Here is a 144,179-nt window from a genome sequence, read left to right as displayed (position 1 = left end):
TTCTTCAACTATGTGCTTCGAATGTAAAGGTTATGACAATATTTCAATTTATCCCCATGCTTGCCCCTTAGAATGAGATGAGACCGATATAGGGAAAGGTACCTGCCTATTTTTGCATTAAAATCTCTTGACAAACAAAGGCCAAAAATAGAGGGGATATCAATTATTACTACTTCCTAAGACATTGTAATTCTAGGGTAGGACTATAGGGTTAGTGAAAGAATTTTGTTCACACTTATCTCCCGGACCTTATTTCCATCTAGTTGTATAACTCCTCTAACTAGGGGCTCATATTCAAGCTTTTGTACTTCAACTATTTGGTTAGGCATAATAGTAATACCAACATTAGAATCTATGATAAAATTTTGAAGCAACTTATTTGCTACAATAAGTGTTAAAAAGAGAGGGGAGGGTTTTTTTTTATCTAGCTCTTATTTTTCAACTTCACCCTCATCATTTGTGAGTATTGCAGCTTGATGGGACTGGTTCCTAGCCTCAAGTCCCTTATCTTTGGTTTCAGCAGGTTTTGCAGTAGGTCTCACTGTAGTTGATTTTTTAAATTCTCCCAAAGTTTCCTGCAACAAAGATCTTTGCTCCAAAATAGCTAGAATATCCCATAATGATATATTTGTAGGGGATTTCTTAAGTTGTTCAATCACATTAAGTGATTTCGAGAGAAATGGTTTTGATTCCTTTGGCTTGTAGGCCAAACTCTCTTTAGGCTTTTGAAAAGGTGGAACAACTATAGGTTGATTCTTAGGTTTATCTACACTAACTTTAGGCTGTCATAACACAGGTTCTCTTGTAAGCCTACGCTTCGAACAGGTCTTGTAATTTGATTGCACTTGAGGAGATTTTAAGGTTAAAGCATCATTATCAAACACCACCTCTTCTCCTTCCATCCATGAAAAGAGCACATGGTCAGGAGCAATTTCTGCCTCTTACTCCAAGGACATCCCTTGCATTTGCGCAGTAAGCACTACATTATCCATACCGAGGGAGGAGTATGTGTAAACTCCTGAACCTAGAGTAACCCCTTGGTTGTGCTGCTCTGCCACTTTCTACTACAAATTTCCTCACAAAAATTTTCGGGGCATATGTTCTTCATTGCAAGGAAAACACTAGTAATTAGTGTCATCCACAAGGTTATTTTGGCCCACTACTAACTCCTTGTTTTGGTTCAGAGGAATGGTTTGCAAGGATGTAGGGACGAGAACAATTTAGTTGCTAGCCCAAGTTTGGGGTGTAGCCTTCGCACCTCCTTGAAACTAATTCTGTTGGTATGGAGGTCTCCCACTTTGATAATTTTGAAAAGGAGGCCCTGTGGGCATAGCCTGCTGCCTTTTGATATTGATTATCTCGTTAGAGAAAGTCTTTAGCAAGTTTTTCATATCATTTACCTCCATGACTAATGAAGTTGAAATCATGATGTTGTTCTATTGAGCATTAGGGTATACATACATAGATTGGGGAGGTGCTAATGAACTAGGAAAATATTGATCTTGCATTGGAGCTAATAGCTCAAGGAAAACTAGCATAGGCGGTCTAGGTGGGAGTTTTCCAGCATCAATAAGATTGTTCTCAGCTCTAAATACCATGCTATAACTCTCTGGCAAGGTGTTTTCACCAATGGACTGAATCATGACAGATATGTTAGAGTTAAAAGCTTTTAAGTGAAAGACAAATGCCATATCATTTGGCGAACAAGCATATATTGGAATTCTTTTTTCAGGTCTTGTGAAATCGAGTGTTTAAATCTATCACAGCTTCTTAAGGTGCCCTCTTGATAGTTATTAGTTGCTACAACAAGAAAGGTTTATCTCTTTTCTTCATGAAATGTGTTGTCCTCATTTTTGGTTGTCACAAAAATAAGACTACCCCTACAAATTTTGTCCAATTTGTAGTCCACGTGCTATAAGCACACTTTTTGAGGTAGTATGTTTTCCCCCACATGTGATTTAGGACCCTTGATTCTTGATTCAAAGGTTCTGGTATTTTTTTAGGTCTTTTAAGTTAGTTTTGTGTTTTGGTGTAAATCAGTGTTACAACCCCGAATTACACTTCCCTTTCAAATTTTAGTTCCAGTGCAAATCGGGTTTATAACCTTGATTTACACCACTTTAAGTGTTCCTATTTTTTATGTAAGTCGGGGCCGTAACCTCAGCCTACACCAAGTCCCCCCATTTTGGTGCAAGTCAGAGTTACAACCTCAACTTACACCAAGTTCTCCCTTTTTGGTGCAAGGCAAGGTTACAACTGCGACTTGCACCAAGTACACCCATTTTGGTGTAGATTGGGGCCATAACCCCAACCTACACTAATTTCTCTCCAACAGTGCAGATCGGGGTTTTAACCTCAACCTACATTGAGGTCTTAACCAATGGTGTAAATCGGGAGTATAACCCTGATCTACATCAAATCGTTTCCCAATGGTGCAAGCTAGGGTTATAACCTCAACCTACACCATTTCCTTTGCATTTTTCCAAAGTGCCAAGTGCTAGTGCAAATCAGGGTTGTAACTCCGATTTGCACCATACTTCCTTCTTAAGTGTAAATCGGAGTTATATCCCTGATTTGCACCAGAGTCAATTTTTATTTCCTGTGTTTTGCGTAAGTGCAAATCAAACTTATAAGTTTGATATTCACCTATATGATTATTGACCCTTCTAAAATGCAAATCGGACTTATAAGTCCGAAATACACTTCTTAAACCCCTTTTGGTCATTTTTGTCCAACTTTGGGAATTCTTCAAATCCATTTCTGCAACTCGACTTCAAATGCCAAATTCAACACATTGGGACCATATGACTATGAAATATAGGCTATCAAGCGATAACATGAAGACTCCATTCTTGAAGAATGTGAAGAACAAGACGAAACTCCAGACACATAATCGTTTTTATGCATCTCTAGTCTAGTGTCATTTTATAATCTCAATTGACACCTAAAGTGTAATTTTGTATTCAAGTTTTTGCATCTAGAACTTGCACGGGTCCTAAGTCAAATCAAACTCTACCTTTTGACTTAGTCACAAGTTAGTTGTAACTTTCCTAGTTTCATGTTGCACCTCTCCTCTCTATATATGAGTATTTTCATTGTAATAAGGATCTTTGGAGGATCAATATTTTAGATTAGGGAATCTTTAATCTATATGCCAAAACTCTACCGAAGTGAAGAGAAAAAGTGAAACTCTATGTTCACATTGTTATTTTGCAAACTTTATCGAATAAGAAGAAAGCTTTGGCATCCAGACTTTGTGTTGGATTCATTTGTGGTTTATGGTGAGAGTGTTCTTATGTCATTCTTTTTGTAAATTCTTATTTTTCTCAAGTAAAGGTGTTGTTGAGGAAATATTGTTAAAGAGTAGAAACAATTGTTGGTTTATGGACTTTCTGTCATATTTCAACTTTTGTTTATTAGGATTAATAGAGGGAGATAATAACTTGAAGACTTTGAGCTTCATATTGATATTACAAGAAAAGATTATCAAAAGTTGTAATAGGATATCAAGATAAAGACTTTGTGCTTTACTTTGTTGTCTTAGTACACAACTGTGGGCTATAGAATATATTTGTAAAAGGTTGATAGGATTATAGTGACTACAATACTTTGAGCTTGAACACTATTTTACTGTCCCAGAGAAGCAACAAGGGACTTTGTGCCTTCATGGAAGGTTTTCTTCTTTACTCATTTGTATTTGATCATTTCTACATTTTGGGTTAATTGGTAACATTGAAAGTGTAAGAATTACTACTGCTCTATATCATAAATTCTTTCCTAAAGAAAGAGGAGAGAATAACATCTATTTTGATAAAAGAGAATAGGATAATGTACCACCCAAGCTAATATTAGAAGTCAAAAGTTATATTCATTTTTAAATAGATAGAGTATTAAGTGAAGGGGAATCCTTCCCTAAAAAAGTAGGAGAAATTTAATCTCACACATTGTGCTTGAAGCTACAATTTTGTAAACTTCTAGAGTTTGCAAAATTTTCAACCAACAAAATGCTCTAAGAATAGATCTCCAAGTTGGTCCCAATTCGCAACCAAATTAGGTTGTAAGGAGTGAGATGAATCTTGGGCTTTGCCTTTAAAAGAGGTTGTGATTAATACTAATGCCACATTTTGTTGTGCCATAATGTGCACAATACAAACATCATCTACATCTTACAGGTTCTCTACAAGAGTCTTGGAATCTTCCCCTATGAATTTGGGCAAAGCCTTCAAGACGGAAGTTGGAATGGGATCCCATTGCGTAGGAGGGACAAGCGAAATAAGAGAGCTACTAGCATTCCATGTCACAAAGTTATGAGGAGGAGGGATTGCCATTTGTGCAGGAGCTTGGGTCTGGGCTTGACCAGCTCCTCGCGAGCTTCTTGCTTGAACTATTACCATTGGTGGTACTAATAGGCTAGGATTCATAACATTTTTGGGATATAGTAACAGTTCTATTGCTCATACACCTGCTTAAGTATTGATATTTTGGTCCCACCAAGAATGCCAGAAAAAGAGTTGTTGATGCCTAAAATTTCTTTTAAGACAACAACCTTATGGGAAGTCAGTGAGTGGGGAACCTATTGCGCATCGCTAAAGAACCTTCAGGATTTTAGAAGCCGACTCTTCAATTAAAATAGGAAGAGGGGAAATAAAATATTGAAAGTAAACTAAGGTGATGTGCTAGAGATTTAAAATTCTAGACATCCAAAACACAAAAAACCATACATTAAATGCACAATTTGAAAGCTTAATAGTTCAGTAGTTGGAACAGTCAAAATGCTAAGATTCACTGCAAGCATAATACAAATTAAACACAACAATCAATAAATTAAAAGAGTGCGAGACATGATTCAACCAACAAAAGTTATTCTTAATATCATAAAATATTATATAGGTTGCAAATATCCAATTCTTACTGTAGTGACATAAAGCATGATCCAACAAGATACAAAAAAAAAAAAAAGCACATAGGCCAGAAGTTGGCACAGTTTGATTATCTATTTGCATAAATTGGAAATAATACTGAAGTTTGAGTAAGATAAAAATTCTCTCTGTGTGAACCCCCTAAATTGATCTAAGAATGCCCTTTTATAATCTTCCTCGATCACTAGCATAGATTCCCAAAGCAATTGGAAAGATTCCTGCTTCCGACTGCGTGGCTGCTATTCAAATTTTTCACCAACTACCCCCACTTTGTTTCATCATTTCTGGTCCAACGACCTCAACAAATTGGCTCCCTTGATCATCTTGTGTAGCTTCCCAAAACAAGCATCTGTCATTTGAACTCACCCCACAACTTCCTTGAGCTGTGATGACCCTAATAAATCCACCTTCTCTACGTGTGGCTACTTATTTGGATGCAGGGACTGGTGGCAGCTAGGCGGGCTTCCCTTTCGCCTTTAATTTTTTTCCTAGAAAGAGTTTGTAGTTGTGACATGTGGCAAGCAGGCAATGCAAATTGGCATGTTCGCTCTATTTCCTCAGGACAGCCTTGCTAGTGAAACATGTGGCGAGCCTGGTGTGAAAGAGCACATTTACTTGAAACCCCTTCCAGGGAATAAAGAGAAAGACATGTTGTAGCATAGTGAGAGTTCATAGAGGTAAAACAAAAGGTTGATGATAAAAACCCCACCCAACTAACAAGTGGCAAAATGAGGAGTCAAGGAATCAAGACACAAAAAGAAGAGGCCTCTAAGAAAAATAGCTTTAGGATTTTAATCCATAACACCATTTGAGGTTGATTAATCAAATAGTCTAGCATCATAAACAAAGTTTCTAAAGTCCTGGATTAATTTGTTTATTTTATGAATACCCCCACTTTTTTCTTCAAGTTCTAGAATTGCATTAAATTATCTGCCATATATTAGAGAACTCCCATAGAGTTCCTCGATTTTATTGGTTAATGAAATCTAGACAAGCCTTTTTTCCTTGGTTTTGATTGGATCATATATGTAAAAAAAATTGATGATAGTTCAGATTGAAATAATTAGCCTGACTCAACATCCAATTAGTGTTAGTTTCCACCAACTTAACTGATGCAGATCCATCTATCCAAAAGATTGCAAATCCACCTAATGCACCACAAGCATCCTAAAATAATCAAGACCATAATTTCACAAACTTTGAGGCATGTACCGAGTTTATTTTAGTTTCTTGGAGAATGACAATATCAACTAACATTTTAAGTGATGCTATCATGCGTGATTTTTCAAGGGCATTCATGCCCCTGACATTCTAGGATGTAATCTTCATTTCTTTCCAAGGGACGCTTATCCTCCCTTAGATAATCTCATGAACTTCTTGATGCTAGCATAACCTCTTTCCACTACGTCTTCCCTCTTCTTCTTGTTAGATTTCTTTCCCTTACCACTTTAGAATTTTGTTATACTTAGGGCCCTCGAGGCTAATTGGCTTATACATCTCTAATCAATGATCCCTAAGTCATCTTGGTCGATCTTGCTCCAACCCTTTGACTTAATTCCATCCTCATCCAATCTATTGTTAGCCTTGTCTTCCTTGTTATAATTGGCCTCCTTGTTGTGATTGTCTTATGAAGAAGCTCATCATAATCAAGGTTATTTGGAACCAACTCTACCAAATTTTGATTGTCCCTTGATGGGGATGTAACTTGATTTTCCTTAGTTGAATCAATCAAGTTGTGGGGATGGGAGACTATTGCCAGATTTTGGATTGGTCCTTCCATTCTTGTTCTTTTTTGCAAGATTTGACATGGTTTGGGGATGGTTATCTTTGGATTCCATACAAAATTTGTTTTCTCTTTACATTTATAGCCCTCCACATTATGACTTCTAGTCTCACACTTTAAGCAAAAGCATTTATCTTCTTTAGTTTCAACCACTTGAGTCCAAATATCTCCTTCAATCATTAGGTCAATCTTGCATGGAATTTGTCTAACTATAATAATTTTTATTCTTGCATATAAATATGAGTCTCCTTCAATAATATACACATAAATATCCATAATAGTTCCTAATGATCGTCCTATGTTGTGCAAACATTCTCCAAACTAGTGTTTTATTGGGAGATTTTATAGGTGGATCCATATTGGTCTATCATAGGGGGTTAAGGTGACCAAATTAAAATTTGGGTGGAATTTCTGAATGTATAAAGGGAACTCTCCCATACTCCATAGCCTCCCTTGTAAAATGTATTATTTTTACTCTTTAGTCGCAAAGATGACAATGAAGAAACCTTTGGGAAGGAATCTTAAAATTAGCTCAATTTTCTAACTTTTTTGGATCCATCTTTGAATTGTTCTCCTATCGGATTTGGGTCCAAAGAACCTGCAAATTATTGTTAGTTCATTCACCAATCTAACATTTTTATTGACCACATTGGAAACATCAATATTTTGACTCAAATTATGAGCCTTTATGTTCGAGTTTTGTGAGATTCTTGCTTTCTTTTGAGATTCTTATTTTTTTGCATCTACCTTAGAAATCACATAAAAATTGTAATAAACCTACAAATATTATACTAGAAGCAAATTTATAAACAAAGATAATAGTGTAAAACCCTATAAATCCCTAGAGTAAGAACCTCAACATTTGCAATAAACTAGTTAACCAATTACAAAGTAATCTGTTAGATTATCAACATTAATAAAAAAAACCAAAATATAAAAGAGAGGAAAAAAAAGAAAAGGATCCCTAAAAACCAAACTTAAGGTGCAATAATGTAAAGTAGAGACACCTCAAATTTGATCATAGGTGTTTAATGATTATGTTAATAAACCAAGAATGCATGCTAGTATTGAATTTGGAGAGTGCAGTAATTTGTGATTATATCTAAGATGGAATTGAATTTATTCATAAAGTAGAGATACATGATCTTATGCAAATGCACGATCATAAAGCATAGTAGAGAATTTTTATTATGAATTTTATTTGTTTAATATAGTTAGTTATTGGAATAAGGACAATTCTTTATAGTTAGGCAATGTCGTTCTCAATAAATATGAAAATTGGTTTATGCATTATAGTATGAGTCATGTAAAATTTAAGAAGAATGCATCACATTCATTAGTTTTGTTTGAGGTAAGAAAGAATACAAAATGCATTAAAGAATGCATTTAATTAAATTTTAATTTTTATTAAACAGAATGATAATATCTGAAATTAACAATATAGATATTTCATTCATAGTATTGACAACATGATTGTTTACTAAAAAATTATAAAATAATATCATACTCATTATCACTATTACAACAACATTTCTAGAATATTATGAAAATTGAATTTTTACAAACATTTGTCAAATAATATTTTAAAATAATTTCACTTAATTATATAGTATATCTATGGATAAAACTGTGTGTAAATTTATTTCATCAATGTTTTGAATCATATGACATCATACATCATCTAGATGCAGTGTATAAAGAGCACGGTAAAGAGGATAACAACATACAAAAGAGACTAAATAGATGGAGAGAGAGGGTACTCGAACCTAAGAAGAGAGGAGAAATAGAGAAAAGAGTAGACAAAAAAAATTAAAAAGGAGAGATAAATAAAAGTAATAAATAAAGACAAACAAGAAAGAAAGATATAGAAATTTATATATAGCCAAAAATTGAAATTAAATGAGACAAATTAATAATAAATAAACAAATAAATAACTCAATAAAAATAAAGGAATATATAATTGATTTTATAAGAAATTATGAATTATAGTATTATAATATATTTCTATTACATTATGTATCTATTTCTATTATATATTATATATAAAATAAATTACTCTTAAGAAAATATATAATCTACTACATATCTTATTTGATCTTGGAGTTAGTCATGTATTTACATGTTGCATAATTGTGCCTTGGAGCTCTTGTTTCACATATTGAATTTCCTTTCGACACATGGTGGTTGTGTTCCTTAATCTATTGGTTAGATGATTTAAAAGTGTTCATGTTTGATGCTTTCTTTTGGATCCCTAGTTGTATAAAAAGTACAAGTCATGTTGACGTCCATTTGTAATGCTTGTGTTAAGCTCATGGTTTTAGTTACTATTTAGGTAGAAGTTGATGCTTTGCAAAATACCCAAGTGTTAGATTAAAACCTGTGGTCGTATAACACACCAAAAACACAAGAAATTGTTAGTGTTAATCAACCAAAAACTAATCTAAGCAGGCATATCAAAAGAGACACTAAAAACATGAAGAAATATTTAACTATGAAAGTAAATATAACAAGACATCTCCAAATGCCTTCTAACATGCTCTTAGCTCCTTCTCCCTTGTTCCTCTCCTCTCCAAGTTTCAAATTAGTGTAGCTCTCAGTAGCTTTTTGCACTATGGATGCTTATGGAGGTTCAAGATTGAAATGTTTACTCTAAAATACTATGCAAATGTGAACAAAAGCTAATATTAGATGCTATGATGCTAAAATGATTTATTTTAGGCCAAAATAACAATATATTAGTGATTTATGCTAAATGCTCTCTAAAATTCACTATAGATTAAATGCATACAAGTTTTTCAGGATTATGACTATGAATGCTAAGTGCTTGAGGAGTTGAAAATGAGGAATGTGAGCTCTATTTATAGGAAAAATGGAGCAATAGATGGTTGAGATTGAGTAATCTCAACACGAGTCAGGATTGAATGATATTCAATCCATGTGAGGGCTTTCAACCCAATCCCAGGATGACAAGTGTCAATATGAGATAGGTTGAGAGGAGAGGGAATAAGCATTAAATGTTTGACATGACCTGAGAGTTAACTTGGGAGTTAAGGTCAAGGTTAGGTTGAATGAATAAATTCTTTATTCAAAGAACAAATTTTTTATCCAATGGATAAATTCTTGTGCAAATGTAAAAGGGATAACCATTGTCAAAGCAATAAATGCTTGAGGAGACACATGAGTGCAAGTTGAATTAACCATAAATGGTTATGTAAGAGTCATTAATGGTCATATAAGAGCCATAAGTGGTTTGGAAGACTTTAGAGGTTAAATTGTTGAACACACAAAGCATTAAATGTTTTTCAAAGACTTTGAAGTCTTTGAGAAGTGACTCCAAGTTGCTTAGGAATGTGACAATAATTAGGGGATGGATTAGGTTAATTAGGAAGGGTTTAGAAGAATCTAAAAGGGGGTTTAGGATTGCAAGTGGGTTTGGTGGGTAAGGAAAAATAGAAATTTAATTAAAATAAAATAAATTTATTTCAATAAATGTGTGCAAGTTGTATTTGTAGGAAAATGCAAGTGGGGGGATAAATGATTTAAATAAATGTTTTATTTAATTTATTTAAAAGAGGAAAAGGGGATTAAATGAAATAAATATGATTTATTCATTTAATTGATTTGTGAATTTGGTTGAATGAATTAATTAAAATAAATTGAATAATTTATTTAATTAATAGGAGAATGTTTGAAGATGAATTAATTAAATATTAATTTAATTAACTAATGGCTAGTGGGTTTTTAATCAAATAAATAACAAATATTCATTTAATTAAACTGGACAGATTTATGTGACTACAGACGCACTTTCAAGATGTAGAATTGGTATTTTGGTGACTTAGATGCTCTTAGACAACTTGGTTTTCTCTAGGCATGTGCTTGATCATGGTTGTGGAAATAGTATTTTGGAGCTAAAGTTCTTGGATAACTTTTGATCCTTATAGATGGTCATACTTGCATGTTTTAGATTCAGATATTTTTATATATATGGGTTTTACAAATATCTTATTCAAAATTATTGACTCTATTTATGTCTAATATTGTATTATTTTGGTTTATAGATTTGAAAATTTTAAGATTTCTAGGTTTTCAAATGTTTAAATGGATTAAAAAAATTATGGATAGTTTTACATGTAAATTAAATTTATGGTTTGCTAGATATGTGAATAAACTGTTGTTTAATCATTTCCAAATGGAAGTAGATGTATATTTGCAAGCATGCTCCATGCATCGGTTGAGGAGGTCAATTGTAATAATCTTCATACAAGAGATTTGGTATGTGGTTGATAATGTCAAATTTATATAGTTTTACTTGTTGGGTTCCTAAATTGTGTGTCCTCTATTGCAATTTTTTCAAAAAAGTTAGATCTAAAATTTCATTTGGTATTTGAGTTATTGAAAATCTACATGGTATCTCTAGTTATTTGTGTTTTATATGTTATTGATGTGATGTTGAATCTATCAGTTAAATTGTTTGAGATCTATAAGTTGTATGTTCATATTGGTTCCAACCAAAGAACTAACCATGATTTTTGGTTACTCTTGAGATGTTGCATGTGTGTTGGCATGTGGGTTCTTTATACCTACATGCTACATGAAGAACTTAGGAGCAAATCTTTAATGTCTTATTAGTGTCTTTTTACAAAAAAAAATTATTGTTAGATGACATAACTTATCGATTTCTTTTGGTTCATCTTTTTGGTCATTGCAACATTTTTATTGCATTGAGATGAATATATGATTATTTGAAATGCCTTTAAAATAGTTTTAATTTATGACCTATACTAATTGAATGTAATAAGAGACTTTGCAACACTTTAAAAAGATAGTTTTGTGTGATTACATAGTCATTGGTATCTTATTTCTTGTAGATTGTGGTTTTACTTTGCATTTTGCGAGATTTTAGTGTTGAAATTGTAAGGAAGTTAAGTAGCGGAACAACTTCCTACACTAACCTTGAGAGGAGGGTAATGCAAAAACCTTTACAAATCATTACAACAGTCACAAAAACTTAATAGAAATAAACATAAATAGCATGCATACCACAACACAATTGTTTACATGGGGAAAACCCTTTCGGAGAAAAATCCCACACTCCAAAACCTACCCAATATATTATTCAAAAATAAATAACAGATCACAATATACTTGCAAAGCAAGATTTTCAGAGGAGCATCACCAACCAGAGATTCAAAGGTAACTCAATAGCTATAGGACCTTAACACAACCTCCATCTCACACACCTCAAATATAAGAGATACAATACATGAAACCGCCAAACAATATTACAAGACCAAGGGCTAAAACAACCTAATAAATAGAAATACATCTCATATTGAATCCTAGATGCCCTATGATGTGTCAAAACACACATCAACAAATGTACCTCCCTTTTATAGGACATTTATGTGTTTGACGCATTTTATATTTCCTATTTTAGGAGACCCAACATCTAGAGGCCATAGCTTTTGAATTGGGTGTCTTATTGATGAATTGTTTGAAGTGTTGGAAACCTCACAATGTTCTCTCTTAATCTATGACCCACTGTACCAGTTATGGACACTTTCTGTCCATTTTGGAGCCTCTAAAGCCCTCAAAATTGACTTTGAAATTTTTGTTTGCAACTTTCGAAAACAAAAACTTTAATATCTTCAAATCTAGACATGATCTTGTACGAAAAATTTACTAGCATACTTATCTAGACAATCCAAAGCTTTCAAGAAAATTTTAGACCAATTTGTGCTCAAACAAAAAAATTACTATAAATAGTAACCTTATGGAAATGCAAGGTTGATATGTCTTTTTCCTAACATTCTCCCAATTGTCAAACACCTTGCAAGAGTAAAGGGAGTATCTACACCATAAATTAATTGCTAGGGGCCATGAGGACCATAGAATCCAAACACCTTTTGAACTTTTTTGTGCTTACAACCTTAGTTAAAGAATCAACAACATTCATCAAATTTTCTACCTTAACCAACTTCACCATGCCATCTTCGACCATATCTCTAACAAAATGATATTGAACATCAATATGCTTGGTTCGGGCATGAAATGCTGGGTTCTTAGCTAGGCAGATTGAACTTTAATTGTTACAATAAACTATCACTGCACCTTTTTTTGTTCTAATATTTGAACACAATCTCTTAAGCCAAATGACTTCTTCACAAACTTGAGTAGCTACCATATACTCTACATCAATAGTAGACAAATAAACCACAACCTATCACTTTCTCATCCAACTAATTGCACAACCAAATAAACACATAAGCATTGGTGGATCTTCTGCTATCAATATCACATGTCCAGTCTGAATCTAGATAACCTTGAATATCAAGGGAAATCATGTCTCCTACCAAATTATCGTGATAACACAAGAAAATACTATGAGGTACCCTTCAAATATCTGAAGACTCTTTTAACTCCATCCTAATGAACTCTACTAGGATTAGACTTATATCTAGAAACAACTCCCACTACTTGGGTAATGTTTGATCTAGTGCAGACCATAACATACATCAAACTTCCAACTGCACTCTTGTAAGGTACTCTACTCATGTCTTCTATCTTTGATGGGGATGTAGGACAATATGAAACACCTAACTTTGTTCCAACTATAAAAGGAACACATAGTGGTCTACTATCCTACATGTTAAACCTCTATAAAACTGAATTCGCATACTTACTCTTGCCTAGCCAAAGCTTTCTATTCATTCTATCTCTTCTAATATCCATCCCAATAATGTATTTTGTTGCACCAAGATCTTTAATTTCAAATTTAGCAACAAGTTGAGACTTTAATTCTACAATCATACCTTTTCCTTTACTGATAAGTACCATATTATCAACATTTAATGCAATATATAGGAAATGATCAATTCCATTATATTTATAATAAACATAGTGATTTGATTTAGAACGCTCAAATCCCAAACTCAACACATGCGTATCAATTTTTTTATACAACATCATAGGACACTACTTGAGGCAATACAAAGGGTTCTTCAATTTATAGACCAAATTACTTTTTTCCTTTTACCACATAGTGCTCTAGTTGTGTCATATGAATATCCTCTTCCAAATCATCGTGAAGGAAAGTAGTTTTCACATCCATTTGCTCAACCGCTAAATCATAAGAAACAACAATATAAATAAAAATCTAATAGATGTCCATTTTGCAACAAGAGAAAATATCTCACCATAGTAAAAATCCTTAACCTAAGAGTAGCCTTTCACAACCAACCTTGCTTTATACTTCTCAATACCTACATCTAAACCAATATTTTTCTTGAGCACCCATCTACAACCAACAGGTCTTCAAATTTAAGGCAATAGTACAAGATCCCATGTATCTTTCTTTCTCAAAGTTGTCATTTATTTTTCCATAACAATCTTTCAATACTTTACATGATTCATACCTAATGCTTCTTCTATAGATATAGGTTCACCCACATTAGTATTCACAACAAAAATACATATCCAATCATAAAGTAAATACCTTTCAGGTGGTTGTCTATGTCTTGTAGACCTTCAAACAAGTTGAGTTGGAGGTTCTTCCTCCTCTTCTGAAGATTCGAGCATAGAAGGAAATTGAATTACATCTTCCTATTTAGTCTGTTTTGGCTACAATGTAATAGAACAAGACTTAATTTCTCTAAAAAATAGCACTTCTAGTATGTATTACCTTTTGTGCAATAGGGTCCCAAAGTTGGTATCCTTTCACACCATAATTGTATCTAATAAAGATACATTTCACAAACTTTTTCTAACTGTGTTTGCTTCTCTTTCAATACATGTGCATATGTCTCACAACCAAAAACTCTAAGATGTATCAATGAAGGGTTATGACTCAACCATGCATCCATAGGCATCTTATTAACAAGGGTTGATGTTGGAGACTTGTTAACTAGGTAGCAAGCAATGCAACACCTTCAACCCAAATGTTTTGTTCTAGACCAGTACCGCTCCACATACTCCTATCCTTCTCCATTAGTGCCCTGTTGAATCTTTCTGCAACTTCAATCTATTGTGGATAATATGGAGTTGTCTTATGTCTATTAATGTCATAGTCTTTACATAATCTATTAAAATCATTAGAGAAAAATTAATCACCATTATCAGTCCTCAAAAAAATTATTTTCTTTCCAATCTCCAACTCAACCATTGCTTTAAATTATTTAAATTGACTGAAAAATTCAAATTTATTCTTTGGAAAGTATACCCATATCCTTCTACTAGAATCATCAATAAATGAAACATAATATGTGTATTCTCCAATGGAAGGAACATCTACATGACCAAACACATTAGAATGAATAAGATCCAAAACACCACAATATCAATGAGAACTCAAGTAAAAATGGACACGGTTTTGTTTTCCATAAATACCATGCTCACATAAATCATATTCAAGATTATAATAATTCAAACCTTCAACAAGGTTTTTATTTTTCAATGTCCTTAGACCCTTTTCCCCAATGTGGCTAAGCCTTTGATGCCATAACATAGTCTTCTCTACAAGTAGCTTTGCTTCAGAAGAAAGGGCATTGTTAGGTACCCAAAATCTGCGTCCATATATTGAAGGTGAAACCCTCAAATCATGCAATGAAGTATCCACGCATTTACTTTTCACAAAAAGTGTTATTACACTCAACAGTGTACAAATCCAGCTTGTACAACGTGCCAAATCTAACACCTCTAGATATCACCGTAGCACCCTTCACCATTTTACACCCTGCATCATAAAAGACTACATGCACACCTTCATCCATCAATTTTCTCACAAATAACAAAGTTTGTGCTAGTCTAGATATATGCAACACATCAATATCACAAAAATATATCATTTTATTTGGATCAATTTGTTGAACAATTATAGGTGACCTTGACTCCCTTCCCAATTTGACATCTCTCCCATTAACTGGTATAGTAGAATAGAATAAATCCAATTAAACATTGTCACCTAGTACTATTGTCTATTGCCTTGACAACAACATTCCATACTGAGGATGGATATCAACAACAATTATATCCACTTTATATGTAGCTTTAGGGAATTCAGCCAACTTTACTTCAACATATTTCATGACACCAATAACTAGGACTTCTCTATTATCCATCACATAACATTTTCAATAAGTGTTATCAACCCACATACCTAATTCTTCCATAACTCCCAAGAACATTATATTTTTTGCAGCTCCTGAGTTAATCATGCAATTTTAAACCATCCTATTATTTATGAACAAATTAATCTAAAAGGGGTTTATCTCGGATAGGCATTTCATTAGGGTATTTCCTAAGTATACTTTAGGGGTCTTCATAAATTTAGTCTCTATATCATTTTTTTTTTATTAGTCCTTAGAGATGTATTCACAATATTTTGATTTCCTAAAGGTACACTTAAGACATTTGAAATCAAAGATATGGCATTACCCCTATATTCATCTATTTTTATCTTCTTGCAAATGAACATACACCTTTATCTAAGATAAAGTTTGGATCATATCAAAAGAAGGCACATTAGGAATACTTGAAGCAATAGGCTTACATATTTCAACTTTTAGGCCTTTTTCTCTCTCCATCGAGACTTAAGGCTTTGGAGTAGTGTCTACAAGGACTTGTCCACTTTGCTAGTCTTTTGAACTTTAGGCATCTTACCATTTTCTTAATATGAACTTGAGGAATCTTACCCTTTTCTTAATTCTTCTGAACTGCAAATGAAAATTTATTTGCAATCTAATCTTCTTTAATAACCAAGCTACTCAACTTACCCTAGTCTGCATTAACAATCCTATTTCTTAAATTATAGTTGCTCCTAGCTTGAGCAACTACAACAATTGTGATATCTCTAATTTCTTCTTCTAAGGGCCTTCTTAAATTGACACTTTGATGCAGGAACATCGGTCTAGTTCTTACCGGTTGAGAAGTTTTCAGTGGAATTGCTTGAGTTCGTGGTATTTCTTTGTGTTTGAGTGTTTAGCGTTGTGGTTTTGGGTTTACTCCCTTGTGTTTATTGTCTGTGTCGTGTTCGAGTTTCATGGCATTTGGATTTAATCCTAGTGAGTTATCGATTCCGGTATTGGCCTGGTTGATATGTTCTTACTGGTTATTTTGGCAGTGTGTTGAGCGAAGTTGGATCGGGTTGCGGTGGATCTTTGTGACTTGCAAATTGTGGATTTATGTTTCTTGTGTTGTGTCTGATGTTCCCAAAGGATCGTGCCTTGTTTTATGCATTTTTGAAGTTGTTCTTGGTGATTTGAGCTGACCTTGTTATTTTACACGTTAGGTCTTGTTCTTCGGGTTTTGATCCCTTTTGGGCCGATTGGATCCTTTGGATCGATATATATAATTGTAATTACACATTAGAATGGAATCAATCAAGGAGAGAATCAAGTAGCCAGACTGTGTGTAGAAGATAGATCTCATGATTCAAGGTCTCGGTTATGACCTATTTTGTATGTTCTACTAGGCTTGTGAGTCGGTATGTTGTAACCCGGTTGTTACCGATTGGATGTAATTAATTTTCATGGAATAAAATAATCTATTCTGCATTGTCTCCATCATATCTTTGTGTTTCCATTGTGTTTACTCTTGCTGACTGGTCCAGATTGATCTGTTTGAGGTCCCTCCTCACTGGTGACTGCACCAAGTGGTATCAAAGCTAGTTTGTGAACCTATTGTTGGACAGAGTGTTGATTGTGCATCGGTTGGTTGGAAAGGAATTTGAGGCAGCTTGTAGACTTGTTCAGATCATCGAGCATGAGGAAGAGCAAGGTTTGTAGGTAGACCACCGATCCTAGAGCTTGAGCTTGAGGCAGTTACTGGTGGAGACTTGAACAGATCGCCGATTGAGGTAGGTTGTAGTTTGAACCGATAGATCATCGTGGAGAGGTGACCAGAAGCTATAGTCAGATCGCCAAACCCCCTGAGGCACTTGCAAGTACCTACTGACAGATCGTTGAACCAGATCAAGTGATGGGACTCACTTTTCAATTAACCCTGAGAGTCTGATGCAGGAGCACCGGTCTAGTTCTTACCGGTTGAGCAGTTTTTAGTGGAATTGCTTGAGTTCATGGCATTTCTTCATGTTTGAGTGTTTGGCATTGTGGTTTTGAGTTTATTCCCTTGTGTTCGTCATCTATGTCGTGTTCAAGTTTCATGGCATTTGGATTTAATCCCGGTGAGTTATTGATTCCGGTATTGGCCCGGTTGATATGTTCTTACAGATTATTCTGGCAGTGTGTTGAGCGAAGTTGGATACGGTTGTGGTGGATCTCTGTGACTTGCAAATCATGGATTTATGTTTCTTGTGTTGTGTCTGATGTTCTCGAAGGACCGTGCCTTGTTTTATGCATTTTGGAATTTTTTCTTGGTGATTTGAGTTAGCCTTGTTCTTTTACACGTTAGGTCTTGTTCTTCGGATTTTTATCCCTTTTGGGACGACTGGATCTTGTAATTGTGTTGTAAGAATTATTTGTATCCTGGACTGCGATCCAGCATGTGGTATTTGTAATTCTTCATACTGTAATAAGATTTATTCATACTATTTACCGGATGTGCATTTTGTGTTGTTACTAGTTGTTCTTTCTGCTATTTTCGGCATTGTGTTACTGGTTACCGGTATGTTTTGCATGGTTTTTGTGTTAGGCTAAAAGGATGGGCTTTCCTTCATTGGATCTCCCTACTTTGACTACACCAAGTGGTATGATGCAGGAACACTAGTCTAGTTCTTACCGGTTGAGCAGTTTTCAGTGGAATTGCTTAAGTTCATGGCATTTGTTCGTGTTTGAGTGTTTAGCGTTGTGGTTTTGGGTTTATTCCCTTGTGTTCATTGTTTGTGTCGTGTTCGAGTTTCATGGCATTTAGATTTAATCCCGGTGAGTTATCAATTTTGGTATTGGCTCGATTGATATGTTCTTACCGGTTATTCTGGCAGTGTGTTGAGCGAAGTTGGATCAGGTTGCGGAGGATCTTCGTGACTTGCGAATCATGGATTTATGTTTCTTGTGTCGTGTCCGATGTTCCTGGAGGACCGTGCCTTGTTTTATGCATTTTGGAAGTTTTTCTTGGTGATTTGAGTCGGCCTTGTTATTTTACACGTTAGGTCTTGTTCTTCGAGTTTTGATCCCTTTTGGGCCGACTGGATCCTTTGAATCGATATATATAATTGTAATTATGCATTAGAATGGAATCAATCAAGGAGAGAATCAAGTAGCTAGATTGTGTGTAGAAGATAGATCTCACGATTCAAGGTCTCGGTTGTTACCTATTTTGTATGTTCTACTAGGCATGTGAGTCCGTATGTTGTAACGCAGTTGTTACCGGTTGGATGTAATAAATTTGAATGAAATAAAATGATCTATTCTACATTGCCTCTATCATATCTTTGTGTTTCCGTTGTGTTTACTCTTGCTGACCGGTCCAGATTGATCTCTTTGAGGTCCCTCCTCACCGGTGATTGCTTCACACTTCTTGGTTCAAAACTAGTCGTGGTTAACCATTAAACTTGTTCTTCTATAATCCTCACTAGTTGAGAAAATGTCTTGATGAAATCCCCAACCACATTGTCTTTGATTATCAACATAAAACTTTGCCCATCTTCCTCTGATGAAGCATGCCCATTTTCTACCACATATGGTCTAACAAACAACATGTTTACTATGTGGTCTCATTCAAAATTATCTTCTTTGCAACTATCATACAATTCATCATAATCACTAATTGCCTGAGCTATTACAAATTGTGAAGGGGAATGAGGCAAATTACAAATTGTACACCAAGGCTTATCGTCCACCATATTTGCATTAGGCCTTTCTAATGGATCAAGTGTTTCTTTACTAGGTGAAGCCTTCAGATTATTGTTCTAAGGATTTCCATTATGCCAATTTGTATTATAATGTTTATCATGTAGTCTTGGTTTTTCATGCCTCTAATAATTAGGTCCGTGATGGGACAAACCCTTCTCATTTTTAGCTAATTTGTAATTTGAGTCTTTCAAAGCACTTATTACCTTGTTCAACTTGTCCTCATCTTTTGATTGTTTGCTATGATATCCTCTTGGGTTTTGGATAATCTTAACATCATCTCTCCTACCCACTTTACCTGCAACCTTTTGGTTATTTTTAATATTTAAGGTTTCTTTAAAAGCATTGTTGGGTGTTGGAGGATTTCTTGTTCTCAATTCATAACCCATCTTATAGTCAAATGCATTAATATAGAAAACTAAGCACATAGGATCAATAGGGTTTAAAAGAGCATGGATCTTATTCTATACTTTCATAAAATTTTCATTGAAACCTACAAACTCCTCGTTATTCCCTTTCTATATACTTATGAGTTCATGTAATGCAAACTTGGGATATGAGTGACGACCATACTTCTCTTTAAATATCCTTTTCAATTTGTTTTAGCACCCAATAGACCCATTTGGAACTTCTATACCAGTCCATGGCATCTTCTATCAATGACCGCATAAAGAGCTTCATGAACACATCTTCTGCTTCTATCTCAAAATTATCCATGATGTTCTTAAAAGCCTTTAAGTGTTGTTCACCGAATATAGCATTATTTCTTGAAAATTTAGGCACATCCTTCCTTACTTCATTGCTAATTGCATTTGGGTACCCTGGTATCCCAATGAAATCTATTTGCCTATACCTATCCAACTACATAGAACCTCTAGCAAAAGCATTATGATTGTGATGGTGTGCATTATGATTTTGTTGATTTACTAGTGGTTGTTGAATGTTTTGAACCAATGGACCTTGAGGATTCAACTAATTGGGTGGGGGAACATTTTGTTGTTGTGATTGAGCTTAATTTTGTTAGAAAATATTTTGTTGACCTGGGGAATTTTGTTGTTGGGCATTCATCAAGGCTTGATTTGGGGGTTATACCCATATTTTTGGTTCCCAAACCCAACCTAGCTAGTATTTGGAGGTTGATTGTATGTGGGAGGTTAAGTAAGTACCAGAGGTTATGAGGAAGATTCAAAGACTAAATGCGCCACTCTGTTGGATTTCCTGTTTTTTCAATTTTTTTAATGTGATTCCCATTTTGTTGGAAATTTAGCAAGATGTTTTTACGATATCTAACAAGAGCACATCAAACACTCATGAACACAATGGCAAATTTGTCTCTAATTTAAACATGAAGTGTATGTTCTTAAGGATCTTTTCAAATCCCCCTTTTGTTTTCATTGGTTTGGAATAAGAAGACACATCAATCAGACTCTTTTATCTCAAGGGTCATCAATAATACCGTAGCTCACACTTGATACTCCTTAAGCTCAAATAGCCCCGTCACACCCTAAGGTGTGCCCATTTTTTTTTTCCTTTTGCCAAAAATTTGAACCAAAGAGAATTGCTCCTGAATTGGCTCATTTTCTTGGGAGATGTATGGTGAGTGTCTTGGGGGCGGATTCTTCCTCACCCTTGCACTATGATATTAAGGATGTTTGGATAACTGACTCAGTATGGCTTCTATATCTTAAAGCTTTCTACTAGGGTTTTTGTTCGAGTGGTCATAATCAGTAGTGTTTTCCACTCTGTTAAAGGAGGTCTCCTAGCGTGTTCAAGTTACGCTCTACGAGTTTTCATGTACCATATAGGCACTAAGGAAGAAATAGCATCGTTATGACAACATGTAACACTCATCGCTTACAACTTTCGTCACAAACGCATTTGTTTATAGTGGCTTGAATTACTTGGCTTTAGTTGTTGCCACTTAGGTCGTTCAACTCTCACCAACCTTATGGCCTTCTCAGGAGGGCAGGCCTGCTAAAGGTTGTATCTTATTTGCAAGAAATGAAAGAAAGCAAAGAGTGAGTGTTTGGCTTTTTGATCACCAAATTAAGGGGAGACCATATACCTATCACTTTCGAAACATGGTAAACAAGTTTGTTCTTCTTATCCCAATATCGCAATGTGATTTATCTACTACTTGGAAATATTGTTCCAACAATCATGTTGTTTGTTTTATCCAAGATAGCAATGATTAATTGTTCTATTTAAGCCAAAAATCACAATTTTTGAATTTTTGAAGAGCTTTGGAAATAAAAAGCCTGGTCAACAAAATAAAATCGTGAATAAAAAATTGCAACAATGAACTTTGGGAAATTCTTGAAAGCTTTTTGCAAGAAAAACAAGACTTTAAGACTTGACCAAAATGGGTTGGTCTTTGTTACTTTGAAAACGAAATGTGGCTTGTCTTTTTTTTTCAACAAAAAGAAATGTATGTTGTTCTTTTTACTTACACCAAAAGAAGTGTGAATTTGTTAAAAAGAAAGGTTTTCTTTGTGGTTCTTTTTACCCTTTACAAAAAGGAAGGTGAGGTTCTTTTTAAAGTACCAAAACACGAGATGAGATATGTGGATCATCATAAGATTCTTGATAGGTGGGGTCTTGATCAAAAATTGGATGGGATGGAAGAGTTTGTTCTTGATCTTGATTTATTTCAATATGACGCATTTCTTTTGATTTTGGATCATCCTCTTGACATGGGGAAGGAGTTTGGATATGCATGGGAGATTTTTGGAAGTTTTCAACACTTTGTCTTGATGAGAAATGACTTTGAATGAGACTTTTTGAATCATGACTTGGATTAGATTGGATTTTTACTATGGATAGCCCTTGGGAGATTGTGTTATTGGATAGAGATGGTATGGACTGCTCTTGTGTGACTTCAAGGGATGATGAAATGGTGGATAGATATGGTTGATTTGGACTTTGGTTGAAAGGGATTTGATTTTGGTAGGAAGGGTTTTGATTTTGATTGAAAGAGGTTGATGTGATTGGTATGATTGATATGTTGGGTTGAAAGAAAAAGAAGGTTGACATGACTCTAATGTTGGTTGAACTGAAGTAGGAGCGATTTTTATTGAAGAATGAAGGTTGGCATGTTTGAATGCTCTCACATGAAAAAGAATGTTGGCTTGATAATGATTCACTTGTGGTTATCACTTCTCTCATCATTTTTTTAATCAATCCTTATGGTTGTTAGGATTAGTCATGTCTCTCATTTGTTGTTGCAAAGTCCTAATTTGTTGAGCTAAAATCTCTACGGATGACGATGGAATAGGAATGGTAGTGATGAATTATTTACCTTCCCTATGAAATGCATAACGCCATTCCATGATGTTCGCTTGATTGGTTTGGACTTAAGATCACAACATGTAAGATATTTTCTCCATTTCTCTAAAAGTGGCAATTTTGATTTTGATTTTGATGTTGATGTTGATACTTGGAGTTTTCTTTGAGTTTTGAGATTCTTGTTGATATTTTTGACAAAACTTGGTTGAGATTCCACTTTGTTTTGTTTCATCATGTAGCAAAGCAAGAAAACCAATCTGACATAAAGAGAGTACTATTTAAAGGATTTTTTCAAACCCCTATGAATGTTGGAATCTTTTTCAAGACCCTATTTTGTTTTCGATAAAATTTTGGTCATTCGATAGCACATCAAGCAGACTCTCCTATGGTCAAAAGGTCACGAATAATACCACAACCCACTTATTAATACTCCATCAACTCAAACAACCTTGTCACACCCTAGGGTGCACCCAATTTTTTGCCTTTGTCCATAAATTAGACCAAAGAGGATTGCTCTTCAATTGACTCGTTATCCTAGGAGATATATGGTGAGTGTCTTAGGGGCAGATTCTTCCCCACCCTTGCATTGTGATAGTATAAGTGTCTGGTTACTAACTCGATTTGGCCTCTAATTTCCTAAAGATATTAATCAAGGTTCTGTTCAAGTGGTCATAATTGGCAGCTTTTTCCACTCCATTAAGAAGGTCTCCCAGTTTGTAGAGGTTACACTCTACAAATTTTCACATACCATATAGGCACTAAGGGAGGCATAATGTCGTTATGATAGCATGTAACACTCGTCCCTTACAATTTTCATTGCAAACACATTTATTTTATAGTGGCTCAGATTACTTGGCTTTAGTCGTTGCCACTTAGGTCTCACTTGGCCTTATGGGCTACTTGGGAGGCAGGCCTACTAAGGGTTTTGTCCTATTGCAAAAATTGATAGAAAACATGAAATGTGGGTCTAGCTTTTTGGTCACCCAATAAAGGGGAGAGCATATGCCTATCACCTTGAAAACGTGAAAAATAAGAGTTCTTTTTAAACCTTCACTGCAAAATTCTCTAGGCTAGATGGAGATGTTGCTCCAAGAAGACATGATGTTCATTTTATCTGATATTGCAATGACGAGGAAATAAAAAGCAGATTGTTTGTTTGTTCTTTTTAACAACACCAAATGAAAGTAAGTCTAAGCTACCCCTGCAAGAAAATCAAAAGGTTGTTAGCACATGGTGGGCTTTCCATCCTAATTCTTCCTCTCGGTTACAAATTTGACCTCTCTATTTGCAGAAACAGAGCTAATTACTAACAGAAAACAGAGAGAAAATGAAACGGAGACATTCTAATCTTTTCCAACAAGTGTGAACTACCTTCTAAGAAATTGTGAACTAAAATATTAGCAAATGTGAATTATTGTCTAATCATAAGCGAATTACTGTCAAATCAATTGCGAATTTCTAACAGATCAATTACGCATCACTTTAACTGAAAGTTTTGGAAATTTATTTAAACAAAGGAAAAAGACAAAAGAGAGAAGTTTTCTCTTTCAATGAACTCATTCGAGGTAAGGCGGCCCATCACTTCTATATCATCCTAAATATTGAATTTGTCCAGGATTTTGGGCACAGTGCATTGGTATTCGGCGATAGCTTCTTCTTATTCTTCTTCTTCAATTTCTCGAATCTTCTTTTCTCCCTTCACAAGTCTTTGAAATGATTTTTTGTTGTCTCTTGTGTTATTTCCTCCTTTTGGCATCTGAAATCTTGAAAGTTACCTTGCCTGCCATGGGATTAGAGACATTTCATGAACAAAAAATTAAATTTTTCATAATTAAAAAAGTTTGATGGGTTAATCTCGCAAATACAATTAAAGCCAAAATGACAATAAAAATTGAAATTTTGGGTTAATTGTGCAATTGCGCATTAGTTAAAGCAATTGCGAATTAATATAATAGCAAATTAGAATCAGAATACTATCAATCAAGTGCATTAATATGTGCAATTGCGAATTTCTATGAAAGCAAGTGTGCATTCAATTCTTCTGTTTTGTACGACCCTGCAAAACACAAAAATCAGAAATGACAAATCAGTAGTTGTAAGTTCACGTCAGGGTCACCATTGTTTTCATGCTTGAAATCATAAAATTAAGCTAACTAGGGAATAAGACGATCACGGTTTCTTAACTAATCTAGCTAAAATCAAACACAAGGCTATAGAATAAATGAAAGAAATGAAAGATATATGCTAATTAAAACTCCCTATTCCACATTTGTGCTTCCATTGTTCTTCTCCAAATTGTTGGCGTGTCTCTCAGGTACTACACTGGGATTTCCTACATAAGATGACAATTATTTTGAAGAGTGTGATCTATCTTTGGCTTGAGAAAATGGTGTTGTTTATATAGATTTTCAAAAGAGATAGGGAGGGATTTTGAACTCAAGTCCTGATCGGAAGTGAATTGATTTAGATTGATACGTTAAAAGAGTTCATTGATTTGTTATATCATTTGATTGATTTGTAACTAAATAGATTGGATAGATGATTGAATAGATTAGCCAATTGACTAGATTGATTGATTAGATGACTAAATGGATTGGAGAGATAAGTGGATTGATTGATCAGTCAGAAAAGGTGATTGGGAGTTTTTTTAGGGTGATTGATGAGTTAACTGGTTGTTTAAGATTTTCAACATGTGTTGAAGGATTTTGAAGTTGAATTTGATTTTAATTTTCAATTTGAATTTGGATTTTGATTTTCGAAAGATGAAATTCAAATCCACATTCAGTTGAAATTTTGTGAAATGTTAATTTGATGATTTAGAATTATATGAAATTAATTGAAATCCACATTTGGGGAATTGTGAATTTGAGAGAAATGAAATTAGATGGAATTATTTGAAATCCGGATTTGGGGAATTGGAGAAATAAGTTAATTAATTTAAATAATTTAAATGAAATTATTTAAACATTAGAAATGTGATTAATTAAATAATAAATATTATTCAATTAAGGGAATTAATCGTAATTAATTAAATAATTAATATTTGAGAAAGGGTTAAATGATCAATTAATTAGAGAATAAAAAAACAATAATTAGAAATGTTGAATGTGATGATCGAGTCATTTTAGAAGAATAATTAATTTAATTAAATAATTGAATAATTACTTAATTAATTAGGCAAATAATTAGTACATGATTAATGAGACATATTTAGGAGTCTACACCAATGAAACATTATATAAAAAGAGCTAAAAAAAAAACAAGTTAAATAAGCCATCTCCTCGAACCGTTCCATTGTTCTCTGTCTCCAGAGATTCTTTAAATCAAGGTTGCTCTTAGATCATTCATCACTTGATCCTTAGAATGACAACCTAAAGAATGAGGGATGAGTTGATAAAAGATCTATATGCAAATGCAACTAAGATCCATGATATGATAATGAAATCTAGCTATGATAAAGATTATTATGCTATGATAATGAAACTAACTATGCTATGATATGGATATTAAGCTATACTAACATGATTATGCTATGCTAATGATATGAAATGATTCTAAATGTTAAAGATTATGATTAAACAAATAGAGGCAAATCTTAAGATTTGATGAAGTAGACTATAATCTGGATGCAACTTAGATGATTCATAAAGAGGGAAATTAGGCCTATTTATAGAAGAAATGGGCAAATGGATGGTTAAGATTGAGTAATCTTGACAAGGGTTAGGATTGAAGGATACTCAATCCATGTGACACTTTCAAACCTATCCCATGTTGACAAGTGTCAATATGAGAAGGCTTGAGAGGGGAGAGAAGGGGCATTAAATACCTGAGGAGACATGAGGGTCACCCTAGGAGGGTTTGGTTAGGGTTGAGTTAGTGGATAAAGCTTTTATCCAAAAGATAAACTCTTGTGCAAGAGTTAAAGGGATAACCATGGTCAAAGCAACGAATGTTTGAAGAGACTCGTGAATTAAAATGATGTTTAAGTTAGAGAGAAAGTCTCTAACCAAGGGTCAAGGTTGACCTAACCATTAATGGTTATGTAAGAGCCTTACAAGTTTGGAAGACTTTGGAGGTTATCTTGTTGAAGAAATAAAGCTTTTAATGTTTTATGAAGACTTTGCATATTTTTGAGAAGTGACTCTTTCTTAAGGAATGTGCAAATGATTAGAAGTGGATTAGGCTAAATTAGAAGTGATTAGAAGAATCTAGAAGGGTTTTAGGCATGCAAGTGGATTTGTAGGAGAATGCAAGTGGGAGGGATTTTTAGGATTTAATTGAAATAAAATTAATTTATTTCAATTTATTGGTGCAACTTGCATTTGTATAGATATTTAAATAAATATTGATTTATTTAAATGTGAATGTGAATTTAGGATTTTATATAAATAAATCTTAATTTATTTAAATAAAAAAAAGGGGGATAAAGCATTAAATGCTTGAAGACTTAAAGGAAGTCATTAAACGCTTAAGAAGACTCTAGAATGAAACCATTAAAGGTTTGAAGACTTTAGAGAAATCCATTAAAGGCTTGAGTTGATGGGTTTTGGGTTAACCTTTGGTATAGGAATGTGCAAACCATTAAAGGGCGATTAGGCTAATAATAGAGGTTTAGACATGATTAGGAAAAAGGTTAACTTGCAACTTGCATTTTTTAGAAAGTGCAAGCGGGGGAAGGGTTTTAGGAATTTAAATAAATATTAATTTATTTAAATGTGAGAAAGGGGATTTGAGGGATTTAAATAAACATTAATTTATTTAAATGTGAGAGATGGGATTTGAGGGATTTAAATAAACATTAATTTATTTAAATGTGAGAGATGGGATTTTAGGAATTTAAATAAATATTAATTTATTTAAATGTGAAGAATGATTTAATTAAACAAATATGATTTATTTATTTAATTAATGGTTTGAATTTGGTTAAGTGAATTAAATCAAATAAATTGATTAATTTATTTAATTAATAGAAGAAGGGGGTGGGGTGAATTAAATCAAATATTAATTTAATTAATAGTTGGAAAAGGCGAAAGGGTTAATTAAATGTGAATTTAATTAATAGTTGGATGAATGATAATTAAACAAATATAAAATTCATTTAATCAAGTGGACAGATTTGGGTGTCTACAATAAATAATCTCATAGTTTTATATCATACTCTTTAGATCTTACTTATAGATCACATATTGCTATAACATGTTTCTTAGATCTTAATCATTGATCTCATATTTTTATTTCATTTTTCATAGAGATCATTCATTAATCTTGTATTGTTATATTGTGCTTCTTAGAGTATTACTTATCAATCGTGTATTGTCATATCATGACCGATAGACCTTATATGTTGATCCCACCCTAATACATCATTCTATACATTGATCTTATACTAACTGGACCTTGTATTTTGGTCTTATCTTAATTCACCTAACCTCTTAGAGCTTCATACATAGCCCTATATTAATAAACCCTACTTTATAGAGTTACTTGTTGCACTGCCATTACTATATCATGCTTTTTGATCTTTATCTTTTGCTCCTAAATCTCCAGATCATGTTACTTGAGCTACCTTTACTTTGGGGGAGCATCATATATTCCATTGTAACACATGCAACCTAATTTGCTATATCTTTACACTAGGTTAAAAATGCCTCTCACTAATATCATGATATTATTGTCACACTCGTATCATATGGGCCATTATGCCTTCTCTTTATACCTTATGTGTTCACATTGCCTAATCTTTAGCACTTACATCCTTACAGTGGGAGGATCAATCCTTTCCTTTATATATGTTCTAGATTACATTTTGGGATATAATCTCTTCCTTTTTTATATCTTGTACCCTCATGGTTACACATTTAGATTTGTGGCATCATGTCATGTGTTGGACATTGGAAGTATTATATTTTCGTATGACATAGCACACCTACAATTACTACACCTTGTGTACTTGCCACATATTTGTGTCATTGTTCCTTTTATTTTAGCTCCATGCCTTATCATGGCTTTATGCATTTTCTTTTAGCTTCATGTCTTGTCGTGGATGAATTCATTTTTCCTTATGCACTATGATGATTTTTTTACCATGGAGCCAATCTTACAACTTTTTCTACCTTCCCATGTTAAGGGAAAAATTATTATTCCTTAACCTTATCATTATTCCAAACATGCTTAACATGATTTATTATTCTATATATTATACATCCTTATCATATGATGTATTTTCATTATTACTATGTGTAATGTCATAAATTGTATGCCTTACAATTTGATATCCCTTTAGATTAATAAAAGACAAGTATGCAACATGTTCCTTAATCTAATTAAAAATATACTTATTTGATAAATATGTCAGACTTTTTGACCATTAAGTCTGATTTCCCCCACAGGAATGTGTCACATGCAAATATATGTGTGACATGCTAGTGTCCAGCATAAATCTAGAATTGTATTGGTCAATTAAACATTACACTCCCCACATTTTGGTAGTGTACTGCCTTTATCAACCTACACAAAAATCAAAAATGCATTCGAGATTTTTGTTTTGGCTTCAAGCTTCTATTTTTCCTCTAATTCATTCATTCAATTTCTCTCTTGATTTTTTTTCACAAGCTCTCTCATTCATCTGTCTCACAACAGCATGTTGAAACTTTGGTTATCCTATTGAGATTATTGGAAAAAGCTTTGGAGGTTACTCATTCCTTGTGAAATTTGTGTGGAGACAACTTTGTCCTTGCAAACAACTTGTTTTCCTCTAGTAAAGGATTGGCAACCAAGTCCTTTGAAGTTCTTCTAATATACATTTTATTCCATTCAATAACATAATTTCCTGTATTTGCTTCTTCACATGTCTTTTGTCTATCAATCTATCTTGTTTGTTTGTGGAGGTGGAAATATGTAATGTCCCCAATTTTAATAAAGTGACTTAATTAAATTAATTAATTAAGTGGTCCTAAATTTTAAATAATATCATAAGGACTTATTTAATTAATTAATTTAATTATTAAATAAATGGGCCCAAATTAATAAAATAATAATCTATCGTCGGCCTGCTTGTAACCCTTTGGGAAACTTCCCAGAGCTCTTTATAAGGCCGAGTTTGGCTTAGTTGTAGGTATGTGTGAGTTTGGTATTTTTTCTCTGTATGTGGGAATTCTTGTTGGAGTTCAGTCATCTGCCATTTCAGAGGTGGAAGATCCTCCCTACTTGGCATTTGCAGTTTCGGTGGGAGTAACTCCTCACCCTACTCTACTCTGCCCTCAGTCTGAGGTAATCTAAAGTGTTAACATTATTGAATCTGAATTTCTACTTGCCTGGTCTGTTCATTCTTGTGCCAAATCATGTTAAACTAATTGTATTGACCAACATATTGCATATAACGGAACCATCTTTCTGAGGTCCAGATTATTAGTTTCGCACAAGAGAGTCAATTGTTCGTGCGGAAGGCAAGGAGCGTACGGGTGGAGGACCGTACAATGGAGGTTGTGTTGGTCGTACTGTGGAGGTTGTGTGAAGCGTACGGTGGAGGTTCGTACGGTACAACCTAATTTGACCATACGGTGAAGGGTGTGTTGGTCGTACGAGATGGAGGTTGTGTTGACCGTACTGGAACGTTGTGTTGTCGTACGCTTACGGTACATTACAAAATACCAAAGCAAGGTTTTGACTATGACTAGCCCCTATACGACCATCCCCAACATTTCTCTTTGGTCTTATGTGCATAGGCTTTAAAGAGTAATTGCTTTATGGGAGCTCTGCCCCTTTTATCCAACCAACTTGGGTAATTTATCTTCCTTCTCTAAGTTTCCATTATTTTGATTAATTTAAAGTAATATATATATATATATATATATTATTATTTGTTGCTCATCATAATCAGACATTTCTTAAACCTCAAAACCTATGTAGGTGGTATTGTTTTTTATTATGTAGGTGGTATTGTTGTCTTGTTATAGACAAACCTTTTTTTTGTCTGTACAAAACAACATCATGTCATGTTGCACAAACGCCCTAGACAAAGAGATAGCCAGACTACTTGGAAGACCTCTATCACCAACTCTTTTTATTTTTTAGATTTCTGCAACTTAATTCCACTTTATGATTATAATACAAACAAAAATGCATAACATTTCCCAAAATTCAATAATTAATAAGATAAACTTAAAGGTTTTGGTTACCTTTGGTTTATCCGAGTGTAGTGTAGAAAGTTGAGCTCTCGAGAATAGCTATCATTTGTAGTAGTTTACTTTCCCACTCTACATTTTGGTGAACCTGATGGGAACACTTCCTCTCTTAAAACTTGTGCAAAATAAACAAATCTATCAATAGAAAACTTTTGTCGATTTTCATTCTCTTTTCTGTCGAATTATGTGTTGCGATAATCTCTTATGAGCTTCGTGGTCCAATCTACTACTTTTGGGAACATAGTCAGAAGGAGTCTATGAAATTTAAACATGTTTGAAACTAGGCATACTCATAGTCCTCCTAGACCAAAACCAATGGTCACGAACAATCCTAATTCTCAACATTATCCCACTGGACCTCCTCCTATAGATCATGATACTAATTTTAGGGTCTCCTTTGAGCAGGTTCAATCTCTTGAAGAGAAACCCGAGGGATTTTTAATATATTCTCAATCAAGATTCTCTTTACACTCAAGCAACCCCTATTATCAGGAATCTGAGAAACTTAGTCATCTTAGATCACAAGGGCCTTGATCAAATATCACTGCCACTCAATTGAATATTTTGATGCCTAAGGTGTTTATGCCTATGGTTGACACTAATCCTACATCATCTCCTCTCTCTTCAAATGATGATACCAAACCGTGTGTGTCTCCTAGTATTCTAGGTATTGTTGTCTCTCGGCCTACTTTGGGATATCACATCCCTCCTCTTGTTTCCACTATTTTGATTTCCATAGTTCAAGCCATTGTTGTCATGGCTAATCCCCCTCCATCAAATCCAATCCTTAATACCCTATTGATGAACATGGATTACCTATACAATCTCAATTAGCCAATATAACTAGTTATGCTTCCCAATCCATCTTACAACCATACTATTGTTGGAGCCCTTTAGCCCTAAGCATCCTAAACACATTAATACCAAAGGACTAGAGATGCCAAACTTCAACAAGTACAATGGGATGGTAGATCGACAGATGCATGTATCCTCTTGTAGTGCACTCTATAGTGACTTCTTATATTTGGACTATTTGTTAGCAAAACTCTTCTCACGGTCTCTTAAGGATACCACGATGTGATTTTGCTAATTGCTTGATAATTCAATCTTTTTATTTGAGTGGTTAATGAATCAATACCTTCAACATTTTCAAGCTAACATTGGACCTAAGATCACTTTCATTGATCTGCTTCATTGTTAGAAAGGAACTCATGAGAAGGTCACTAACTTTATTTCTAGAGACCAATTTCTTTATTTTCATATCCAATATGCCCTGCCATATTCTAACATCCATAGAATGTTTATAGGCAGTATGTAGTGGTCATTGAGGGAGGTCCTTTTGATAGAGTATTCCTCCTTTCTACATCTGTGTACTGCACTACATGATTATAAACAAACTTTGAGGCGTTATGGGGGTTCTACCTCATCCTCTTGTCTTGGTATTCATGGAGTTGTCTTCATCTAGGTAATCAAAGAAAAATAAGGCAGTAGCTTATGTTATAACTATAATTGAGGCCACCTAACTCTTCATTCTTATAGAGAAAGCGAGCATTCAAGCCTCATGACACTTCAATTTTGCATGTCACCATATGGGTAACATTTATTCCTAATTGCTTAAGAATGTTGACCCAAGCGAGAAACAAACTAAAACCCTTGCATCCATGTCTAACAAGGTGGTTATGACTTCCTCTAGTTGGGGGAGGGATAGGATTTTAATAATTGCCCATATGGACACTATGCGAACTAAAACATTCAAAAAAGATTTACCCACATTCCAATATTCTTTATTCAAAGATTTGTTTTGCATGCTATGGTTTATGAAAAATGAAACAAAAAGATCATTCTGAATCATTTGATAGAATGACACACGCATACCAAGCTTCTTTCCCCAAGCATTTAGGAGCCAATCATCAAATAGTTTCCTTCATGGGAGATTTTCTTATCCATGGTAATGAAAATACAACTACCCTATTTAGTGAGCTTTCTTCTTCAGCAATAGTCGAACACATATCCTTATTTGGTTCGAAGAAAACAACTTTCAAAGGAGACACCTTACCATCTTATCCTCCATCTTGCTAACCTCTAATGACTCCATCTCACTTGTCTTTACTTTGAACCTAGCTTCCAAAGGAATTTCCACTCTTTCATCACTATTCAAAGCTTCCCTATAGGGTTTTTTATTCTACTTGAAGTTTTTTTCACCATTATTACTATCTGCCTCCATAAGTTCTCATGCACCAATAATAACTCCCAAGACATAAAATTCAGCACTAGGCACTAGCAAGAGGTTCACAAAAATAACCAATTAAAAAAGGCTAAAATAAAACAAAAATAAAAACCAAACAAAAAATACATTGTAGTCCTAAAGAAAACAAACAACACTACACTACACAAAAACAGAATAAGATGATAAACCAATCAAGAGTGGCAAAGAACACTAATTAAAGCCAATTCTAGAAGAAAGAGTTCCAACAAGTGAAACAGAGGCTAACTATTTGTCTCCTCTATCCACCTCAAAGCTCTCACCTCTTAGGTTGTCTCCATCTTAATGGTCATCAATTTGGTAAGCATAATGTGGCTTTTGGGTATTTGATTCTAAGTAGGGATTTTTTTATCCTTAGGAATTTGACCAATTGAACTTATTTGGATTAGTGAAACCACCTTCCATAAAACCCTTTAACCCCTCTCCCCAAATGTTATGATTTTTAATGGTTGATTAGGGATAATAAAATCCCCACCTTTAATGATTTGAGAAAAAGGATTTCCAAGGTCCTTCACACACAAAGAGGAATTAGAAGATCATATATTTTTGCATTGTCATTTTTCTCATAAGAATATAGCCTTTTCTCGACAATTATTTAAGTATGACCTTTGCTTGCTCTACTTTACATCAACACGTTTGTTTTATGCCCAAGGTTACTCCTCATTTAAAAATTCTATGGAAGATTGCCCTCGATTCTACTTTTGGGGTATTTAGGTTGCTCTAAATCTTGGAAGCATTATAGAAAGAAAAAAAAAATCGCTTCAATGTCTCCTTTTGTGCAATTGTATTTGGATAAGGTGGGAGCTAAGATTTCTTAGCCAAAAATTGGGATTATCCAAGGATGGAACCTCAGTCCTAGCTCCATTAAAGGGGAAATTGATAAGAAAAAATTTGTGAGGCGCATTAAGAGATATTTCTTTAAAATGAATTAGGTGGAGCAGTTATAAGTAATCCAAGTTTGATGTTTATTGCAATTATTTAAAACCATAAAACATTGGTGTTTAAGTCCTTAAACCCTACAAGATACTTGTTTCTATGAAGTCCTTGAATCCTGTAAGCTACTAATTTTCACTATGTAATCTTCAAACTCCATAACATGTTATTATCTAGTGATATAAGATTTCCACAATCCATAGAATTTCTTGTAGTAGATTTCTAGATAAGATCATGTGCGAGTTTTTTTTAATCTAAAAAAACTCACATACGATCTTATCCAGAAATCTACTACAAGAAACGTTATTATCTATTAAGTCTTAACCCCACAAAACAATGATATATTAAAGTCCTTAGCCTCCAAGGCATTAATTGATTGAAGTCCTTCAACTTCTCATAATTAATGTAATCTCTCAAGGAAATTAATCAAGAGAAGTTCCAATAATCTCTCAAGCAAATTAATAAAGAGAACTTCCAAGAATATCTCAAGGCATTATAATTACTTTATGCAAGCACTAATTTATTGAAGTCCTTCAATTTATCAATTTATTTAGTTTGTGAATTCATATAGTCTTTCAAAAAAAATTAATCAAGAGAAGTTCCAAGGATCTCTCAATGTATTATAATTACTTTATGTTTCACTTATGTTTATTGGTTATCATAGTTCAAATTAATAGTCTTGTAATGTTAAAATCATGACACACCAACTTAATATATAATTTGGTGACAATTTCCCTACATGTTAGACAAATAAGTGTTGATTATTTATGTGTACAAAACTATTAACCCTACAATTATGTGTATGTAACTTGAACAAAGGATGTCGTTTCATATTTTGCAAAAAAATTGTATCAAATTAGGATTGTCCATGACAATCTTTGATCCAAAGCGTCAAAGAAATTTGATTTCGTATTCAATAATAAAAAAACTGACTTTCCAAAGTTAATAGTAAACAGAGATGTATTCCATTGTTTATTACTATATGATGCGAGAGATGACATCATACTGAATGTAGTAGACATGGTTTTACCACAATCTTAAAGTTGAATTATTGTACTTTAAGAAATATCTATGTAAATTGTTTTGCATTAACATTTTGAATCATACATAATAATTCATCATTATGATTAAATAAATAAATGAAAGGATTACAAACTCGACTAACATACTTGTTGGAATTAGATTGCACATTCAAAATCCCTTATGCTTATGTCATATGTGTTGACCAGATTTACCCTATTATGACTTGCAATCTAGTAGTCAAACATTGAAACACTTGCACCAACTCACCAACAATAACAACTTCAAAGAGCAGTCTCATCTGAAGTGCTCTTAAATTTGAAAGCTCGATGCTAAAATCCTACTAAGGTGATAGACGTTACGGCCTATAAATTAACAACACATGCACAAAAATAAAAACTAGACACATAATTTCACACAACACGAAAGCTTCGTATTCACGTCAAAATAAATAGAATGCATACACATGGCCATCAAAGGACAAGGAGACAACTGAAACTCACTCCTTGCCTTTTCTTTCCTCACCTAAACCTATATGGATTCAACTCTCTCTCAACTATGTATCTGAGTATTATCATATGCATAAAAGGGTTACTTTTATAATCATAAATACCTTTTCCAATAAAATTTCACTTAAAATTATTTATAAAAGAAGACATTGATTCATGCCAAGCTAGAACTCTTGTGCATACTTTTGTTAAACATGGACTAATATATACATGTACAACTGCAAAATAAAACATTTGACAGTACTTATGAATTGTGAATTACAATATGAAAATCTAATAATAGATTATTTTATTCTCAACAATACGAGGAATTCATAATGGCTTGCAACACATTTGTTCAAATTCTCCTTTCAACGATAGCTCCCACGTCAACTCTAACTTCAATAAGGCTAAGAAACACATTTGAGAGAACAAAGCTGGACAAAACAAACTAATTGATCAAAATTCACTGTCGAAGAGCAGATCTAAAGAGGAACTTATAAATTGTATAAAGCTTGTGTGCCCTGTTTTTTAGGGTGTGCTATTTCTGGATCCCATAGGCTCCTTCAGCCTCATAGACATTATTAAAATCTTTGATTCAATGTTCAAGATAGGCTATGAGTGCACAGTGGCTGAAGATGGGACAATCACACTAGAAATGTCCTTATTTCTCCTAAAACGGTACTTGAATAACAACATCACATTCATTACCCATGCAGAATTAGCTATAGGCAATATGTGCATAGTCAAAACACATCAAAATGACTTGGAACAATATAATGGATGTTGAAATTAGACTTTCAGATTTAATGGAAAACTCAGAAACTGAATCTTAATTGATTTATTGTTTAGTTTAGTGACTTTCAGAATTAGGCATAAACATAAAGATGAACAATAATGAAACACAACACGCAAATACCCTGGGAAAACCTCCTAAGAGGAAAAACCCAGCAATAAAGACCCACAGGTTTGATTATGCATTCAATTCCAAAAGGTAACAATGTGTACTTAGCTGCAACTCAGCTCTGAGATCTGTATTCTGCACACTTGCATAAATCCGATCTGCTTCTTTATCATTAACAGGTTTGCACTAGGTTCTTACTTCCACAGGGAATAAGTCTGCCCTTTCAAGTGAATATATTTGCTTCAGGTTTGTATCAGATCTGCACCTGAAGAACTTGCTATCAACAGCAACAAAGTATCAGATATGCACCTTGAAGGACTTGCTATCAACAGCAACAATATTCGCTATGATCTTGAACATATTCGCCAAGTTCAATAACAACTTTCGCACCTTTAAAGCAGATATCCTTTTCGCTGTTTGTATATTTATTGAATGGCAAATGACTTTGTTATATATGAGTTCTAACGTGCAAGTTTTCCTTTGGGGTCAGTCCCATATTTTGGCACCCATATTTTATATTTAACCTTCACACGTTACCTTAATTGTTCTGCCCTATTTAAGGGTCACACGCTACATGGGATAGGGTCGGCCCTATAACACTCAGATACATGAGAATAGGACCCAGCTGAGTCTCCACGTTACATCAAGAAGAAGGGCCCAGCCCTATAAGGATTCGAATCCTTATGTATTTTCCTCACTAAGTTACAATAAACTAACAATGGAAAAAGGAATGTCTCCAATGATAAGGCATTGTTGTATGCATAGTCTCTGATATTCTGAAACTTGAATTACTGATAATACTTAATATACTCGTGTAACTGTGGACAAAAAGAGATTGTATGAACTCATCAAGCAAATATAAAGGAAAACATGGTAGATGCAATGATTGACTGGAACCACCATAAGTCCATTACATCTCGTGTAAAAAAATCCTTTTATCAAAACATGCTTTGTATTATTTAACTGTGTATTATTCAGTAGATGTCACTAAAATATCTAAACTAGCTCCAGTTTAATGAACAGAAATCTTAAATTTAATAGATCTAGAAACTTGAACTTTTTGAAAAGACTGAAATCAGAAAATCCAAATTTTCCAAATTAGATATTACCCATTTTGGCAGCAGGAAAACAGAATAAAGATAGCCAAAAATTCAAACTACAATTGTGTGGAAATAGCATTGCAAGCAATACATAGAATAACAGAAAATTTTACTAAACAGCTATGAATGCCATCTAAGGCCTAATAGATTCTGAGAACTATTTGGGCATTGCTTTCGGTCAAAGAATAGTCTATAATAGAATACCTGCACAAAACAACACACCAAAAGCACTTCGTAGAACATCTTCTACTATGGAGTTTGACGAAATAATTACTTACTGTAGACACCTAAAATTGTCCTTTGATTAAATAAATTTGTATTATTTATTTAATTTGAAAGCAAGAACATCAAATACAAGATCATGGAGGATAGGAGAACAATTGAGACACGCCTACTTTGTATGTGAATGGTATAATCTTTGTTATTTCATTGTTATGTACATGCATGGTAGATCTCTATTGATGTTGTGTTGAATTAGTTTGTAGATCTAGGTTAGTGACTGGTTTTATTAGGATTTACAGATAGGTTCAAATTCAGCATAAACAATTACAATTGCCTTTCCCTTTTCCTCCCATCATCCAGTTGAAGTTGAAATCAACACATTTTTGTGTGAAGTATATTCTAATATGTTTAATATCATAACATCTATTTCAGACTGACACGTATTTAATTTATTTGCAATTTCTATGCTAGCCTGTCAGCTATAAAACTACACATTACTGTATAACTATTTACTCTTAAAATCGAAGTGCGTGTTAACCCTGTTTGGTGGAAGTCCATGTGACATTCGTCCTAAGATACATCTTGCTGGCTTTGAGTGGCTTTCACCTTATTTGTAGATGCTTTCTATCATTAACTGAAAAGAAGAAACATAATTCATCCTTACCAATCCATTTGGCCATTTTAAGACCTAAAATTAGTTCTTTTCATCAAGTTGCACCCCTCTGCCTGCAATCAGATGTTGGCCCAGGTTCACACAAATTTTGCTATTATGTTTTACTCATTTCACCCCTATGACAAGATCAATCCACGAAGATTCCATTGCATAGAAGAACAGAGAGCCATATCCATCCAGCTATTCCTTTTAAGTTCACCACAATGTCATTGACGGACTTGACCAATAAGACCTAGAAATTCTGCAAAGATTCACTTTTAACCCTTCAAGTGACATTATCTTGGAGTTTATGAAGCTATCAGTGCAGCTAGAAGAAACGAATCCCCCCCATATTCCTTCCTTAGATCTCCCCTTTTACTCAAGGTTTAACATTAAATTATACAAGACTGGTAACAAGGAAAATTCCTAATTACTTGCATTCAGCATTTGGAAACGAATTTTCAAAAGAAAAAAAGAAAAAATGGGTAGATTGATTAGATAAAGAGGAGAGAGAAAACAAAAACTGACAACTGAATCTTATTGTGAGCCACTTGCATTTTAGAGTCATGCCCACTTGGGCGCCTCTCTTTGTCAGTGATTGGTACATTACATACCAATGGATGAAGCAGATGCATCAAGCTACAGTTGCAAGTATTCTTTCATCTGCAACTTATGTAACATTCAAGGTATGTGATTAATTGTTTTGTTAGATTGCTGCATTCTCATAATTTTGGTAAAGCAAAGTTGAATAGACTTGTTACAAGACTGTCCACTAAAGAATTTGCAGTGTATAACTATCATGAAACCAGGGGCAAAATCAAATGCTTGTCTGGTTTAAAGGCGGAGTTCTGCAAACCTTCTCATTGCAAAATGTAGCAGAAAATAATTCAAGAATTTGGGTTTGCTTCAGTTCTAGGGCTCCATTAAACTCTTATTTAATTTTTCTGAACAGACAAAAGTTGGATCTGCTGGAAAAGAGTACTGCATTATTAAAATCAAATACAGAGATCTGTGTCAATAATCAGTTCTATTAAATTTCTGGGTCTACAATAGAGATATATGTTCCATGACACAGGTTCCCACATGTAAGTCACAAGAAAGGATTAAAATAATTGCATCCTAGTGATTACCTATGAATTTAACCACATATGATTAGCTAAAAAGCATTAATGTTGTTCATACAAAGAAACAAGATTTGTATAATGTTACAAAATTAGATTAATCAGCGGTTCGAAATTGATCTCTGAATATGAACTTTCCAAGTGGTCTATTAGAATTCATTTTTAGGATGTTACGAAAAGAAAAAGTAGATTAACCCAAGTTTGTAATTTGCATAAACATCTCATGCAAAGAATCCTTGTCGCAATTTCTGTTTCTAAGTTGTAACCACATAGCAAGCAACAGCACCCCCCATAAATTTGAGAATATAGAAATATTATCAATGCTATACAGACTAAGAAAATTGTGCTAATAGAACAGATGGAGTACATTCTCCACACTGGCAGTGAACTGCTTGATGGATCAATGATAATAAGTGTTACAGAAGTGTCCCACAGAGATTGGAACAGATAGTTAGCCAAATGGAGTTTACCAGTGTTGATATGCCTTTCACAAAAGCTGATTAATTTACTTCAGTCAAAAATAAATTACTAAATTGAATTGACTTTATTTTAACTCTTTTAATTATAGAAAGCAGACAGTAATTGAATTTTTTTTGGCTACATAATACTTTTGCATTGTTGCAGGAAGCGTGCTCTGTTCAGTTATAATAAACATTCAAACTCACCAATGCACACATCCGAACAGGCAAAATCAAACTAATTTTAGCTAAGTTACAAAGATTATGCATGTTACACTTTTGCATGATCAGGGCAGCATGTCTGCCCAGATCACTGTAAAGATTCCAACTTATGACTAGAGCACATCCCAACAGCTAAAATAAAATATTAGTTTTTTATTTTATTTTTAGGTGTTTGGTAAACAGGAGATGCACCACCTTTTACACAAAGTTGAGGTAAACTCATCTTATTACTATTACACCATAACCTTAATACATGATCACCAAAATGATAAGCTGCCGTGTTGCTGTGATGAAAATGTCAATTTGGATTATTGTCATGACCCGTCAAACTGAGGATAAAGGCCTTGTGACTTGTTTAAATAAAAGTTTTTACTTTTATAGAAAATCAATAATAAAATTTATTTTTCCTAAGACAGCATCTGGGACTCACAAATGCTTCAGATTGTCAGTAATTGTATGAGAACATTACAACTAATTTCAATTCTCCTTAAGGAAGTCCCTGCCTTCAGCAGACAACCCACAGAAGATGTCAGAATAGTGTCAGATTCGGTTCCATTATAATTGTATCAAACAATATGATGCTACGTCAGATATAGGAAGACTTAAGGGTTGCATTGACTAATATATCTACATAGCCAATGAGCAGACATAATAATAAGAAGAACAGCGAATGCATAAAATACAGCATATTAGTGAAGGCATATTAAAAAAGCCAGCGATTATTGAATAAGAGGCAACGAATAATCTAAAGAAGTGATTATGTTTAATATCAAAAGGGCAGCGATTTCCTAGAAATTAAAATATAATTAAGTTTTAAACAGAAAGAGTAGCGACTCTTCCAAATGGGTGAAAGTCGTGATTTCTCCCTCATTTGGAGGATATAAAAGGAGGAGGAATTCATTTGAAGTAATCATCATGGAAGCATCAATAAATAATAATTTCACAGCAGTAGTAATATCAAAGCAGACAATAGCATCAGATCAAACCAGAGCAAGGTTGCAAAACAGCAGATTGGTAAACAGCCCTTGGAAGGAAGAGACTTCAGACTGAACTAAATTGCAACAGTCCTCTAACTCCATCAAATTATCATTATCTCCCTATATTTTTGGGCATAAATAATGTTTATATATATATATATTTGTCAATTAATTACATATAAATCTGCTATACATGTTGCTTTGCTTAATCAGTAATGTTTAAGTATATATTCCTATGAAAGAATATAGGATAGATATACTTATCTGAAATCCCTCTTATGGGAGAAAGCCTAAGGAGTAAGAGATGGGTGACGAGCAGGTTCGTAAGTAGGTCGTCCTAGGATGACCTTAATGGCCCCTGAAACAAGAGGGTGCTTACAAAGTCAAGGAACTCCCTTACAACCTCCCCCCAAATCCTGCAAGAGGGCATGTCTTCGGGAGGATGAGAATAGGTATACATACTATTTGAAACCCACCTTGTAGGAAGGGCCAGGGGTGTGTTGACATGGCTAAAATCGCTGAACTACGACTCCATCCGGCCAACGCAGAATAGAATGCTAAGTATCCTATCCTCTCTTGAGATAAGGAAATCCCTAATGCTGTTTTAAATTGATCAATGGGGGATGACCTCAAGGTTTCGGTTGTCAGATCTTGACTGTAGGATAGCTCAACAGTCGATGTGTTTTGCTGGAAACACAAAGAGGACTTACGGTTAGACGGAATTGGTTTCGCATAGGTTCCCTAAAATCTTACAGTCTGATTTCATCTGATTTGCTTTTAACATGATGCTACTTTATAGCTTCACTTGCGGGTTTTAAAAAAAGAAAAAAGGGGAATAAGGATAGAGAGTAATAAGAACAGCTAGCTAACTTAACTAAGATAGCATATTGAGACACATAGATGGAAATCTTTAAAATAACCAGAAACTACTTTGCTAGCAAACGAGCACAACTAGGTAAAAACCAGTGCAATCATTTAGGAACTTTGAATTTTCAAGTTGCTGAATACAAATGCTGGACTTTTACACCCATTCATTCAAATTTAACAACCGAACTTAGCATAAAATTGGGCTCAGACAAACCATGCAAAGGGAATAACAATCAATTATTTCCTAATGGTATGAACCAAGATTTCCATCAAATATATGTATAAACAAACTGTCTGAAAATTAAATACAGTTGCAGAAATTTAAAAGAGGTGGAGAAGAGGACCATGCACTCACAGTAAAAATGACACAGCTTTAACATCCATTAAAATCTGTATATATTTTGCCAGAGTTTTGCAGCAATCTTTAACTTTCTACCTAAAATAAAGGAGAAACCAACTCCTTTATATAGAGTTTTCAAAATGGGTGAATGGCCAAGATTAAACTTAGACAAGTGGGCCAGATTCATCCCCTAAAACAAGGCTGCCCATACCCATATATGGAAAGCAAAATATCAACACCAACCATAAAGTAACTAATAACTACCAACTACCAAACATAAAGCTGCTCCAAAAAGTGCACTTACACACAGCTCGAAATTTACACTAACTTTGGCAGTTGGAAAAGAAACTTATGTTTGAAAAAGTGCATTTAAGATTTAAAAGAAACATATACTTTCAAGAAAGCACTTTTTCCTTCCCCTTGATGGACTTTTTCTACACAAATTCGTCCTCTTCATGGAGGTAACCTTCCCAAATGTCTCGATGTGTCGCACGTTCCTTGCGAACGTACTCTTGGAATTTTATACAAATGGGAAACAATTCATCATTAGGGGGAAAAGGAGGATTGCGCATTTTGAACTTTGTGCCTTCAAGATTAGAGTCGACTATCCCTAGTCGCTCGCACCAATCAGATTGCTGATCCTCGAAGCGCAATATGTCTGTATGCAGCTTGCTAATGCACTCTATGTCCTCCACAAAGTATGCAGTTTTATTGGGCCTCAACCTGGCATTCCATTGTGACACTACATCAGCATCCTTCATGGTATCTGTCCAGCCAATAACCAATGCCTTATGAATATTTTTACTGCCATTTTCAATATGGGATAGGTCCATCTCACATTCCTCCTAAATCTTCTTAACGGTGCTCGCCATGTCCATCTTCATGCAAACAATCCAGTACCATTCCTTCAAAGTATTGACATTATGGGGATCTAGGATAGAATGGATTGCCGGAATCCAAGCGTGAGTCTAGAAAAGAGCCCTCATGAGTGGTTGAGCTAAAGCAACCACCTCCTGGATTTTGGCATACTCCTTTTGCACCTCCAACATTTTGATCCGTTTGCTTGTATTTCGATTGTTACTTCAAATACATCATTAATAATCTTCTTTCCTTTCTTTTTAATGCTCCGGACCCATTCCCTGACGGCCTTGGCAGTGTCACGCACTCCTTCAAATTCAGTTGTAGTCTTTTGTGCCAGTGCCAATGGGGGAACATGGGATTCAGAGGCATGCTGCAATGGTTTCAACAGGTGATCAATGTACCCTTCGGCTTGCTCAGCACGAGCTCGATACATATCTCTCTCAGCGGTCATTTCGTCGAGCTGTCTGAGCATATTCTGCATGGAATCTCTGAATTCTTCCCTCTCCTGCTCTTTGGTGGCCTGCCCTATTGGGATGGTCATGACATTGTAATCAGTCAATGCAATTTGATCTGTTGGTTTGTCAGCATGTGGGATGGCAATATGAATCGTGTGGTTCCTTTGCTCGTCTTGGGTAATCCTGGAGTAAGTCTTCGGCTTTTTCCTGCCTTTGGATTTTATTTCTCCTATTCGAGAGAAGATATCCTCCAGGTTAATTGGTGGCTTGACAGCTGCTTTCCGCTGTGCACGAGCAATTAGCTAGTCCTGAGGGATGGTCTGTCCAAATGTAATTGCCAAATTCCCACTTTGTTCTTTGGAGGCATCAGTTGACTCGCTGCCTATCTGTAATTGATCGGGCATAGGAGAAATGGGTGCAGTATCCAATCCCTTACTCATGGTTGAGTTCTCTCCTACCTTGTTGAACAACTGTTGGGTATCCTCTTGTAATGGATGCTCTTCAATTCTATTGGGTTTTTGAGTCTCATCCCCTTTCTGCTCTCCCTCAACAGTGGTGTCATCTTTTTTGCCGCTATTCAATTGCAACTCATGCATGCTCTCCTACGTAAGCTCACGCTTGCCAGTCCCTTGATCAGGTGCAATCTCTCCCTCCTCAACCTGATTTCCAGGTTCATCCAAGCCAATGATCCTTACCTCTGCTTCTTGCTCATTTTGTGTTTGAGGATTATTTGCCTCGAATGTAGCAGGATCACTTTGTGAAGGTGGAGTGGGTATGTAATCAAGTTCAACCACATCATCCTCTGAACTGGGGTCCCTGGATGATGAAGTAACCTCTGGCTTCCTGATTGGGATCTTTTCTCTCCTTGTTCTTTTTGATGTTCGAGTCCCTCTATTGGCCCTTGCTTTCTTTCTCTTCTTTTCAGGTTTTTCAACCTCTTCCTTTGGCGTGCTTGAGGTTCCTTTGTCCTCTGAAGACTAGGAATCAAGACTACCCATTAGATTATATGTGAATTGGGTCCCTTCATGGGTCAGTCTCTCAATTTGTTGGGATAACCAGTTATCGGTGTACCTTCTTAGAGCTTCCATAACTGCCTCAAAATCTGTGATTGGGTCTGGAGTCCAATCAATGGCTGGCGGGAGGTCCTTGACTACTTCAAATTCTCGGACTTGTAAGCAATTTCCATAGTCCGTTACCTGATCTGGGACCTAGCGGTACTCATAAAGCCGCATTTGCTGAACACTCAACCTAGAATATTCATGCCAACGGACTTCAAAGTCATCAGAACAATTGCTCCAATAGTCCTCTATCGACGCCTTGGCCCTGTAGTGCTTTTCGTAGGCCCTTTTTACCAAATTATCATGATCAAAGTATTTCCTAGGGAAATGTTCCTGTAAGCAATAGGATGCCAAATCAGCAAATGACTCCTCAGCTTGCACCAAATTTTTGAAGTGTGCATCAAGAGTACCCAAAATCATGGGGAAGGTGAACCCAGATTGCTTTTTATCTCTGAGTAGGCTGCCTGCTGGGTGTGCCTATCTTGCAACCTCCATGAGGACTACTCTGTCTGATGGATAGCGCGGAAGCCGGAATGGTGTTCCCTGAAAGCCTGCTATTCTGATGTAGGTGAACCTAGGGAACTGGATGAACCATGCACCATATTTCCAGATCGAAGTGATAGCCTACTTTGAGAGCCTTATATGCAATCCTCCTTGCATTAATCTAACCAAGCCATTGTAAAGGCATCATTAACACACTCATACTGACCAATTGCGTATGCGATGTTATTCTTTTCTCTTTGGGCAATGTCATGGTAATGCAGCTGAGGGTAGCAGTCGTATACCTTCACCTGATTCAGCCCATTCTCGATCTCACCTTTTTTAATTAACCCCGTCAGCGACTGGTGTCGGGCAAACATGTAGACCAAGTAGGAAGTCATGGCAAAGTACTTTTTTTCTTCAAGTTCAACCAGCTGTGTATGGATATTGTCGCTGATGATCTGAGCCCAATTGAACTTAGACTTCCCAGCGAAGACCTGCTCAGTGAAGTAGAACATCCATTCCTCAAAGAGATTGGATTGAGGAAGTCCCATGACCTGGATGAGTAAGGTAACCATATCACCATACTCGTTGTGAAAATCGCTTTTGGGGGTCTTTTTACCAATTCTAGTGCTTGGGGGTCTTCTCTCTTTGAACCATTCTTCGTTTATCAATGTCTTGCACTTAGTAGGATTCATGTCATAAACAACCTGAGCCTCATCGATAGTTGTGGCAATGGGATCATCTGGAAATGGGATATCAAATGCTTCCCCAAGGGCTTCAAGAGTGAAGTCAGCTAGTACCATCCCCTTTAGAACCACTAATCTGGTTTCTGGCTGATAATGTTTAGCAGCCTCAACCACTGATTCATAATTCTGCACGGTCGGAGGGAAACGAGCTGCCTGAGCAATACCACTCTCCATGATCCGTCTGGGCTTGCCATAGGCATTTGGAGAGTACACCCTGTTCCTGAAATCCTGGATATCAATATGGCCCAGGTTCGTGTCTCCTATGTTCTCCCACACACTCTGGACCTTCGACTCCCTAACTCCTCCTCCTTGGTACTGGTACTTCATTTTTTCGACCTTCTAAGGAATGTCAGCTTTGGAGATCAGGGGCGTTCCAGTTGCGCCAGGTGCCTTTGAGGACTCAGCCACCGATTTAGGCATCTATCCTGCACAATCGGACACGGATTACGAGACGAGATAAAGCAACAAAAACAGGTTAGCCAAAACAGAAAGCGACGTTAGCATTAAGATTGACGATCAACGAGGTAATCGGAATTTGAACAAATTGCTAAAACATGACATTTAAACAATTAAAGTCTGATCGTCTGGAAACTAAATGCAACTTGAAGCTGAAAGTCAGGTTGGTTTGTTTAACTATTGCTACTTGGAATGGGCTTCAATATGTTACTCCTGATTCATAATGACGGAAAGTTATGAACGTTCTGGCTTGCAGTTCAGCGTTTGAATGTTCTGATGATTGAAAGTTGATTGTTTAAAACGATTTTGCGTGCAAATTACCAGGAAGATGATGCTATGCATTTAACAATTTTGGACAAGGATTCTTAAAGTTTGCCTAAGTTTCAAGTTTTGGCTGAATGGTCAATTTGGCAGGTCACTGACGCTTTACAGGGTTAAACCTTTAAAATATACTTGGTTCTGATTTGCATTTCCACCCTAGGTACAATAAACATGGTTACTCATAAAATGAAACAATTCAAACATTCAAGGGGAAATTTCGCATTTACTTGGAAGTGCAATGAATTGTTGGATTGACTGCTTCGAATTTCGGACTACACAAGAGTTTCACACGACTTTGATCTTTTGATTCCAAGGCAAATGGAAGAATATGCACCGCGTTTTTTGAAGACCTCTTCTTTTTGTTTTCGGCACAAGAGAAGAAATTGTTTTGGCATAAAGAGGGTTTTCAGCATAAACAAAAGAATTTGAGAGTTTCTTTTTGCACTGAAACTCCTCACAAAATTTGTGAACTGCCAAACTTAACCTACTTCGGGGCCGATGAAGGATTCGCGTGACCTTGATCTTGTTTTTCACTTTGGCGTGAATGCTATTTTCGCAGCCTTGGGGATTCAGGTTGAATGTCTTTATAGGAATTTCCGCTAGGAATGATACCTCGCGCGATTTTGGCGATTTCTTCCAACTTCAGCCTGGAAGAGGCGTTTGCGAATTCGATTTCCTCCTTTCAAGTGCCCACCTTCTGCTTCATTTTCGGGCCAAATGACCATTTTGTGAGATTTTGCCCATTCTCGGCCTAAGGTGGCAATTAGGTAGACTTCAAGTTTTCGGCTTAAAAGGGTCTATTTTATGACTTCAACGTTTTCGGCCTTAAAGGCCATTTTGCATGATTATGAGAAACGCCTTATCTTTTCACATTTAATGCGATTTTCGGCCAGAAATGATGCCTGGCGCGATTTCGTAACTTTTCGGGTTGAATGCCCTTTTTTGCGAGTTTAGGTTTTCACCTAAGCTTCAAGTTTTTCGGCCAGAAAGGCCATTTTGCACAACTTAGAATAACGCCTTCTCTTTTACATCTTCGCGTTTTTGGCCTAAAAGGCCTTTTTGCAAATTTAAGTTAAACGCCTCTTTTTGCGCTCACGCAATTTCGGCCTAAAAGGCCTTTATGCAATTTATATTAAAACGCCTTCTCTTTGCACTTTTGCATTTTCAGCCTAAAAGGCCTTTTTGCAAAGTTTAAGTGATTAAACGCCTTCTCTTCGCACTTTCACGATTTCAGCCTAAAAGGCCATTTTGCAAAATATAAGTGATTTCGGCCTAAAAGGCCTTTTTGCAAAATTTAAGTGATTTCGGCCCAAGAGTCTACTTTTTCATGATTTTAAAGATTTTCAGCCTAAAAGGCCTTTTTGCACGATTTAAATGATTGACACATTTCGCCTTTTTAGCCGATTTTTTCAAACTTATACGCCTTTTTTGCAATTCGGGGTACTTAGTCGATTTTTAGCCTGTTTGCGGGAATTTTGAATATTTAAATTATGAAACCTTCTGACATTCTCGGCTTAATTGGCTCACCTCTGACTCACCCCTTTACCTTGCCATTTTGGTCAAAAGGCAAATCTTGACTTGCCTTAGGCATTCTTGCCTCAGACCCTCAACTTGCTAATGAGGGTCGTCAATTCGACAACAATTGCGATTGCTTCATACAGTTCCTCATTCATCTTCCATGAATGGGATCACGCTCAACTTTCGATGCGGATTCCTTAGGACTAAGGAAGTGGGCGGGCTTACTCTCCTGCAAGATCATCTCCTCACATTCCTAGTTGTTGCATCTCCTCTGTGAACAAAATCAAAATTTCCCACACCGGGGGCGAAACGAAAACGAAAACGAAAAAGGGGGACCTTGTCAACGACGGGGAGTGTGCGCAAAGCACAGCAGGGTGTAAGCAAAAGGAGTATACGAGGCTAAGTAAGCCATTTTAGAGTTGACAGTAATGGCTCCTAGGACTAGAGGGCACTTACATAGAGAGCCAAGTAACTCACTTACGACCTCCACCCAATTCCACAAGATGAGAAGTGTCTTTAAGGGGATGAGGCATTAATGGGGAAAGCAGATACAAGCTACCAAGCAAGAGGGCGGTGGTAGACATTCACTCTTGGACATGGTGTAGAAATGGCTTCAAGCGGACCTATCATGTCTCTTCCTCCAAAACCTACCATGCTTGTATAATATTATTGATAGTATATGAATATGATGTGGTTTGTCTAACCCTAATGATTGAACATACACACACACACACACACACACACATATATATATTGCTTATGTTATGATCACAGGATTCAAATCCAGGATCGCATTATTAAAAAGATATTTACTTGGTAAGATGTAACTCTAACCATAATTTGTGCAATTGTGATTTAAGAGCAAATTAGGAAGGGGACATTACAATTATGCTCTTATGAGTGCACCCACTACCATTATGCCTGCAACCCATTAAACAAAATTGCACAAATTTGTACATAGTAATAATGACTCTCGAGTTTTTTTGAAATTTTATTTGAAACCAAGAGAAAAGGCCTAATTATTGTATCTACAAGTATGAAAATGCCCTGATCTATTTAAGTATCACAGGAATGGTATCTAAGTACTGAGGTTTAAATACTTTGAAAAAATAGTTTGACTATGCTAAACAGAAGTTTAAAACTAGAAAAAATGCCTGGCTTTTGGAAAACAGAAACAGATAACCTGGAGGACCAGGAACAAAGCTCATTAACATCTCAAGCAGATCTAAACAAATAGTTCTAACAAGCCTCTTACCTACTATGAGTTTCACAACACAAGATTAGAGGCTTCAATGACATGACCTTCAGTGTTGCTTTGGTATTTGCTTTTGATGAACCAGATCTGGACTTTCTTGTCTCTTTTTACCCTTCAACATATCGACAATCTTTTATTTAGCAAAATGAAAGAGATAATCACTCAGCATGGCATGCACTTACCCTCTTTCATCCGTTCAGACTTTATCACTAATTTTCATGCCCCTGGTTATTGAGAATCAAATAAGCATCATGTCAAGTTCAATAAACAATAGAATCCTTGAGTTTAAAACTGATCACAATTAAAAGAAAATTCATATACTGCATGCAAATTGTAAACCTTAGAAAATCAGATGCCAATTCTAGCCAAAATTTTGTACCTCAAGAGCCCTAGAGCATGAGCTCAAAAGACACTACTCTTTTGGATTCAAACTCTAGAAAATAAAGTCAAATATATCATGCATGTATCAAATCCCTGAGCTAAGAAAGTTAGTCTTAGTCTATGTAGTTCTTAACAACAACTGTCCGTTTTCAATACAGAAGCTCTGTTCCATGCAAACAACCAGCTAGCTAAATAGTTCACTGTTTCCTGTTTTTCAGTATGTTGTGATGTAGATTGACATTTTGTGTTCAAACTGAAAAGAGTGTTCACTTCCTGAGAAGAGAGAATAAGATACCAAATTTATGTGATATTTGATTCAAGACATCAAAAAAACAATTGTAGAGAATCCATGAAGTTGAGTTTTTTCAGTTAAACCTCTGCCATATGTCAATTACTAAACTATGATCAAGAGGTAATTTACATTTTGAGCAAGGAAGACATGATTTTCAAGAATCAATTACACATTCTAACGAATTGTTTGTGCCAGTTCCAATGAATGTACATCAAAGGTGATAAACTTGTTTGATAGTAATTGGCATTGCTTTGCGTTCCTCTCTGTAATTCAGTAAATTCAGGTACAAGTATGCCTCAAATTTAATCTGATCTCTTGTTTACGGCATTACCACTCTAAAATGCCTCAAAGCATAAAGATCAAAATCTGTAGAACTATCTGTAATAAGAAACTATCTCTACTCTCCAAACGTATATTCCACAGCACTCATTTCTCTTCTTTCTTCTCTTCTTTCTTCTCTTCTTTCACTAAATTGCTGATATCTTCATGTGATGGTGATTTTAAAGAATCTTTTGATTCCATTGTTTCTGCTATACCTTCTTTATAGCCTTCAATAAAATTCTTTAGAGCATCTTTATAAGCTGATGCCCTTGTCACGTAGACTCGTTGTAGTACAGGACGCAGTGTCTCCATACCACCTCTTGCTGCCACAGCTGTTTAGCCACCAATAAAGAAACAAACTAGAGTTGGAAATAATATATAAGTTCAATAATGTACCCATTTTTACCCACCTTCCTTCCATATCATAACTTCCCAAGTATAACATCTTATAGAAGTCTCAGATTTTATAATAAACATATCTTAGAAATAAATCATAAGCCGGTGACTTATGGTCATTGATGTTTAAAATTGTAAGTTGCAGAGAATAGCTGCTGCTTGTCAAAATAAAACAAAGTAGATGCCATGCACCTGCACGGTACAGCTGACAACAAATGCATGTGCCAAAGTGATGTATTTTAAACCGCATACAGCATACTCTATTTTGGGTGTTGAAAGCTAAAACACGTGACAAATAAATTCAACCAAGCACACTCTATTTGGATGCACAGATTATCTTATCCTTAAAATAAAATTGAAGTTCAGGAATCATATACAGGGCAGATAAAACAAATAGGTAAGCTATACTTTTCTCCAACTAAGGTATAAGGTTGCCAGCTACAAATAATTAGATGCATTCAAAACACACCTTTCAAGTTTCAACTCTTTCAATAAATTACACATAAGTTTAATGCATTCTTTATCTACATTTTAATTCTGTTTGCCTTATACCATATTAAAGTCTCTGTACAAGAGTAACTTAATTGATAAAACTAATAGGAATGCTCTGCCAAAGTCATTCAATCATTAAACTAATCTCCTACATTAGATTTAGCACTCTCAATTTTATGGGCCAGAACTTTTATGCCAGTTTTGAAATTTGCCAAAAGAGGCAAGCAAACTACACAGTTTTGATCTCCCTATCTACAAGGGACAAACAAATTAATTTGTAGTTAGAACTCTACAATGCCATGCCCCCGCCATAAGACTTTCTCATACCCGTCAATAGTAATAAATAAACTAAGTTATGTTCCAAGATCTTTCCTTATTGATAAACGGACAAGAGCCTCCACATATAAGCAGCGTCCTGTTTAAACAAACGGATAGTCATCCTTAACAAATCCTTTGACAACAGCGATTCCAAACAGCCATGAGTGGATGAAGGGGCAGAAATTAGTTTAGAGGAGGCAGCGGTTAGTTAGAAGAGACACCTCATTTGACTCTTTGCCCTCTCTTGAGGACTATATAAGGCAGATCCTCATTTGGAGGTAGGATGGAAATCAGATCAGAATTCATACATATAATTTTATTTTTTTTAATAGATAAATAACTGCATAGGGGCAGCACCCATTTCTATTATCTAAAAAGAAAAAAAGAAAAAATTTACAACCTGGTTCAAAAAAGGGGCGGTAGGGGGAAAGAACCAGGGGAAGAAAACCCCCTACCATAGCTCCAAATTTCCAGCTAAATACAAAATTGCTGGAGGGATATAGTATAAACAGAGTCAGGCCAGTGGCCTTCAACATCCAATAGTCCTCAGCCTAACCTAATCTGTTAACATATATTGTTTCTGACATGATTACTAACACCGGTAGCTTGCAGGCCTAACGCCATTCCTCGCTAACAGTCTAAAAAAGATCTAATAAGTTTTATAACAGAGTAAAACTTGGGAACTATAGTTCCCTGTTGCCTCATAAACTTGGGAACAATAGTTCCCTGGTGCCATGAATGAAGCATCTCCAGTAGTCGTTTGTCCGTTACTTCGCCAAGAAACGCCATTTGTCGAGAGGTAGCTTCCAGCAGAATTGGCATATTCATTATTTACCAAAGAAGAGTTTAAATGTAGATCAAACCTCAGAGGATGTGATCATAATTACACATGCCCATTGTAATTTTGGTAACTTGTGAGCTGTCATAAGTACTTATTGTCTACCGCCGCCTATCTTCATCATCTCACGGCTTTATGCTATATGATCAGAGATCTAAAAACAAACTTTTTGATTATGCCTTTGGCACAAGCCCGACTTCAATTTCCTAGCGTAACAGCAAATTTGGACAGCCTATCTGCCTCCGAATTGCCTTCCCTGTATACGTGGCTTATTCGAAAATCATCTAGCCTTTCTAGCAGGGCTAGTATCGGCCGTAACCACTGGTTAAGGTGCCAGCTGGGTTTTTGTTTATTTCGGATGGCATTGATGACATTCAGAGAGTCACCTTCTAAATGTATATTGCGCCATCCTAAATCTGCGCCCAACTGTAGACTTCGATATGCAGCACGGAAATCGGCTTCATTGTTAGTCGCTACTCCAATATTTTCTGCAATTTCCTTTGAGGCATTTCCCTTTAGAATCCCTAACAATACAACCAATACCACTTGGACCTGGATTACCCACAGAGGCTCCATCGAAATTGATTTTATACCATCCTTGCTCAGGGGGCTCCCATTTGACGTTTAACCTTGGATTTTTCATTACATCTTAGCTTCCTTTGCCAAATAGGGGTGGGATAATTAGATTTGGAAATGAGAGTTTCATCTTCGAATCCCATTCCGTATACAGGTTCTTCTTCAATTTTTTGTGTTTTGCTGTTTCATTCATTTGCTCAATAAGACATTTTTCAATTTTCTCACTCAGAACTGTGAAAGTCATTTCTTTATTTTGAAAGATTCTCCGATTTCGCTCTTTCCATGTTTCCCAAATTAACAGCGATGGGAGAATATTAAATAAGGCCCCAAATAGGGCTTTGCATCTGGGTTTTGGCCATAATTGAAACCATTCATCAATAACTTGTGGGAATGGGCAAGGCAATTTTAATTTTTCTGTAAAGTGCCTCCAGCATTTCCTAGTATAATCACAATGTAATAGGAGATGGTCTACATTCTCCTCATCTTGGAAACATAGAACACATCGACTAGGCCCCTGAAAGCCAATTTGTCTAATTTTGTCACATGTTAAGATTTTCCTTTGGAACGCCATCCAAGCAAAGGTACCCGCCTTGGGAATGAGATCTTTATTCCAAAAGAGGTTAATCGGCCAGTCCTTTTTATCAATGGCCGCATCTTTTAACTTATAACCAAGACAGACCTTATACTTCCCATCCGACGAACCGCACCATCTAATAATATCCTCTTCAGGGGACGGGCAAATAGATCGATCCATTAGAATTTTATGAAAGAGTTCTTTTTGATCTTGTTCAAGATTCAGAGGATCCATCGATTTCCAGTTCCATATATCAACACCATTTTCTTTCGTTATATAACCATAATCACATACCTTGTGGCCCCATATGTTGCTGGTCTCTCTCATGATTGACTGTAGTGCTGGGTTTTGATCTAGAATTTCTTTGCCACCCCATGAGTCATGCCAGAAAGAGGCACTTTTTCGGTTCCTAATTTCTCATGATACATAGTCCCCTATGATCCTTCTGCATTCAAGTATAAAAATTCCAAATCCGTGACTGTGAGAATTCGTTTTGGTTCCAATGAGTCTAGATATTTCTTTTTAAGGATTCTCACCCACTTTTGTTTGCCATCTTTGCAGATTTCCCAGACTAACTTTGCACCCATAGCTGAATTCATGATAGACAATTGTCGAATGCCAGCACCCCCAACAGATTTAGGTTGTGTGATCTTTTTCCAGGCTACCAATGGAATTTTGTCTTTTTCCCCTGTTCCATTCCATCGAAACTTCCGCATGATTCTGATTAGCTCTTCTTCCACTGTCTCTGGTAATTTTAGGCATGCCATTGAGAAGACAGGGAGAGCCGAGAGTACCGACTTAATCATTGTAAACCTACCCGCAGAGGATAACCATTTCCCTTTCCACAACTCTAGTTTGGATTTGCATTTATTGATCAAATGTTTCCAATAATCTGTTCTGTTTGCACCAATAAATAGGGGGGTTCCAAGGAATTTCCCTGGAAAATTTGCAACCCGCAGATTAAGTATTCTAGATAGAATTCCTTGTAATGTTGGATTAGTATTGATGAAGAAGACCTCTGACTTGTTCCAATTTATTTTTTGCCCCGATGCATTACAGTAATTATCCTGACAATTCTTAATTATTCTCGCCTCCCTTCTACTAGCTTCTCCGAATAATATAGTATCATCTGCAAATTGTAGATGGGTTGTCTGTTCAATTCCATTGGCTACTTTGACATCATTCCAAAGATTTTCTTGATGAAGGGCAGTGATTGATCTGCCTAGCGCCTCCGCCATGATAATGAATAAAAAAGGGGACATTGGATCTCCTTGACGGATTCCTTTTTTGGTGGAAAAGAAGCCATGAGAAGATCCATTAACAAGTACCGAGAATTTGACTGAAGTTAAGCAGTTCTTTACCCATGTTATCCATTCTTGCCCAAAGCCAAATTTATGTAGAATCTCTGTTAGAAATTCTCTGTTGACCATGTCATATGCTTTGAGGATATCCAATTTGAGTATCATGCAAGACTCTTTGGTCTTTCTCGCCGTATGTAAGGTTTCATGAGCCGTTATGATTCCTTCTACAATAGATCGACCCGGAGCAAAACCACTTTGCTCATCAGAGATTACTTGTTTTAAAATAGGCTTTAGCCTATTGGCAATAATTTTAGTCACTATCTTATATGTTGTGTTGCAAAGCGAGATAGGTCTTAAGTCATTCATACTTTCTCGATTTATTTTTTTTGAAATAAGGGCCAAGAAAGTGTGATTGGTTGCCCCAAGCATAGTAATTTTTTTCCAAGATTCTTCTATAGATTGATGTAGATCTTGAGCTATAATTTCCCAATAATTTTGGAAGAAAGCAGCAAAAAAACCATCTGGTGCAGGTGTTTTGTCCGAACTAAGCTGAAAAGTTGGCTTTTTAACTTCTTCAATTGTGATCGGCTTGAATAGATCTTTATTCTGACCTTCAGTGATTACTGTGGGAATTGAGCTTAAAATTTTATTTTTTGCTTCTACATCACACTGGCATGCACTGTTCATGAGAATTTCAAAATAGTCAACTGCTTCCTTCGAAATTTCTTCCTGGCAATTGACCATACTGCCATCAGATCTTTTGATCTCTGTGATTCTGTTTTTGTTTCTGTTAGCTACTGCTGATCTGTGGAAAAACCCTGTATTTCTATCACCTTCTTTCAGCCATCGTTCTCTGGATTTTTGCCTCCAGTGGATCTCTTCTCTTCGAAGTATCTAATTTAATTCGGTTTTGAGATCCTTTTCTTTTTTAAAAAGCTCCTCATCCATTCCTGAGTTTATGACAATACTTGCAACTTCTGCTAGTTTTGCTGTAATTCTAAGTTTTTCTTTATGTATATTCTTAAAATGGCTTAAATTCCATTCTTTGACTTTCATTTTTATGTATTTAAGCTTCTGATTTAGAATATATAGTCGTGAGTTATTGCCGCATTCTAGCTCGTTCCACCAGTTTGAGATGAGGCCCTTTAATGTAGGTTCTCTGAGCCACATTTTTTCAAACCTAAATGGAGCACCTCCCTCAGATTTTCCCACAAAGACATTCAAGCTAATGGGAAAATGATCAGAACCAACGAGGGAAACGATTGTTGATTCCATCAAAGTGTTTTGCCCCAGCCAATCCCCAGTAGTAAAGAATCGATCTAAACGTTCAGCAATATTTGTAAATCCAGTTCTTCTGTTTGTCCAAGTATAGTTCCCATTTTTGGGTATAATATCCATCAGCTGATTAGAGTCTACGAATTCCTGGAAATCCTTTTGAGAAGTGCCAATCCTCTGGATGCCACCTTTTTTTTCATTTTCTGATAGGATAGCATTAAAATCTCCCCCAACAATACTTCTCTCTTCTGGGATTCTCTGGAGCTTGTTAGTTAATGTCCTCCAAAGTTCTCTTTTTTCACTGATCGTTGTAGGTCCATAGACATTGAATAAGTTGAAACTCATATTGCTAATAAGATGTGTTACTACACAGTGCTGCCAATATTTATCATCTTCTAGGAGTATTACCTTTACTGAGAAGGGATTCCAAATTATCCCCATCCCCCCAGAAGCCCCAACTGATTGCCTTAAGATTCCCTGCCATTGTTTCCAATTCTTAAGTCTAGTTTCTATCTCACTATGGTTCCATTTAGTTTCTTGCAATAGCCATATATCACCTTTAGTCTCATTGATTTGACGCTTGACTAAGCGCCATTTGTCAGGGGCATTGATGCCCCTGACATTCCAGGAAAAAAGCCTCATTGCTCCTCGGGAAGGGTAATGCCCTTCCCTAAATTGAGTTTTGTTTGCCCAATTGCCATACCAGCAATTTTCAGCATTGTCTTTCTTGACTTTCTTCCCTTTTTGCCCTTGGTTCTGATATTTGGAAATTTTAGGTTGGATGATGATTTCTCAAAACCTTTGACAATGGCATCCATGATAAGTGAAGAGTCCATATCAAGATCCTCTTCCCAATCTGAGGGAGATGAATCAATCTCACCATCTTCCAAGCCTTCCTTTCTAATGCATATGTCTTGAGGATCAGCCGGGTTTATTTCCTGTGGGAGTATCTCGCTGCCTTCAATTCTCAATGGGACTTCCATATCATCAGGTCTGTGAGATAATAGGTCTGCAAGGCTGGATTCAATATCATTTTGTAGCGCTTTGCCTTCAAGAAAAGCAGCCATTTGATTTAAGCAAAGTAATTGGTATGCAAATATGGTTAAGTCTATTGTTTATTATAAAATCTCTTATGAATCTTTGATTTATTTATTAATTTGAATTACCAATCTATTTAAATTTTTAGAATTAGTAAATTAATCAATTTATCATCCTACAAGCAATCATACATAAGATTAGTAAGGAAACATGGTAGGAGATGCAGTAGACTGGTTTCCTCGACTTAAGTAGACCACCCCAAGTCAGATGGACTGGAGGTCCTGCCATGCTTGTGGGCCAAGGGGTTCAATTGTCTTGGTTGGATGTTCCACACCCTTGGACTTAGTTGTGGCAAACAGTCTCCCGACACCCTATCATGCTTTCCCCTCAAATCCCTAATATGGTTTGTCTTTGGGAAAGAAACTATAGTATGGATCTAAATGCATGTAGGTGAAGTTGTTTATCAATAGGATTCATCATCATCATTTCATTGATGTTAATTGATTATTTCCTTTTGAGTTCAATAGCTATTATATGATTTAGTTATAGAATACTATTTGTAAATAAATTGTATTGTTGTAATTGTTACTTTTGGGCAAAAATCAGTGTTAGGTGGTAATTAGGCTAATACTTATATTTTGCTAAGTTATGTTTGTGTAATAAGACAACACCTACTGCTTTATCTTCCTCCCACCCTTTCCAACTAGCCATTCCCTTTCCTATAGTTTCCCACCCACCCTTAGGCCGCCGCCTATTTGGCAGGGGCCGCCCTTAGAATAGTAGGGGCCTCCCACCCTGCAAGCCCCTACGTGCCTCTGCCCCCCTACCCCCAAGTTTATAGCATCAACCTCAATCAGGTGGGAGTGCCCGTAGGCATCAACTCGAGAAGGCCATCCCTACTATTTATAAGGGCAACCATTGGTTCCCGTATGGGTGAGTCGACAGTTGTGACAGTTGGCATCTCCGCCAACCGCTGGGTGTTTTATAAGTACAATGTAAGGGAACCATGGTAGTAGTTGTTGATGTACTGAACATTTTGGAATGCAATAAAGGATATATTTTTCTGCCATATTATTGTGACTGTTATTTTAATCATTGCTCTGGGTATAATTGTAATTGCTGGTTAGATGTTCTGTATGCATTTACTGTTTAATCCGTGAACTGAACAATTCACCATAGGGAGTAAACATTTTGACGCCATTGCCGATTCCGATTCCGGAGATCAATATGGCGGCAAGCGGTAACCACTAATGGGCTGACCATTTCAACAGCAGTTATAGTCACTGAAGGTGATACACACAAAGAGCCCATGCAGGTGGAAGCTAGGGAGGATCAACTGACGGAGGATTTGGTGGAACTGTGGGAGGTTTCCGTCACCCAGTACGTGCAAAGGGAAGCTCGGGAGAGAGCGATCCCTGAGGGCACAGTACATGAGGAACTCACAGTAAACTCTGTCGTGTTTGATCTTCTAGGGAGCCTTCCTAGATTGTTGGCACGAAACCTCATTGAACGCCAAGAGCAGAGGGAAGAAATCAGTCAGGAACGTCGTCGACAGCGAATCCTACAGCAGTACGAAGAAAGGCGTCGTAGGGAAGAGGAAGAGAGGGATACGAGCAGACGTCGTACCCCTCGCAATTAATGCCCCTACGTCCCAACAGAGACCGACGGCATGACACCAATGGAGGAGTAGGCAAGGGGTTGGTAAGATCCCTACTTCTCAAAGAACAAACGAGTGGAGATGTCGACTAAGGGAGATTGTTGAAGGCTTGGAGAATCCGGAAAGGCAAAGCAAGAGTCGGAGCCGCAGTCGAGAGAGGCAGAAATTACGTACGTGGAACCAATTGGTAGAGGTTGCGAGCAACCTACCACTGTCGGACGTAGTGGAGGATGATCTCGCCGACCAGGCCGCTCACTCGATGTCGAGTGAAGAGTCTCGAACTCAGTCCGAGAGCAATCCATCAAAGCACTCCAACTATGACGAAGAGGTTGTATAGGACCTGCAGGCTGAGGTCGCCGAAGTCTTTAAGAATAACCTGTACCGAATTGGAAATCTGTCCCCCAGGGAATACTCAAAAATAGGAGAGTCAAACCCAAAAACCCTGAGAAGGAAGGAGTATAGGAGTGAGGGTGACCAAAGCGTGGAGGATGCAGGTGGACGCGTAGAAGGCTCGTGGATGGAGCAATACGGTCCGATCCAGTCGAACACGTACGGTACCTTCCAGGTGGCACATAAAACCTTCCAGACGAAGACAATGGCACACACCCCAGAGAAACAGAAGCTTCCAATATTCATGGGAGATGGGTCGAAGGACCCCATACGACACTGCAAGACATGCATAAACATCTAGGAGGCAAACGGCCAAGACGACCAGGATTACTAGTTGAAGGCATTTCCGGCCACCCTTCGAGGGATAGCAATTAACTGGTACATGGACCTTGATGCTCAGCATAAAACATTATGGAACAATTTGAAGAAGGCCTTCCAGGAGGAATTAAAACTCCTACGTGACGACAATGAAATTGTCGCAGAGATTTACAAAACTAAACAGGGAAAAAGTGAAAGTGTCTGAGCTTATAACCGAAGGTTGAAGGAACTATTGAACAAAATGGAGAACCAGCCAGCAGATGGGCTAAAGAAGAGATGGTTTGTCGAAGGGCTGGTACCGTCCCTCAGGCGGAAGATGAAGGTGGTCCCTCCACCGTCATATGATGAAGCTTACAACCGAGCGATGGATATTGAAAGCGAGAATAAAACATCAAAGGGGAAACGGAGGGCAAGTGATGATGACAGTACGGACAGAAGTAGCAACGATGAGTCCAAAACCGTACAAGCTCTTTAAAAGGACATGTTGTAAATGATGTTCAATTTACATTCAATATGCAAGTTATAATTCTATTATCTAATTTTGTATTATTAATTTCTTATTGTATATATCTAACTATCTTCTTGCTTGTGGCAGATGAGAGGAGCATTTAATATTTTCTATGTCCTATCTCAAGAATGCCACTTACTATAAGTATATGACAAAAGAGGCATGGTCAAGCAATGCCTTGATCGGTCATGACCGATCAAGACATTACTTGATCGTGCCTTTTTGTTTATACTAACAAAAGCATGTTACGGTAAATGCCAATCGGTGATTATAACCGAAGTCCATCGGTGTATTAACCCAACTCTAACAACCGATAGTATATCGGCATGACCGATCAAGACATTACTTGATCGTGCCTTTTTGTTTATACTAACAAAAGCATGTTACGGTAAATGCCAATCGGTGATTATAACCGAAGTCCATCGGTGTATTAACCCAACTCTAACAACCGATAGTATATCAGTGGCTGTCAATGCTAACAGCCGATAGTTATCGGTGTGTTAGCCTTGACAACCGATAACTATCGGTGTAGACTAACACACCGATAACTATCGGTGACTAATACATTGCCACCCGATATGCATTCCGATATACCTTATATATAACCCAATATAATATATATTCAATTCGGTATATATTAATCGGTGTCATCATTATTTATGTTTAATTGACATTCATCTGAATACAGGATTCATTAGATAGATGAACATGAGGAAGATACATAGTGTGATTATCAATAGATTGCCCAAATGCAAATATAGAATGGCTATCAAGGATGAATTAATTGCTTGATGGTTTTATCATAGTTATAGATATGATAAATGATTGAATGAGAGACTTCATTTATCTCTCATTCAATCATTTATCTTACCGAAGCTATTATGCATTAACAGTTGTGAATGATGAGGGAGTTGAAGGCTGATAAAGAAAGTGGCAGAGACGGCAAAGAACTTTGGTGCACCGACTGCAAGGCAGAACGGCATATGAAGGGAACATGTTCAAAGAAATCTTTTTGTGACATCTATCAGGTACTGGGCCATTCCACCAAGGAATGCCCGTACAATTTAAAACACGGAGCACACAAGTGCTCTATGCTTGGTACAATTTAAAAACACGGAGCACACAAGTGCTCTATGCTCAAGGCGAGCAAGCTACTCCACCAGCCAAACCACCTAAACAATCAGCAAACTTGGAGGCTTCACCAGGAGGATACCGCAATAATCGACGCGAGAACAACTGTTCCAATAATAACACGCCAAGGAGCAAAATTCGGTACGATGCAAAAGGGCGGCCCATAATCCAATGTCAGAAATGTAATGAGTGGGGCCACTTTCCTCGAGAATGTCAGATTGGAAACAATGGTGGAGGTCTGATGTGCAAATGGTGTGGTCCCAGAAACCATGAGGACACTGACTGCCAGAAACAGAAGGGAGTAAATATGTTGGACGTGAAGGAGCCAGACGAGGAGGTATTGGCAATCACAAGATTGCAAAGTAAGAAGGTGATGTACCCCAATCCCCGTACGGAGAAGGAGAGTGAGATTTTGCCAAGATCAAGGGCACAATGAAAAGTATAAAAGAGAGACAAAAGAATGACAAGAACAAACTGTATTCTCATCAATATGCAAATGATCAACTGGATTCACCAATATGATGAATATGGGCCTGCTTATATAGGCAAGGCCATATGGATGTAAGAGCACACAATCATGACATGTGGCTCAATGAGAAACAAGGGTAGGTAAGAAATACAAGGGGTAGGTAGGAGAAATAAAATAATATTCCACAAGAGGTGGATGACCCACCAAATGTGGAGTGTAACAGCAAAATAAGACCACAAAAGGTGGAATTTCTCCTACAAGCTATATCCCTATGTGCACACTTCCCTAAGTGTCTCAAATCCAAACTACGTAGAGATGCATTATCCTGAGTTAACTTAAGTAGAGTGTAATAATATCCATAATGAATATTTATTTACACCAATAGAGAGGCTTCCGGAAGCAAAGGCCGATGTGGAACGAGCGATGGCGGAAGAACGTAGGGCCTCACACAAAACAACCAGTACCCCACTTCGGTCAAAGTCCGAGAAAACATCACCAAACAGATGTTGCAAACCACAGTGCCCGTACGCGTGTCTAACCTTCTACAAACAATTCCACAATTGAAGATGGCTCTTACAAACACAGTCGGTGACAACATTGCCAACCAGGAACACCATCGAATGACAGCAAAACCATCTGGCACAGACCCCATGGCGGCAACAGAATTACTTGGTCGTCTGCTACAGACCCCATGCTACTCACCGTAAGCATTGGTCGGAAGCCGACCGTGGTCGAGATGGAGATAATGGGACAAAAATGATGAACACCATTGTTGAAGGCGCCTCCGGAGTGAACGTGTTACCGGAGGAGACATGGAGGGGTCTGGGCAAGCCAACTCTCTAGCCACCAACATTCCACCTGGTCGGTGTCAACCAGCATGGAATCAAGCCCCTGGGGACACTCATGGCACAAAAAGTTGTGGTCGATACCCAACACTTTTTCCTTGACTTTGTGGTCATACCGCTAGAGAAGAAGGCCTACAACGCCCTTCTAGGAAGGGGTTGGCTGATCATGGCAAAGGCGAACCACAACTAGAAAAAAACACACTCTCCATAGAGAGTGAAGGCTGGAAGTACGTAATCGACTTGAGGAATCAAATCGTAAGCAAGGAATTGGCGTCATCCGATTTGGACTTAGATAACTCACTGTTGACGTGTCTGAAATCGCATTGCTGCAAACTCCATAGGGCCAACACAGAATAGAATAACCAGCTGAGTATCCTATCCTCTCTTGAGATAAGGAAGTCCCTAATGCTATTTTTTATATTTTGATCAAAGGGGATAACCTCAAGGTTTCGTTTGTCAGGTCTTGACTGCGGGATTTCTCAGTGGTTTGATGTGCTTATGCTGGAAACATAAGGGGGACTTACGTTGAAATAGGCAATTTATAAATAAGTTCCCTGGAACTTTTATGATCTTTCTTACCAAATGATTTCGGTTAAGTTGATACTGTTTTTAGTGGGACTGTGGATTTTCTGGATAAAAAAGGGGAAAAAGGAGGGAAGGATAGGGAGAGAGACAGAGAGAGAGATACATGAAATGTAAATTCTAACTAAGATAGCAGTTTCATCAAACAGATAGAAGCCTCCAAATAACAAGACTAAGCATTACCAACTACTCAAGCACAGTGTTTGCATAAATCTAGTGTGATCTTCAAAGGAAAATAAGATTTTTCATGTTATCAAATACGACATCAGAACTTTGCATTCATAGTGAGTATTCAATAACCGTACTTAAGCATATAAAAGGTTCAGATTAACCATGCATAGAGAAAGGCAATCAGCCATTCCCCAATGGTGTGAACTGCGAGGATTCTATCAGGATGTTTGCTTGAAAATGCTATGTAAAGGAAATAAACATAACTGAAAGATTTCTAAATTAAGTGAAGAAGGAGACCATGCACTCACAAGGAAACTTGAAAACAGTCTTAATCTTTGCATTAATTCCTGTAAATTTCGCCAGAGCTTTTGCAACAATCCAAGAACTTCTTACAAAATGAGGGAAAACCAGTCCCTTAAATAGGCTTCAAAAAAGGATGAATGGCCCAGATCTAATCTAAACAAGTGGCCCAGATTCATCCATAAAGCATGGCTGCCCATACCCATAAATGGGAGGCAAATATCAACAACCACCCCAAAAGGAGCAATAACTACCCAAAAAGGTAATTATAGCAATTTCAGAAATAATCAAAAAAGGTGCCCAAATATGTTGATTTTCCCAGGTTTTATTGGATGTATTTTAATGTATATATCTGATTCAATCTGATACTTGCATTCTTGGAATTCTATGTGTTCTAAAATTGAATAACATTATACTATATATATTCCTTTGGAGAGGCATGTCCTTGAACGGACATGTCTCTCCTTTAATTATAATAATTTAATCAATATTATAATGTTTCATCAATCAATTATTAATTTAGAATAATATAATAGATTAATATTGAATATTAAATTTTATATGATTAATAATAATATAACATAATAATATATTACTATTAATCAACATATATTATATGTATTCTAAATGATCATTCGACTCAAGCTACAAACATTAACACTCCCTCTTAGCTAGGGAGGATGATCAGACAAAATGTGTAGTGATCTCCCATGTCAACACTTATGGCCCTCACCATAGATACACAAAACATAATTAACACTCCCTCTTAGCTAGGTAAGATGAATGTAGACAATATATTCAAGCATCATAATTTAATAGATAGTGATCATTTTAGTCATTCACGAGAATCATACCATCTAATCATTTGGTATGTAGTATCACCTAAACACGTGATCTTGAAGTTCATCACATCAATCTTGTGATTGATAGGATATCACCTAAGCATGTGATATCAGTATTGCCTACACGCAATACTTAAGGATAATCATATGAGAAAGCTTAATTTCTCACCTTATCCTAGTTGTGATAAGTGCACTAACATTTTATACAAATGTTATATCACCTAAATACATGATATGAAGTATCACCTAGACACATGATACAAATGTCCATCACGTCAATCTTGTGATGACAGGATATCACCTAAGCACGTGATATCAGTATTGCCTAAACACGCAATACTTAAGGATAATCATATGAGAAAGATTTAAATTCTCATCTTATCCAAGTTGTGGTATGTGCATTAACATTTCATATGAATGTTTCACCACAACACAATCATGGCTTCATCCATGATTCACCAGAGATCCACCATGATAACTGGTTTGGACATTATAAGATCGTCACCTTATAAGGTCTCCATACAAGTGTTCATTATCTTGAGAGATCGTCACCTCTTAGATATGAACCCAGGGGATAAAATCCAAAAATGTCCTGTCATGACAAAGAAGTTTACACATTAAACATGCAAATACAAATTGCAAAGCAAATTACCTTTCTATCATACCTAAACCTTTTCTGAAGTGATCAACCTTCACTCTAAAAGAGGTTTTTGGTCAGAATATCTGCAGTTTGATCTCCAAGGGAAAACCCCCCTACTCGAGGGAGAAGCACCCAGCATAAAATGTCTTTATATATCAAATATGTCTAGCAATAATGCAAGATACGGGCCCAATATTTGTTGCTTCACTCCTTGAAGCAAATTTCACAAGAGCAAATCTAATTGGTTTTCTTCAGAGGATCGATCTGCTCTAACTAATATATAAATTGCTCTTCACATAAATTGAATGGATTAGAGAATGAGTTTGCATCTTCTATATATATGAGGGAGGCACCCTTTCACAAGGGGTCGGTCCTCAATGACACCATTTGTCTCTTCACAAGGGTGACCACTACAACATCAACAATCCCTCTTAGCTAGGGAGGAATCCTTGTTAATAATATAGTCATGAAATAACATCCACCATGGCTACTCCTAGAGAGTGGAACACGATTCATCATGGTACTCAACATGATGATATCCATCATGGCTACTCCCATTTATGAGAATGCATATGAAATATGAACACAAGTGCCCATCACAGAGTTGCTCAACGTGATGTTTTCATCTCATCATGACGTTCACCATGACTACTCCCAAAGGGTGGAATAGGTGCCTTCACCTCAAACTTCTCCCTCACAGAGAAGAGTGTATTAATGTAATGACCCTTACTATAAAGGCCACTAATAAACCCCAAATCTGAACTGAGACAATTTGTCAAACACTTGGCATGCACTGAATTGTTTTGTTTGTGATGTAGTGTTTCAATATGATAGTTGTTTTGAGCATCAAGTACAATTGAGATAACAATACCAATATTGAAATGTAACACAATAAACAATAATGAAACTCTAAATATTCATGCAAGGACTTCAATGCTAATATATCATGAATTTCCCAAATTCTGATTGCATTGTTCAGTAGAATAATTTTCTAAAAATGTATGACTGTTACAAACTCTTACACATGAGCACTGAATTTATGACAAGAGAATGTATAAACTACCACACATGAACAATGACCTTGCAATGCACCTTCTCTACTATATCAATCCAACTACAAGATAGCAATGTCTGATTACAATGGACTGTTTTCTGAATACATATATGATTGTTACAACTGTGCACTTCTATCATAAAAATTGACAACAAAAACCATGCAATGGAACCTGGAAATCGCTCCTTGAACTCCGATTATGAAATGCTGATGAAAGGAGGACTGGACTATCCCAAGAATGCCCTGCTGTCACTACCGTACTGTCCCTGGTGCAGGCCGTACCTGGGTCGTACTGTGCGGCTGGAGTACCAAATTTTGAGCTGGGATGAATTCAAAACCCTTATTCACCAAATACAAGCCCTCAAATCAACCTTCAATTGAAATCCAACATGAAATGGCTGAGTACCATCTCCAATAACGCAACCCCTCAGAAGATATTTCACTTCCTCAGTTATGCTAATCTAAGGGAGTTATCGTTCCCAAAGATCAATGATATTTGCAGACCTTCAAGCTCCACAAATGCTCAAGTAGATGCACTAGAGAAAATAGACTTCGATGCCAAATGAGAGACCCATGGGGTCTATTTATACACATAATAGAATCTTCTAGAAGCCTCTTAGTCTTTCTAGAAGTATCCATAACTTTCTAGAAGTATCCATAATAGAATCTTCTAGAAGCCTCTTAGTCTTTCTAGAAGTATCCATGACTTTCTAGAAGTATCCATAATAGAATCTTCTAGAAGCCTCATTGCACTTTTTAGATAAAAAGTTACTTCATAAAATAAAAAGTGCACCTCAATAACATTTTGGCCCCAAATAAAAAGTAATAATAAATATAATGTCTCCAAGAGCATAATGAGCCATCCAATCACCAAATAAACGCCAAAATGACTCTCTCATCACAACCATCTGCCTACGAGAGTCTGGAATAGGCAAATCCACGTAAAGTGTCATGTCATACTAAAGAGGGGACATGACAATTAACAACGGCTTGCTCCTCAAACTTATCTCTCACAAAGAAGAATGCATTAAGCATATTTTCATGATGGTGTGGCTCCCTCTGATATCAACAATTGACCTCCTTGTCTAAGGTTGCTTCTGATGAAATGTTAGACTCCGTCTGAATCTGATATCAACCATCTGACCTCCTTGTCTAAGGTTACTTCTGATGAAATATTAGACTCCCTCTGAATCTGATATCAACCATCTGACCTCCTTGTCTAAGGTTGCTTCTGATGAAATGTTAGACTCCCTGTGAATCTGATATCAACCATCTGACCTCCTTGTCTAAGATTACTTCTGATGAAATATTAGACTCCCTCTGAATCTGATATCAACCATCTGACCTCCTTGTCTAAGGTTACTTCTGATGAAATATTAGAGTCCCTCTGAATCGGATATCAACCATCTGACCTCCTTGTCTAAGGTTACTTCTGATGAAACATTAGACTCCCTCTGAATCTGATATCAACCATAATTTCGTTTATAAGCATCAATTTATTTCTCCCTTTAATTCAATTTTATTGTGCTTTCGTCCTTAAGGTATGTCAAAGAGAGATTACAAATAGCTCATAAACTAAATTATCTCGAACAGAAATACCAATGATAGAAGCATACAAGATTTTACTAGCCAATATTATAGCATAAATTACAAACTCAATAATTCATGTGCCTTAATAAAACATGGAATACTTATCTTAAGTTTAAAACATTTCCTTTCATAAGGTGAGCCCATATAAGAAATATCACGCATGAATCATCTCTCATCATAATTCCCTTTGAATGATGTAGAACATTTTCATAATTTTGATCAACACTTTCATTATGATCTGCCACACACAGTCGTTAATAACTTTTGCAATTTACCAAATTTATCCAATCTCTTTGGTGAGATGTTAGAAAATCTAATTACAAACATTTCCTCCAAGTTATAGCCAGATCCAATGGTTAAAACAGAAGTTATGACATTTTTCCCAAAACTGCTAACCCTAGGTAGGGTTTCAAGTGACCTGCACCAAAGTTGTCATATCTTGCACAAAACTGAATCAAATTTAATGAGATAAACATATTTGAAAACTAGAAACACAGATCTTTCCATCCATATATTATAGTCCTCATTTTGAGGCCAACCAAGGGCCGTGCAATGACATATTTCAGACTGAAAATTCTAAAAAAAACTGAATTCTCCAACCCTCTCCAACCTCCAAATTAAACTTCACAGGCCTGAGCTCTGATACCATGTTGATTTTCCCAAGTTTTATTGGATGTATTTTAATGTATATATCTGATTCAATTTGATACTTGCATTCTTGGAATTCTATGTGTTCTCAAATTGAATAACATTATACTATATATATTCCTTTGGAGAGGCATGTCCTTGAACAGACATGTCTCTCCTTTAATTATAATAATTTAATCAATATTATAATGTTTCATCAATCAATTATTGATTTAGAATAATATAATAGATTAATATTGAATATTAAATTTTATATGATTAATAATAATATAACATAATAATATATTATTATCAATCAACATATATTATATGTATTCTAAATGATCATTCGACTCAAGCTACAAACATTAACAACATAAAGTTTTACATTTTGCTGACTAAAAGTCAAATGTCACCTTTTGATGCAAAAGTGTACTTTTAAGACTTAGAGAGAAAAAAACACTTTTAAGAAATCACTTTTTCTTTTCCAGCTCTAGATTCCTTTTCTAGAAATTCATCATCACCATGCAAATATTCCCGCCATAGATCACGACCTGCTGCACGTTCCTCACGAACATATTCCTGGAACCTGATGCATAATTTGAAAAGCAAACTGAATGGAGGCATAGGAGGATGGCGAATTTTATATTGCATGCCTTCGAGGTATTGGTCTACCTGCTTCAGACCATCTTGCCAACTGGAACGATTACGCTCAAAGCACAACATGTCCGAGTGGAATTGACCGGCGAAGCCTAGGTCCTTAATGGAATAAGTGATCTTATCTGTTCCCAATCTCTCCTCCCAATCTGGCAGTATCACTTCATCGGATTGGTCATTTACCCATCCCGAAACCATTGATCGAAGGATTATCTTGCCAAGTTCCCGCATGGTTTTCAGAATTACCTCGCATGCATTGTGTTCTCTATCATTGATTTCCTTCGCATCATTCTTCATGTTGATAGTCCAGTACCATTCCTTAAGAGTGTTGATGTTATGAGGATCTAGGATGGTAAGTAATGCAAGAATTTGTGCATGGGTCCAGAAAAGAGCGCTCATGAGGGGAAGAGTAGTGGCAGCCACTTCTTGGATGTGGAGAGATTCCCTCTTTACCTCTAATAACTTAACCAAAGTGGTTTCTCGTTGGCGAGCCATTTCCTTCACTTCCTCAAGGATTTGTTCTCCCCTTTTTTTGATACCTTGTATCCATTCCTTGACAACCCTTGCAGTGTCCCGTACTCCTTCAAATTCTGTTGTGATCCTCAGTGCCAATGTTGTCGAGGGAATGTGGGATTCAGAGGCATTCTGTAATGGTCTCAGGAGTCGATTGATGTACCCTTCGGCATGCTCAGCACGAGCCCGATACATGTTCTTTTCAGCTGTTATTTCTTCAAGCTGCCTGAGTATATTCTGCACTGAATCTTTGAATTCTTCTTTTTCTTGCTCCTTAGTGGCTCGTCCAATGGGGACAGTCGTGATGCTATAATTTGCCAGTGTAATCTGATCTGCTAGCTTGTCCACGGGCGAGGCGGCAATGTGAAGAGTGCGGTTCCTTTGCTCGTCTTTGGTCACTCTAGAATATGCCTTGGGCTTTTTCTTCCCCTTAGCTTTCGTTTGGTCTATGTGCGAGAAAATGTCCTCTAGATCAATATGCGATTTGGTGGCGGCCTTGCGCTAGGCTCTGGCAATCAACCACTCTTGAGGAGCTGTCTGGGCTGACGATAAGGTTAAGTCTGCATTCTGTTCTTTGAGGTTTTCAACCAACTCGTCACCGATTTGCGGATGTTCTGTTACGAGAGGGGTGGGGAAGGTGCCAAGTTCCTTACTTGCAGTTGAACTTTCTCCCATTTCACTGAACAGTTGTCTGGCATCTTCACGTGATGGTTGTTCCTCAATCCTTTCGAGCTCGGGAGTCTCCTCTATCCTTTGCTCTCCTTCGACAGTAGAGTCATCTTTGGCCATATTGTGGAGCAGCAACTCATGGCAGCTCTGTTGGGTGGGTTCATGCACCTCGATCCCTTGAATGGATCGAATCTCTCCTTCCTCTATTTGGTTACCCGGTTGGGTTGATTCAATGGCCCTTAGCTCAGCTTCTAACATGTTGAGTGCGGGAGGATCATCAGTTCCAAACGCATCAATGTCACTTTGAGAAGGCAGAGCAAGTATATAATCTAATTCCACTACATCGTCGGACGAACTGGGGTCCTTTGACGATGAAGTGACCTCTGGTCTCCTTATCAGAATCTTTTCCCTTCTCGTTCTCTTGGACGTCCGAGTCCCTCTGCAAGCCTTAGCCTTCTTTCTCTTCGCAGGTTTCTCAATTTCTTCTCTAGGTGCACTGGACGTTCCTTCATCTTCGGAAGACTGAGAATCGAGGCTGCCCATTAGGTGGTAAGTGAACTGGACTCCCTCATGAATTAGCCTCTCAATCTGCTGATGTAACCATTGGTCTGTGTATCTTGCTGGGGCTGCCATGACTGCCTCAAAATCAGTGATTGGGTCCTGGGACCAATCAACACCTTGCAAAAGATGCCTTACCCCCTCAAATTCTTGGACCTGGAGGCAGTTTCCTGAATCTGTGAGTTGATCTGGGACCCGACGATATTCAAAGAGCCGCATTTGCTGCACACTCAGCCTGGAATATTCACGTCTCCGGACCTCATAGTCATCAGAGCAATTCTTCCAATAGTCTTCAACTGATTCCTTTGCTCTATACCGCCTGCCATAGGCTCTCTTCGCCAGATTATCATGATCGAAATATTTTCTCGAAAAATGGTCCTGTAGGCCATAAGAGGCCAGCTCTGCGAGGGATTCCTCTGCTAGAGTAGGGGTCTTTAGCTGGACATCATGGTTGCCTATGATCATAGGGAACGTGAATCCAACCTGCTTGCTTTCTCTGAGCAAGATGCCGACCGGACGTGACTGCCTTGCGACCTCCATAAGAATTGTTTTGTCGGTTGGGTACCGTGGAAGTCGAAGAGGGGCACCATCAAAGCCCGCTATTCGGATATAAGAGAACCTTGGGAACTGAATGAACAAGGCTCCATACCTTTGCACTAGAATAGTAGCTTGCTCTGAGAGCCTTATGTGTAATCCTCCCTGCATTAGCCTGACCAGGCGCATTGTGAAGGCGTCATTGACGCGCTCATATTGGCCAACTGCATAAGCTGGGCTGCTCTTTTCTCTCTGAGCTATATCTTGGTAATGTAGCTGGGGGTAACAATCATAGACCTTTACCTGACCAGGCCCATTCCTGATTTCACCTTTCATTATCAAACCTGGCAGCGACTGGTTCTTGGTGAACATGTAGACCAGATAAGAGGTCATAGTGAAGTATTTCTTGGTTTCAAGCTCAATCAGCTGAGTGTGGATGTTGTCGCTTATGATCTGGGCCCAGTCAAACTTAGACTTCCCAGCGAAGACTTGCTCTGTGAAATAGAACATCCACTCTTCAAAGTAGTTGGATTTAGGAAGTCCCATAACTCGGCTGAGTAATGTGACCATATCCCCATGTTCATTATGAAAATCACTTCTTGGGGTCTTTTTCACAATTCTGGCGCTTGGAAGCCTTCTCTCCTTGTACCACTCTTCGTTGATCAGTGCTTTGCATCGGGCCGGATTCATATCATATGCCCCTTGTGCTTCATCTATGGTTGTGGCTGCGGGATTGTTTGGGAAGGGAATGTCGAATGCGTCGCCAATGGCCTCAGGAGTGAAGTTGGCGATGGTCATGTTCTCAAGGAGCACCAATTTGGAATTTGGTTGATAGTGTCGGGCGGCCTCTACCACTAACTCATAGTTCTGTACTGCTGGAGGAAATCCCGCCGCCTGGGCGATGCCACTTTCCACCATCTGTCTAGGCTTGCCATATGCGTTAGGGGAGAAGACCCGTTCAATATGGCCTAGGTCGGTATCACTGATATTGTCCCAGACGCTCTGAACTTTTGACTCCCTCAATCCTCCTCTTTGATACTGATACTTCATCCTTTCAACTTTGCGTGGGATATTGGATTTGGGTGCTCGCGGTGTCTCGGCTGCAGAGGGCGTCTTTGATGATTCTACCGCCGATTTAGGCATTTAACCTGCACAGCCGGATGCGGATTACGAGGTGATACAAAAGAAGTAAGGCGGGTTAGATAGAAAATACTCCAGCATTCAAGGATAAATTCAAAATTTAGATTGGACACGGAGCGACATTTCTAGCTGAGAGCTTGATTGATTTGAACCAAGTATTTATGAAGCTTTTGATCGCGGATTTATACTTAAGCATTTTGGATTTATTTTCAATAGGGACAGAGCTCGAAAAATTCTCCTAAGTTTGAAAAGGCAATTTCTGGTTATTCCTTAGGAGCAAATTCTAAATTTTGACTGCTTTGCACAACGTTTTACAAGCGAAAAAGATGCAGATTTCGAAAATTTAAGCATTTTAATCAGATTTTGCACATACGTCTATTTGATTTATAAGCATTTCAGATGATCAAGAAAGGCAGAGTGTACTTACCTGATGAAAACGGATGACGAGGAATTGCCCGACCTTGCTGCGTAAAGATGAATGGACAACTCTGCAAATTTTGAATTCCAACGGTTATCTTCTTAATTCAAATTTTCGCGGTTGCTGTTTGAAAGGAATTTATCATTTTAAACAGTTTTTACCTCGGGCAATTGGCAATCTGAACTTGAATGTGAATGGTTTGCAGCGATTTATCTTGAATGCAAAATGCGCGAAATTGGCTCTGTCTCCCTTCCAAAATCTAACGTGATCCTCCTTTACATGAAATTCGGCAGTATGGAGAGGGTTTTCAAATTTGAATGGCGTTTTATCTTCTAATTTTCGGGCCTTTTGGCGAGGAATTGCCCGACCTGCATCTATCTTCCAACTCGCGACCTTGGTGATATGGAGGCCCTTCCAAAACTTAAACTTCGCTTTAACTAACCCTAGGGGTGAACTTCGAACTAATTAACGCTTCTTGCAAGTTATACAAACCTCGGAGCTATGGCGTGCTGTTGTGACCTTTTCCACACATCGCCCCATTGCACATGGGGACCCTCTCTTTTCCTGCTTTCTAGGATTTTGTTAGTATCCTGTGACCTTTTGCTGCAGTTTCACCAAGCCTTGTCCCGTTCAGAGCATTTCAGGCCCTGACGATTGAAAGTTAGTTTTTGCAAGTTATGTGATTCCGAAGTGTGAACACCACCAGAGTGCTTAGAGAGGCCAAAGGACGAAGATCGCAATTCATTTGGACGAATTTGGACAACTTTCTATTTTTAGAAAGTTTGCTTTTTTGCTTTTTTCCTATTTTTTAGGAAGTTTCGTTTTTGGCATTTTTAGCCCGATCCCCGGTATGGCTATTTTTAGAAAGTTTTTCCTATTTTTTAGGGATGTCTGCTTTTTGCTTTTTTGGGATGCAAACCTAGGGTTTACACTTGCACCATTGACCTGCTTCGACCGGAATTCGAAAATTCCAAGTTTTGACCTAAAAAACCTGAATCCTTAGATTTTAGGCTTTTTGCTTTTTCGGGATGCAAACCTAGGGTTTACACTTGCACCATCGACCAGCTCTGACCAGATCTCAAAAATTCCAAGTTTTGACCTAAAAAGCTAAAATCCCTAGATTTTAGGCTTTTTGCTTTTTCAGATGATCCACCTAAGCACGGATTTCAAATTTCAAGTTAATCCGGTTAAATTAGATTAAACTATGAAATTTTGAAATTTCTTTGAAAATTCTTCTAAGTCTGGCTAACAAGGGTTTTGAAGTGTTTCTGCAGGTTCAAACCCCATCACGAAGGTTGAAGAGGCCATGAAGGAGCCTTGCATGAAGTCCGCCATGCCTTAGGAGGCTATGTGGCTGCTCTCATCAAAGTTCGCCATGCCTTAGGGAGGCCATGTGGGTGTCATAGTCAAAGTCCGCCCCACCTTAGGAGGCCATGTGGGTGCAAGGCCTAAAGTCCGCCCAGCCATGAAGAGACCATGAAGGAGGCAACTTCAAAGTTCGCCCAGCCATTAAGAGGCTATGTGGGGGCTAAGCCAAAGTCCGCCCAAGGGAGAAGGAGACCAGGAAGGAGCACTCTCCAAACTCCGCCCAAGGTTGAGAGGCTATGAAGGAGCTAACAACAAAGTCCACCCCACCTTGATGGAGACCATGAAGGCGCTAATAACAAAGTCCGCCCCACCTTGATGGAGGCTATGTGGGGGCTAAGCTTGAAGTCTGCCCAAGTCTATAGAGGTCACATGGGTGCTAAGGTCAAAGTCCACCATGGGATGAAGGGGCCATGAAGAGGCCAAGCCAAAGTCCGCCAAGGAAGGTGCCTACTCCAAAGTCCGCCCAGCCATGAAGAGGCCATGAAGGACGTAACTCAAAAGTCCGCCCAAGGGAGAAGGAGACCATGAAGGGGCCAAGGGTCAAAGTCCGCCCAAAGTTGGAGAGGTCACATGGGTGCTAAGGTTGAAGTCCGCTCAAGGTGGGAGTGTAGTCCAAAGTCCGCCCAAGATGGAGAAGACACCAAAGTCCGCCCAGCCATGGAGGAGTCAACACCAAAGTCTGCCAAGGTAAAGGAGGCCATGGAGGAGTCAACATCAAAGTCCGCCATACCTTGGAGAGGTTGGCTAAATTCGCCAAAATTTGAAAAATATGGAAATAAAATTCGAAAAAAAAAACAACCTACACATGGAAGGTCAAACAAAGTCAACATGATGTCACAAAATCCACAGAGATTTCAAAATTAAATCCAAAATGAAGAAATATCTAACTAAAAAAAAAAAAAAAGCCTCAAAATAAATCCAAAATGGAATGTTTTTTTTGAGAATATTGAGGGAATATTAAAAATTTATTAAGATATTAATTCAAAATGGAAAGTTTTTTTTGAAAGGGAATATTGGAGGATTAATGAATATCTTCGAATTTAAATCAAAATGGCAAGTATGAGTTGGATGATTTTGCGGGTTTTTCTTAAAACTTGTCTACAAATACTTCATTATCAAATTCATTATTACACCAAGAAGTTCAAAATTACTGAGGAGAGCTTAGTAAAGTATGTCAGTTTGAAGATCATCTGGAGGAAATTCTAGACATTGCTGGAAGTGGGATAATATTTTGGCAGAAGGCTTACAGATTTTTGGAGAAAGGCATCTTTTCTGAATTTTCTCAATATTTTGGAGAAAAGTCTAGCCAAGTCAGAGGTAAAATTAAAATTGTGAATTTTCTGAATATTTTTCTAGAATTTAATAAATGATTTTGGAGAAAGAAAATTCAATTTTTTGGCTAAGTATAAAAAAATTTCGAAAGTTTTAACACTTGATGGGGACTTCAACCAGCTTCAAGGCTGAGGGTCTGGAGGTGAAAATTCAACTTTGGTGGCTAAGTGATGAGAGTGAAAAAATGGAAAATTTTCCAACACTTAGCCATTTCGCGGCCCCATTATTTTTTTCGAAATTCTGCAGAATTTTTTCTAACTTAAAGTTTTTATCATTCATTTGCAGGTCTTGAGCACCATGAAGTTTCAGGTAGATAAAGATGCTCCTCCTGAGTCAAGGATGACTTCCAAGTGGAAGAACATCAGCGACACCAACCTCGGACACATCAATCTGAGGGAGTTTAAGAAGCAAATGTTTGGTCTGGACAACCTTGTGCCTACCACCATTGCGCGGAAGATGATGAAGAGTGGTATCCTGCACGCTGCCGGTTTCCTCCCCACCATGCAGTGCAATGAATTAGTAGTTGAATGTGCCAAACACTACAACCCCATCAGTAAGGATATTGTTGCACCTGATGGAAGAGTGTTGGCGAATGTCAGCGATGAGGCCATCAGAGAGGCCTTCAGGATCCCTGAGTACCACAACACAGTATATATGACCAAGGATGAAGCTAACAGTCTATACCATGATCACCTGGAAGAATATGATGCCATAGTTAATCATTCCTGGTTAGACAAGTAGAGGAAGGGCGCCTCTAAACTCCAAAGAAAGAGCCTAGTACGAGCATACTTCAAGGAGGACATTGGGGACATGATCGTCTTGCTCAATAGAATAATAGGAAATCCTCAGGGAGCTCCATTCGAACCCTGGATGTATTATTTCATTAATGAAATAATCAATGGAGTAAAAATGATAGACTAGGCCCATAAGATCAGCGACAATTTAGACAGCCAGCTAAGGAATCTGGAGGCAAATAGGACTTTCTTCATGAGTTCTTACTTGTTCTATTCTTTAGCTAGGACCTACAGGTACAGAGGTCTCACTTGCAGAGGAGAAGTTGGGAACAAGGAGAACCAATTCCCAGTATATGATTGCTATCCCCAGCTCCATATGGAGGAAAAGTTCCATTTCAAAAGGGTGAATGATGCCTTCCTGATGCACATTACCCGGACCCTTCAAGGTGGCCTGCACCAGAGGCTTTCTCAAGAGTCTATGGACTTCATCGGTCGGTTCGGGTGTTGGTACATCCAATATCCAAAGTTCACTTACCTCCGAATTCAGGGATTCTCTGGTCCTCCATACAAGCTTCCAGCTTACCCTACCAACCGAGTGGTGTTGCTCGAGGTTGTGAGACAATTGGAGGAGTATATAGTGATTCAAAGGGATAAGCAGAAGAAGGCAAGCACATCCTCACTTACAATTGGTAATGGGCTGGAAACATGTCCATCATCACAAGCTGCAGCTACCGCTGAGAAAGAACTGGCCTGGTATCCCTTTTACCAATACAAGGCAACAAAAGATTTCGATCCATTCCAGAGGATAAAGAAGATCGAATGGACAACGTTTGAGCACAGACTAGATCTGGAATACTACTGGGCTAATGCAGCCGATAGTTTCGAGATCCGAAAGAGGTTCTGGTCAAGAATTCCTCTAAGTATGGTGAGAGCAACGGAAGTGTTCAAAGTTGCCGATTAGGTGGAAGAAAGCCAAGAACTTCAGCAGCCGGGTTTTAAGAAGATGAAGAATGAACCTTTAGTCTTGATAGATTGGACAGAGGGAGAAAATCAGATCTAGCAGACCTCATGAGGTCAGTGGTTGAGTACTCAAGGTGGTGAGCATCTGAAAAGACAAAACAGTTGAAGGCCAAAGGTATGGTTCTAACTTATGAATTAATGGGAGTGGATGATACTCTCTCCGTCCACCCTTGTACCTCCGCCGGTGATGCTCGGAATCCGGAAAGCATTGGATCTCGAAAGAGAAAGGAGTTGAGTGGAAGCTCTACAAAGTGCGCAGGGAAAAGGGCTATGGTTGAGAGAAGAGAACCCAGCGAAAGTCACTCCATCCTAAGTGCTGCTTCCATTGCGCCTGATCAGAGTACAATTGGGGAACAAGAGATAAATATCTATGTGAGTGATGATGAAGTAAGAGTGCTTTCTCAGCCAGTTGAGGAGGTGATGGAAAAGGTCTTCCGAACTCCAGACAGAGGGCAGGGTGAAGCCCCTATAATTTTCTTGGATGGCATACCAGCGAACCCAGGAGAAGCAGACAATGAGTTTGATCGGAATACTCTAGAACAATCAACCATTTCTGATTGGCTGAGAGCAAGAATAAAGGCCAAGGTTCCCAAGGAGGTCCACTCAACCAAGGAGGCTACCACAGCATTCCTGGAGAAGGTGAATGAGCCCGCCGCAGCTAAACCGCCCAAACCAGCCAGGAAGTTCTCCCTGATTCAGAGAGACAGTGCCGGATTCAGGACAATCCAGATAGCAGTGCCCAAAGAAGGGAAGACTAGGGACAATGTCACCGCAGATGACTACAAGATCACCACCATAGAGATGGGTAAGCCTACCAAGGACCAGGAGGTCCAATATTTTGACGACTCTTGTAATGTTCTAAAGACAAGGTTGGCTCATGAGAAAGAAAAGAGAAAGAAAGTGGAAGAAGAGAACCAGTAGTGGAGGAAGTATGTTCTCCATCTTACCAGCCCACTCAACCATGAAATCACAGCTACTCCACCACAGCCTCTTCAGCAGGGATCAATGAAGGACTATGATGAGATGAAGGGATCGTACACTCAAGAAAAGGAGTGGATTTCAGATGCTGTGATACGTGCTGACACCCTAGTAGAAAACTTAGTATCAGCGCATGAGGCAACTTCTTTGTTGATTGATTGTATCCAGGATCTATCATCCAATTGGGAAGAAGTGGATGAAATTCAGAATGAAATACTCCCTCACCTAAAGGTTATCCGAGGCATGTCAAAGAAGAGCTTAGTGGATGCAGGCATCATACAGACAGGAGACAAGTACGACTTCGGCACGTGGTACTATGCTCTGGTCACTCGGATTGAAGTCCTGAAGAAATCTGAAACCAAGTGTTTTGAGACAGAGGCAAGGGTTAGAGAGATCTTGGGCAAGGTATTCCGGGTGGCGTCAGAGATCTGGCAAAAGGAAAGCCTAAGGGAGAAGCATTTACAAGCAGAGAACCTAAGAGCTAGGATTCAAACAAGCTTCTTCTGAGATTCAGGGATGATTGACAAAGGCGATCTTTCTAAGATTGCAAACTTCCTCTCCATCGATGACAACTTCCTCACCCAGGCAGTAGAGTGGGAAGGCATCCTTGCTACGTGCGCCGACAATGTGGATCTCGTCGATTTCCAAATTGGCGGTTTGCCAAGTGTCACCATAGAGGAGGTCAAGCTCGTGGTGTCCAGATACGTTGAATCTCTGAAAGAGGAAAGTGGCCGCTCACCTCAGTAAAATTAGCAGCTGCGCCACTTGTCACTCTTTCATTTGCTTGAACTGATAGTATTTCGGGAAACCCTAATTAGGGTTTAGGACTTTCAATCTTGGCCCTTGATCACTGTTTGATCTCGGCCATTCAGTTATTTTTGAGAAACTATATAAGGTTGCCTCCCCTCATTTGAAAAGGGTGAGGTTTTTGATGTATTGTTGCTTAAGGGCATTTCCAGATAATATATTGCATGTGCGCTGCTTTGTAATCTCTATTATTTGAATGATTTGCATGGTTTCAATTGCCTCAACACTTAGTTAAAATTAATCTAGATTTGCTTTCATTGTTATTAATTTGAATGAAGGATTTGATAAGTGTCAATTGATGGTGTATTTCCGCTCATACTTTTGGTAAATGGATGATTTCCATTCTATCGTGCAAAGTTAGTCTGAGCCCATCCCCTGTGCATCGCAACATCTCGATCATAAGCACAACCCATTGAAGATTGCACCGGCCTTGTGTAGTTGTCCCTAGTGTGGCGAAGCAAGGTTTGCTTTCTCGAAAGCATCCAGTTGATACCGTCTCCAGAATTTGTAGGATTAGATTAGCCTTCCTAAACCCTATCTCTTTTCCCCTTTCTTTTGAAAGTCTAAATCCCAAAAAATCCCAAAAAAAGAAGAAAAAGAAAAGCCTAAAATTGCTAAATCCATCTAAGTCCAGCAGTTCAAGATACTTGTCAAACGTAAGTCCCCCTTGAAAATTTCAGCATACACTACCCAAGAAGCTATTCCACTAAAGTCGCTTGTTCGCACATATAGACCTTGGAATCAGTACTGATTTTTCAGGAGAGGATAGAATACCTTCGGGTATCCTATCCTAATGTTTGGTAGATGATAAAACAAACACCAACACGTCCTTCGCGTCTTTGGCGAATTTTGGAGTGTTAAGCGTTTTGGGAATTTTAAAAGCTTTCCACGTTTTGGCGAACTGGAGGCATTTTCGGACCATGCATGGCCTTTTGCAAGTTATACAAACTTCGGATCCTTAAGGCGTCCTTCGCGATTTTGAAGATTTTCAGAGCTCAACGCCTTTTGGTGAATTTCGGACCTAAGGTGCCTTTTGCGAGTTTGAAGATTTTCGGAGTTTTAGCATACTTTAACGCCTTTGCGATTTTGGAGTTTTCGCGTTTTGGTGACCCAAAGGCATTTTCGAACCATCTGTTTATTTTACAAATTTCGAAGAATTTCGGACCACTTGGCCCATTTTGCAAATTTCACGAATTTGGGACCGTTTGCCCCATTTCACAAATTTCGGAGTGTTTAGATGTTTTTGCAACTTTATCATTTTTTCGATTTCAGCTCCAGGGTCCGAAATTGGAGGACTTAAGTGAATTTCGGACCATTGAACACTTTTTGCAAATTTTACGAATTTCGGGGCTTAAGGCGTTTTTTACCATTTGTCCAGAATTTCAAACCTAAACCATCTTTTTGCAAATTTATATGAAACTTTGAATTTCGGCCCCAGGGTCCGAAATTGGATGCTTTAAGTGAAATTCGGACCTTTGGGGGCTTTTTGCAACTTTTTCACATTTTTAAATTTCGGCCCCAGGGTCCGAAATTGGAGGACTTAAGTGAAATTCGGACCATTTGGGGTCTTATGCAAACTTTACAAGCATTTTAGGACCTTAAGCCAGTTTTGGGAAATTCTGAATTTTTTGAAATTTAACCCCAGGGTCCGAAATTCGGCCTCTTGGGCAATTTTGGCAAATCTTTTAACCTTGTGAAGTTTTAACATTTTTGGCCTCTGGGTCCGAAATTCGGTGACTTAGGCAATTTTGGGAGTTAAAGCGAAATTTCGGACCTTGGATCAGTTTTCACAATTTAAGAAATTTTGAAATTTCTCTTAATTTAACCTGAAAGTCCAAAATTTTACTCCTAGAGCGATGTTGGCGATTTAAACTTTCTCCTCGAGAAGCGCGAGCTTGGGCACTTGGGCAAGCTTTGCAACCGTAGCATTTTGGCCAGGAAAGTCGCTCCTTCATCAGCAGGCGAAAATCATCCTTTATTCAAATCTCATAAACATCGCAAGGACAAACCTTATGCAATCTATCTCATCGCTCTCAAGCGAAAAATGACAATTTTGGGTCCTCGTGCGACCTTCAGACGCACTACTCTTGCTTGGCGGGCTTTGCCATCCTCAATCATCTTACGCCCACTCAAAGCGATTTCACAATTTTGAACAAACTCTTGGCATTCGTGCCCGAGGGCTAGACTAGCCTGATGGACTCATAAGCTCTTTCCATTAACATCACCACTTCATGGACCAATCGCGGGCTCGCTTGAAAGGACGCGAGACACTCTGCGCGAAACTCAACAGGGCAAGAACGAAAGGCTCAAAAACAGGAAGGGGGACCCTGTCGGCGACAGGGAGCGTGTGCAACGCACAACAAATGGCGACTCTGCTGGAGAAATGCTCCCAGTCATTTCGGGGACGCAAGTCCGTATCGAACCCAAGATCTCTGGTTAACCACAACAATTCAGACGAGAAAAGGAGAAGAGTCTTTCAAAACAAGATAATGTCAAGGGTCAAATCGAATCACACGCAAATCGGATTAACTAGTGTGTGCAAGTGGAGTTTATTCCAGCTCAGAAAAAGTTGAAGCATCAATGTTTCACCGTGTCGAGATGCCCAGCGAGCTGATACTTCAAAAGCAACCTGGATAGAGCCCCGCTGCCAGCAAGCGTTCATAGCCCCGGCGGAGTTATCACCTATTGGCTCACAGATATTGCTCTGTTTCCAGCAAGAAAGTTTTACCTTTTTGCTCTGTACCGGCAGAGATACCTGCATTCCCATTTGCCAATCTTATCCTTGGTATCAAATTGATTTCAGAGCGCTTTGCTCCTGATTCTTTTCTTTATTTTCTTTTCTCTTTTTCTTGGCATAGTAGGCAGTGAAGCCTACACAGGATTGAGCGTAACAGTGGTCGCTAAAGCATAGCTTCGGACCTTTCATCGATGTAGTGTCCCTTTGATTAACAACTGATTGTATTCGATTTTAAAATGTTTGTGCAGTAATCACGATATCGGAGATAGGTTTTGACAAAAACAAGATCTTGCAGAGAAAGGTCATCTAGATTAAACCGACCTCATCATGGGGCGCTCCATCAATCAAGAGTCCTCCCCGAGCTTGGATCCTAGAAGTAGAAGGTTACAGAAATCTGGCATCGCACCAAAGTTGTACACGGCATAAGCCTCCTTTCAAAATTGACAGGGATCCCGAAGCAAAAACAGGAAAGCAGGAAACTAAACTAAAACAGGAAACGGAAAACTAAACTAAAACAGGAAACGGAAACTAAACTAAAACAGGAAACGGAAAACTAAACTAAAATATACAGGGGAAAGGCTCGGAGAAATCTAAGGCTGGAAATAATGCTTGAGGAATTGACCATTCACAGGCAAGGGGACGTCCTCACCTGTTAGGGTCCTGAGTCGGAATGCATTCTCTCCCAAAATTTCAGAAATCTAGAAAGGACCGAGCCACAGATTATCAAACTTGTTGTGCTCTCCTTTCTGCTCATGAGCTTTGTCCCAACAAAGGACGAGATCAGAAATGTGGAAGGCTTTTACTTTCGCCCTTCTGTCGAACCAACGCTTGACCACTTCTTGATGCTTAGCAAAATTATCTATGGCGTTGTCTCTCTTTTCTTTAAAGTATAACAGCTAGGACAACCTAGCCTCCATGGCGTTGTCGATTCCTAGATATTCTCTCATGATGCAAGTATTCTTAATTGTATAGGAAAGATGGGGTCGAGGCCATATACCAAATGGTATGGTGAAATCCCAATGGCGGCCTTTGATCTGGTGCGATCTACCCAAAGGGTAAATCGGAGTTGGGTATGCCAATCTTTCGGATTCTTGTTCAGAAGTTTTTTAATCACTTGCAGCAGATTCTTGTTAGTGGATTCCGCTAAACCATTACCTTGGGGATAGTAGTTAGATGAAAATTTTAAGGTAATCCCGTAATCGAAGGCCCAATTTGAAAATTTTAATGATGCAAAAGCGGAACCATTATCACAGACTAAAGCATGAGGACAGCCAAAACGTGTAATAATGTTCTCTTCTAAAAATTTAATAACAGTATCAGCATTGCATTGCTTCAACAATTGAGCTTCAGACCACCTCGTGCAATAATCAGAAGCGGTTAGAATGTACCTGTGTTGCGCAGAGGAGGGCGGGTTGATCATACCTATGAAGTCGAGCGCCCACTGGCCAAACGGTTTTACCTCTATGACTGGTCGGAGTGGCATGGCTGGGGTTCGCTCCTTAGTCGCGGATACTTGGCAAATATGGCAGATCTTCACGTGTTCATGGGTGTCCCGGAATAAGATTGGCCAATAATAGCCTGCCCTGAGGATCTGGTGGGCTGTTGCTAAGCCTAGCCCATGACCTGTTCCAAACTTAGTATGGAACTGTTCTATAATTTGGCATGCTTCATCTATGTTCACGCATCTTAGGTAGATGCCCTCATGGTTTCTTCGATACAGGACAGCACCTTGCAGCATGAAACGGCTGCTCTTCATCCTTAGTGCCCTCTTTTGTACTGGGTTAAGGTGTGATGGACATTTCTGATTGAGAAGGTAGAAGGTTATGTCATCATACCACTCGTCTGGCGAGACTTGCTCAATCAGGTATTGCTGATGCACGATTCCTGAGCATTCGAATGCGAGAGTCTGCGTCAAAGCTTGACCTCGTACTAGCTTCATGGGCTGGATTTCAATGTCATACTCCTGGATGATGGTCACCCATTTGCCTCTCCTTTCACCTAGCTCATTCTGCATCAACAGTGTCTTTACTGCAACATCCGGCACTATGGCATATATCTTACTTCTTAGTATATAATGCCAGAATTTCCTGATGGCTTTGACCAACGCATAAGCTTACTTTTCAATATTCGGGTATCTTAATTCAGCCTCCTTCAGCAGAGTGCTCATGAATGCTATCAGGTGTTCTCCCTCTTCTTCCTTTCGCTGAGTCAAAATTGTTGCACAGGTGTGTTTAGAAGCGAAGGAATATATGTAAAACGGCCTTAACTAGTCTGGGCTTACCAAAACTAGCGCCTGGACAATAGCTTGTTTGATCTCTTCGAAAGCCTTCTTGGTCACTGGGGTCCACTCTATCTTAGCGTCTTTCTTTAGCATATCATTGAGCGGGCGAACTATTTCAGCAAATCTAGTTATAAATTTCCTGACAAAATTTATCTTCCCGAAATATGACTTAAGTTCCTTTTTGCTTGCGGGGAGATTGATCTGCAGTATGGCTTTGATCCTATCGGGATCGATTGAGATTCCCCTTTCTGAAATAACATGGCCGAGAAGATTACCTTCGGTCACACCAAACATACACTTCTTGGGATTTAGAGATATCCCGAATTGACGATAGCGCTGAAAAAATTTCTGCACATCACTCACATGATCCGCCCTTTGCTTGGAGAAAACAGTCAAGTCGTCCATATAGATAATGATGCATCGGCCTATGAGATCCTTAAAGGCGATATCCATGGCGTGTTGAAATGTAGCTCCTGCGTTGATCAAACCAAAAGGCATTCTTCTATAAGCAAATATTCCCCACTTGGTGGTGAATGCGGTCTTTAGTCGGTCTTCATACTCAACCATTACCTGATTATACCCGTAATAACTGTCTAAGAAAGACATCATCTGGGATCCATTAACCATTTGTAGGACTTCATCAAGTGAGGGCAACGGGTAGTTATCTTTTTTTGATGCTCTATTTAGATTGCAAAAGTCAACACACAATCTAATTTCACCGCTCTTCTTCCTTACAGGAACTAGGTTAGCGACCCAGGTAGAATGTCGTACTGGAAAGATGATGCAAGCAGCCAGTAATTTCTTTACTTCCTGGTAGATTAAAGGTTCGAGGAGGGCATTCACTAGCCGCTGCCTCTGTCTGAAAGGCTTTGAGTCTGGCTTAAGGGGTATGGTATGAGTTATCACTTAAGTGTCATAAGTTTTGAGATCCTCATACCCCCAAGCAATGATATCTGGGAATTCCCTCATGTTCTTGATGATTCCATCTCTCTCTTGAGATGTACATACCTTGCCAATCAGCACGTTCTTTTGATTCTCCTGCATGCCAACATTGATCCTATCGCAGGCGCCTCCCTCAGAAGCACCTTCCTTGTGAGACTTGAGTTGGTCCCAATCGAAAATCCTTTCCAACTGTACCATACCTCTAGGAACGGTATTTGTCCTGAGATTCAAGACTCCTATGTCAATCTCAGCTTCTTGAGGTTCTTCCTCATCAATAATCTGTGTTGCACACACATCTGAGCTTGTAATGAAGTCAATGATGTGCTTATCATCATCGAACACCTAGAAATTAGTAACATTGTCCGGAACTGATGGGACTGATGTTAACTCCACTGTAAATTTCTTTAAACTTTGCATTGATAGAGGCTCGAGCGTACTTGCGACCTGTGCCAATGAATCAGCAACCTGGTTCTGTGATCTAAATATGGCCTTGATGTTGAAAGCATCGAAACTCTCTATTATGTCCCACACGCGGTTGCAATAGGCGCCGAGTCTCTTGTCATGGCAGGTGTACTGTTTTCGAACTTGCCGGACTACCACTTCGGAATCTCCGAAACAATGCAGGATCTGAGCTCCCTTCTTGATGGCTAGCAGCAAACCATGAATCAAAGATTCATACTTTGCTATGTTATTAGTACAGTGAAACTGCAGTCAGTAGGAGGCCAAATAGGTTTCACCGGTAGGGCTTATCAATTCTACCCCTGCTCCAGCTCCTCGCTTGGACTTTGAACCATCAAACCTTAGAGTCCAAGTCTGATTTGGGCCTGTGACCTTATTGGTCGCGGTTGTTGGACCTGTCATTTTATACTTTTCTTGCTCAGGAGGCCTCCTTTCAGGAATTTCGGGGAAAGCGGTGTCCTCTGACCTGAGAGTGTGGATTTGCAGCACCTCTGAATGTCTCTTCCATGCTTGATTTAATGTTGTTCTGCATAATGAACATGTTATTTCTGAATGGGCGACATTGTGAACTCTGCACCAGCCAGTTAAAAGTAGATCCTTAATAGAATCTTGACGGCTTAGATGGAGCATCTGCTCCGTGTGCTGCAGAAAAACTCCCTAAAGCTGCTAAACAGCTCACTTTCTTCTAGTGACGGGATCTCTTTATCATAACTCTCTGCAATTCCTTCTAGATTTTGGACTGGATTTGAGCATTGTACCAACAAAACTTCGTTTGTTGAGCTTATATCAGCCCGGTATGTGCCCATATCGGATTCCAGAAACAAAGTCTCACTGGCCTGGTTATATTCGGTGATCATTAGTTTAAGCCTAGGCTCGGACTCAATCCGGATCTGATTTGCTACCCCTCTCCACGGTAGCCACATATGAGTGAAACTAGAATGCAGCCAACCATTGAGGACGCGGGTCCAGTCTCGGCTAAGCAACATGCCATATGCTCCCGGGATGTCTACTACTTGGATATCAATGTACATCTGGATACGCGGATCTGCTGTCAATTGCATGTGTATATTGTTTAACTCCCCTACTACCGTCACTTCAGATTTGTCTAATTGAGTAACCTTTCGATTAGTCTTGGTGGGGGTTAGGCCTAGAGCGCTGCACACTGATAGAGGCATAACATTAGCTGAAGCTCCTGAATCTATTAGGCAATTGTGCAAGTTCTTACCAAAGATTCTGAGAGTTAGGAGGAAAGGCGGGGGTTCTAGCTTTTCAATGAACAAACTAATAGTAGGCTCTGATGGCAGGGTGTCATTGTTCATGATTGAGATGTCCTGAGTTCTGCCTTGTGCACGCACTCCAAAACCAGTCTCCATAGGCTGATCATTTGAGAACTCAGGTGGTGCAGCATAATTTACTGTTGCACCCCTGGGATTCGTTGGTCCTCTCACCTCATTGCTGACCTTCTAGGGTTGGTCCTAGCAGTACTCTCTGTCCGGAGTTCTCATCGGTTCCTTTGGACTGAACTGGCGAGGGTTCCCTAAGGCTGCCCAAGACCACGTCTCTAACTTTAGAGACTTTCATCAGTTCAGCAAGGGATAAGCTGACCTTGATCTTCTTGAATTCATCTGCCACCAACTGGCCTAGTTTAGTAATCTCTATATTGCTAGATGGCTTATCACTGGAGCCCTGATTTGTGGCAGCAGTCGGCTGATTCTGTGGAGTAAGCATTCTCGGAGGGGCTTGCGTCTTTTGCGGCTAACCTTGGCTCGCATACTGCTGCGATGCCTTAGGATAATTCGGGTGGTTGTTGGCATTCTAATCTGGAGGAACTTGAATATCCTTGGGAGGCGTGGAAGTAGTGTAAGGGCCACTATTGTTGTTCTGGTTATTGTTGTTGTAATATCCCCGATTGCCGCGTTGGTACTGCTGAAATGCATTCACATCAGCAGGCTGATTTGGGTCTGCCACCTCATTTTCATCCTGATTAGGGAAGAAGAACGGGGGAATGTAGGTCTCTAAGACAAGCGTTGTATCATACCTTGGTGACGATACTATTTCAAATCCGGTGGGAGGGAGTACTGGCTGATTTTGAGGCATTGTGTTCTCCACTTCCCGCTAGAATATATTTGCTGCAACCTGAAACTCGTCGCATTGCAGCTCTGAGTGCTAGTTAGTATTATGCAACCTGCACCAATTAGAAAGAGTTACTTCTGCCGAAAATACCGTGTCTGTTGGCCTGTTTTCTGATGTCGACGGGTTATCAAGTGGAGTGGGGACTCCTCCGTTGTTGGGACGGGTGTTCCACGTCCTTGTGGGTCGTTGATATCCCTGGTTTTGGTATTGACCTTGGTGCTGGTTTCTTTGACTATTCTGCAACTGGTTACTCTGATTTCGCAAATAAGTGACCTCAGAGGAAAGCTTCTTCATTTGGTCAGTCAATTCCCGCATCTCATCCTTCTCTTCTTGGGTTCTAGACGACACTGTGGTGTTTTGCAGATATATGGGCTGTTTAGGAGGGATCCAGGATATAGGTGGTCCTGGATGAAGCACTAGCTGATTGGCAGATTGCTGAGGCTAATATGCCAATTGCGGAATTGGATTCATAATAGGCATTTGGTGAGCCAAAGCCTTGCTGATTTCTTGAACTTGATTGGGCATAGCAGGAGGTCCTAATTGCACCAATGGTCCAGCGATGTTTTGGCCTAGTCCCTTGCTGATCTCCATAGCCTTAGCGTAGGCTTCAGTTAATGTCATCAGTGTGAGGTGTGACTGTCGAACAAACATAGCTGTTAGGTGGTCTAGAGCTGAATAGTAGATTTCCCTCACCGAAGCATCACTTACCACATACGGATCTTGCAATCGGGTAAAGGCTTTATGGTACCTGTTATTGAAGGAACTGATTGGCTCATGCCCCTGCCTTTTAACTTCTACAAACTGCCTGTATAGCTCTGTCAAGGTTATAGGGATACCATACTTTCCCGTAAAAGTTGTTTTCAGCTTCTCCCAAGAGTCAATAGACAATACCGGCAAATGGATAAACTAGTAAAATGCGTCTTCTCCCAATGAATAAGGGAAAAGTCTACATGCAACGTCTGCATACTCAATCTGTCTGTTGCGTAACGCATCTTCGAATATCTTGATATGTTCTTCTGCTGTTCTGTTCAGATCATTTGCATGAAAAATGGAACAAAACCTGTCTGGGCTCTTAGGCATATCATGGTACGTTGGGAAAATGATGGGCGATGGATTGTCCACCAACCAAGTGGCACCATTTGGAGCGGGTGGATTGTGCGCCATCTGTGGCTGATTTGCTTGAGTTTGATTAGGGACTGAGGTTGTAACTGTTGAACCTGTATAAACTGAACTTGCTAGGACAGCAGACTGCTGATTTGCAGAGCTGAATTCACTGGGATCTGTAGCCTGGCGATAACTCTTGCGTCTGTAGAACTGAAATCCGGCAAATCTTTCCCGCTCTAGACTTGATTTTAGAACTCTTTCAAATCTCTCCGGAGAGAAAGATCCAATTCGTTCCAGCATGAGTTAATTTCAGTGTCATACTATTCTGCAACTTCAGTGTGAGCATTGTACCAACAAAACTTCGTTTGTTGAGCTTATATCCGCCCGGTATGTGCCCATATCGGATTCCAAAAACAAAGTCTCATTGGCCTGGTTATATTCAGTGATCATTAGTTTAAGCCTAAGCTCGGACTCAATCCGGATCTGATTTGCTACCCTCCGTTAATATTTGATGGATACTTAGAGAGATATTAATATTTGAGTACTTTAATTAAATATTAAATGGCAAACTTTAATGTTTTAATATTTTTAAGTCACTTTAAGTTATAACTTAAGTGAGGGTCTATTTCTCATCGGATGGGGCCACTTTTATATTAAATTGAAAAGAGATTTATTTTTGAAGCTTCAATAGTCAAAAATATTTAGTTTAAGTTAAAAACATCATTTAATGCCAAATCGTACTTTTCTTGGGAATAGCGCCAAACCCTAAAGGGAAGAGATAAAAGAAGTTTTTAGGTCTTCTTTTCATTATGTGAAGATTTGATATTGAGTTTGCTCTAAGGGGATTTTGGCTTGAGGGTTTCAGCTGGGGTTTCTTCCTGCACATGATCTGAAAGTATCAGTACAGAAAAACGGTGGATTTCTATGCATCAGCATTAGAGGCTGTGAAATATCAGTTGATTTTGCTTTCAATTGGTTTTATCCAGGAACCAAGATTGGGCAGATTAGAAAGGGTTTTATTCATTTTATGCATAGGATTGATTGCTGCCACAGAGTCAAAACAGAGGCAGAAATAAGTGTGTTTACAGCTGGGGTTTTTGTGCATGTATGGCCTCTGTCTGCCTTTCTTCCTTGAAAGGGTACGATTTTGTTGAATGAGTTGTCCAAAAATTCTAAAATAAATCCTAAAGGAGACGCCTAGCTAGTAGCTTCAATTTGAGTTGCTAAACTCATCATTCCGGGTAGTTTGGACTGATAAATAATTTTGTTGTCATTATTTATTGTTGTATGGCAGCAAGAACAAATAAGGGGTTTCACAAATTTGAGGTATTTGACAATAAATCTTCCTGGTTTTGTCTGATTTCTTTATTGAAGGTGTTTATGCAAATTGGATGTAATAAGGGTTTGATAATCCTAATTTTATGAAGTTCAATTAATTTCCAGCTCTTTCCAATGTTGTTTTTTGCATACTATTTGTTCAAAACTAGCTTTGTTGTTAGAAATTGCAAAATACAAAACATAAAACGCAACAGGTTCAACTAAACCCCCGTTGTCTGAGTTGAGAACCCTTGGTAGGTTCTTACACGAGTTTCAGGAGGTTGGTAATAATCTCAAGGCGATCGACACAAGGTTAGATAGAGAAATTGAAGAGGAAGAAAAGTACAGAGAAGAGAATATCAGACTTAGAGAGTATATTGCAGGGATGCGGCGTGAGAATCCCACCCTTATTTCACCTATTGCAGCTGACCATGGAATACATTCACACTACGAGGCAGCAAGAGATACACTCTCAGAGGTAGAAAAGTGGATTGAGAGTGCAAGAAAATAGGTAGATGACTTCCTTACTCTGTTTGTCCAAGCATATGATAGGACAACAGGGCTCGTGTTTAGAATCCAGTATTTGGAGGGAGTTTGGGAAGAATTTTGGTCTATTCAGGAGAAGACTATTCCACCTTGGTCAGCGAGAACATTATGCACAGTGGAGACAAATACGATTTTCATGGCTCGTATTGTTCCTTGGCCGTGCAGAGATCAACTTATGAGAACGCCCACTTGAGTTGTATGGAAATGGAGGGATTGATTCAGGACATTCAGATGAAGATCCTTGCCTCAATTGAGGAGTTATTGGGTATTGATGTTAGTGATTCTAGTGGTTTACACTTAGCCGAATTAAGAGACAAGATGAAATTTATGTATTTTTGCCAATTGGACTCTTTGAAGAAGAGTCAGATAGACGACTTGGTCTCTTTGTTGATTCATGTTCATAGTTCGCAGAAGCTCATGCCAGATTGGGAGAACACTTTGGACGCTTGCTCGGATTCACTGGACGTGATTGATTTACATCAGGATACCTTGCCTAGCATTTCCATGGAGGAGTTAGATTCAGTATTGGCTAGATTCTTGGAGTATGCTAGGAGAGAGAGAGAGAGAGAGAGAGATGCAGGGGATCTTCTATAAGATTCCCTATTTGATGACTAGGTATATTTTTATTGGGCCTCATGTTGGTGGCGCCATTTTTTATGTAAACCCTAATTAGGGCAATTCTAGGGTTTTGTTGGCATGATCTTGGCCGTTGATCTTGTATCGATCTTGGCCATCCATTTTGTAAGAGACTCTATATATACCTCCTTGTCTCTCATTTGTAAGAGAGAGTTTTTGTAGAATTGTTGGTATATGTTGCAGCTATTTGAATCATAATCATTGTTCAATTGTTGGTGATTTTGCTCTTCAAATGTTGTCTTTGCATTCATAGTTCTCAATTCCTCCAAGTTAGAATAGAATTTTAGATTAAAATTTATTTTCATGTATGTTAGATTGAGTGAAAGATTTGTTGAATATATTTATGTGGAATCTTTAATCCATACCACTAGCCTCTTGCCGCTGGTAACTGCACCTTGTGTGGTCAACTGGTTTTGAGTAAGCTTAACTTCAATTATTATGCAACCTTTGACAAGCATCAACTTGGATGGTGTCAATGTGTAATGGTAATAGTCTGAAAATCCTTAAGTATACCCTAGACGATTGTACTAAGCTTGTGTCAATACCTGCTTGTGAGACCTTGTCTAGTTTGATTCCACTAGATTTGTTCATCATTTCCTACATTCCTAGGCTTAGAATAGATTTCCTAAACCCTATTCCTTTTGCCCATTTTTTTTAGTAAGAATTAAGTCCAGAGCCATATGTTAAATCCTAAGTTGTCAGTACACCTATTCCGTATCTTCATGATCAAAGAAGATAATCCTAACATTTGCATAAGTCCCGAAGTGAACACAGCAATTCACATCGCCCATTGAGTTACCCACTCGTCAAGACCTGACATGTAGAAACCTTGGAATCATTTTAGTTGATCTTATCCTTAGCATATGAGGTGATTTTGTTCAAGAGAGGGTAAATTACCTTGGTATTTTATTCTGTAACGTTATGTGCATAAAACACACATCAACAGTTAGGAAAAATCAAAAAATTAAAACAAAGGATAGATATTATAAAGTTGGTGGAGGAGAAATTATATGTAGTAAGAAAAAGGTTATTTTATAAAAAGTTATTAAAATATGTTTTAAGAACCCTAACCCTGGAAGCCAGAAAAGTGTATAAATCACCCCTGCCATCTGGTGGAAATCTATCACGCAATCAGTTAAGCGAAAGAAAGAAGAGCGAAGAAGTAGAAGACAAGAGCAAACAGTTAAGACATGGACCAGCTAGGACTCGAACATAGGACCTTCCATACACTACTGGAGTGCTCTACCACTGAGCTACTGGCCCCTCTTGGACTAGTCCATCGTCGATCCGAGTGTGGCTTATTCCAACACCAACGCCCCCCCTTAAGCCACACCTCTCGTGTGCTTGGGGCTCCTAGCCTGGACCTGGCTTTGATACCATGATGAGACATGGACCAGCTAGGACTCGAACCTAGGACCTCCCATACGCTGCTGGAGTGTTCTCCCACTGTGCTACTGGCCCCTCTTGGACCAGTCCATTGTCGATCCAGGTGTGGCTTATTCCAACACCAACACAAACCACCGTACGACATCACATCCTTCCAAAAGGAAGAGTCGTACAATATTGTACGAACGGTGTACGAAGACCAATCTCGGCGGGGAAAGGGTTGTACAACACAACCATATGAGGTAGCACAACACATACCAGCATGGAAGCACTTGTCGTACGAGGTCGTACGAAGCAGAGCAAGGGGAAAGGATTTGAACATAGGAGCATCATCAAGTGGAACGGACAAGTCCATACGTGTAGCCAAAAGACTGTACGGCATCGTGCAATTGGAAGGAATTGACAGAGGAACATCGTACGATCGTGTGGACTTCGATTCATACGATTCCGTACGAGGTATTCAGCGTGGCAGGGTTGTGTATCGGTCGTACAATACCGTACATGGCATCCAGCTTGGAGGGCAAACAGAAGAAGGCCGTACAAAAGTAGCAGGATGTCGTATGAGGCGAGAAGGCATCAAAGAAACATTTGCGGGTATTTGTGCAGAGTTGGAAGAAGTTCGTACCGCATTGGTTGAAGAATTTGTTGGCAGTAGTACATCCCATACCAGAGGAAGGAGCCAATACGGTGAAGGAGTGGTTGGCAGCCCGTACAATGAAGGAAGATTTGGGGACGCAGGTATGGTGAAGATGAAAAATTTGAACCGTTATAATAACAGTGAAGGGCAAGAAAAGGACAAGGGAAAACCACAGAATTCGAAGCACACAATCATGACTGCGACAGGAGAACCAAGCAGCAGCAGTGCCAAGAAGCCCAAAGTGCGACCAAGAATTCAGCGAGACCAACAGGAGAAAGTGACAGTAGAAACCTTGGCCTTTGAAAGTGCCACAGGGAGTGAATGTCGCAGCTGGTGGGATGAAACCCCTCCGGACCATGAACTAAAGAATTCTCTCGGAAAGGCTAAGGTAGACCATGCCATCCAAATGCGAACCTTCAACATAAAAGATTTTGAGCCAATTCTTCGAACCATGGTGGCAAGTTATGATTCTTGCAGGCAAAAATCTATAATAGAGTACCAGGACTGCACTATCACGGTTTCTTTCAACCCTGGCCACTTTCGAAGGGTATTTGGAATACCAGACAGGGGGGAGTCTGCGGCAAAACCAACCACCAAAATGACCAAAGAACGGAAGGACTAGCTGCTGAAGTTGGTGTGTCGGAGCGATTTGACTCCTGCTGAATGGAAAAGCTTGTGGGCAAGCAGCAACAGTCGAGGATTGAAACGTTCCTTCATTTCCACTGGTGACTAGCGGATGCTATTGGATTTGGTGAAAAGCAGGTTGACAGGGGCAAGCAGGGCTTCAGACATAGCCATTTGGATGATAAGCCTCATGAATGGACTCAAACTGGGTCACGTGTATAATTGGGTGCAGCTACTCTCCAATAGGATTAATTTCTTCCTTGCCCTCGAACACAAAACGTTCTACATGTGCCACCACGCTATCGGCTTGTTCCTAGAAGTTGATCGTATGCAGGTACCCTCTGAGAAGTGGGGAAGGTTTCAGCCGCAGGGAAGAGTAGAACTGAACAAGCCTGCTATGTATTATTGGGTGCATTTGGACACACTCGGCAGCAGTGATACCACCCAACCAGCTAGGAAGAAGAGGAGACAGGAGGTGGAAGAGGACAGTTACAGTGATGACACCGAAGGGGAAGAGGAAGAAACAGAAGATTTGGAGAGTCAAAGCGGTGAAAAGGGGTTCCGGACATCGCACAATGTAGACTCAGACGAAGTTGAAGAAGTAGAAGGGGCGGAAGTGCAACCAGAAGGAGGGGAAGAAGTAGAGAGACCCACGACACAAGAAAAAACTATGGCACGGGTAAAGTTTGCAGCCCCTAAGCTACCCTCATCGGCTCACTTGGTACCCCCGCAGGCATTAGTAGTGGCTACCATACCCCCGCAGGCATTGACAATGACTACCCCAATGGGAGATGTCACCCAGTCGGCGTGTTGTTCCAAAAAATTCCCAAAGGATCCCCACGGGCACTAGCTCGAGTGTCCTTAGCCCAAGTTGGGCTGGCTATCGGAGGAGTAGTGCAACCAAGAGGAAAAGTCTTACAAACACCTACAGCTGAGGTGGTACGGTCAACTGAGGCAGCCGTACGCACATCTCCGACAGTTCACTGTACGGAGGATACACCTGCATGGACGGTACGGTCAACTAGGGCAGCCATACGTGCACGTTTGACAGCTCACCGTACGGATGACACACCCATACAGATGGCAGCAACCTCGAATGGGGGTGTACGAACGGCAGTACCATCAGGTGGCGATGTACAAGTGACTGTGGCTGAAGGAGTAAATCAGAGTGGAGATGGCAGAGTGCATACAGATGAAGGGCCACTACAGGAGGAGCTGGTCGTACTAGATGCTCTCGTGGCAGGTGAGATTGATCAGGAGCAGGACGTGGATGCATCACTAGATAGTTGGTTGGGGAAGTTTGCCCTTGCACCCCAGGCACCCCCACCCCCTTCACCTCACACTATGGCAGTTGGCGAGGAGCAGGTTCAAGAAGAGGGGATTGGAAACATAGAGCAGACCCTGAGGATGGGGGAGAGAAAACAGGAGCACACCCATAGTATTATCAATGTGGAGGATGAGAGCTTCCAATCTGGGAATAGCAGGATGAGGGAACCAAAGTCATCACCAGGGAAGGGTTCATCCGGTAGCCTTCGCATCTCACAACCAGACGCGCAAGACCCCATCAGCTCTATTCGGCGGTTCACGACGGAGCTGTAGGGCTTCACAGAGGTGGCACGCAGCATCATCGACTTGGCCTTACGTGTAGACGTACGAGCCCTACCAGAAGCAGAGAAGCTTCTAGCATTCATGACCACCAAATGCCAAGAGGAGTTCACGCAGTAGTTTGTCCACCATGCTTGGCCAGCAGCCGAGACTCCTGAGATGGTGGCAGCCTGGTGAAGGTAGACGCATCATGCACAGCCAGGGAGCCCTTGGGCCTACCTTGCAGGGCATGGAGAGCTCCTACAGGGAGCTAATTTTTCAGATGCAGCGGGCCCAGGCTTAACAATGAGCTGCTAAGGAAGAGACCACCATACTTCACCAGGAGTTGGATAAACGTATAGAACTTGCTACCGTGGAGAAGCAGATTCGAACTAAGCTAGAGGAGGCGGCTGCACTACAAAAGACCCATATGGCCGAACAAGGTGTCCAGCTGAAGGCATTGGAGGAGAGGGTCTCGGTCCTGACACGTGAGGTGGAGCAGAAGAATAAGAATTTGATGGAGGCAACTCTCATGGTGAAGAAAGCTCCTGAACACCAAATAGTTGCCGAGAGGAACTTAAGGCTCCACACGGAGCAACTGCAACAGTCCCGGCAGCAGACTTCAGCTCCCACCACTCCAAGGACGTCTTCTCATCCCTCTCAGTCTTAGTTTTCAGTTATTCAACTCCCATTTTGTCTTCATTGTGTGGGAGACGACTACTTTTTGGGGGGGCTGATGTTAGGCAGTAATTAGGCTAATACTTATATTTTGCTAAGTTATGTTTGTGTAATAAGACAACTGTTGGTTCCCGTAGGGGTGAGTCGACAGTTGTGCCGGTTGGCATTTCGGCCAACCGCTAGGTGTCTTATAAGTACAATGTAAGGGAACCGTGGTAGTAGTTGTTGATGTACTGAACATTTTGGAATGCCCTAAAGGATATATTTTTCTGCCATATTATTGTGACTGTTATTTCAATCATTGCTCTAGATATAATTGTAATTGCTGGTTAGATGTTCTGTATGCATTTACTGTTTATTCTGTGAACTGAACAATTCACCGTAGGGAGTAAACAATCAGGTATACATCAAAAGGGGACATTATAGTGGTATCAAAGCCTTAATCCTGCCAACCTGAGGATCAAGAGGAGAGGTATATGCAAGCAAGCCAAAGAACTCAAAGGGCATTAGAGAAAGAAGGGACATTGCAGCAAGCAACAACTCTACTCAAAATAATACAATGGGTGAACAATTGGGAAATGAATTGAGGGCTTTCATGGAACACAACAAAAGAACAACTCAAACTCTCATGGAGCAAAATGAGAAGACAACTCAATTACTCCTACAAACCCTTCAAAATATGTACAACACAATTAGCACTCTTACACCCAACCAAGCTAATGGGAGGGATGCCACTTCCAATCTTTCCAAAAATGACAATTAAGTTCTGCTAGGGTCAGCACCTAGGGTAACTAGACCCTCCTCCTTACCTAAAGAAGGGCCGTCAAGAGAAAAAGAGGAAATCAATACACCAAACCATAAAATTGATGAATTTGCCAAAGCTATAATGATGTTTTCACCTGGACATATAAAGGCAGCAGCTTTAAAAATCTTCTTGGAGTATTAGGATGTTTTTGCCTGGACATATAAAGATCTGAAAGGAGTGCCCCCTGAGATGTGTGTACATCGCATTTAACTCTTACCTGGAGCCCAACCGGTGCAGAAGAGGCCGTACCGGATGAACAGAAACTATGCCGCAAGGGTCAATGAGGAAATAGAGAAGATGTTGGAAGCTGGCATCATCTTCTGGGTCCAGACCAACGAATGGGTTTCTCCGATTGTTATTTCCTTAAAGAAAGAGGCTAATCAAATCCGGATCTGTGAGATTTTCGGTGCCTGAATGCAGTCACTATCAAGGATCCTCTTCCCATACCTTTCATGGATAGCATATTGGAAGAGGTAGCCGGCCACGAAATGTATTCCTTCATGGACGGGTTTTCAAAATACAACCAGATATCGATCGCCAAGGAGGATAAGCTCAAGACCACCTTCGTGGTGGACGGCGTGTACACATATAACCAGATGCCATTCAATCTATGCAATGCGCCTGCAACTTTTCAAAGGATCATCCTACACATCTTTGACAAGATGTCTGTGGGAAACTTTAAGGCTTTCCTTGACGATTGGTCGATTTATAGTGGGCAGGACACACATCTGGTCGCCCTAAGGGAATGCATGGAGAGATCTCGGAGGGCAAGATTGGCACTCAACCCTAAGAAGTGCAGATTTATGGTGCCGCAAGGCAAACTGCTTGGGCACATTGTTTGTCAAGCAAGGTTGAAGACAGACCCTGATAAGGTCTGGGTGATCGTGGAGATGGAGTCACCCACAGATGTCACAAGGGTAAAATCTTTCTTCGGTCACATTGGTTACTATAGAAGGTTTGTAAAGAATTTTGCTCAGATATCCTACCCCTTGGATAAACTAACTCGGAAGGGTGAGCCATACACGTGGGGGACCCTGGAAGACGAAGCTTTTGAGGAGTTGAAGACTAGGCTGGTGGCGGCCCCTATCCTTGCATACCCCAATTGGGACAAGGAGTTTCATGTCCATGTGGATGCCTCCAATTTCGCAATTGGTGCCACATTAGCTCAAGTAAGTGACCATGGATTGGACCAGCCAATCTATTTTGCAAGTAGATTATTGTCTAAAGCTGAAAAGAATTACAGTACAACGGAGCGAGAGGCCCTATGGATGGTATATGCCATGCAAAAATTCAGGCATTACCTTCTGGCGACGCCGTTCACGTTTTACGTGGACCACCAGGCACTTATGTATCCGGTCAATAAACCAATTATTCAAGGAAGGATCAGCAGATGGCTACTCCTGTTGCAAGAGTTTACATTCACCATAATTGTACGACACGAAAAAGCCATGTGATAGCTGACCAACTATCAAGGATAAGGTCGAGGGAGCCGCCAGAGGGGGTTAACGATGAATTTCCAAATGCTCACCTATTCTGGATCGCAGTACTACCATCATGGTATACTGCTATCAGGAAATATCTCTCCACCTCTGTGTTCCCGCAAGGTATGCTACCTGGAGAACGGAGGAAACTCGTGTTGAGAAGCCGTACATTCCAGTTAATCAATGGATTGTTGTACAAAATAGGGTCGGAGCAGGTGTTGCGTCGGTGTGTAATGGAGGAAGAGGTGCCAAGTGTTCTGAGGGAGGCACATGAGGGCCCCGCAGGAGGCCATATGGGAGCCGACACTACCTCACGAAAGGTGCTACTTGCAGGTCTATGGTGGCCCACACTATGTAATGACGCCAGAGAATGGGTAGTGGGTTACGACAAGTGTTAGAGAGCTGGGAAGCCGCTGAAGAGGGATTTCATGCCCCTCGCATGCTCAAGAGTTGTTCGAGCACTGGGGCCTGGATTTTATTGGGCCGCTCAAGGCCAGTCGTGCCAGGAGGTGCTGCTACATTGTGGTAGCCACGGAGTATTTAACTAAATGGGTAGAAGCGCTAGGCCTTGCCTGACAACTTGGCCTTGAGTACTGCAAAATTCATTTATGAACAGATAATCACACGATATGGCATACCCATCCAGTTGACTAGTGACAGGGGTGGACACTTTGTGAACCACATCATCAAATTGCTCAGGACTGAGTTCAAAATCTTTCACTCGTTGTACAGCCCTTATTACCCACGAGCCAATGGCCAAGCCGAAGCTACCAACAAGATTCTAGTCGAAGTAATCTATAAGTCGTGCGATGTCGAGGGAGAAGACTAGGCGGAAAAGTTACCCTCTGTTTTTGGGCCTATCGCACCACCTACAATGTGACTACAGGCCAGACGCCATTTCAACTCATGTACGGGCAGGAAGCTGTTGTACCAACGGAGTTCATGATGCCAAGCCTTTGCATCGCCATTGAGAACAAACTCAGAGATATGGAGAGCCTAAGAGAAAGGTTATACGTCTTGAACAAGTTGGACGAAAAAAGGATGATGGCTCAATGGGCCACCGAGGAAGCCCAACAACGCAAGAAGATGTGGCATGACAAACACTTAAAGTAGATGAGGCTCACCCTGGGACAACTGGTGCTGAAGTACAATGGGCACAATGAGATTAAACCCGACAAATTCAAGGTAAGGTGGTTTGGGCCGTATAAAGTTCGAGAAGTAGCTAAGAACGGGTCAATCAGGTTGTGGACACTAGATGGACAGGAGGTTCCCGACAGCGTTAATGGGTCGAAACTAAAACCATATCATGAGTGTAGGCGAAGGACCGACCCGAAATCTTCCTGTAGGGAGACTTAAGTAAAATTGGAAAAAAAAAATTGTTAAAAAAATAATAATAATAATAAATATTGAAAAACGAAACACCGTACTGTAAGCATATACCGTATGGCAAAATATTTGAAGAAAGAAAAACCACCGTACTATATATATTTACTATATGACAATTGAAGAAAGACAAATAGCGAAGCCTAAACTAACCGTATGGTGGAGAAAATTAACTGTGTCGTGGAGAGAAAACAATATACCGTATGGTGTATGGCAGAGAGAAAAAAAAACGTGCGTTCTTTGCTTGTACGGTGGCGGGACACACACACGAAGAGGAGGTGGTCGTACAGTGACCGTACGATAGTGTTTGGATACAACGGTCGTACCGAAGTGTTGAATTGGCAGCAATCGTACGGAAGTGTTTAGCGGCGCGGGGTATAAGGGGGAGTTTGCGTATCTTGGAGTGTGTGGTTGCAGATAATTATAGAAGCAAGCATATGCTAAAATTGTTTCCCTAACCCTAGTTTTCCCTTTATATGTACTGGCATAAACGACAAAACAGAAAGCAGTTAATGGACCCCAGCAGAGGAAAAAGTAGGAAAAAACAGTTGCAGCAGTTACCTGCCACAGTGGTGTCACCCTCTGCCTATAGGAATGACATTCGAATTTTGCGTTCAGGTGTGAAAGTAAGAGGTGGCATGGGAGACAGCAGCAAGAGTAAGGCACATAAAATAAGACCGACAGTGCAGGTAGGAATGGCGGCCAAAGACGAGGTAAACTTTGAGACAGCCACGTTCGAGGGCTTGAGTGGGGCTGATTGTAGGAAGTGGTGGTTCGAGATGCCCCATGACGATGCATCAAGAAGCAATTGTGACATGCACAAGTGCATTGGGCTATCCAGATGCCCATCTTTTGTATTAAAAATTTCAAGGTAGTGCTCAGAAGCATGATCCATGCATATGACAGGTATCAACAGCAGTCAGTGTTCGATTATGAACACCACCAGATTGTGGTTTCATTTGCGGCAAAGGAGTTTACGAGAGTTTTTGGCATTCCAAAGTCTCAAGGAAAGAAAATTGACAAGAATCAAAAACCTACTGCCAACTTCAAAGAGACGCTCTTGAAGTTAATGTGTCGCAGTGATCTCACGCAGAGGGAACGGGATAGCTTGAAGCATGCAAGCAAAGGCAGAGGATTGAAGAAGACTTTTCTACGCGAAGGGGAGTGGAAATGCCTGTTGGATGTATTGAAGAGTCGTCTCACAGGGGCAAGTAGGGCATCCGACGTCGCCATTGCCCAGGTTGTCCTCATGAATGGACTAAGGAATGGGGTGGTGTATGACTGGACATCCCCCTTGGCGGACCGAATGGACGAGTTTATGAGGCTGCAACATCGCACATTTTACATGCCCCACCATGCCATAGGATTATTTCTCGATGCGATGCACCAACAAATACCGCCAGGGACCCAGGACCTTCTGGTGCCAAGCAGTCGGGTGGCTCCTGACCAGCCACCTATTTTTTATTGGACCCATTTGGATATCCTAGGGTCGGGAGGTGAATTGCAGACAGGGAAGAAGAGGAAGCAGCAGGTGGTGGTTTCAGAATCAAAGTCCAATGCCGACACGGATGGGGAGGATGGCAAAGAGAGTACGGAGGCACCGTCCAGTGATTCATCCCACGCCAGCAGGGGGAGTTTCCGGATGGTTGGCAGAGGGGGAAAGCTTAAAGAGGAGAGAGAGATGACAAAGTTTTCGACCACGTCCTCCATCCCTCTTGTTGAGACAGTTGTTGTCACACCTTCCTCAACTGTCCTGTTCACACCTCCACCGTCATCTGGGAAGAGTGAGTTCATCCAGCCCACGCCACCTCCGAGTGCCACGACAACTTCTGTGTTGGTACCAAGTTTCGGGTAGTTGAGAGCACCTATAGACATGACCCCTCCAGGCATGAGCATGGCAATGGTGGCCTTGCCTGCAGCACCAGAGCCATAGAGAGGTGTGGGAATAGTAGCTACTGGAACAGTTGAGGGAGGGACTCTGATAGAGGAAACCATAGCGAGTGGGAAGATGGAGGGAGTCGTGGAAGGCACAGTAGTAGGGTCGGCACCGCGAGGTGGAGCAGATGTGCAGAGTGGTACCCCTTCTCAGGCAGATATGAGTGTCTGGCTGAGTCGGTATAAGATGGCCCCAATGGCACCGATTGGAGCAGCGGTCCTCTCCCCACGGAGTGAGTTGTCGAGCCCTCACGAGATTGTAGACTTGGTTGGAGATAGCTCACTTGAGAACTTGCGGATAGTGCAGGGAGAGCCCCCCTCATGATGAGCCACTGCAGAGTCCTCACCAGGATGCCCAAGAGCACAGTGTCCCCGCATCTCCGAGAGTGGAGGGTGACAAGGATTTGGAGTAGTTTATTGCGGACATGGTTGTCGGAGCCCAGAGGATTGTATCCTCCGCACGATTCCAGGGAGATGCCAAGACAAATGGACAGTTCGAGCAACTGCTTGGGTTTATGAGGGACGGTTGCACGGCACACTTTGCCAAGTGTTTTGAGTCGAGGGGGTGGCCTACTACGGAAACCTTGCAGATGCTGGAAGATTGGGACCTCCGAGAGCAGATTGGCGAGACCAGTACATAGTCATTGTTGCGGAGGATAGAGCAGGTCTTTCGTGAAACATACTATGAGCTAAGGAGGACACGGTATATTGCTCAAGGTACGGAGACCCAGCGGCAAGAGGTCGTGTTGGCGAGGGAGGAGTTGGCTGCTCGACTCCAACAGATGGAGTTGCATAGGGAGCAGTTGGCTCAGGAGAAGGTCTTGTGGGTCACAGAAAGAACTACCTTGGAAGCAGAGTTGGCCGAGGATAGGTCGTCAAAGAATGCCTTAGGGGCATGGTTGGAGGAGGCCCGGGAGGATGGGGCTATGTTGGAGAACCATCTCGCTAGTGCCTTGGAGATGGTGGAGAAAAAGGATAAGGAAGTCTTGGAAGCCGCAATGATGGTGAAGACGGCTATGGAGCGACAAATGGTTGCAGAGAGGGACTTGAAGTTGAGGACTAAGCAGGTCTACGAGTTACGGGCACGCCTAGCGGCCACACCATGAGCATCGGCACCATCCTCACTAGGGATGCTTCCTTAGCCCCATTCTCAGTCTTGATTTTTCTTCTTTTGATCCTCCCGTTTTTGTTCGTCGTCAGGAGACGACCTTGTTTTTTTGGGGGGATGATGTTGGCGGCATATTGTATGTACGGGAATTGTTGGTGTAAATAATTATTCATCATGGATATTATTATACCTTACTTAAGTTTACTTAGGATAATGCATTTCATAGTAGTTTGGGTATGAGACACTTGGGTGTTTGTGCCACATTGGGATAGTGTGTGTAGGAGAATTTCCACCTTTTGTGGACTTATCTTGTTGTTACACTCCACATTCAGTGGGTGATCCACCTCATGTGGACTATTATATTGTTTCTCCTACCTACCCACACCTATTTCCTACCTACCCTTGTTTCTTATTTAGCCACGTGTCATGTTTGTGTGCTCACATATCCCTAGCCTTGCCTATATAAGTAGGCTCATCTACATTGTTTGTACGGGCAATCAATCTATATCTTGTAATGATCCAGTTGATCATATTTTGCATCTTGATAGAATACAGTTTATTCCTATCATCTATTTTGTCTCTCTTATTTGTGCTTTCCATTACCTCTTGATCTTGGCAAAATCTCACAGGAATAATAAGTGATTAAGTAATTAGGAAGTACTTTGTTTAGTGATGTAACCGAGGGTAGGTAGTTACAGGTGCGACGATTGTCCCTCGCACCCCCTCGGTACCTTTATATACCATGTGATGTAACTTGCCATTATGACGATTAGAAATGGAATGGTATCTTTTCTGTTGGCTAGCAATTGATATACATTGTGTGACTTAATATATTATGACTGTATTTATCTGAAATCTATGGCATTACTGTTCTTTGTTATGTATTATGTCTACATGCATTAAACTGTTTGCCCAAAGGGCAAACACCTGTGAGCCGAATCTATGAGCCCAGATGTGGTCAGAAGTTTGTAACTGATTTTCATGATATAATATAGTTTGTTTCTGCATTGCCTCCATCACTTTGAGTTGTTTCTGCTGTGCAACTCTTGCTGCACGGTCTGGACTGTTCTCTTTGAGGACCCTCCCACCGTGACTGCACCACACTCCCAAAAATTTAAAGAAGAAATAGAAAAAAACATCAAGGAGTTTCTCGAAATGGGTCACATTTAACCTAGTTCTAGTTCTTTTGCCTCCTTAAAAAGAAGGATGGCACTATGAGGATGTGTATAGATTATAGAGCCTTGAACAAGAAGACTATAAAAAACCATTATCCAAATCCTAGAGTCAATGAACTAATTGATGAGCTCAATGGAACAAAATACTTTTCTAAGGTTGACTTACAATCTAGTCTTATTCAGGAAACAAGTTCATTCCTATTGTTATTTTTTGATGATATTTTGATTTACAGTAAAACATGGGAAGAATACCTTAAGCATATTGATATAGTCCTAGAAATGCTTGAACAAGAATCACTATATGCTAAAATTTCCAAATGTGAATTTTGGATAGAAGAAATCCTATATCTAGGACATAGAATCAATGCACAAGAGTAAGTGTGGATGAGAAAAAAGATAAAAGCTGTAAGGAAATGGCCAAAACCAAGAACCCTAACCCATCTAAGGGGATTCTTGGGTTTATGCAGCTACTACTGAGGGTTTGTCAAAGGGATGTATAAAATTACTGCTTCGCTCGCTAACCTAACTAAAAAGGGAGCGTTTGCATGCAATGAAGTAGCACAGCAAGCTTTTAATAGACTTAAGGACATAATGAATTCTTGTCCTGTTCTAGTCATTCCTAACTTTACATTACCCTACGAGTTAGAGTGTGATCCTTTTGGGGAAAGCATTGGAGCAGTACTCATACAAAACAAACACCCGATTGCATTCGAAAGTCGCGAACTTACAAAAGCCGAAAAACATTACTCCATTTATGACAAAAAATGTTAGCCATTATGCATGCATTGGACAAATTTAGACAATATTTGGTTTGTGGAAAGTTCATTGTAAAAACTGACCACAATAGCCTACGATTTTTCCTAAATCAAAAGGATTTAAATGACCATCAACAAAAAAGGGTCAGCAAGTTACAAGCTTATAATTTTAACATAGAATATATGAAAGGGAAGAACATTATAGTTGATGCACTATCTTGCAAACCCTACTTATGCTCCATAACAAGCATTTCTACGGATTGGAAGAACTCGATTATTGCAGAATACACCAAAGATCCATGGGCAAATAACATTCTAGAAGGAAATCTACAAAATGAAGAAAATAAAGTGCTGAAAGAACTTGCTCTATACAAAGATAGGATATATCTTGTAGCAAGCTCAAAGATAAAGGAGAAAATCATCAAGAATACCACGACAACCCCTTAGCGGGACACCAACGATATTATAAAACCTATCAGCAAGTAAGAGAGAAATATTCTTGGAAGAGTCTCAAGAAAGCCATCTTAAAACACATTCAAATTCCTCTCAAAAACCCATGATTTTCCCTCCTAAATGATGCGCCTAGTCCACTCACAAATAATCTTCAATATTTCATTGGAATATTTATTTACTTGCAAATCTCAAACATTTCCTCTTTTCCGGTACCTACAAACATAGATGTAACTAGAAAGATATAACAATGCTTGCACAATCTTCTTTCAGCTTACCTAAAAATCCTAAATAAATCCACCCAATATTGGCTAGGTGGGTTTTCGTCAATGTAACTGGGAGACGTGTCTCCTATCCCCTGAGACACATCTCTAGTACCGAATACGTCTCAAGATATGTCCCAATGCGAAAGTGATGCCCGGTCAATGACTCCCGACATCTCTTGCGTCCCCTTGCTAGAATCCCACTGTCTCCCAAGCAAATCTGACATCTCCCATGGCACGTAAATGCGCTTGAGCAGGTCAACCAAAGGATTGATTAGCACTAATTCTCCTTAAATGAAATGCCCAACCCCATAGCATACTTGTGCCATTCAGAATTTTCTTTGTTTAATCTTAGCCAGTCTATAAATCATATTTGTTTCACGGGACAAAGTACCATGCGATATCTAGTTTGACTCCCGCAAGCTCGTTGCACATTTCTATAGTTACTTATGTGTTTAATTTGAAATATTTGAGTTAACTTTAGCGTTAGTTTTCCCTCTACCATGACCATCCTCTTGAGAAAGCATCTGCAATGTGCTTGTTGTATATAACTATGTAAAGTATGGGCAAATTGGATTGTGTTATGGTGTGTATTTTACTATATTAGCTTTTGCTCCTTACTGTAGAAAACCTAGATTTTGATTTATGTTAATAAATAAATCTTTTGACTTCTATCAAATTGTTTGGTAGCTAACATTAGTTTTATATCCGATCTATATGTGAAATAAGTAACAGTCAAGTTAATAATGGTTGTGTAAAATACGAGTGAACAGATTTCTGGTTTTTGTTTTTTGTTTGCCTATCAACATTAAACTATTAATATTTTTGAATTTCAATATGCAATGATAATCTAATACGAAATATGTAATGTGAGTTTTGAACTCTTTGACACAATGAAATTTGACATTTGTGTATTTAAATTTTAAAGTTAATGTTAAAGTTTACCACTCTTCTTGTTTTCAAAGTTCTTTGTCATGATATTTTCTGGAAATTATTAAATTATATTAAAAAAGAATTGACATCTCCAGTACCCCTTTCTCCTATTTTTAAAAATTATTTGTATCGATACCAATACCAATCTCCAAGTACCCTTATCTCCTAGTGACCTTCGTTTTCATCCATGAAACCAATCTTTTCCTTAGGGTTTTTGCGCTAGGACTAAGATGAACAAAAATGTCCAATCTTCACGAAATGAAAATGACCAAAAGATATGAAATTTCCCATTTGCAACTCCTTTTATATCTCCTTTTGAAATTTTTTCAAGAACCTTTTTATTTTATTTTTCATAAAGTGACCCTTTTAATTTTTAATTCACTATTGGGTCCCTAGAGTGTCACTTTAATATAAATGGTCTCTTTTTAAATAAAATAATTAATTAAACTAAAGTTGCCCATAAAATAATAATGTAAGACAACTTAAATTTAATTAATTAAAATATTCCCTCCCCAAAACCCAAATAAACCTCTGAGAATGAAATAGACTCAAGGCCCTCTCTAAACACCTAGGCTAAAGGAGACATTATACATCTTTCACAAGTAGTTGTTCATATGAACCTATCTCTTGTGAGCTTGAATGGTACACTTGGTACTCATTGGATCTAATGACCTATGGAGATTCCCCCTCAATCAAAACCTACTTAACTTGTGACCCCATTTGCAAAACCTTCACGAAATGTTGTTCCATTTAGTGTAAAGCTTTGTAGCTCTTTATTAAGCATTTTTTGTTTCTACAATGCATCACTACAATCATCATTGAATTCTAACCAACTCCGTATTAATATTAGGTCAATCTTTATGACTTATCTTTCCTAAGAAGAAATTAATAAGAACCCGTCTCTTGTAGGTTCACTTGGCACACATTACATCCAAGTGATGCTCATAAGGGTGCACGAAGAAGTCCAAGGAGTTTACCCATTTCATTTATACCTTTATCTCTAATGTGCTTACCATTGTGTTCCCCCACAATTAGGTTTTCTTAGCTTACCACTACATTTGCAAACCCTTCAAGAAATCCCATGTCATTTGAACTAATTGTTCATAGATTCCTACATACTTACTTTTTATACAATTTGCATTTTTTATTTTTGGGGAATTAGTTGAGCATTCATACTGAGTCAGACTTCATGAACCATCTTTCATAAGTTGTGGATCACAAAGAGCCCATCACAACAGTGAACATTGCACTCAACACTCGTTGCATCTAGGTGATGTTCACATGGGTGAAGCACCAAGACTTCCAAGAAAATCAAGTCATCTCAAAATTATTCTTGCTCGAGCATGCTTATGAAGTTTCCCTTAAATTTAGGACTTCTGAAATGAGCACCTCTCTGCAAAACCTCTAATAATTGTTGTGCCTTGTGAAACATTCATTGTGAAGCCACCTAGCTCTTTCATTTATATGCAGCTAGTGTGTCTGCACTGCATCATTCCTAGGATCCTACTATTGAAGGCATGTTAATATTGAACCAATCTTCATGACAAATTTCATTAGTAGTTGTTCACAAGAACCCATCTCCTGAATAGTCTACTTGATACTCATTGCAACTAGACAATGTTCACTCGGATGAACTAGAATTTCCCAAGAGGTCACCCATATCAATACTATTTCCAATTAGCTATGTTAAACCATGGATTTTTCCCCACAATTAGACCTGCCCATCATGCTACCCCATTTGACAAAAGCTAAAAGCCATGTGCAACATGAGCTATTAATTGAGAGGCTCTTTCGCTCTTTTATATTTATGCATTTTATGTTTCTACGATGCATTATAGTAATATCATCTATGGGAAAAAAAATTGTATGTTATATGGATTCAATCTTCATAATCCATCTTATACGAGTAGTGATTCACAAGATCCCAACTATCATGTGCTTGAACGATCCACTTGGCACTCATTGCATCTAAATGATGTTTGCATGTCTATATTGCCAAGATTTCCCCAAAGGTCACCCATCCTAGCTCTATTCTAGCTGAAGCAAGCTTAATGTCGGATTTTTTCCCAATATTTAAGCCCACTTATCTTGCTATCAAATTTGCAAATTCTTCAATAATTGATGTGCATCATGAACCATTCATTGTGAAGCTCCTATCTCTTTCACTTTTATGCATTTGGTGTTTGAACACTGCATTGCTACTAATATCATTTTGTGGGTATTGACTATGTTGATATAAAGTCAATCTTCATGACCTATCTTTCATGCATACCTGTTTGGAAGACCTTGTCTCTAATGCCCTTGGTGATCCACTTGGCAATCATTGGATCCAGATAATTCTCATATAGTTGAAACATCAGGAGTTCTAGGGAGATTACCCATTCTAGTGCCTTTCTAGCTCAAGTACTTAACCATGGAGGTTCTCCCACGTGTAAGGCTCACTTAACTTGTGACTCCGCTAGCAAAACCTTCAAAATGTATAGTGCATTGTGAAACATTCATTGGGAAGTTCTTTATCCCTTTCATTTTTATGTGTTTGGTGTTTCAACAGTGCATCATTACTAAAATGAATAATCATTTTTTTGGAAATCACTTGCTTGTTAATATCAAGTCAATCATCATGACATATTTTTCATGAGTGAAGCACAAGTGCCCATCTCTCATGAGCTTGAATTGTCCAATTGGAACTCGCTGCATCTAGGTAGGGCTCACAAGGGTGTAATACAAAAACTTCACAGCTTCCCACAAACTTAATTTAGTTCTCTAGAATATGGGCTGAATGCAGGACCAGCACAAATACTTTTTGAGACCCATTTTAAAAAGTTGTGTTCGGAGAACTTGCCAAAGCACTGTAATTTGTATGGGTTATCATGAGCCATTAATATTTCAATATACTGCTCAAATACAATGAATATGAAGCTTTGCTCTCCAGTATTATTACTCTGTAAATATTGGTTACTAAAGTTTTCCTTTGATCTACAATCTGGTTCCATTTTTGCGTTTTTGGATGCAATACTGTTCTTGAATTTCCTAAATATATCAAGACTGAAGAATGAATGCACACATCCCAAAGTTCACTTAGTGTCTATCTGTTTTAGAGTCTAAACTAATGTCAACTTATGCAGAAGAAACAATAATACATGCCTGTGATTTTTCAGTCTCTTGTTTAGGTACCTCAATCAATGTTTACCATCTGATTCCTTTGTTCTATAGTAAACTTTGATAGAGTCAATAATTTTCTTGGAGAATAAAGTATTTGCTTCTCAGTTTCATTAATTCAATAAGCAGCGTGAAGTGAGTTCATTTGAGAACTAAGAACACCAAGTGTAGAGTCGTTAATTTTCTTGGAGAATAAAGTGCTTACTTCTCAGTTTCAATAATTCAACAAGTAGTGTGAACTGGGTTCATTTGAGAGCTAAGAACACTGAGTGTCCATGCAGTGTGTCAGATAGCCAGTTTGCTTGGAGATTGACTAGTAATTTATGTTAGTAGACCAATCAAACAGCCCTTTTAAAGTGTAGCAAACAACAGTCGAACCTGAAAACTGGTGTATTCAAAATTTGGGAGGAAGTCATCAAAAACATACTCCACTTGATAACTATCTCTTATTTATCATGGATTATACCATATTAAAATATTAGAATAGCTGCTATATTTCTCAAATAAAGCATGCAAAGTTATAGATGATTTAACTTTCCTATATTATTTGATGGGAACCTGCATATAGAGGAATAGGAAGGAACTTCAGAGAGAACACAGAATTTGTGCTAATCAACGCAACATAAATTTCAGTATCTAGCGTGCAGGCCAGAAGGCTACACACCTTAAATGAGGAATGCATAAACCCTAATTGCCCTGCTTGCAATGATTATACAAACTAAATACAAGATAAACACTCAGCATGTAACATTAGTCTTGAAACATGAAAGTTCAATTTAGGAAATTCAAAAGTTAAAGATCATGGATTGATTATGACCATATATACTGGTTTGATCTACCTATTAAGTCTGTTTGTGTAGAAGATTGGCAGCGTCGGTCATCACTTCCAGCCTGAGGAAGACAAATATGTAAGTGGCCTAATCGGCCAATACAACTAAGAGGGAGTGTTGATGCTATGGTCGGATTCCTTCAGGCCGACATTGACAACATAAAGGTTGTGATAATATTGTGATAATATAATTATATTATATTGTGATAATATAATTATATTATTATGAGATAATATAATTATATTATTAAGTGATAATATAATTATATTATAAATATATTGTATAATTATCATATTATTATTAATAATATAATTATCGGAGACCAACTTGGAAGAGTGGTGACCCTTGGTGAAGGGGCACCACCGATAGGTATAAAGGAAGAATAAATCTTCCTCTCTAAAGGGATTGATGATAGAATAATACATACAGAATGCGTATTACATCAATTTAACATGGTATCAAAGTGGGTAAGAATCCCAAGAAAGGCCCTAATTCACGACGGGGTTCACATTCAAACTTCAAAGAGAAATTTGTGAAGTCTATGGTGTGTTGGCATATCTGCTCATCTTTCAATATTGGTGATTAATATTATCAGACTGACTGATTGTGTATTGCGGATATTATTGGATAAAGCCGATTCTAAAAGAATTGCTTAAATTTTAAATATTATATTCTATTGATTGCGGATCTCATAGGCAGAAATAATAAGATCTCTACTAGGCGATCATTATTGTAATAATTGTGAATGTCATGAATTGGAATCAAATATAATTTAATTAATAATTTATCTGCTTCTTCCATGGTGCCAAGAGATATATCATCTGAGAGTAATTGTCTTTGCTGAAGAATATATTTTATAAGAATAATTGGTGGTAGTATTCAGGTTTGTGTGGCAGGAGTTATTCGCACAGCTTCGGGTGTTAGACGTGTACCTATGTTCTTCATCCATGGCAATTCCTTCAGTATCACAGGACTCCGAGTCAAAGCACAACCCTTGTTTGGAACTGTTCCAGTTATCATGCATCCTTGTTCGATGGAATTGAGTTTTCTTTATTGTGTTGATATTGGAGTTGAAGAGCCTGTTATCGGGAAAAAGTGTATAGTTAGGAATGTTAATTATCAATAGTTAGTTAGCCGACGGGTAGGTAGTTGGAGTCGCGACGGTTGTGTCGCACCCCTTCGGCTGTCATATATTGTACCACCTCCGGGTGTTGGAGAACATGTAATATTGAAGACAGATTATAATATGAACATCCTGTGACATTAATGGCAAGCTTATTCTGGTACTTCTCTTGTATTTGCATTGTGCATTACTGTTCAGTTTCTGTATTCTTCCTGTTTACCCAGTGAGGTAAACATTTGGCGCCGTTGCCGACACGAACTCGGAACAGGAGACACGGAGACACGGATGGCGCACAGACACAATGGGCCTACCCGTTGGTGAGGTGAACCCGGAGGTCGACGATGTCCAAACAGAACTCTACGTAGGAGAAGACACTGCGACGAGAGAATTTTCGATTCTACTCCAAGTAGCCATTCAGACCTACGTGCGACGAGAGGCGGCGGAGGCGGAAGTCCCACCAAGTGCCGTGTGGACAGCGTTGGAAGTGAGTCCGGAGGTAAATCGGTTGATGAACCATCTCCCCCGACTGCTAGCACAAGCATCGTTGGCACAACAAGCTCGCCTGGAGGAGATTGCCCGGGAGGAGCGACGCCAAGAAATTTTGCAACAGTACGAGGAACGGGAAGCAGAACGAGATGGCGCCAGGTCAGGGGCATTTGAACCGTGAGCCATATGGGACGGAATAAAAAACACTTATTGTAATAATTATGTCATATTGTTGGCATAAACTTGTCTTCCACATTATGAATGAATAAAAGTATGCCATTAAGTATATAGAAAGTTGTCTGGGAATTAATGCCCAATACACTGAATAAAGACAAAAATAAGCCACAATATATAGATGAACGTGCAATAGCCCAACGTGCCTTGATCCTTGAACAGCAAGCGGAAAGGCGACAGAGGTATAAGCGAAGAGAGGAGGAACGCTCCGAAGGGGACGGTGAGGCCAGCGGCCACCCACGGAGTCGGGAAGAGTTACTTGCGGAAACCCGTCGTAGGATAGAGTGTACCAAAACTCAGTTGAGGGATTTGAGGGACTTGCCACACACACCAGAGGCTAGGAAAACTCCAAGGAGTGGGGAGGAGGCAGAAGAGGGAGAAGACACCGGGGCTGCCAGGAGTGTCGGAGGGACACCGGGGCACGGCGGTCAAGCACCCCTTCTAGGATCTGACCCATCCGGAGTAGGACAACAGCCACCAGTAGTAAAAAGGCAAGGTATGGCACAAAAACAAAAACTTCCAAAGTTCCATGGGGATGGGAAAGAAGACCCTGTCCGCCACTGTCGCACTTGTGAAACAATTTGGGGAGCGAATGGTGTTACCAATGAGGACGAGTGGGTAACACAGTTTCCCGCAACCCTGAGGGGCGTAGCCATCGACTGGTTTTCGGATACGGATAAGGCTAAGATTAGCACATGGGCGGACTTGAAGAAGGAATTTCAAGCAGAGTTTCGTCTCCTAAGAGACGACAATGAGATCGTAGCCGAAATCTACGGCACGAAACAGAGGAAGGACGAGACTGTCCGAACCTACAGCCGACGGCTCAAAGAGCTGCTAGGAAAGATGGAGAACCAGCCGGCAGACGGACTGAAAAAACGGTGGTTCGTGGAAGGTCTAAAGAAATCCCTTAGACGAAAAATGAAGATAGTACCTCCTTCTTCATATTCCGACGCCTATAACAGGGCAATGGATTTAGAAAGTGAACAAAAGACGTCCAAGAAGAAGAAAAATAAATCCTCGTCAGAGGATGATTCCTTTTCTGACAAAAGTGATAGCAGTGATGACGACTCTAATCGGAAGGTACGGGCTCTCCAAAAAGATATGGAGCGAATGATGAGAGAGATAAAGGCAACCAAAGGAAGCACAAGCAAGGGCGACGAAGGAGAGTTATGGTGCACGGACTGCCGTACCGACGGACACACCAAGGGGTCTTGTCCGAAAAAAGCATTTTGTGATATTTGCCAGATTGCCGGACACCTTACCAAGGAGTGTCCGTACAATATGAGGACCCATAGCCAACGGGTTCTCTTTACAGAACCATCTGCGTCAGCCGGCACGTCCCAGCCTGCGAGCCACAACGCCTCGTCTGGCGGCTACCGAAACAACAGGCGAGGAAGAGGCAATAATAACAATACGAATAATAGAAGCCGAATCCAATACGACGCTAAAGGGCGGTCGATGATACAATGCCGAGCTTGCAATCACTGGGGGCATTTCGCCAGAGACTGTACAGTGGAGGAAGCACCACAAAAACTGTGCAAGTGGTGTGGGCCGGGGGACCATGATGATGGCAATTGTCCCAAATCTGGCGTGAACCTATTGAATGTAGAAACGGAGGATGCACTCGCCATAACAAGGTCGAAGACGAAAGCAGCCACTTATCCAGACCCCCGTACGGAAAAACGAAAGGCACTGGAGGCACGAGCGGAACTAGAGAAGGAGATGTCAATGAGCAAGGATGCATAGGGCCTTGCGGGTACTTCTCGCTCTGAAGGAGAAACAAACATTATAAACCAACTGTTACAGGTCGAGATACCCGTCAAAATGAAGGACCTCCTGGAAAGTATGCCGCACTTGCGAGCGACATTGTTGCAATCCGCAATGATAACCCCAGTAGGCCAACCAAGACATGGCAAGGACAACCTTGGCGAGACAGCGGCAGACCCATTAACCCTGACGATCAATAATGGTAGACACCCAGCAGTGGTGGAAATGGGTATATTGGGCACCATCCTGACCGACACAATTGTCGACGGCGGGTCGGGAGTAAATGTCTTGCCAGAGGAAACATGGAAAAAATTGGGTAAACCTACTCTCTGGCCGTCCACCTTTAATTTATTGGGAGCAGACCAACACGGCATCAAGCCGCTTGGCACACTCATGGCGCAACCAGTGACGATCGGAACACAGCCGTTCGTCTTGAATTTTGTGGTCATCCCATTGAAGAAGAAGGGGTATGATGCCATCCTCGGCAGAGGCTGGTTGGTGGCGGCCAAAGCAAACCACAATTGGAAGAAGAACACCTTGTCCATGGAAAAGGCTGGCAGAAGGTATACCATTGACCTCAAAACTCAACTGGTCAGTGAAGAGTTGGCGTCAGAGTCAGAGTCCGACGGAGACAACGATACCGACGAAGGAAAAGATGGCAGGGAACCAGATGACGAAGGCATCTTAGGAATTCAAGCTTGTTCTGAGGATGAGACGGATTCTTTGAGAGGGCTCTTCCATTGGCAAATGGAAGACTATGAATTATTGTACGGGTGCAATATGTTGGGGATTGAAGGACCTGACATGAACGAGTTTCCGCCAGAATATGGACAATACAAGGAAGGGGATGTCCCTATGGATGACGCACCAGCGCACCAGTTTGACAAAAGTAAGCCCATAAGGTACGAAGAATCCGCACTTCAAGTTACAAACCTTGGAGAAACTTCAGAACAGAAAAATATTCTGATCGGCGACGACTGGAATCCGGTCTTAAAGACAGCGGCGTTCAAAATCTTCACAGAATACAAAGATGTGTTCGCTTGGACGTATAAGGACCTCAAGGGGGTACCACAAGAACTTTGTGTACATCGGATCCCTCTGGTTCCCGGAGCCGTGCCCGTACAGAAGAGGCCATACAGGATGAACAAAAATTATGCGGCCAGGGTAAATAACGAAATTGACCGCATGCTTGAAGCAGGGATTATCTTCAAGGTCCAGACGAGTGAATGGGTATCACCCATTGTGATATCCTTGAAAAAGGAGGCCGATCAGATAAGAATCTGTGTAGACTTCAGGTGTTTGAATGCTGTCACAATTAAAGATCCATTTCCCATACCATTCACAGACACCATCCTCGAGGAAGTCGCGGGTCACGAAATTTATTCATTTATGGACGGATTCTCCGGATATAATCAAATTTCCATTACAGAGGAGGACAAATTGAAGACCACCTTTATCGTAGAAGATGGCGTCTATGCATACAACCGGATGCCATTCGGGTTGTGCAACGCGCCAGCTACCTTTCAACGGATAATCCTCCATATCTTCGATAAAATGTCCGTGGGAAACTTCAAAGCATTCCTGGATGATTGGTCCATTTACAGCACGGAGGAGGCACATCTGGCCGCACTTGGCGAATGCATGGAGAGATGCCGACGAGCCCGCCTCGCCCTAAATCCCAAGAAATGCAGATTCATGGTGCCTCAGGGCAAGTTACTAGGGCACATCGTCTGCAAGGCTGGTCTGAAGACGGACCCTGACAAAGTACGGGTCATTGTGGAGATGGAGGCGCCCGACGATGTCACTAGCGTCAAGTCATTTCTTGGACACATCGGGTATTATAGGCGGTTTATTAAGAACTTTGCCCAAGTATCATACCCACTTTTTAGGCTGACACGAAGGGGGGAGCCGTACGTCCGGGGGACGGCCCAAGAAGAGGCTTTTCAAGAGTTAAAGTCACGGTTGGTGGGTGCGCCAATCTTGACATACCCGAACTGGGACAAGGAGTTCCATGTACATGTCGACGCATCCAACTTCGCCATAGGGGCCACCCTGGCACAGGTTGGCAGCCACGGGCTGGACCACCCAGTGTATTTTGCAAGTCAACTCTTGTCAAACGCAGAGAGGAACTACAGCACGACGGAGAGAGAAGCCCTCGGCATGGTATACTCCGTCCAAAAATTCCGACATTACTTATTGGCGACACCATTCACATTTTATGTGGATCACCAAGCGTTGATGTATTTGGTGAACAAGCCAATCATCCAGGGGCGGATTAGTCGATGGCTATTGCTGTTACAAGAATTTACGTTCAACATCATTGTCAGACCTGGCAGGAGCCACGTCATAGCCGACCAGCTATCACGGATCAAGTCGGGGGAGCTGGCCGAAGGCGTTAGCGAGGATTTTCCGGACGCCCATCTTTTCCGCATTGCCATCCTTCCTCATTGGTACACGAGTGTGGGTGAATATCTGTCAACGTCAAAATTTCCTAAGGAAATGTCACCAGGCGAAAGACGGAAACTTGTATTAAGAAGCCGAACATTCCAACTTATAAATGGTCTTCTCTACAAAATGGGACCTGACCAGATCCTACGACGATGCGTCTTGGAAGAGGAAATCCCAGGAATATTGAGAGAAGCCCATGAAGGGGCTGCTAGAGGACACATGGGACCGGATACAACAGCAAGGAAGGTCCTACTAGCGGGCTTGTGGTGGCCGACACTGCATAATGACGCCAGAGAATGGGTGACAAGTTGTGATACATGTCAGCGTGCTGGGTGACCGTTAAAGAGAGATTTCATGCCACTTAACCCATCGCATGCTCAAGAGTTGTTCGAAAGATGGGGGTTAGACTTCGTTGGTCCATTGAAATCGAGTCGCGCCCGACGATGTAGATACATTGTCGTGGCGACAGAATATTTGACCAAATGGGTCGAAGCGAGGGCTTTGGCAGACAACTCCGCCGTCAGTACGGCGAAATTCATTTATGAACAGATTATCACCCGGTACGGAATACCTATTCAACTGACAAGTGATAGAGGGGGGCACTTTGTAAATCATATTGTTCGACTACCGACAACCGAGTTCAAAATTTTTCATTCTCTATCAAGTCCGTACTATCCCAGGGCAAACGGTCAGGCTGAGGCAACCAACAAAATCATCGTGTCGGTAATTTATAAGTCCTGTGGGGTGGAAAAAGAAGACTGGGAAGAGCGTCTGCCTTCGGTACTTTGGGCGTACCGCACAACTTACAAAGTAACCACCGGGCAGACACCGTTCCAATTGATGTATGGCCAGGAGGCTGTGGTACCGGTCGAATTCATGGTGCCAAGTCTCAGAATCGCTATTGACAACAAGCTAGGCGACATGGAAAGCCTTCGAGAGAGACTATACGCCTTAAATAAGTTGGATGAAAGACGGACGATGGCACAATGGGTGACAGACGTGGCCCAGCAACGCAGGAAATACTGGCATGACCAACACATTCGGCGGGCGAGGTTCACGCCGGGCCAATTAGTCCTAAAGTATAACGGACGGAATGAGATTAAGCCCGGCAAGTTCAGAGTGAAGTGGCTAGGTCCTTACAGGATCCGAGAAGTCGCAGCGAATGGATCCGTCAAGCTCTCGACCCTCGACGGACAGGAAATTCTAGAGGGCGTCAACGGGTCAAAACTGAAAGTGTATCACCAGAGGTTGGAAGCACGCAGGAGCAGCCCGACAGGAGGCGCGCAGTGGCAGTCAAATAATAAATGAAAATGAAAAAAGAAGAAAAAAAAATTAGAAAATTCGAAAAAAAATATATATATGAAAATTTGAAAAAAATATATAAAAGAAAAATTGAAAAAATTGGAAAAAAAAAAATTGAAAAAAAATTTTGAAAAAAAAAAAAAGAAAAAAAAAACAAAGGAAAAGGGACCACCGTACGGTGGCCACGTAGTGGGTGCCACCGTGCGGTGGCACCACCACGGTGGACACCACCGTGCGGTGGCACCACCGAAGGTGGAACCCACCGTGCGGTGGAAGTCACCGACGGTGGAAGCCACCGTGCGGTGGGACCACCGAAGGTGGAAGCCACCGACAGTGGAAGCTGCGGGAGTATAAACGCCTACCACCGAAGGGAATGCTACAAACGCTGGCCACCGAACGCAAGGAACACAGCCGCCTACCGAAGGGAAAGCCGCATAAAAAGGTTATTACAACGGAGCGCAAGGGAAAAACAGGAGACGCAGCAAGAACCCCGCACCACCGCACCACCACGCCGAAGGGAAATAAAAGCTTTCGTTTGCAACGCCGCACAAGACAAAGCAAACACACCAAAGCGCCTACCGAAGGGAAAACAGTCACCGCAAAACCAGCCGAAGGGAGAAAAGGTAGCCACCGTGCGGTGGAAGAAGCCGTGGAAAAAAAAAGCCGCACTAAGGGGGACGCACAAGGTGAAGGAACAGGCAAGTTAAGGCCGGTAGGAGGAAAGATGCGTGGCATATAATGTGGAGCACCCTGTTCCAAGTAGAGAGTTGTTGCGAGGCCCTCCATCGAAGGAAGGAGGTCTGTCTCGCAGCATAAGGCGAAGGAGACCGCGTGAGGCTGGTTTCACAGAGCAACGACATGAGGTGCCTCCAAATTTCAGGCGATTATTGAGTTCAAAGCTAAAGCGGTCGGCTACACAAGATAACATTGTGAAGGTTCTTCAAAATTACCGTGCGGTGTAGTGCGGGAGGTGGACGAGGATTTGTTTTGAGCATTTTATTAGCCGGAGGTAGTTGGGGATTACAGTCGTACGGCCTATCTGCGAGGAGGTAGTTAGGTGCTTTCCGTCCGACAAGGGGAAATCAAGAAGTGGTCAATGGAGTCTGCGGGAAAAAGAAATTGGAAAAAACAGTTGCAGGATAGCAGCCATAGGAAGCCGGATGCACGTATTCTTCCTTCAGGTGTTCGAATAGCAGGTGGCACAATGGAAGCCAGGCAGAAGAAAAAGACACCACAGCAGCCCACTACACGAGGGAAGAACACCTCCACTTCACAGAATATCACCTTTGAGGGATTGAATGGGGTGGAATGTCGGAAATGGTGGCAAGACACGCCGGATGATAATTTGGTGAAGACAAGTCTTCGCAGAGCAGGGGTAGAATGGGCTATCCGGATGCCTGTGTTCGCCATTCGCGAGTACAAGGGAGCATTGCGATATATGGTTGATACCTTTGATAGCCACTCCCGGACGAGCACATTTGAGTACCTTGGGAAGGATATCACCATATCTTTCAAACCTGCAGATTTCACCAGAGTATTTGGCATCCCAGGCATACATGGCAAGAAAGTGGACTTGAAGCCGAAGAAGATGACACGGCAAGAGAAGGAACATTGGATTACGCGAGTGTCCCGAGACTTGACCCCAGCAGAGTTGGCGAGCATCGTAGACGCCACGAAGGGTCGTGGGATGCGTAGGTCCTTTGTCGCAGAGGGTCATTGGCGATGCATTATGGACGTCATCAAAAGCAGGTTGACAGGGTCGGGTAGGGCATCAGACATCGCTCTACCACAGATAGTATTGATGAACGGGTTGATGAACGGAGTCGTGTATGATTGGGCTACCTTGTTATCAGAGCGGATGTGTGCATTCTTGATGATGGAGCAGCGCACGTTTTACATGCCCCACTATGCCATTGGACTGTTCTTGGAGGCTACGCGGGAAGCAGTGCCAGAGGCTGAGTTGGAGGTACGGCCACAGGGACCCTTGGCGGAGGGTGAGCCTCCTATCATGCATTGGCGACATCTGGATATTGGACACTCTTCCGCGAAGCGGAAACGGGTATTAGAGACCACCGCAGCAGAACCAAATAGTGGGCGAGAAACTTCTAGCAGTGCAGAGGATTCCGAGGATTCGGAGGATGGGGATGACAGTAGTAGTCGGGCCACAGACGAGGGGAGGATGGAGCCCGCCGGAGAGCGAGTGTTGTTTGCACCACCCACACTCCCACTTGGCACACTTGTGGAGTCGTCGGCGGGCAGTACTTCGATTCCGGCATTTGGGCAGAGCTGCACGCCCGTTACACTCGGGCCCATGCAGCCGGCCGCTGCACCTTCCGCCATACCAGCCGCAGGACCGACTCCCGCGGAGGCATGTACTGACAGCACGGCAGAGTTGTGTGGTCCACCGCAGGGAGGCGTGGCAGAGGAGATGGTTGAGACGGAGCCTCAGGTGCGACTAGACGTCGTGGGATCCGACGCAGTGGTGACGGTTGCTGCCTCCTTGTTGGAGGAGCCCATCGCAGGACATGTTTCCGAAGGGGAGAGAGGGTCGGAGGTGTTGAGTGCAGCTCCATCGGTGGCGGCTATGGGGAGTTGGCTGACCCGGAGATTCCAGATGACAGTGATGCCACCCGTAGGAGCAGCTGTACTCTCACCTCGGCGAGAGCCTACCACTAAGGTGGTGGATCTGGAGGATTCCTCGGCGGAGACGCAGGCACCAACAGAGGGACAGATCACTGGAGAGGGTGTTCCTACCGGCCTAGAGCAGGCAACTGCTACACTTGAGGGGGCGGGGGAGACACCATTGTGCCAGCAGGATGGAGCAGGTGTGGTTGAGGCGACTTTTGAGTTACCACGGGGGCTTCCTGTACCTACATCGGGGCTAGAGGGAGAGGATATTGAGGTTTATCTGGCAGATATGGTGACGAGGGGTCGGCGAGTGGTGGCCGCGGCTCAGACACGAGCTCTACAGCAGGTTGTGGAGGAATTAGAGCAGATCCTCCAGTTTATGCGAGACGGCTGTCCCGCAGTTTTCGCTTCATGTTTTGAGGCACGAGGGTGGCCAGTTACCCAGACGGATGCGATGTTGGAGGCCAGGCGTGTGCCTCAGCCCGTCGTGGAGAGTAGGGTGACGACTCTCGTCCGGGAGATTGAGCAGGTTTACAGGGAGGCCTACTATGCCCTACGCCAGACACAGCATGAGTCTGCGGTTCGCGAGGCTGCTCGAGTTGAGTTAGAGCAGGACATGGCCAGACAACGAGCCTCGTGGGCAGCCGAGAGATCAGAGTTGGTCGCACAGCTTGAGACAGCCCGCGCAGAGAAGGTTGCGGTGGACACCCGTCTTTCGAAGGAGCAGAGTGTGCGGAGTCTCGTCCAGCAGGAGTTAGATGTTGTTCAGGCCCAGTTGGTTCGCATGACAGAGTCGACCGATACCAAGGAGAAGGAGCTACTGGAGGCTGCGCTTATGGTGAAGACTGCCTTAGAGAAGGTGTTGGTAGCAGAGCGGGATGTGGCAGCACGCACCCAGCAGGTCTATGAGCTCCGCGCCCGCCTGGCGGCCCACACACCCGCATCTCACCCTTCCACTTCAGGGACGCTTCCTCAGCCCCCTCCTTGACTTTATCTTGGTTGTATATTTATATTACATTGTCTCCATTTTGTTGTTAGTCGTCGGAGACGACTTCTTTTTTGGGGGGGATGATGTTATCGGGAAAAAGTGTATAGTTAGTAATGTTAATTATCAATAGTTAGTTAGCCGACGGGTAGGTAGTTGGAGTCGCGACGGTTGTGTCGCACCCCTTCGGCTGTCATATATTGTACCACCTCCGGGTGTTGGAGAACATGTAATATTGAAGACAGATTATAATATGAACATCCTGTGACATTAATGGCAAGCTTATTCTGGTACTTCTCTTGTATTTGCATTGTGCATTACTGTTCAGTTTCTGTATTCTTCCTGTTTACCCAGTGAGATAAACAGAGCCATTCTAAACACATCGTGTGGAAGCTTATTCATTCTTTCGTGGACTATGGTTATCGTGAGTAGTTAGTGTGTGGCCATCTCTACAATTGGGGAAACTCAGTGAGCATCATTTCTATAGTCACCTGGAAATATGATTTTCTTTTGGTCATATGTTTTGAAGAACCATCATGGTACGTTATTTTGCTGCGGCATGGAGCATGATAAAGGTATCCTCTGTGATCAGAGTTTTCCAATGGCATGTGCACTATCTATCTTGGTGCGACTCCTTGTTAAACCATGTTCATTTTCTAAGTCGAGCTTTATTCCTATGTGTCATGAGTTCTTGTGATGAGGCGTTTGGTTGGAGATGGTCATCATGTTTATATCTATTGCGAGTTTCACATTGGACGGCAACACTTAACACTTCTAGTAAAGCAGATGCTAATATACATTACGAGTCACTTTGCCATCCCGTGAGAGACGTAGAGAATAGTGATACAAACGGGAGTCGGTTTAACAAGGCGGAATGAGTATTTACATGTCATAATTATTATCTTTGTCCATTCTATTCAAGGAGACACCATGTTATTTTGCACGGCTCTTCATCGATCACAAATTTCATGATCTTTGGCGGCTCCACTGCATTCATTTGTTGTGCGGAGATCGATATTACCCTTGATCGACCACAATCGACTTCATTGGTTGTTCAATGTGGATCATACCAAATGATGAGATTCTCTTGGAACAAGATATCTTCCATCATTGGGACCATGTGAGCAGTGTATGCTTCCGTGACAAAGGGAGCAGCTAGAGGATCTGCTTCAGTTGACTTCCGAGGATCTTGGTCATTTTGGTTAAGAGGGAGTAGACCATGTCGAGATGGTTTCTCTAGTGATCAGTTAATTATAGCAGTCAGAGGACTTTGATTCATGGGATGGAGTTTCATGATACTTGGCGAGCTTGGAGTGATGCAGACTCCAACCGTGCATTTCATGATAGATCAAAACATGTGGAGATCAAGTATCACTATGTTAGAGAGATGGTGGAAAGGAACACTATTCAGTTGAGATACATTAGTACTGATGAGCAGACGGCTGAAAGATGCCAACCAAATTTTCCCCACAATCTAACTTTTTTTTTCTGAGTCTAATTTCTTTGGCCAGCGATTGTAGTTTAAGTTTGGATGAGTTGTTTGCAGTTTGTGGTGTTTAATATGGTTTTTGCTTGAAATTTATACTAAGATGCGAGAAAACTAATGCAAGCAAATATAGTAATTGATTGAAATAAACAATCAGCATCTAAGTTTTATTAGCAGCAATTAACAAATCAAAAGAAATCATTATTAATAACATTCAAAGCCAGAATTGGCCTACTAGGGGTCCCAAGTCTGCCCAGAAAGCCTCCTTTATTTGACTGAAATTAAAAGAATGTTGGTGGAAAGCTTGATAACTTGAATAGTAGCTCCACACCACTTATTTGACCCTAAAATGAATTATCAAAAACAAATTGAGCAGAAATATGAAGACCCAGATAGAAATTCCAATGGTTGCCAGGCAAATCCTCACAAATTGATTAATTTTCCTCACATAAATGCTGGTGCAGCTCACATACACTGGAAAATCTCCAAGTTAACCACATATCTGCCTTAATTAATCCCTGACAATGAATTCTGAGCACACACTTCAATGCCAAACCCCCATATTTATTTTATTGGCTCACCCAAGCATGGGGAATGGTATGGCTAAGCTGGAAACAGTACGGCCTGCATTAATTATCCCTGTGACTGTTGGCAGATAACTGTATCAGCCCAGATTTGATGGATCAGACCTGCCAATACCCTGAGAAATGGATCTCCTGCTGTCTACAACCCTCTGTGGTCAATTTCTAACAATTGATGCCGCCGTGGTGAAGCTGGGTAAGTGGGAAATCGTCCTCACTTCAGCAATTTGGAGGGTTTTCGTCCTCAATTGCTCCAATATCAGAACCTCTGCTGCAAGTCGTACAAATCAGACAATAAATCATAAAAATGAAAATAGAGAATGAATCTCCAAAACCCCCGATTCCTTTCTTTATCTCCTTTCATCCTAAACATATCACCAAAAGCATCAAATAAAGATTCCATGGGAATCTTTCTCCTCAAACTTGGCGCCCACTTGAGGGGGGGGGGTGTCTTCACATGAATCAAGAACCACTTTTAAGTTATTGAAGTTCGCCTAGGGAGGTGTGCAAAGGACTTTTTAATAAAGTCATTTATTAAGTTTAAATAGTAACTTATAAGTTACTTTATTAACTTTTTCTATTTTAAGAAAAAGTAACTTATGTAACTTTATATTATAAAGTTACTTTATTATACCCACCAAAGTCATAAAATGCCCAAGTCTAGGTCCCCTTTGGCTAGCAAATTCATCTCCAAACATTGAACTTCACCTGTGGAGATGGATGATAGGTGAATCTGGCAACTGAATGGCAACTAAAGAAGAGGGGACATTACAACGGCAAACATTCTCACCAAGTCTCTCTCCAGAATAAAGTTGTGTACTTTCGAGGTAAACTTGGTATGGTGGAGAATGAAGCCCTAGCTGAGATTGAGTCTCAGTATCATTGATTTGTTTATATATATATATATATATATATATGTGTGTGTGTGTGTGTGTGTGTATGTATGTATGTATTCTTATCTTTAAAAAAATGTTTAAAGTATAAACTCTTGTTAATGCATTTCTCTTTGGGAGAGACTTAAGGTGGAAGCCCTTATCTTTCCTCTCTGATATGGTTCGTGGTGGATGTCATGTGTGTGACGCCATGACAATATCACGTGAGAGAGTTCGTGATGATTTTCTTGAACTTATGTGTTTAGCCTCTGGATGAGCCATGGTAAATATCATTGTGAGGTGATGATCTCACAATGATGAATACTTGTACATCTCACCATCATTGTGAGGTGACGATCTCACAATAATGGTTGATATCACGTGAGGTGATATCTATGGATAAACCATAATGGTGGATGTCATGGGAAGTGATATCTATGGATGTACCATAATGGTTGATATCACGTGAGGTGATATCTATGGATAAACCATAATGGTGGATGTCACGGGAAGTGATATCTATGGATATGCCATAATGGTTGATATCACATGAGGTGATATATAAGAATAAACCATAATGGTGGATATCACGTGAATTGATATCTATGGACAAGCCATGATGGTTGATATCACATGAGGTGATATATTTCCTTTCCACATATGTATGTAGCCATTGTCAAACATCATGATGAGGTGATGTGATATCACAATGAGATGATAAGCTTCCTGCTTGCTCATGAGTATAGTCATTGTGTTGGTCATCTCAATGAGGTGATATGTCTTGTGCAGCTGGAAGTATCCTCCCTAGCTGAGAGGGAGTGTTGAAGATTGGCAGCGTCGGTCATCACTTCCAGCCTGAGGAAGACAAATATGTGAGTGGCCTAATTGGCCTAATTGACTAAGCAGGAGTGTTGATGCTATGGTCGGATTCCTTCAAGCCGACATTGACAACATAAAGGTTGTGATAATATTGTGATAATATAATTATATTATATTATATTGCGATAATATAATTATATTATATTTATTGTGATAATATTATTATTGAGAGATAATATAATTATATTATTATTATGAGATAATAATTATTATTATGTGATAATATTATTATATTATAAATATATTGTATAATTATTATATTATATGATAATATAATAATTATTATATTATTATTAATAATATAATTATTGGAGACCAACTTGGAAGAGTGGTGACCCTTGGTTAAGGGGCACCACCGATAGGTATAAAGGAACAATAAATCTTCCTCTCTAAAGGGATTGATGATAGAACAATATATACAAGATGCGTATTACATCAATTTAACAGTTTGGATATTAAGAATTCCAGTTGCAGGAATCCGGAACAAATTATGATTAATCATGACTTGGCACATTCCCGATTGAATTGCAACCCACACTGAAATCACAATTTTCAATGACTTTTGGTGACTCTTCATTTTTTTCTTTTTTGCCAAAAAATGTAGGGTTGCTGTCTTCCATCTGATTTCTACAGCAAATTGTTTTTTGGCTTTCCCTAAACCTAACCCAAATTTTTCCTGACTAAATCCTGATGAATTGCAAAAAAAGTTCTCTTTTGGACCTTAGTTCACAATTTACCGCTGAGAAGGATTTTTCCTACTAGTAAATAAAACCTAAAGGTCAAATCAGTTCTATACTAGTCTACCTTCCCGAAACCATTTATCCTCATAGTTTGTTTTTGACATATCATTATATCATTTTAATATTGTTTATTTTTAAGATTCTCCACTTCTGCATTTCCTACTAATTTTCGAGGCTGTGTTTTTGACACCATCCCCATTGCTGAAACTGAAGCCTTTTCTCAACAAAAAAGGGAAAAAAGAATAATCAAGACATGAAAACTAAAACTATCTAGTTGGTTATTCAGATCATGCAATTGCTCAAACGATAGCCTGCTTACCAATATCCTCCAATGTAGACGGTTCCTTTTCATACCCTTCTTTCCCTTCTTTCTGCCCATTTTCAGTTTTGCCTTGTGGTGTTCTACCTTCCAAGATGTCAATGTCATCACTAATATCACGTTTCCAGCTCTCTGCATACAGTCTAGATGCTTTTTTTATTACCTGCAAAATTAAATAACAATTTTACAATGTTTCATTATGAATCCAATATACATTTATTCAAACTAGGTTATTCAGGCAAATTAAATTCTATAAACTATTTTTGGAATAAAACTCAACAAAAGCAAAATATTTATTTCCCAAGGTTCTTTACACCAATTGAAAGCAGTACCGTCTAATATACAAACATGTTCTTAGTGAAGGCAAACATGTTATTGTTGGGTATAAAGCAATTTAGAGTAATTATCAAAATGAACAAAAGAACCTTTGAAAATAAAGGCATGACTGTATGTATCACTAAAAAAATATTAACAGAATTAATGAACCAAAGAACCTTTGAAAATAAAGGCATGACTATATGTATCACTGCAATAAATTTTAACAGTAAATGTTGAACGGCACCTCTAACCACTCTTTCAGTGTGAGTTTCTTGCGGGGTTTTATATGAGGGGGATCAGGAAGAGAGGATGGAAATGCAATCTCCTTTAGATCATATCGGACATAATTAGAGAATTTCCTCCAAAGCTGCTTTAATTTCACCATCCTGGGCCCAATAAAGCAAAACATAGAATCATGATCTATTTCCCGGTTCATAAAAAACCGATCCAAAACAAACACTAAAAATTGGCATATTCGAAATGTACAACAGAAACAGTACACATCCATACATGCAAACTTGAAAATAGCTTTCAATTCCCAGATGGAATCTCCAATATCTGATGGTATTACCACACTGCAAATATTATATTGAATTTCAAGAAAATATCAATACAGGAAAGAGATGATAAAGTTGAATCTGTTCTTAACCACTTCTACAAATTTAATTGATAATATTTTTCATAGTGCCAACAGTGCACTTTGAACTTCAACTCCATTCTCTGTAATTCCATTGTGTTTATTCATTTTAAAACATGACTTCTATAAGTCTTAATATTATTATGAATTCTCACTAATATATTGACATTTGTAATAAGCCTACCACTTTCATTTAGGACTCTTCATATAAGAAAATATTACCAAGGAGTAAGATTATTTCAGGAAAATACCATGATCACTGAAGATTTGACGAATTTATTGCAAAAAAAGCAAGAGTCGGCCACGACTATAGTTATAAAATTTAGAATACTTTGCATGCTGATTCATGGGATTCCAACTTCTAGAAAAGCATGTGTTTTTAGACGGGTTGAACAATGAACTGAAGAAATATGCTAAGCCTCTTACGCCAACCAACATGCACGAAGAATCACGGAGCCATGTCACAAGCTAGAGGATATGAAAAGTTGCTCTAAAGAGAGACAAGGAGCAAGCTACATTATAGAATTTACTGAATTGCCATGAAAACTGCTCGGAATCAGGCATGGAACATTTTGGATTTGGAATCGGCCCTTGGGTACCCTGAATCATTCAAAGTTACCACTTTCTGTCCCAGAATTTCCAGAGTATGTCTAGGGACACACCCAAGAAATCCCAGGACAGAAAAGCAGTATCCTAAACAATTAAATAGGGTAACTGCAATTTTTTAGTGTTTTTATTGCACTCAAGTTTGACATTTCAACTTGAAAACCTGACCCTAAACCATAAATTGAACCTCAAAACAACTTAAAACCAAAACAGATACATTATCTCATTTTTTTAAATGTAAAACAACAAACCAAATTCACTTGCATCACACTCATTATTGCTTGTCATTGCACATATAGAGCTGAAGATTTGTCATCAAAGGTTCTAAAGAGGTTGAATTGTTATTCCTATGCATGTGCGAGCCCATGTGCTGCCAAGGAGATCATGGAGGAAAATGCTTGGATTGGAGGTAACGTTTTTGGTTTTATTTTAATTTTTTCCCTGTGTAAACAATCTTGTTTTATTTTCCATTCTTCTACAATCAAATGAGTTAGGATCTTCTTTTTTTAAATTTGATTTGAATGTGTTGTTTTACAAACTCTTTGTCATAGGGATTACAATGGCAGCCAATTCTAGCTTTGTGGACCAACCCCACTTCAAAACAATCCTAAATTTACCCTTGTGGAAGTATGTTGACAAATAGAGCAGGTTCCAAGTGATGGGACATATTTGGATTTGTAGTGCCTGTGATGTGAGATATACAACCTCATACAATCCAGTGAAAACCCATTTGTGTGGCATTCCTAGCATGGATATCAAATTTTGCCTAGGAAAGAAGGATGCACCTGTGCCAACACCTAAAGTGTTGGAATATGTCTGAGAGCAAGAGCAAGAGAAAGCAACAGTTGCCTTAAGATTAGGTCATCCTTTAGCAACCAAAGGATATCAATCAACGAAGCTCCCTTTCTACCCCATCTCCTAAGATTCTCTAAGTTGTGATAGAGAGCCACCAATTTTTTGCCATACAAGAAGAAGAGCCCACCCAACAAAACAAAACAAAAGAGTTGTTCAAAAAGTCATTTCAAAATGAATTTCAAGAGTTTGTAAATCAATGCATTGCAAGATGCATCCATACACATGGGTTTTCTGTCATCATTATTTTGGTCACCATATGTCATGTCCCTGCCTATTAACAACCTCTTACCAGTCTTCAAGCAGGGAGGAAACAGAAATAAATAAATCTAAAGACATAATTGGTACAAAATCGTCTCATTTATGCAACTTCATGATTTTCTAAGACTGATCCCATCCTGCCAAATAAACTGACCCTGCACCGATACATCAGGCAGACATACAACCTTGGGCAAAGACTTTATGAAGGAGAGACTTTATGCCAGTTAAGGAGCAGGAATTAATATTCATTAAAACTGTGATTCTTAATCTTAACTAAGCAGCAACTTCATGTAGAAATACAGAGTCTCAGACCAGTGATCAAGGTATAAACCTTTGATATATGACAGCGACTACATGTACAGCAACTAAGATATAATAAGACAACAATTCGTATAACGCAAATGTGATTGTACATGTGATTTGCTAAGCGATGGTAATACAGAAATTATAATTAATAGAACAACGATTATGAGAAGATATCATTTGCTAAGAGCTGGGTGATTAGTAATTACAAAAGCAAACCTGATTTGTTAAAGCAAGTCTTCTTGTAATGGTGCAAGTTATGAAAGGGAACGATGTGAAGAGGTATGACCGATTATATTCAATAAGATAATTAATACTGGTTAACACAAGCGTTACAAAGGAAGGATAAGATCTTGAGGAGTAATGTGAATTTAGTTAGTGATGATTCTCTAAACGATGCGATTTAGGAAGAGGTGTGATAAAGTGAACAAACAAATAGTTCTGAAGAGGCACTTCTCTTCCAGCAGTCATCACCTTGAAGATAAGTGACAACCTTCCACCCCCGATGGAGAGGTATAAAAGAACAGCACCAAGCAATCAAGTGATGATCATGGAAGACAAGATAAGCATTGGATCTAATAAACTTTGCAGATTCCGACGATGCATATATATATATTGAACAGCAGTTACATATTTATCAAAGACTGTGATCTGCATAAAGCTAAAAGAGAAGATCGATCAGCAAAATGAATCATTTCCCATAAGATAGAGAGCAGCAATCATGAAGGAGACAATTCCAGTTCATCACAGCAGATTTCTAGTTATCACAGTTTATTATTACCAAAGCCTATATTCGGTAGTATACATGCTATGTCTGCCAAAACATCATCTTATATATATAAATGTTGCTTATGCATAATAGAGAATGCTTAAGTATATGGTCATATGATAGAATATAAGGTGTACTTGATTGTCTGAAACCCACCTTGTAGGAAGGGCCTGGGGTGCAAGCAAAAGGGGTATAAGAGGGCTACGTAAGTAGGCTGTCCTAGAGTTGTCATAATGTCTCCTAGGACCAGAGGGCACTCAGATAGAAGAGCCAAGGAACCCCCTTAGGACCTCCGCCCAACTCCACAAGATAGCACTTGTCTTTAGGAAGATGAGACATTGATGGGGAAAGCAGGTACAAGCCACTAAGCAAGTAAATAGGGCTCTGGCAGACATCCACTCTTGGGCTTGGTGTAGAAATGGCTTTGGGTGAGCCTATCATGTCTCTTCCTCCAAAACCTAATATACATAATACTTGAATACAATGTGATCTTATCTAACCCTAGTAATTAAATATACATATATTGTCTATGTTTCTTATCTTATGATTGCATGATTCAAATTCAGAATCACATAATATGCATAGTAGTTGAATGCAATGTGATCTTGTCTAACCCTAGTAATTAAATATACATATATTGTCTATGTTTCTTGTGTTATGATTGCAGGATTCAAATTCAGGATCACATCATTTAAAGGGATAGTTTACTTGGTAAGATGTAATCCTAACCCTACTTTGTTGCAATTGTGATTCTAGGGCAAATTAGGAAGGGGAAATTACACCATATTAGCAAAAAATGGTGGGGAAAGTTAATAAGAGTTGACACAATATAAAGAAAAAGTAAATGTCTTCAATGATAGACACCATGGCATGCATAGTCTCCAATATTAACAAACTTAAATCACTAATGACACTTAATAGACTCGTGTATGAAGAACTCTATGGACAAAAACCAAATGAATGGGTCAACTGTCAATTATAAAGGAAAACATGACAAGTACAATGATTGAGTGCAATGGCCATAAGTCTATTACATCTCCTATAAACAATACTTTTATGACGCATCAAACACATGCTTTGTAGTAACAAACTTTATTTTGATCAGTAGATGCTCCTAAAATTACCATCTAAATTAGCTCCAATGATATGAACTACTATAGTCCTAAATTTAATGGATCTAGAAGTTTAAACTTTTTGAAAAAGACAAAAAATCAGGAAATCTGAATTTTACAAACTAGATATCAACTATTTTAGGGCCCACAGGTGCCTAACCCAAGTTTTTTAGCAAAAAAAAGCAAACTTGTACATTTGTGTCCACTCAAGTATGATCCTCCGGAACATCTTTTATGATTCCAGCTCTTATCAATTATTTTGTATATAATGAAACCATCAAGTTCAAGTGCTCTAAAAATCCCTCATAGAGAAAAATATCACCAAGCATCCTATGGTATGCAAGCTACTAACTTTTTTCCCCAGCTTTTTTTTTTTTTCTCAGAGTATTGTACACCTTGGTCATAAACCTAATTAATCCATTGTCGAGTAACTTTACCGTATGTAAAGTACTAATCCAATTGCTTCCTTGGGTGTCATTCTCTGGTTTATTTAATGTTGACGTTTAAGATGCTGCTTTCACATAAAGGCTTGATCAAATGTGCAACGTGCTCTTCTAATTCTTCGATTTGAGCCTTCAAAACCATTATATATTTTCCATATTTGATCACCCTCTTACAAATATTGTGATTACCCTCTTAAATATATTACCTAAAGCAAACTGTGTAGGTTCAAATCACCTTGCCTTGTTCATGCGCCCAAATCTGTTTGCACGAACTAGAATTCTAATGCCTCTATCTCTTGAAGATCTTTTCCTTTGGGCAGAAGCATTATTTCTATGATGATCTGCCCTTGGGAATCCATTTTCAATCCGGTTTGCTTCTTGGCTTCCTTGGTAACTGATTCTGGGAAACAATAAAGAGCACTGATTTTCAAGGTTGTAGAGGGCAAAATTTTATCTTTGAAACCACTGTTTTCACCCACTCCAAAGTACCCTCCACTAACACTTGTTCTGCAGGAATATTCATTGTATAAAAAGGAATGGGAGAAAAGTGAACTGATGTATAGGCGGAGATGGATCAGAAATAGTATATTGAAATATAAAAGAAATCTAGGAGACATAGGGGAAGGAATACTTGTATGCTAGGAAGAAAAACAGAAACACATAACCTGGCGGTTCAAGAACAGAGTTCATAAACATCTCAAGCAGATTAAGACATTTATTAAGTGAGGCTACGAGGGGAAAACAAGTGAAAATCAGCGTAATAACAATTGCCTTTTAACAAAATTCAATACTTAAGCATTAAAATTTTCATTTATATTGCAGGTGCTGAGCAAACAGGAAATGGTTGAAAAACCCACCTCGCTCATTCAAGAAAAATTGTATGTTAATTGCTTTTCTCCAAATGCATACTCTGCTGTGGATACTTTTTCAGCTACATTGAAATGCTACGTTATGTAACTGATAAACTCTTCCAATGCCGAAACTGGGACTTTCTATGTTTCTCAGAGATTTGAATGAGGGAATGTTTTTAATCAGGTCTACCAGGTAAAACAGGATATAATGAAATTAATTGAAGATTTTAATAATGTAAGTAAGATCAAGTACTTTAAAGGGTTAAGAATCACATTTTAAAGTTATTTTCAAACACTTTTTAATATGAATTTTGTATTATAGATTTTGATAAGAAGTTAGTTGTCTTCTAGAATTATGGTAAGGTTGTCAACTTTTAAGTTGTTTTCATATCAGATAGGATAGTCTCATAAATTGTTAGACTTTAATTTATTAATTTTATAAAAAAAATAAAATTATTAATTTGTTTATTTATATGAATTTATTTTTATTATTTATATAACTTTTTAATACTAATGTATTAAGGTTATCAAATAATTTAATTACTTTAAGGGCGAAAAGTATAAATGCATAACAATATAAAGGAAGGAGCCATGGATATCCTTTCTTGACAATAAATCCAAGGAAGTCAATAACTCGTGCATTTGAAGCACTCAATACAAATATACTACAATAATATTTGTAATGTTTATTTTCTTATAAAAAATCACCCATGTGTACTAAGTGCAATGATCAATGTACAAGTTTTGTATTCTTGTGTAAAATTACCAAATAACATTATGTAAGGTCCCCATTTTCGTGAGCATCAATTTTTTACGTTTTAGCGTATCACTAGCCCTCGTAGGCTAAGGTAGTTGGTCTCAGTTATCACAGGAGGCTTATTTCCATATTCCCATCTAGAGTTCAAGTTTAGCCTTTGTTTGATTCAAATTCACACACTTAGTATTTATAGTAACTGACTATTTCAAGAAAGCCAGGGTTACTATTTATTGCAGGGCACTTGGATAGGCTAAGATTGCAATGCTCAATTGATTTGATCAGATAATGAGAGATTTACTATTTATAGTGAATCAGGGGTTGTTAGAGAGGGACCCTTACTATTTTTAGTAAGGCGGTTGAATGCATGGTGGACATAATGGTTAACTCCCAAGTTCAGATAGAACTAAGAAATAATTATTATTTGTGGAGTTATGTTATTTTAATTATTAATAAAATGATTGCTTTATTAATAATTATTTATAAAGTTAAAAAGTCACTTTATATCAATGGGGCCATGACCCTTCATTTAAGTGACTTAAAGTGCAATTAATGGATTATATTTTGGAGGCCAAACTATTAAAGTAGTTTATAAAGTTAATGTGCATACAAGTTATATTATTTTAAATGATATTAAAGTGCATTTATTATTCATGAATATGAGAGCCCAAGTTTGAAGACCTAAAAGTAGATTTCAAAAGGGGATTTAAGGCACTCAAGAGTTGAGATGATATAAAAGGTTTCAAAGAGCAAATCAAACTCATTATTGAATGATCATTTGTCTTTACTTCTAGGATTTGTGAGAGACCAAGGGGTTTTGTAGATTTTCAATCTTTTCCAGACTTTGGAGAACGTTCACTCTTAATTGTCAACATACCGAGGTTGTGAAATATCAACTGAAGATTGCTAATCTAATTGGCTTCATTCAGATGTCAACATTGTGCACAACTTGTGAGAATTCATAAAGGGTTTTTACCAGCAGATCAAAATTTTAAGAGTTAATCATTTGCACAACAAAATTTGTGTTGGCTACTACAGTACACGATGCAATAAAACTACAGTAGTATAAGGCATTTTAGAGAAGCTAATACAAGGGTTTCATTGAAGAATTTTTTGATTTTCTTCAAGGGTTTGTACCAGATATGTGTGAGAGCCTTTAAATAATCTATGGTTGCATTTCTCTACAGCCGATCTACATTTCAAGGTTGTAGCAAACAAATTTAAGCTAGCCACACATCATTTTATGGGAGGTGTTGGATTTTAAGGTTGAATCTTCTGGCATTTGAGGTTGCACTTTCATCCATGGATGACGTATATATTAAAGAAGGTGTTTGGACAATTTCTTAGCTAGTGATTTTGAAAATTTGAAGCTTGGCATTGCAAATTGGGACTGAATAATGTGTTGATCAACTTCAGAAATTCATCATAATCAGCATTCATCTTTCCAGGTATGAATTCATTGTTGTCAAAAGGAAATGAAAATCTGATTTGAACATTTATTATAAAAAAGATTTGTAATTTGATTTCATATACTGAAATAATTATCAATTGCTTCAGCATATATCTGGTTTGAATTTGTATATGCATTTCTTAATCTTTACCTAGTAATATAATCATTAAACCACAAGACATTAGATAAACAAACATAATCAAAAAATAATATAAAAACTGTCAAGGTAGAGGAGAACGATGGTTCCTACACATTAGCCTTCATTAGTGTTTACTTCATTTATCTTAACACTTTAGACTCGATTTACAATTTCACCCTTTCCTTTTCCTCGTCAATTTTGCAAGTGTGGATTTAAACATGGTTCAAGTTTGTAGTTGTGATATTGATCCTTAAACTTTTAATTTAAATTTCAAAAGGGCTTTATTTATGTTGAAATTGGATATTAAAATATTATAAAACCAAATGAGATTCAACCACTAAACCCTAGTTTTGCAATGTTGTTAGAAAGTTGAAGGACATTGGCAAAGACAAAGCTAAGTTACCTTTCAAATGTTTTAATTGTGGAAAAATTGGTCATTATGTTTCTAAATGTCCCTATAAAGAATCAAGGAATAGTAACAAGAATTTCAAGAGAAATAATTTCAAAAGAAGTCTTTATTCCAAAGAGGATTTCACTAGTTCTGATGATGATAGAGAAGAAACTCTTTACATGGCCTTGAATATTGGAACCCAAAAATTGTCTAAAGAAGATTGTTCTTAAATATCCTAATCATATCAAGATCTCTTGTACTTTGTAATATGAAAATAGCATTGAAAGGTCTATGATTATGTGGAATGCCTTTCATGGAAAAGAAGAGACAAACTCTTGGGTGATTGATAGTGGTTGCTCCAACCACATGGCAAGTGATAGAAGTAAGTTCATCAATATTAATAAGTAGAATGGAGGATCGATTAACTTTGGGGATGATTCTTTTGTAAAGATCTATGGAAAAGGCACAATAAATATTGATGGAAATAAGAAGATACAAGATGTTCTCTATGTTAAGGGTCTCGAGCACAATCTTTATAGTGTAAGTAAAATGTGCAACAAAGGCTACAATCTCTCTTTCTATAATAAAGGATTTGAAACCAAGAAGGCAAGGTTTGAAAGGTTGGTGACACAAAGAACTAGAATTGAGGGAAATGTATACAACCTAAATGAAGCTAATGAAAGAAATTGTCTTTTTCGGAAAACCATTAAATGTTGTCTATGACACAAAACAATGGGACACATCAATTTTAAGATTCTTGTGAAGATCAACTCTACACATGCAACCAAAGACATGCCAAAGATTGTCAAGCCTACAAACACATTATGCAAAGAATGTTAGATTGGGAAGCAAATAGGGACAAGATTCAAGACACGGGAGTTCTCTTCCACAAAATTTTTTTAGATGATTCATACTAACTTGTGCAGAGCAACTAGGACAAGGAGTCTTTCAAGTGAAAGGGACTTCATGCTACTCATCGATGATTTTTCTAAAATGACTTGGGTTACTTTCTTAAAATAGAAATCAAAGGCCTTAAGTATGTTTAATTTTTTCAATTCAATGGTAGAATCAAGTGTCTAAGTTCTAATAGAGGAGGTGAAGTTGCATCAAACGAATTTTAAAAATTCTACGAGGAACATGGGATGAAGATGCATTTGTCTGCTCCTAGAACTTCTTTGCAAAATTGAAGAGTAGGAAGAAAGAATATAACTATTCAAGAGATGGCAAGAACAATATTGAAAGAAGTTAGTTTGCTTGATATGCATAGGAAGAAATCAATCAATACTGTAGTCTACATTCTTAACAAAGGACAACTAAAAGTGGACAGTGATAAGACTCCTTGTGGGTTGTGGCATGGAAGTTATGCTTATGTCAAGTGGTTTAGATTCTTTCAGAGTAAATATTATTTTTGTAGCATCCTAAATTGTACTCACTAACAATTTGGTCCTCACTTTGGCGTTTGTCCTCTAAGGCCTGACTAAAGCACTGATTGTGCTCACACCAACTACCAAACTCAATTTTTTCACTGTTAGCACTTTCCCCCTCGTACTCCTGGAACCCTAATATCTATAACCATGGCATTTGGTGCCATGGTCCTAATTAAAAATGCCCATTCTGAGGCCTCATGACAGTCACCCAATTTGGGCAAGGACCTGGATCCCATGTCAACCTGTGTCATAAATTCAATTTGTTTTTTGACCAACAAGTAAAAAAGGAGGTCTACCCCTCTCATTTTAAACCTACTCCAAAAATTAAAGTTCTCAATTACACTCTAGCAAATTCAAGTAAGCAAGCAATTAGTCTTCTATCAATCATTAGAGTAAAAGTGACGATAAGATTCCAGCATTGGAGATGACATTCATGTTCCATTTTTTATGAAGATTATCTACATGAAACTCTAATTCCTTGTGAAGAGAAATAAAACTTCATTAAAGGTATATCATTAGGTTTTCATTCATTTTCAGCCTTTCCCTCAAAAGAAAAGTATTTTACTATAGTACTTCATTTACATTTCAATTTAATTTCATGGTTAGTTCCAACATCAAAGTTTGACCAAAGGCAAACCCCTATTCCCAATAATTTCCCCCTTTTTACTATGTGCAGGAACAGGTACAAAGTTGTACTTCAGACGATCGACAGGGTTCATAGAGATGAACAGGTTCACATTTTAATGGCAGAAAATTTGAAGGATCGGGGCGACCACCACCATGGTCCCAACAAATTAGGTTGAATTTCTGGGAACAGATTTGAACCTTCATCTTTTGCTCAAATCCAGGTCTTTGGCTGCATATGACAATTGTAGCTTACTATTTCTATCAAATTGCTTCAATAACTCACTATTTTACCCTAATCTTTAAATAATTCAATTTAGGGAAGAAAGACCCCCATTTAGGAGGCCTAGAATCTTACCAAAATCTTGATCTATTAGGATTAGATCTATCAAATTTATATCTCTCCCTAATGTAATGATAATTAAGCAAAATTAGTGGTTTTATTACATTTTATTGCGAAACCCTAATTTTCACCATTACAATAACAAAAGAGATGAAGAAGATTCAAGAAACTTTGATTCCAAATTTAATAGAGGAATTTGCATTGGGTACTCAACTAAAAGAAAATCCTATAGGTGCTACAATAAAATACTAAAAATGTTTGTTGAAAATGCAAATGTTAGCTGAAGAAGACGTACATCATAACACATGTGAACCAGAGGGCTATGAATTAAGTGAACCCTCAAGCACAAAAGAAGAAGAGGTACCTGAAGAGAAGGAAGAAACACTTGAGAATAACCCTAAAACTCCATCCAAATATGTATAGAAGAATCACTCAAAAGACCAGATAATTAGAGATAAAAATGAAGGTGTGTAGACCAGAAGAAGAGTTGCAAAGATAAATGAACAAGTGAAATTTTTGTTATTGTTAAAGATAGAACTTAGAAAATTTAAATATGTCAGCAAAGATGAAGGATGGATACAAGAAATGGGAGAAGAACTAAAACAGATTGAGAAGAATTAGACCTGGAAATTGGTTCCAAGGCCTATAGACAAGAATGTAATAGAAACAAAATGGCTATTTAGAGATAAGTTGAATGAAGATGGAAAGGTTGTAAGAAACAAATCAAGGTTGGTGTGTAAAGGCTATTATAAAATGGAAGGAATTTATTTTGAAGAAAAAATTTCTCTCGAGGCCAAAATGGTTCAAGCAATTAGAATGCTTGTTGTTGTTGTTGTACACAAGAACTCAAAGGTATATCAGATGGATGTCAAATCGTTGTTTTTTAATGGTGACTTAGAAAAAGAAGTCTACATTAAGCAACAACATGGATTTTAGTTATTCAGAGACCCAAACATGGTATGTAGACTCAAGAAGGGACTTTATGGGTTTAAACAAGCTCCCAGATAGCAATATTTATAATCAAATATGAGGATGAAAGAATTCTAATTGTTGTTGTATATGTTGATGATATAATATTTGGTTGAGATGATGCAGTGTGTAAGAGGTTTGTTGAAGAAATGTAGAAGGAATTTGAAATGTCTATGCTTTTATCATTCTTTCTTGGACTTAACATTTCTTAATTAGATGATGGTATCTTTATCTCTCAAGCTAAATATGTTAAGGAGATGTTGAAGAAGATTGGTATGGAGGACTACAAACCAATGGGTACTCCAATGGCAATAGGTTATCATTCAATCAAGGATGATGAGTCACCTCTTGCTGATCAAAATCAATATAGATCTATGATTAGAGGCCTACTATACATAACTGCATCTAGGTCTGACATTATGTATGCAGTTTGTTTAGCTACAATAATTCAAGCAAAATGGGACTCATGTGAAGTAAACCATAAGAATCTTTACATATTTGAAGAATACTCAAAACTATGGATTATGGAACCCAAAGGGTAATGACTTCAACTTGAGTGCTTATAGTGATGTTGATTGGGCTAGTAGTGTTGATGATAAAAGAATCACAAGCGACGGAGCATTTTTATTGGGAATTATAGTAGTCTCATGGTTTAGTAAATAGAAGGAATCGATGTCCCTATCAACAAAACAAGCATAATATATTGTAGCAACATCTTATTGTACCCAATTTTTGTGGATAAAGTAGATCTCGAAGGACATCAAGGTGACACATGGTGAGCCCATTCATATCTTGTGTTACAATACAAGTGCCATTAATATTTCAAAGAATTTGATTTTGCAATCTAGAAAAAAGTATGCATATATATATATATATATATATATATATGGATGGTATCACTTTCTAAGGGAGAAGATTGTAGATCAAGGGGTGAAGTTGGAATATATACATGCCAAGGATCACGATGCAAACATTTTTACAAGAGATCTTTCAAATGACAAATTTGAATATCTCAGATTGAAGTTAGGGGTTTCTTCCCCTCCTTCCAACTAGATAGATTAGATGGTGCATCTATCCAGGGAAAGCAATTCGATGTATATCTTTTTCTTAGATTGGTGAGGGCTACCTCTCAGGGGGAATAGCTAGTGGATCGACGTTGATAGAGGGAGCATGTTTATTGTTGGAGATTTTGATGAAGAACCCTCACCCTATGCCCTTGATGTCAAATGGGGAGAGAAATCTGAAAGATGTGGAGCACATATTAGGTGTTGCCATCAATTACAAAGGGGGATATTGTTGAAGATATGGTATTGTTATTGATATAAACTCATGATATGTTCTGTTGCATATATGGAACTGTGATGGTGAAAACTATGATTAAGGTTAAATTAAGATAATAAAACCACTAAATGACCTAATTAACCATTAGATTAAGGAGGAGAGGATTCTAATAAATCTAGCCTTGATAGACCAAGATTCTGATCAAATTCCAGGCTCCTTTGATAGGGTTCTATCCTCCTTAAATTGAATTGATTTGAATTGTTGAAGATTATGGTAAGATAGTAAACTATTGAATCAATCTAATAGAAACTATGAGCTACAAAAATTGTATGGAGTCACCAACCTAGATCTAAGCATAAGAAGATGTTTTGGATATGTTCCCATAAGTTTGACCTAATTTTTTAGGACCAGGTAATATAAATTCGCCATGGTCCTTTGAATTTCTTGTTGTCAAAAGTTGAACTTGTTCATCTCTGTAAATGTTATCGATCCTCCCAAATGAAACTTTGTACCTATTCCTGCACATACTGAAAAGTGGAAATATGTTAGGAATAGGGATTTTCCTTAGGTCAAACCCCAGTTTTGGAATTAACCATGAAATTGAATTGAAAATGTAAATGAAAGTACAGTAAAATACATTCCTTTTTAGGGAAAGGCTAAGAATGAATGAAACACAAATGATATACCTTTAATGAAGTTTTGTTTTCTCCACAAAGGAATTAGGGTTTCATGTAGGTTGTCTTCATAAAATGTAGAACATGAATGTCATCTCCAATGCTTTAATATTGGCTTCACTTATGCTCTAATTCTTGATAGAAGACTGATTGTTTGCTCACTTGAATTTTCTAGAGTATAATTAAGATATTGAATTTCTAGATTTCGTTTTAAAATGAGAGGGGTAGACCTTATTTTATACCTATCAAAAATCTGATTGAATTTCTGCAACAGGCCGACAAGAGGCTAGATTTCCCACTCGTCAAAGGTGATAGTTAGAGGGCGCCAATTTGGGGCCTTATTAAGAGGCCCAAGGCATATACTCCTTGGTCATGATTTAGGACCAGGGCGTGGTGCGTCTCGGTCCTACAAATCAAGACTCCACATTGTTGAATAGGCTTGAAATTTGGTGAAAATGTGAGGTAAATGAGTGGTGTAAGCAGAATCAATGTTGCAATCAGGCCTTGAAGGACAAAACATCAACTTAAGGAGGCCTAAGTGAGGACAAAATTATAGGCGAGTACAATTTGGGATGTTACTTTTAGCCTCCGTTTTAGTAGAAGTATGAGACTAAGCATACTCACGGTAAAGTATGACAGACTTATAAAGCACTGAGGGGGGGGGGTGAATCGGTGACACCAAAAACAGTACTACTTTAAACACTGACCAGTAGATATACTTAACAAGTTTACTCAATACTATGCATGCAATCAAAATTATATTAAAGCATCCATAATAAGTAAAACATCCATCATAACACAAGCATTTGTACGTGGAAAACCCAAATGGGAAAAACCACAGTGAGATGGGACTCACAAGTTAACTATCTGCAGTAATAGGTAACTGACCGGTTAAGGTCTACAAAAGTGCTCTGCTAGGAGCGAATCCTGTTAAAGATCCCAAAGCTTTGTTAGGAGCTATACCCTGTTAAAGGTAGTACCATGTTACGAGTAACCTCGGTAGAGGATTTCTGAATCCAAACTAATGGATCACCTTGTTAAATGATTTGTACAATGAAGCTTGTTAGAGCTTACTCAGTTAGAGGATTTGACTGTTGTAGTGATTAGAAAACAACAATTGGTGTGATATATAAGTAGCACAACTTGCTTGAATAGATCCTCTTCTGCGCACTCAAAACTGCATAACCAACATACTCTGCAATGCTTCGACAACTTAACACTTTTATCTTTCAATCAAATCATCTCATATCATATCTCCAAAATAGTTCATCATAATGTCATTATATAGACATTTAGATTTCATGTCGGTCTTAGAAATAATATCACAATTTCCTATGTGCAATGTATCTGGACAATCAAACATAACTCATCACAAATTACCACCAAAATTTGTCAATTAGGGTAACTCATCACGACCAGTGATAACTCATCATACAATCAATGAATACCGGTTGGAACACCGATATCAGTTAGAGTTAGCCATATCAACATATAAACCGATTGTCCTCCATTGCTTCTTTGATAACCTCTGTTGGATCTTCAGGTTGATGTCAAGTTATTTCCTGCATATACCTATTGTCTCCATGTACCAGTTTGACACCATCATAAACTAAACTTCTAATACCGGTTGCAATACAAGTAACTTTTAGAAGTAATACCGGTAGACAATGTGAACATATGTGTGTGTGTACATGTTCCATCAATGACAACATATGAAGTCATTCATTACAATCATCATCAAGCCAACAATCTCCCCCTTTGGCATTGATGGCAACAATTAGAAAATTTTATAACTTTACAACTAAGTGTGCTTACAAAAATTGTACACATATATTTCTATTGATACTCCCCCTTTGACAACAATGCCAAATTGAAAAGCAAAATACGTATATATATAACAAAATTTGCATCAAAATGTTACATATACAAAAACTTTAAAAGTCTGTATTAAGGGGTGTTCACTCCAATTTGTAAGAAAATGTCACTGAAAGTAATCTTCATTTGAAAAAAATCATTTTCCCATGTTTCCAGTAAGGTTTCAAAAATATCAATGGTTCTCATAATCTATGCAAAAAATTCTTCCATTACATCAATTGTACTCATTTATGGAGTCCCAAAAACCGCTTATGCATCCTCGTAAACTCGTTGTAAGATTTCCACCTTCAGTCTTAACTAGTTCTTTAGCTCCTTCAACGATCAGAGTCTCTTTGCCTCTTCAAAATCATAAGCATCTAACCGACTTTGCAAATCATCCACAGATTTTCCAAAATCTAAGATTGAGTCCTGTAAAGGTATGTAGGCATTATATATCTTTGCCAATTCTAGTTTTGTTTCTGTTCGCTTTTTCATAATATCAGCATAGAAAAATGAAACATTAGATGTGTATGATATAATTTTGCCTCCTAAATCAATAGCTTTTCTCAAAAGATATTTATTCAGGGATAAAGCAATCTTCCCTGTATCAATATCCTTCAGGATTTGTTCTCCTCTTTTCTTCCTGTAGTTTTTCTCAGCTATGGTATGAGTTGCTTCCTCAAGTGACTTGAGTTGATTAGAAGCATCAGCAACCAACTATCCAAGCTTGTCAATAGGAGTTGAAAAATTCCCTATAGTAGTCTCTGGTAGAAGACTTGACAATATCTCCACTACAGTTTGGATGGTTTATGCTTCCTTCCTCTGTTCCTTAAGCCTCTTCTTCTATGCTATGGATTGCATCACATTTGCAAACTCCAATAATTTTGATGCACTCATATTATCAACATTTATAGGCCCTTTGATGCCAAATGAGTCATCATCATCATCATCATCATCATCATCATCATCATTCTGCTATTTGACTAATGCCTTTTTCGATTCAGCAGATTTCTCCTTCTCAATTTTCTCTTCCTTTTGTTCTTTCTCCTTTTCTTGTTCAGAGGTCTTCTCTGCAACTTTTTATGCAAGTTTCTCCAAGGTGGCCTGTGAAACCGGTGGGGGTTGAGGTTTCATTTGATGATCATTTACCGATGGGGGTGGAATATCCACACTTGGTTGAGTTATCGGTATCTCCACTATATTAACCTGTGAAACAATAATTTTCGGTGGCTGCATATCTGGTTCAATGATGTTCCCATATATATCTATAGTATCTTGCATGTCATCAACAAAAAATACCGGTTGGGAAGTAGTGTCATCCTTCTTGATAGGATAGACAACATCAGCTTGTACTATTTCTTCCTCATCCATTTCTGATCGTACTTCAGGCTCTAGCTCATTAGCCTGTTGGGATTCTATTAGTTGACGCATTCTCTGAATGACTCTTTCTATCTGATGAGTCTCAATTTCAACAGATTGCATCTTTCCACTTATTAGCTTTAATCTCCTTGACTTAAAAGGAAATTGAGTTTTGTGTTTATCAAGTAATGCAATCAACACATCTTTAGACAAATCAAGA

The 144,179-nt window shown here is 38.9% G+C and overlaps 1 protein-coding gene across 1 annotated transcript; it reads right to left on the bottom strand.

Annotated features, from left to right (window-relative positions):
- Window positions 1-50,359: 50,359 nt before the first annotated feature.
- On the bottom strand, window positions 50,360-132,912 carry LOC131035683 (uncharacterized). Its single transcript, XM_057967414.2, has 4 exons — window positions 132,701-132,912; window positions 127,105-127,246; window positions 126,543-126,705; window positions 50,360-51,023 (listed from the first exon to the last, which is right to left on the bottom strand). The coding sequence occupies exons 2-4, from the start codon at window positions 127,243-127,245 to the stop codon at window positions 50,797-50,799; spliced, it is 531 nt and encodes a 176-aa protein (XP_057823397.2). The 5' UTR covers window position 127,246; window positions 132,701-132,912; the 3' UTR covers window positions 50,360-50,796.
- Window positions 132,913-144,179: the final 11,267 nt, after the last annotated feature.

This window comes from Cryptomeria japonica, chromosome 6, assembly GCF_030272615.1.
Source record: "Cryptomeria japonica chromosome 6, Sugi_1.0, whole genome shotgun sequence".
Taxonomy (NCBI): domain Eukaryota; kingdom Viridiplantae; phylum Streptophyta; class Pinopsida; order Cupressales; family Cupressaceae; genus Cryptomeria; species Cryptomeria japonica.
The sequence above is the reverse complement of the archived record's forward strand: the minus strand, read 5'-3'. Positions and strand labels throughout refer to the sequence as shown.

What these genes read in the sequence shown, in the direction of transcription:
- LOC131035683 (XM_057967414.2), bottom strand. Translation starts at nt 127,245, where the DNA reads ATGGTGAAATTAAAGCAGCTTTGGAGGAAATTCTCTAATTATGTCCGA. An exon ending in CACTGAAAGAGTGGTTAGAG is followed by an intron (nt 126,706 to 127,104) that starts GTGCCGTTCAAC and finishes TTAATTTTGCAG; the next exon opens with GTAATAAAAAAAGCATCTAG. An exon ending in GTCTACATTGGAGGATATTG is followed by an intron (nt 51,024 to 126,542) that starts GTAAGCAGGCTA and finishes GTGGCTAAACAG; the next exon opens with CTGTGGCAGCAAGAGGTGGT.